This window comes from Sabethes cyaneus, chromosome 3, assembly GCF_943734655.1.
Source record: "Sabethes cyaneus chromosome 3, idSabCyanKW18_F2, whole genome shotgun sequence".
Lineage (NCBI taxonomy): Eukaryota > Metazoa > Arthropoda > Insecta > Diptera > Culicidae > Sabethes > Sabethes cyaneus.
Genome location: NC_071355.1, coordinates 139,240,461 through 139,384,639, shown reverse-complemented (window position 1 = coordinate 139,384,639; position 144,179 = coordinate 139,240,461). Strand labels below are relative to the sequence as shown.

At 39.2% G+C, this 144,179-nt stretch overlaps 2 protein-coding genes across 2 annotated transcripts; one reads left to right on the top strand and one right to left on the bottom strand.

Moving 5' to 3' along the window:
• Positions 1 to 24,469: 24,469 nt before the first annotated feature.
• On the bottom strand, positions 24,470 to 28,681 carry LOC128740196 (uncharacterized). Its single transcript, XM_053835725.1, has one exon. The coding sequence runs from the start codon at positions 28,679 to 28,681 to the stop codon at positions 24,470 to 24,472; it is 4,212 nt and encodes a 1,403-aa protein (XP_053691700.1).
• Positions 28,682 to 53,967: 25,286 nt separating this feature from the next.
• LOC128740195 (lachesin-like) lies at positions 53,968 to 140,711 on the top strand. The gene is made up of 10 exons (XM_053835724.1): positions 53,968 to 54,130; positions 77,778 to 77,881; positions 85,511 to 85,718; positions 86,769 to 86,927; positions 101,874 to 102,002; positions 102,064 to 102,201; positions 117,971 to 118,120; positions 118,353 to 118,406; positions 140,412 to 140,492; positions 140,569 to 140,711. Exons 1-10 carry the CDS (start codon positions 53,968 to 53,970, stop codon positions 140,709 to 140,711), a joined length of 1,329 nt encoding a protein of 442 aa, XP_053691699.1.
• The last annotated feature ends 3,468 nt before the right edge of the window (positions 140,712 to 144,179 follow it).

Sequence of the window (144,179 nt, the reverse complement as noted above, 5' to 3'; positions counted from 1 at the left end):
TATTAAACTTCCTTATTAAATTTATAGTTATATTAAACGCACTTTCCACAGATAATCGTATCAATTTGATTCCAGAATTATTTTTGAATAGTGCGTAGATATTTATTTTCATAGGAATTATGTTTGTTAAGTCCAACTTCAAGACTGTGAGAATTATCGAGTGATCACCGTTCTTGATGCCGCCTATAAAGTGCTATCCCAAATCATTTTGCGCCGACTATAACCAATTGCGAACAGATTTGTGGGAACTTGTCAAGCTGGCTTCGTTGAAGGTCGGTTTATAACAGATCAAATATTTACGCTGCAGCAAATCCTCTAAAAGGGCCGTAAATACAGAGTTCCCACGCACCATCTGTTTCGTTGACTTTAAAGCCGCATACGATACCATTGGCCGGAACGAGCTATGGAAAATCATGGATGAGAACAACTTCCCAGGATGCTCATCAAAGTGATTCAATCTTCGATGGATGGTACACAGTGCTGTGTTAGGATTTCGGGTGAATTGTTAGCCTATTTCCTCCCAGCGTTCCACGCAACGAACTTTCATTCGATTCTATAGAAGGCCCGGTTTAAGATATCAACTTGGACCCTGAGAAACAAAGAAAGATTGGAAAAAAATCTAATCGACCTGTTTTTGCTCAAAGGTCAAATGTTACATGTAACATAATTACAGCTGTGACAAAACAACAGGTTTTGCTATTTTTCAGACAGTTAAGGAAAAATGCTCATAAAACTCGATTTTACCTTTATTAACGTCTGACTTATTAATCAGTGTTAGTAAGAATCGGTTGCTTGCCAAAAAAAACTTTGTTTCATAATTTAGATTATTTTTGTAATTTTAGGATAGGTTTGAACTTCTGCGTTGCGAAAACGCAACGCTAGGAAGAAACGATATTCAAAATTTGCAACGGGAACGTTTGTTTTTGTTCGTTCGCTGCGGTGTTTCATTTGATGTCGTTGCTTTTTAGTAAACAAATGAATGTAAATCTTATCTTTCACTTGTTCAAAATATCCCGGAAATATTGTAAAAGTTTACGTAACATAGAATTCGCAGCTTCAAACACTGATAGCAGAAATTGTTAAAGTACCTACCTTTGCCTCCGGAATATCTGGAGGAATTGAGTGACAGCAACGACAGTTTCATGGACCCAAATTTAATGTTACAACCTTTCCGGAACGAGTTGGTAGGCATTTAATCATCTGCGATGATATGCATTTAGCATTCAAACTGCATACTATGCGTCTAGTGCAAAGATGGTCTCCAACCCAAATGTTTCGATATCTATCATAAAACATAACATGTAATACTCTAAGTCGTTCATGTAATCTTTATTAATACTCAAAATCCAAAAAAAATCCCAAGTTTGATTTAACGGTAAAAAAGTATGAAGTATTTATATGCATAATAATGAAGGTATGCAAAAATATTATACCCTTAACGCCCAGCGTTGCGTTTTTGCAACGTAGCGTCGCGGGACATTGGGTCAAAATTAAAAATACATGTCAGCGGCTTATTCTTAGTTGACCTAAAAGAGAATTTTCCTGAAAGTTTCAACTTTCTATCCTTGCTGGGAAAAGTGTGGGGCTTAATGGGTTAAGTGCATTCGAATCATACAGAGGGCTTCGTCAAGGTAATTGTCTCTGGTCTAATGCCTGCTGTTCAACATAGCGCTACAAGGTGTTATGAACCAAGTGGATATCAACACACCAGGGACGATCTTCAACAAATCCAGTCAATTCGTCTGCTTTGGCGATAACAACGATATTATCGGCAGAACATCTGTGGCGGTAGCTGAGCAGTACAGCAGAATAAAGCGCGAAGCAGAAAAGATTGGCTTAAAGATAAAAACGTCTAAAACAAAGTACATGCTGGTCAGCGGGACCAAGGCTGATCATTACCGCTTACTACTCGACCCAACTGCTCGATTCAACTGCTCGACTAGACTACTCGACTTAACTACTTGATTAAACTGCTCGACTGGACTGGACAGTTCGACTCGACTGCTCGACCCAAATGCTCAACTCTATTGCTTGATTCGACTGCTCGACTTGCCTGCTCAACTCGATTGCTTGTCGCGATATCATATGGTCGGTGTTAAATCAGAACGGACCAAGTCGCAAAATTTTAGAAAATGGATTAATGATAACAAATGATCAAAAATTTTCTAAGCAATATTTTACTCTAATCAGACTACATAAATGTTGCAAAAAGCCAGCAGTTTTTATTCAGTTAAATAAAATCCAATACGACCATAAAAACTATTTGTTTCAGTTTCCGGCTATGACTCTTTTATGTACAACATCTTAGAGCTATACATATTATGCAATGTAAGAACTCAAAGAACTAATACAAAGATTAAACATCTTCGCAAACACTGGCCAATGAAATGTATCCACAGTTTTCGGAATTCTGAACATTTATATTTTCCGGATCGTAAGATTCGGGCTCAACTAGTAACTTATATTAAGCTTACCTACGAATAAGGTCGTGTGGCTCAGCCGTCACCCAAACTCGTAGTTTTGACAGGAACCACCCCGAATCGCACCTCCTAGCTTGGGTACTCAATAGAGCATTACCGGGCCACGTGGAGGCGCTAGGTAGGGGCTTGGGATGGCTGGAGTTATGTTGGACGCTTCCGCATTTGACTTCGTAATTTTACGTCTTCTGACTTCTGACATGCACATAAATGGAACGACGACACCCCATCAGCCATATATACGTTTGCCATACGGACGGTTGCCATACGTACGATTGCCATACAGACGAATGCCATAATATATGTTTGCCATAATGGGCGGGAGCCATAATGTACGTTTGCCACAATTCATACTTGGTATGGAGGCCCAGAACTACACTTCGACCAGTTCAAAGCTTAAAGGACCAGCGCGACCAAGTCGCAAGAGGCCTAATTGATTCAGTGTAAAAAAGCGGCTTTGCCGCTTTTCATTTTATAAGATGTATCCCGATGCGAGGACTACGGAAAACTAACTAGAGGACGGTAAACCTAGGAAAACGAATAGACCTAGACAGATGTGATTTCTGCAGGGGGGCTGCCCCCCCGTAGTGGCCGGCACTTCCGACGGCGGGTCACCGGCGAACACTCGCCGTTGCCTGCGGCCGGCTCGCCCTGAATCATCTAGGAATCGTTGAATATATGGATTATGGCAAACGTACATTATGGCTTCCGTCCGTTATGGCAAACATACATTATGGCATCCGTCTGTATGGCTCCCATCCATTATGGCAAACATACATTATGGCATACGTCTAAATGGCATTCGTACGTATGGCAACCGTCCGTATGGCTATCGTATTTGTGGCTCTCGTCCGGTCATCAAATGGAACATCGCAAATCATATAAAATTACATGTTATTTCACTTATGGGCTTGTTTATTACGTTTGGATTGATGTAAAAATATATCTTTAAAAACGGTTTAGGCTGTTTACGTTTTATTTAATAGAAAAATATATCGGATTTCAGTTTACGTCGAATGTGAAATTCATTTCTTCGTTCTGTGTATACCACACTTCAAAGCTGGGTACATTCAGTCTATGTTTACTGCTAAAAAGTTTGTTGAAATGGAATGGAATTATATGGAGTGGCCCTAAGGGATCTTTATTGAACCTGCCAATCAATTTCGTTAATATTCATGAGCGTAATGCTAAGTTAAATCATATAAACAATGAATCAACCTAATCCATGCGAGTAGTTTGACGCGGTCAGTGCCCAAGTTGCGAAATGAAGACTACAAAGATCGGAACACAATATCATTCATCACTTCCGAATGTTCCCAATCCGTTAGCGCTGTTGCAAGGAAGCTGGGAAAAAGTTTTTTCTCTGTTTGCACAGTACGAATTACACTGTCTCGCAGTTTTATACCACCTAATAGAGTTGTAAATGTTTTCCACCCAGTGCTATTTCTAGAGGGAATCATTCATCACTTTATTCTTTCGCTCTGCTGTCTTTGGTGGGGAATTTCTTACCTGGTTTGTAGAACAAATGCATCATTTGATTTATCTAACGGTTTTACTGTAACTTATTAGAAGTAGCCTTGTGGTGATGTTTATGCTCGCTACTAAATCGTTCCTGCAATTTTCCACCGCATCGACTATGACAACATTCTATGCTGAAGTTGTTAAGAACTGGAGTCACATTACTCAAGCCTCAAGTGGAAAGTAGCACTGATAAACCCTGGGAAACATGTTGTGTCAATTGAACATGGAAGCCGTATGACAAACCGTTCGCTAGTCAAGTGAGACGGTTAATTCCTTCCCATATTTCAACCGAACCTACTGATGACATACGTTTCACTTTCCATCCGAGAAGTGATTTTTTCACCTATGACTTCGCACGTCCGCTCAAATATGACAGGACTTACAACACTTTCTTCCTTATGATAGAGAAATGTACACAGCAGAAGACAGCACAGTACACTTCAAAATTTTTCGCATTTGCACAAATTTCTACCGTAATTTTTGATCGCAAATAGATAAAACAGTTCTGCTCACACACATTTAAAATCAAAAGCTAAAAAAATAAGAAGCTTAAAAACTTGCAAAAAATTTGGTCAGCCTTGTGCAATTAGGAATAAGAACGAAAAAAGGCACCTGTTTCGGTACCTTCTGAAAGAACGAAACCGCATATGTCATGGAAACATGAATCTCGTAATAATAGGGAATTATAGTTATTGAACCGTGAATTGTGCAATGTATCGGGTACATCGTGTGACAATTGGTAATATTTTCGACTGGGCTGAAAAATTGAGTTTTGAGCATCATTTTCATCAAATCGTGATTTGATTTTTTTTACCTTTAAGGACAAGTACATTGCAACTGTAGGGTTAGAGTTACTGGAACTATGATTTTATATTTAAGCGCATAAAATCCATGAGAATCAATTATTTTTAGACACGACCGGGCATGACACCGCTGCCGCCAAATTTCAAAAATTGAAAGAGCTAGTTATTATCTACAATATTGCTGAATTTTTTCGTAACATCTTTTAGATTTACGGAATTCAGTGCTACTACTACGTCGGTAGCCGGGTAAATGATGATTTGGTTATCAACGGTTACTAGCCGTATATCACCATAAATATAAATGATGCAGCAAAGGTTTTTTTTTATCAATATTCTAAATAATAAAAACACACAATAAAATGAATCAAAGTGAACGTAGGGTATGTTGCTGCTTCGTCGTAATTGCCTATTCCCGTCCTATCCAACACAAATTATTAAAAATATCAGCATTTTTATGACACACAATGCAAAACTAGTTATTCCCTAATATTTTAATTCGTTGTCTATCATACGCGGTCAATCAAAGTGAGCTGAGATCTATTTAAATGCTTTTTTATCATTAAAGAAGTCCTACCAGCCAAATTTGCTTCGTTTTTTCCGTGCGACTAAGAAGAAAATGTCGACTAATCGTTTTAATTTTCGTCATTCATGAATGAAAATAACTCACGCAAGGCGTTGCCGTTATTCTACAGCCAGGAAAACTTGCCTGACCTGCAAAAATTTTGCAGAATAACATTTGTCATGCCGTCCTTCACAAATACATGCGCTTCGTAAACATTATTGTTATTTTTAGTTCGGACGATGAAAAATTTTAATGGACGAATTTTAAAATGGTACGACGAATTTAAGATAAAAAGTCAGTTGCGTAATTTCAATAATATGCTTTAAAAATCGCTTTTCAGTGATTTCATAGTTCACGGATCGGAAGGTAAGTGTGTTTTGGTCAAATCAGCAAAAGAACTTTTGGAGTATTCTCTAAATTCATCTAATAAATGATGAAAATTAGAATGGTTTTACTTACTACGACGGAAATTAGAAATAAACCCTATCCTGACTCGAGTTGATTTTGATAGTGAAACAATAAAAGAAGTTGCAACTGAGAGCAAAATAACATGTTTTGAAAAACAACAATCAAAAACATTAGTTTTGGAAAATTGTGCCAAGATTGTGAAGCAGATCACTAGTTTCGTTTTCCATTTTCCAATGGTTAAACCCGTTTGCAAATGGTTGGATGTTCTCAATATTCATAGAGCAAAATAACAATGCCGTTGCATTTGCGTTGCTGCCATTGAGACGATGCTATTGCCGAATGAAGCAATAATTTATTCATCTTCATCCAATAATTTCCACTGCTTCTCATCTTTGCGATTGCCATCATGGCACAGCTCAAAACAATCAAATTCATGACTGTACGTAGTTGAATCATAATTTTATTCAAATTAAAGCACGAAAGCGACAGATTCTGATGATCATTTCCAATGGGAAGCGTGCCTTAAATAGTGGGTATATAATTCCGACGGATGCGGGTTGTTTCGGACCCAACGCTACCTCTACGCAGCTTGCATCAATTTCGATAAAGCGACTGCATCTTCGTATTATTCGGTACATATGCGAATAAATAGAGCTTAATTTTACATCTTAGGTTAGCAATATAGTTCAGAAGCTTCGGTGTTTATCCTCAGGGCATGATAGCATTATTCAGCACTTATTTGGCACCAGAAGCAGGAACTAAATAGCATGCTGCCAGGAAGAAAGAATTGTGTCAATTGTTTTCATTTGCGAACTGGACTACGCTTGACAAAAATCCAATAAAGAGAAATCCCTTGGGTATCGATGATTGTTGCATATATACTCGTGATAAATAGGATATGTTGCTGGAGGTCGAATCTAGCAGTAGGGCGGAAATAAAATAATGGGAACGTTAGCAGCATTTCATTCGAAGTGTCATATCAAAATACAGACAAATTCACTTACTGGACAATCTACGAAAGGTGTTGGAGAAAGTGACTCTCAACAGACTGGAAAAATTCACACAGAATTACAGTTTGGTTTCAGGTCGGGAAGAAACATCGGGGACGCTAACCGCACGGTCGTTGATAGAGCGGAAAAAGCGAGGAAACCGCACGAGCTGTGAAGCGATCGCTCGTGCGCTGCACAAAATGATGGTTCCGGAATACCTATGCAAAATCCTGAAGCGCTACTTTTAGGACCGGCCACTGGTGTACTACACAAACAGTAGAAGAAAGATAATCCCGATTAGAGCTGGCTCATGGCGACGCAGCTTAGCCAACGACATCCAGGCTGTAGACAAGAACCTGTCCTGGCGACAAATAAAAGCTATGGTGGGTAACCGTCAACAGTGGAGATTTCTGATTTCATCCCTTTGTTCTGCCGGACCGGCGAACTTGAACACATAAGTGAGTAAGTAAGATTAGAGCTGGTGTTTAATGTGGAACGCAATGTACAATGCTGTGCTAATACTAAAGCTGCCGAAGTCGAAAGAGATTGGTGGCTTTGGAGAAGACAAGGTGAAGCACTTCGGCGTCATGTTCGACGTCAGACTTAATTCCAATAGCCACGTCGACTACATATTCGAGAAGGCTGCGAAGGCGATCGCTGCATAGTCCAGGATCATGCCTAACAATTCTGCCATAACCAGCGGGAGACTTCTCCATCTATTTCGTTCCATGGCAACTAATCTTCAGTTCCGCGGGCACACAGTGCTCGCCAGATTTCGCTCCACCTGGTCTTGCCACCTCGCTCGCTGTGCCCCTCTTCATCTTGTTCCTACCGGACTCGATGCGAAAACCATTAACAAGCGCATCCACATCGATTCTCAGGTAGGAAAGCCCCGTCTGGATAGAAGCGCTGAAACCGAAACGAAACTTAACACGCATTAACAGAATGTTCAGGCTTTGGCTTTGCGAGTGACCTCTGCTTACAAAACCATATCCTTAGAGGTAGCTAGTGTTATTTCCGGAATAACCATTAGCGGCATTACAACGGCTGAAGAATACAAGTGCTACAAGCAAAAAGGCGTCAGGGGAATATGCAAGAGAGCCAGAATTATTTCGATGGCCAGATGGCAGCAGGAACGGGACAAAGCGGGAAAGAGGAGATTGGCCCAAGATTGATATAGAATATCTCAACCTGGGTTGACAGAAAGCATGGTGATGTAAATTTCCACCGGACACAGTTTTTATCTGGTCAGGGTTGTTACAGAAAGTACCCTCACCGATTTGGTCATGCAGAGTTACCTTTCTGCGTGGTGTGCCAGAACACTGAGGAAACGCTGGAACACGTTATCTTCGACTGCCCGCGATTCGAATTAGAACGACGAGAGATGTTCACTGTCGGTATCAGCGTCGCTACATACTTACTTAATTGGCCTAACGTCTTACGACAAGGCCTGCGCAGAATAATTTCTCCATCTGTTTCGGTTCATGGCAACTGATCTCTAGTTCCGCGGGCACCCAGTGCTCGTCAGATCTCGCTCCACCTGGTCTTGCCACCTCGCTCGCTGTGCCCCTCTTCGTCTTGTTCCTACCGGATTCGATACGAAAACCATTTTTGCAGGATAGTTGTCCGGCATTCTAACAACTTGTCCTGCCCCACGTATCCGTCCAGCTTTAACCACTTTCTGAATACTTAGTTCGCCGTAGAGATGCGTGAGGTCGTGGTTCATTCTTCGCTTCTATACACCGTTCTCTTGCACTCCGCCAAAGATGGTTCTTAGCACCCGCCGTTCGAAAACTCCGAGTGCTCGTAGGTCCTCTTCTAGCAGTGTCCACGTTTCGTGCCCGTAGAGGACAACCGGTCTAATTAGCGTTTTGTACAGTGTGCACTTTGTACGGGGGCTCAAATTGTTCGACCGCAACTGTTTGTGGAGTCCGTAGTAGGCCCGACTTCCCCTGATAATATGTCTTTTAATCTCACGGCTGGTATTGTTGTCCTCAGTTGCCAGTGAGCCAAGGCATTCGAACTCGTCGACTACCTCGAACTCATCCCCGTCAATTACCACGGTACTGCCCAAACGAGCCCTGTCGCGCTCGGTCCCGCCCGCCAGCATATACTTCGTTTTAGACGTATTTATCTTCAATCCAATCTTCTCTGCTTCGCGTTTCAGTCTGGTGTACTGATCTTCCACCGCCTCAAATGTTCTGCCGACAGCATCCACGTCGTCAGCAAAGCAGATAAATTGACTGGTTTTATTGAAAATCGTGCTTCTTTAACTTCCCTTATCGATGGGGGTGGCACATCTTCGTTGCTTGCTACACCAATGTAGTCAGTTCCTCCGCTATCATGGTCTTCCGCCTGTACGCCATTCAGGTGTTCATCGTAGTGCTGCTTCCACCTTTCGATCGCCGCAGGTCGTCAGTCAAGATAGCTCCATTTTTATCTCTGCACATTTCGGCCTGCGGCACGGCTTCTTCTCCTTGAAGAGTCGGGTTTGCTGTGTCCGCTTCTGTTTGTATCGCTCCACATTCTGGTGGGTGGCTCTACGCAGCATTTGTACCCGCACTGCGTTCTTCTCAGCCAATATCTGCTGGCATTCTTTGTCAAACCATTCGTTACGTCGATTCGGCCACACGGCCTAGGACGTTCTCCGCTACGCTGTTAATGGCTGTTTTCACGGCATTCCAACAGGCCTCAAGAGGGGCTTCATCCAGCTCACCCTCTTCCAGCAGCGCGGTTTCGAGAGATAATGCGTAGTTTTCGGCGACCTCTGGTTGCTTCAGTCGCGCTAGATTATACCGTGGCGGGCGGCGGTATCGTAAGTTGTTCACAACAGATAGTTTTTGACGTATCTTTACCATCACTAGGTAGTGATCCGAATCGATGTTACCGCCCGCATAGGTTCTGACGTCGATAATGTCTGAAAAGTGCCGACCATCTATCAGAACGTGGTCGATTTGTGATTCTGTCTGGTTGGGTGATCTTCAGGTGTACCGATGGTAGAGGCTATGCTGGAAGAAGGTACTACGTATGGTCATGTTCTTGGAGGCGGCGAAGTCGTGCGCTGAACCGTCCAATTACCGGTTTGAATTCCTCCTCCTGACCAACCTGAGCATTACAGGCCCCGATGACAATTTTGATATTATGTCTTGGGCTGTGCCCAGCTAGTGTGTATTGCCGCAGCTCTGGTAGATGATATGACCATCTTTATACGTAAGTGCCATCGTTCCTTTTCAGCATACCTCCTGCAGCGCTACGATGTCGAACTTGCGGTTCTTCACTTCTTTAGAAAGCACATGGGTACTTCCGAGGAAATTTAGAGATCGACAGTTCCATGTTCCTAATTTCCAATCGTTAGTCCGTTTTCGTCGCCTGGGTCTTTGCCGATTGTTCCGATTAGAGTTATTATTACTTACGGAGTCCATTGCTTTGATTTTTTAGTGGTTCAGGCTTGCAAAGCCTGCAACCAACCCCACAGTATCGCCGGAGGGTCAGCATAGCTCGAAGGAGCCATCCTCCCCTGTCAGCATACGATCTTGGCTTCCACCGGGGTTGGTTACCCGATCTCCACCGAGGTTGCTCGTATCCCGGCTGGTACCACGAGGAGGTAGGGGCAGAAGTTGCTGAGTAAGAGGCTGTGGGGTCTATTTTATGCCCAGTGCGCAATGCACCGATAGTACCCAGCCGTTTACCAGCGTCGCTAATGTTGTTCGTAGAATGTACTGTAACGAAGCAGTAGAGTAGGGCGGGGCATAAGTGCGATGTTTGAAGTTGTCATCAATTTTCGCGAGATATAAAGAAGAACAACAACAAAATATATTTTATAGTGATGCGGCTACTCAATGTCTTTACATTCAACTATAAATCAACTGGAATAATAGTGTTATTGAAAATAAATTCTTCATTCTTCTGAACCAATGCCGATTCGCACTTTTACCCCACTAGCGGGGTAAAAGTTCGATTACCGCGGGGCAAAAGTTCGAAGCTCGAATCCATGAAATTAGCACAGCAGTAGCTAACAAAACCATATTATCGTCAATCTGCGGTATGTTTCGGTAAGGAATATTCTCAGATTACACCTTTCCTATTTTCCGCTGGTGTATTGCAGCCTCCAACAGATCGAAACTTTCCCAAACGTTTGTTTTATGTTTCATCAGCGGAAAAACATTGTTTTCCTTCGACCAACATCTGTAGAGCACAGTTTTCTGCAGATCTTCCATTTCTAGTATCTGTAATATAGTGCCAAAAGCTGTATATAAGCTATACATTTTTGCCCCGTCCGTGAATCGCACCTTTACTCCGCTAGGCGCTTGACGGGGTTTGATTAAATTATGGAAAAGCGAAGTATATTTTGTAAACTCTTTTCACCGTATTTTCAAAACAGATATGCGAGTGATGTAAAACAGTGCTACAAATTTTCAACAAGTAATATCGTCCTGTTGATATCGTATTACCCGTATAACAAAAAATTACATCAAAACCGCCCTAAAATAACATAACTCAGCAACTATGCTTCGTAAGCAACCAAAGTTTACGTTAGATTCAAGCAGTCAAAGTAGTCACCCATTAATGCCAATGTAGTCAATTTACTCGAATCTGCACCGATAAATCATTAAATCGCATCCTTACTCTATAACAAAGGTAAAAATGTAGTTTCAACCACATTTATGGTTGTTTTACGCGCAAACAGAAATTTCATTTCGTTTCAAACTGATTTGTATGATTGAAATGAAAATATTTACATTGAAAACTCAATTTGACAATACTTTACTTGTAATTCAAAACTGTTATTTTCTTGATTCAAATACAATTTCGTTTCGAAACAAAAATATTTTTAGGTTGTTATAAAAATTTCGTTTGAAACAGACGATTTTTTTCGCTCCGTGATAGAAACGAAACCTTTCCCCGAACAACCCCGTTGAGAATCGCGGCTATAGGCAACGCTGACGGACGAACAGCGTCGCCCGCAGTACCTTACAAGTCGCAAGGACTTGCATAGTGTCGTCGTCCCGTCAGTAAAATGAGTTAGATTCTCGATCCATGAATCGAACTTTTACCCCGTCAATAAATCGAACTTTTGCCCCGCTAGGCGCTTGACGGAGTTTGATTAAATTATGGAAAAGTAACATATATTTTGTCAATTCTTCTCACCGCAATTTCAAGAGAGATATCTGAGTGATGTAAAACGCTGCTACAATTTGTGAATAAGTAATATCCTCCTGTTGATATCGTATTTGCCGTACAACGAAATATTACATCAAAACCGTTCTAAAATAACTTTTACCCATAACTCAGCAACTATGATTCGTAAACAACAAATGTTTATGATGGATTTAAGCTGTCAAAGTACTCACCCATTCATGCCAATGTAGTCAATTTACTCGGAATCCGCACTGATAAATCATTGAATCGCACTCTTACCCGCATCGTACTTTTACCCCTCCTTACTCTATGAATAATACTAAACAAAGTTATCACCAACATTATGAGAGCACTGCAGAAAAAATTGAGGTAGCATCAAAGCAGCGATGGGGGCGGGTAGTATCATGGATCCCAACCACAGACAAGTAGAGATGATCGAAACTCTGCTTACCTGTGAATTTGTGTTTCGACTATTTCGAAAAAGGTGATTTATTGCTATACTTACCGTGACATTATGCTGGTTCCGAGCCCTACCAACTGCTCTCTCATGTAATGTTTCATCGTGTACCTCCAACAGCAAAAATCGTAAAACAATGTCAAGCGAGCTCTATGGGAGTCCATACTTCCATTAAATTTCCACACTCTTCTAAATCCTTCACAAATGGAGTCATTTTTTGTAGGTGCTAAAATTTTCAAGTTAATTTTTTTATTAAAAACCCGAATTAATCCACCTAGCGGCGTGACCTAGCCTTTCTACTGCCACAATAATCATTATTTAATTTCTCAGGAACATCTATGTATAATTAACTTGACTATATTTTTAAATATCCGTTCCGTATTCCTCAAAATCCTTATTTGCCAGTAAAATTCCCAACGTATTGCGTAGAATAATTAAATTTTCTTTCCTTGGGTGCGTAAATACTTGTAACACCTTATTTAGTTTTATAATCGGTCAGCCTTAACTTTCGGGCTTCAGAGCCACATACGAAACTTGTTTTGAATTGACAATATGAAATATGTGTTCAGAACAGATTTTTTGATAATTAATTAATACCATGTGTTCAAAAGTTAGCATCTTTGAAAAACAAGAGTTCAGAAAAATTATTATTATACTTCGCCTTTGAAGACAAAGGATATCGACAACAAAATGATTAATCTCAAAATTTATTAGTACTCAAAATACTATTAGTTTGCTTGGCTTCAATTTTGCAATATATCTGAATTAGAAAAAATAACTGAATAGAGCATTAGATATGAAAAAGAGAAATTGAACTTTTTCTTAGCTGGCGCTCCTTCAGATAATTATTTTTGCATGAAAATCAAAACTTATGCTTCTTTTGAATGTACTTTCATGAAAAGATAGTCATTAGCTTGATCGCATCGTTTTTACAATGTTGGAGGGTTAGGAAAACAAGAGGGTTGCAAAAGCTGCGCCTTAAACATGCTTGAGGATGGGAAATATGATCGATATGATTTTCAGTGCTTGTCATTTTTGATTTATTTGTTGAAACATGATACATGACATAAGACATCTGTCCTTTAAAATGTCACTAACGAAAATAAATCTTACAAAATTACTACCGTGCAACGTTTACTTCCTATTTTTCATATAACATTTCTAAGCTCTAGTATCTATTGATTGAAAAGAGCATATATTGATACGCAAAATATGTTTGAAACTTGTATAAATTTATTTGGAAAAATCAACTCACTAGTATTTTTAATCCTATATACCACTATACCTAAGGAAAGAAGGAAAGCCTAGGTGCTACATTCCGTTATCGAAACTTGACCTTCTGTTTTTATACGACAGAGTTCGCAACCAGCTGTTAGAGTGCAGGACAATTGCAGGGCCAGTTGCTACGATCCTATTGACTCTAACAGCCTCTCCCAGTCGAGATTCTATACTATATCTACATGCTTAAATTAACTGCTATTCTTCGCTTTTTGCTTTTCTTGTACAATTGTGAGCAACAGCAAGTGAAGAAAATGACAATTGAATTCTGAAACCAAAGAAAAGAAAAAGCTTTTCGATTGAATCCCACTATTTAATTTTTATTTGCAACAGATACGTAGTTCGCCTACGACGTGCAGGCTTCATCAGTGTCTTATTTCAAAGCGTATACGTATCTGTCGCGAAAAAATATCAAATAGTGGAATTTAGTCGTAAAAGTTTTTTCTTTTCTTTAATTTCAAATTTCGTATTCCACTAAGAGGCTTCAAAAATTTCAGACTATTGATTCAGAAAAGTGAGAAACATCTTTTCTTGAATTTCAATGCAAATTTAAAAATTGCAAATTGTCATCCCAAGTAACAATTTGAGTTTTATTACACTCGTATGATGGCATTCAAGACCAAAATTGGTCATGAAAACCACCATAAGAGTACAATCAAACTCACATTGTTGCTTGGGATCACATACATACACATACATACATACATACATACATATATACATACATATATGCATACATATATACATACATACATACATACATACATACATACATTCATGCATATATACATACATACATACATACATACATACATACATACATACATACATACATACATACATACATACATACTACATACATACATACATACATACATACATACATACATACATACATACATACATACACACATACATCACACACATTGAATACAATCAACATTTGTTTTGAATTCACACGTTTAACGGTTTATTACACGGTGCTTAAGTGTTAAAGTTTAAATAACTTTTGAATGAACCGTCCGATTTTCAATAACTCGGTTTTGTTTGATAGATCTCAGCAGTAATTTTCAAATAATAATAAAATGTGTGATGTTTTTCATTGAATTAATGCTTATATGTTACAAAAATATGTTTTTAATACTGTTTTTCACATTTCTTTATGTAACTTTCAAACTACAAGCCCAATCGTCATGAAATTTGGAAGTTAAGGGTTTGCAAGGCTCCTCTTTCATATGCAATCAATTTTGTTCAAATCGATTAAGGGACCTATGAGATAATGAAGTCCCATATTTTTCATATTTTTATACATAACTTTTGAACTAAAAGTCCGATCAGTATGAAATTCAATAGCGACCAATGGGACACCTAGACCTTTCATTTGACACTAAGAACATTAAAATCGGTCCAGCCATCTCCGAGAAAAGTGAGTGAGATTAAAAGCGTCACATACACACACACACACATACACACACACACACACACACACACATACATACACACACACAGAAAATGCTCAGTTTTCGAAACTGAGTCGAATGGTATATGACATTCGGCCCGCAGGACCTTCTTTCCATTTCCGGTTTTCCAAGTGATTTCTATACCTTTATACTATATATTTATATAGTAGAAAGGCAAAAAGAAAGAAAAAAAATTAAGCCCTTTCCAAAAATTAGTCAAGACAAATTTTGAAAAAACCTAAGTATGCAAAGTTGCTTATTTGGATGAACTCTATACACATACAAAGTTTCATTTAATTCTGAGAGGGTCGTGCTAACCTTTGGTCGAGTTGGCGTGAAATCCGTCAATATCAGAAGTTTAATGTGTTCACGCATCATATATTCGTCATAAATTCGATTTCAGGGCAGCATACAATACAGTCGAACGCGAACGACTACGGCAGATAACGTACTAGAACGGTTTTCTACAATGCGTTAAGTGCTTTCTATGATACATTAAATGTTTGAAATCACTCATTTAAGCATACAATTTTTATTTTTAGGTACTCCCGTGTTCAAGATTATCCGTACATATTTACCTTTTGTAAATTACGCGTTGGTCGTCAAAATTCTAACATAAAGCGCATTTGGCGTTTTTGTGAGAACAAATGGTTGTCTTCTCTTTATTTTAAAGGTCATAAGTTTAATCTTCGTTAAAATTCTAACAAAACAGATGTCAAAATTCTCAACAAGGTAACAATGACACTGCAGTAATCTTATTGATATTCACAATTATCCTGAAAATCCCTTCAGGTTTATTTCGATTTACTTCCGTTTCCCTATAATAGAACAATCGAGTTTGACATTCTCATAAATCCTTAACCAATAACTGCATTGATGGAGTAACTGCTTTCGTTAAGAAGTACGTAATAAGAAGAAATATTTTCCTTGAAACCTTTGCACAATTCCGCCTTAGCACAGAAAGGATTGAGACACCACACTTGTAAGCACGTGAAAATGGGCACTAAAAGCGCAACGGCCAAGAGGACAATAAAGGTATTTCACCACTCACCCCCCAGAGTTCGCTTCCGCTCGACGGTGAAACGGAATCATTAAGTCTTGAACGTTTGCTTCGATTTGATTACCATTAGAGCTTTGTTTATTGTCCTTTTTCGCGATTTACGATTATTAGTGGCTAGTGCTGAAATATTCATGAAATTGCATATAAACTATTGTTGGCGTTTCTCGGGAAGACTTTCCGCACTTCCAATCACTTTCCTGTTGCCCGTAAGTCACGTATTTTATACGTGGATTTCGGCAGTATTTCTAATTTAGTTGTTCTGCGGTCGAAATTGTATTTGAATTCAAATGTGGAAATTATTGAAATGTAATGCCTTTACGGAAGCAAACGACAACTCAACGTTAGTGCAAGTTACGAAGCAGTCTGCATTGACCATTTCTATTTAAATGAAAGGTAATATTTTTTTAACATTTAACAATTGATTTTATACATCGTGTACAGTAATACAGAATTTTTGAACGTAGGCTTAGTTTACAAATATATTTGTACACATCATTGCGGCTTGTTATGGATGTTGCATTTGTACTATTTTGATAATGAAGCTTACTTTTTCAGGTTATAATTCTATTCTTACAATTTTACCCTAGAAATTCATCTCAGGGTTTTATGACGAATAAAAATAAGGAAAAGAAAGCAGTACCCATCGTTTCAATTTCTGCTACTGAGTCACAAGAGACCGGTTCTGTTTTGTACTACCAACGCTTGGTGCCTTTTGCTGGTGATATCCGTTTCATTTCGTTGCGAAATGTGAGAGGGAACGCAACGAACAACCATTTCATTTGGCCAAATCTTCACTCTGGGCTACAGCACAGGAAGGATAAAATGACGTGCGAGTTGCTTCCTTCGACTCAGCTACACGTTGATACATTTTCATCCTGACTGAGCCCTTCAGTTCGCCTTCACCCCGGATGGTTTCTGCATATGGACAAATGCTGATGAAACATGTTTCGACTCAAATTTCCATTTTATTGCGTTTTATTTCACGCTCTTACGATTGTGTGTGACATTTTTTGCGAGTTAAGGAAGTGAAAATAAAACATGTTTCCCTTTGGCAAACTATGGCTGGTAGTTTTTGTGGCCATCGGAAAACGGCGCATTGAAGTCGAATGAATTTTTGAGTCATTCGGTTGCTCGTTTGATGATATGGACCTGGTGATTGATACCCATTGCGAATAAACACGGTGAACCAGACTTGAAGAGTTGTGAATGCGACATAAGGTCTGATAGGTTATTGTTACAAAACCGAAGAAATTTATGGTGCTATAAGTTCCGGCCTTTCAAATTCCAATCGACAGCCCAGGATTAGTTTTGATCTAGATGTTGATGATGGAGGTTCAGGAAACATATTCACTATTGTATGTAGTAAGATAGTATACTAATATTTTTATTGTTTTTTTTGCTCGCTGATTAATGTTGGTAAAGCACTTTAAAGTAGGTACCTAAGAAGAAATACGCATAACGGCGAAGTATATGGGCAATAAATATACGTTTTTGTTAAGAAATATTTTTAGTGACTATTTCTGTACGTGAAGTGATAATATTTTGTGTTCTGTAGTATTTGAATTGAACGGCTAAAGTAATGAATTTTAACCGGCTCGGACAATATTAATTGCAAAAATCGCATTGTGTGTGAATATTCTTAAATAAAATTTATTGATATGTTTGTCTAAACTCTACCCTCTGAGACATTAGTAGTCAAAAATAAAGTGAAATAAAAATAATCAATAGGAATCGATTGTTTGATGTGGACTTTATAAATTTGAAGCTGCACATTATTTACATTACACATTGAGACATTGAGGATGGGACACGAGCCATACGGCCGTTAAACATACATACGCTAGGCATAACAAACGTAAGGCATAATGGATGTAAGACAAACTGTCGAAAGGCATAATGGACGGGAGGACGGATGGGTGCGAGACTGGTGAGTCAAATGGCTCCGCAATTTGACCGTGGCTCGTGATTTACGTTCAGTATTCCATCCCCAATTAGCAAAATCTGGAAATTTTTTCTTCTAACGCTGGTAACTATTTTGTAACCTGTTCTGTAGACTAAGACTGTTAGCGGTCTCCTTCGTCGGCTTTCCACGTTCTCTACGACGGATCAGTTACTTACCCTGCGTCTGTTACTAGACAAGTTCTGGTAGTACAGCTTGCAGGCTCATCATCTGTTTGTAGACTTTAAGGCGACGTACGAGTGAGTCAACCGAAACTAGTTATGGTAGATAATGTTAGAGCACGGTTTTCCGACCAAACTAGCTATGCTGATTCGTGTTCGCTGGATGGGTTAATATCATGAGTCAGAATAGCAGGTTTCGTGGCGTTGGATGGATTGAAGCAAGGGGATGCACTCTCTAAGCTGCTATTCAACATTGCCTTGGTAGGTGCAATACGAAGAGCAAATGTGGAAAGGTACGGGACTGTCCTCACGAAATCTCACGTGCTTGTTGGTATGGCGGTTGCCGTCGATATTATTGAATTTACGTCTGATAGTACAAAAAGACCGTTTTCGATATAAAACTGACTATAAAGCCAAAAATCCACAAAACAATACACCTCAGTCGATCTCAATAGCATTAAAAATTACTATTTTGTAAAACTAATGATATTGCCAGGTATTCTCTAAGATAAATATTTGGGCAGATAGCTTGAACAGTTGCCAACAAATTGGTATACTTGGCAGATACTTGCAGACTGCTGAGATATTCGGGTATTTCGTTAGACTGTTTTTAACCTAAATTCAGTTATATCTTATTGCGGGGTTGAATACCCTTGGTACAGAATATTGCTAATCCCAGCATTAGAACATGCCTCGCGCTATATACCATCTCGGCAGCATTACAATGTGCCACCGATGTGACAAACTGTCTTAACAGTTCGGTACATCGCCGTGTCGGCAATCATCGGAGTCGTCTCCGCGTTCAAAGACCTGACTGGTAAGCACAGTCAGTCGTATTCAGTTGACTAAACAATAAAGACTTGGCCGATTCTATGTGGCTATAATTTAGATTCTGCACACTTATTAATTCTTACATAAAAAGCAAAATAGTCTTAAGCAAAAATATTCCTTTTTATATGCAAAATACTTTCAAGAACATCATATTGAGCTACTTGTTGAGATAAACATTTTCCAGGAGGAAATATGAAATGCTGAATCATCCAAAAACAAAGGTCTGCTACTGAAAATGGGTAGAAGATAGAAATTTGATACATTTAGAGAAATTACATAAAATTATTTTATCCCTAATGTTTTGAAACTAAAAAATTGAAAACAAATTTACTTAAAAATTTATTACTTAAATTGTTGATAAAGTAACACCTGAATATTGGACGACCCCTTCAAAAGGTGCATAATTTTTTCATTCAAAAAATTGCCGCAGATCACATTGAGCTAAAACATCTCGTTTAACCACAAACATTTTAGTCGAGAAATTTTAATTTCTGGCCCATAGTGCGGTGGGGTTGTTGAAGTAAACCGTTTTCGTCGTCCGACATCCTTGCGACGTGCCCGGCATACCGTAGTCTATCGGCTTTCTCCAAATGTACAATGGGAATCTATCCAAACAGTGCATGTAGCTCGTGATTCTTGCACCTCTCCCAAGTAACAATTCTAACGCCACTTGGTTTTACTAGAAATTTAAAAAGGTTTTATTGGGGTATCAATCATTACCTATGGGTTTATTGTGGTATTGCGCAATACCAAGAGGATACGAATCCAAACACACTTATAACTAGCTAAAAAACCATAATAAAACTGTTGATAAAGCAAATTTATTGTTGTTGCACTTTAAAACTTGTTGGCTGCACCACGTCTCTTATAAACTTACCATAAGTGAGGCGTAGCAATACAAAATGGCGCACCAATCAAAATTGATCTTATCGCGGCTACTTGTCAAACCGCAATAAATTTGTTAGTTTTATAGAGCTATTAAAACGGTAACAGCCTGACCAAACAGTTTTTTGCTGCTATTATGAAGAATACCAAATTTCAAAACCAAAATCATTTTTTTATGCGAAGCCATATTGCCATATTCTAGTATTTTATTTTAGAGTTAGCTTTTAGCTCGCAGAGTTTGGAGTTTAGCTCGCAAACTAAAATTTATCAAAGCAAAATGTTTTGCAGAGAGAAACTTATTATGAATCTGTTTTCCTATCAGAGGAAGCAACTGAAATGATTTTGCCAGAAATTGAGATTGACTAACTGAATATTTTCAATTTGTTAAAACAACCAGTTTTCGAAAATTGCAACATTTCAGTGGCGCGCTGATTTTATTGACCACCATACCAATATGCACGATGAAATTAAATGCGCACATGCTGCAAACCAACGAAATTGATTAAAATTTAATAAATATTCTATGGGATATTTTATTCTGATCGCTATAAACCAAATCGTTCAGAATGATCTGTCAGTAAAATGTAAACTTTTCTGCTCACGGATATATTTTCAAGTTGACAAACCTAGCGAACTTATTGAGCTTGTGCCAGAAAAACGAAAAGCTTTTTTAAATTATGGCGATGGCTGACAAAGCTTATTGCTGCTTATTGGTTTTATGAAGTTGGTCATGAAAACCACTATACGAATGTAATAAAACTTGGAATTGCTACTTGGGCCGACACTCTCCATTTTCAGTTGGAACTCCGCCAAATATCGTCCGCAGCACATGTCAAGGGCGCGTTTGTTCTTCGTGAGCAGCGTCACAGCTTCAAGTCCATTAAGAACTAGCGGTCTAATAAGAGTTTTGTACATTCTTTGCTTTGTACTTTATTCCTTGCTTTTTGATCATAGCGTTTGGTGAAGGGCAAAGTAGGACCGATCTCTCATTTAAATGTGCCGCTGGATCTCTTTGCTAGACTTGTTGTCCGCGGTTCCTACACGAATTCATCTACCACTTCTGGTTCATCGGTTATCGTTTGAGAGATGTGCGCGTTTGTCTCCTTTGAGTATTAGATCTTAATTATTTTTAGCCCAATCCTCATAGACTCCGCTTTCAGTTTGGCGTAGATTATCTACGCCCCGTCACCACGTTCCTGGCCATCTGCGGAGCCTTGGAGTTGGCTACCTTTGGTGAAAATTGTACCACTCGTTTTGATGTTCGCTTGTGATTTGCGATGTTGAATAACATGCAGGGTAAGCGTCATCTTGTCTCAACCCTTGCTAAAATTTCCGCCCTAATGCTTTCGCGAACTCCTAGGGGCTCGTGAACCCCCATTTGAGAACTGCTGCTTTAGAGAATACAATGGAATTTAGACGCGTTTCATATTAACCCTGCATAGGGTTGCACAGATCGGATGAGTATATTTACTCTATTACGTACCCAAAAATTGCATTACTAATTTAGTATAAGGTGTTTTTTCTAGTCCTTGCAACTTTTAGATGAGGCGGAAAACATTGTTAATCTTAAAATCTAGGAATAAAAATTGCTCAGAAAATAGAAATAAACATTGATTTTCGGCACCAATCACGGAGATAATTTTTGGCAGGCAGGCAGCATTTTTAGCAGCCTTCAAATCAACATATAATTATTTTTATTCAAAAGCGGTGCGCTATATGACAAAAACGATGCAATAGAAAAGTTTTGCTTTTGAGTGTTGAATCTCGTATCGCGTTTTTCTGGCGAAAATCTGTCCGAAGGTGATGAAAGTTGAGATTCTTTTCGATTCATTCATCGTAATATACAAAGCTAGAACGCAGTTTTTACTCCCATCAACTGTAACTGGTAAACCGGAATTTCTAAGAAAGAAATATAAGGATTCTTAAGCGAAAACAAAAATAAACTCAAGGCAGGCATAAAAGAGAATTGATTATTCCCAAGGTAGCCCACCTCTGGCTACATGTAGAGCACTGGTCTTGACTGAATCCGCAAATGATGCTGTCTGTCTGTCTATTTTTTTCACAATGTTGCATGGTTCTTAGCATTCCTTTTAATCCTTACCGGTGCCATGTTTTCTAATCTGATACATGATGCGATTTTTTCATTCCACCAGCTATCAAGATGAAATCACGCGCACAACGTCATCCAGGGCACGCGCGAAACCTGATACGTCGTGGCGAAGGCATAATCAAAAACACTGTCACGTGTGAGGGTAATCGCGTAATAAATGAAGAAAACATCAAAATTCATTGAACCGATATTGGCTCTGATAAATTGCAAAACAAGCATAAAATTGCGTCGAAAATGATTGTTAACAAATTGGATGTTAGCGTTAAGGAAGGAGGCCTTTATAAAACGATGGAATTGAATTAACACACGGCAAGCGGCTTCCAGAGCTGCACGAGACAAGGACCGCTTATCTCCGGTTGGTTAATATACCTACTACAGAGAGTGGTTAGTAGCTTTTAACAAGCGATGCACCGGTAGCATGCGTGTTCTCTGTAATAAGTCGATTGCATGTGCTAAATGGCGCCCTCTCTCGTGTTTTAACTCGGTTGTGATAACTTAACGTAGCATATATTTGTGTGTGGGTTTACGGTGCAGCTGCCCGTATTTGGACTTTATATTTTTTATTGTACAATAATTATCCTTGTTGCTATTGTTATTAATTATCCTTGTTGTAATAAAATGATTATAGTGCGAAACTAGATGGAATAGGTATCGTAACTTTTTTTTACTCTTTACTGCTTCTTTCATGATACCCAATGATTGTACGTATACTTCAGCGTAGGAACGAAAGAGTGACGAGACTAACGAAGATCTCTCTTAGCAGTCGACAGCAGCAGGAAACGTCTATTAGGATTTATGTCATAGAGGAACACCATCGTTGAGGCATTTCGCTATGAGGTTTGGCACGCCTTTTCAGTAAGCAGCACGTGCTGGGAATTTTTCCTTATGGTTTATTGTGCATAAGTGTTTCATAATTTCGGCAAAATTTTGATAATAAATTTATTATAAATATTTACATTTGATTATGGTAAGTAGAGCATGAGTAAGGGATGTTTTGAGATTTTTTTTTACTTTACGTGAAGATGTAGGTAAGTATATATTTGGAAGGTAACGGATTACTTTTCGCTACTGTGAATGACGAATATAAGAACATATTCTCGTATTTTGCGTCATTCACTGCATGCTTATATGCATGATTAACAGTAATTATTATTTGTGTTAGTTTATGCACGTAAAATACAAATGAGTCTATGTTTTCATTGCAATCGTCATCTCGTATCTATGGAAATTATGTCTTGACTAGCATTCATGATTGTATATGACAGTGCATGCATAAAATGAGGAGTGAATCCTGGTGTGAGCAAAACATTTTTTTAGAGCAAAGCATTTGATGCTGTTAGTATTGATAGTATCTTAGAGGCAATAGAAGACTTTGGCATTCAAGGCTCGCGATATACCTAACTGGTTGAAATCGTATCTTAAAAATAGCAGTTTTTTTGTTCGAAACAAATTCTGTTCGTGACAATATATTCTCTGTGTTTGGCAAGAAGAATGCAGTGAATATATTTTTATAAGCAATATCCCGCTTTTGGACTCAAAAACTGCTTTTGAAATTGGGCTCTCCACCGAAAAGTTCATGACTGCTAATTTCCCGTTAATGAACAAATTGCCGGAAGCTATCTCACACGCAACCTGTTGCAAAGCAACAAAGAAAGACAGTATTTCCAGTTTTTTAACTCGATTTATTTAAGAAAGATGAGATGTGGCGAGTTAAAAAATCCCTTAAAGATAAGAATAGATTTTTCATTAAGTACAATTTTAACCATGGGATAGCATAATAATCGTTATAATTTCGCTTTAGGTGTATCAATAGTAGTTTTTATGATTTTAGAAGCAAGTATAATACCATGCATGATGTTCCTAACCCTAATCTTAGTTTAGTTGATAAGTAGCATGTATTTTTCTATAAGAGTCTCAATTTTTGCTTATTTATGTTTAATGTTAATATATGTTTTAGCTGCATGCTTCGTGCTTCGTGCTTATGGTTTCACTTACGTTTAGTGTTCGTTTGTAATTTTCTGTCGATCTGCCAATTTTAATCTGCACCAGGTGGTACGTGGTACTATCTATAGATGTAAGTTTAAGGTTAGAAATGATATCGGCAGCATGATCTTCAATAGTTACCTTCACAATAGTATAAGCTTAATTTTAAGAATAACTTTAGTTGAGCACTCAATTTATATCCTAATTTTAAGTAGTTTTAAGTAGACTGATTTATGAAATTAATTAGATTCATTTTATATATAATTAAATAGATTTACGTTATAGAATATGATAAATCAACCGCACTGATCCTCACCTAGCGTCCTATTCGGTCTATCGCTATTCACTTTCTGTTATCGACTATCGTCCTACCACTATGATCGATTCAGATCGTTTCCGATCGGCAGTAGTCGCTGGCAGTACTGTGTAGAAACAAAGCGTCGCTTCGATCGGCCTTTGCTGAATTGGTATCGCCGAGGGAACTCGCAGAAGGTGGTTCCGTCACAGACAACGTGACATTCCCCCCCAGTAAGTTGTGGCCTTCGTCCGACTTACTCGAATTGGAACCGACGTCCAGGATTGCGATGTTAACTGCAGGTCTCTCCATTCTCCCTTGGGCTGTCTCTAAAGTTGCTCGTCTTACTTGCTGATCCTTTGACCGAACGACTTCCACGACGCGTCCCTTCGGCCAACAATTTCTCGGAAGGTTTTTATCTACGATGAGGGCAACGTCACCCACCTCTATCGGGCGCGTTCGTTGAAACCACTTTGATCTTCGCGTAAGTGTTGGCAGGTATTCGATGACGAATCTGTTCCAGAACTCATCTGCATAGCATTGCGAGGCCTTCCACGAGTTTTTCAAACAATCTGGACTGTCATTAAATGCGATCGGGGGTTTCGAACCATTGGAAGATCCGAGGAGTATATCGTTCGGTGTTAGAGGAGGCAAAGAATCAACGTCTAATGGTATATGAGTCAACGGCCTGGAATTGACTATCAATTCGACTTCAGACAACATAGTTCGTAGCAGTTCATCTGTCGGTAGTCGCTTTGGCTTCACTTGGTTCAGGACCTTTTTAACAGACTGAATCAGTCGCTCCCAGCTTCCTCCGAAGTGCGGAGCTGCTGGCGGGTTAAATGTCCACTTAGTATTGGGATCTACAAAGTATTCCATAATCTTGTCCTGGTCTACTTTCTCTAGTTCCTTCCGCAATACTCGGCTGGCACCAATAAAATTAGTACCGCGATCGCTGAAGATTTCAACAGGAGGTTCTCTTCTGGCCACAAAGTTTCTTAACGCTAGAATGCAGGAATCGGTGGAAAGAGAATACGCGATCTCAATGTGAATGGCTCTGACTGTTAAACAAGTCATAAGGACGCCCCAACGCTTCTCGGTCCTTCTTCCGACTACCACTGATATTGGTCCAAAGTAATCTATGCCAGTATAAGAAAATGGGCGAGTGAATGCAGCCATCCGCGCTACTGGAAGATCGGCCATCATTGGAGCATGTGGTTCAGCTCGCTGTATCTTGCACACTTGACAACTATTACGAACACGCTTGTGCGCTGAGCGCAGTTGTGGAATATGGAATTTCTGGCGTATTTGGTTTATAACCGTCTCATGGTTGATGTGCTTGTAATGACAGTGGTAATCGGCTATCACCAAGTCTGTCAAATAGTGCCGTTTAGGCAGCAAAATAGGGTATTTGGCGCAATCGTTAACGAATTGGCACAGTTGAATACGGCTCTGCATACGCAAAATTCCGGTATTGTCGATGTATGGGTTTAACTTGTACAGCTTACTGTTCTTTGGTAGTGTACGGTTAGATTTCATATCTGCTGAGTTATACAGGTGGTTGTATTCTTCAGGGAAAGCTTGTTTTTGAACCTGACGAAATATACACCATTCAGCTTGTTGTAACTCTTCCTTAGACAGTGGTGTTGCATTTAACGGAGCACGAGACTTTCTGCGAAGGTAAGATATATACCGCAGGGCGTATGCCGTTGCCCTGATGAGCCGTTTCCATTTCGAAAATCTTTCGAACCTCAAAACAGGTACGTAGACGTTATGGTGAAAGACAGGCAGATACCACTTCCGAGGATGCTTCGCAGCAACTTCTTCCGGACTCAACTTTCGAATATAGCCTTTCTGTTTATATTCTGAGATTTTCTCCTGCAGTGTTTTAGCGAGTAATTGATCGCGACTCATGCGCCTCTCTAAACAAACTAAACGTTTCTCGGCCATAGCTTTGCTATCCGGAAGATGTATTTCATCGCTTCGCCACAAAAGACCGGTTTCATAACGATTGTTAGTAAGGTGTGTCCGTGACAAGAGCAGCTGTGTAGCGCGCTCATTGTCCTTAGACAGCAATGGTTTCGCAGGCCGCAGAATTCCTAAAGAATCTATAGAAAAGTATTCCTTAAGTGCAGTATTCAGATCTGAATCAGTGTCTCCTGAACATGAACAAATGTGGAAGCTATGACACGCGTTGAAATTTCTTGCAGAAGACTCCAATGTCACTGAGCATGGACCGTAAACTAACCAGCCCAGTCGCGTTTTTTCAGCAACCGGTTCATTTGCAGCTCCCTCCTTGCTCTTTAGTGCATGACCAACATGACAATTATCAATTCCGATCAAAAGCCTCGGTGAAACAGAGTCGTATGAACAAATCGGCAGCCCTTGTAGGTATTGATATCGACTTGATAAATCCGGTATTGCGACCGATTGCGATGGAAGAGCAAGTGTTCTAACAGTATGAACCTTAGGGAGTACGTACTTCTTACAACGATTTCTTGATCCACCAGAAATTTCTAGCTGTAGACGAACAGATTCTCGTTCCTCACGCTGTTGGCCACCCGTCCAGTTTAAGCAAAGTGGGTTTGGTGTACCTTCTAACTGGAGTTCCTTCAATAAGCTGTGCTCCATAAATGTTGCCGAAGACCCGTCATCTAAAAATGCATGAGTTTTAACAGTCACATTTTTTCCATGCAGGATAACTGGGATATATCTGAACAAAACATTTCCGGTTGGACCGCTGTGTGCATTACAGCTTTGAGAAGATGGCTGTTTCCGTGGATCTGTCGCTTTATATCTAACGTCATCGTGTAGCATCGGATGATGCATGAACGTGCATCCGTTCTTACCACATGAGGATCTAACATTACAGGCCCCAAAATGTTTGTTAAGGCACTTTTTGCAGAGTTTTTTCTCCCTAAGGGTACACCATCGCGATGAAACGCTCATGCCACGGAATGTTTCGCATACCTCTGAAGAACTGCATGTTCCCTCGCAAATTACGCACCGTTTGCTATCTGTCCGTGTTCTGCTGGGCTTAAATGATACCGTTTCTTCAGAGTGAACGTTCACATAATCGTCTTGTTTCCGATTCTTTTTATTGATTGATGTTTCGACCGGAACGGTAGTAACAACACAAGCAGCTTCTACTAGTTTTTCCAGCCAATCACCGTAGCTAGACAATGTAACCATCGATAGCGTTTGCCTATACAATGCCCAATTAAGTTTGATGGTTGGTGGCAAACGTTCGACCAGTTCCTGTAGCAGGGCAACGTTACATAAATACTCATCTAGTCCACATGCCTTGATCGTTGCGCAAACATTCTGAACTGCTATTCCGAAATCGATAAGTGTATTTAATTTTTCCGCTCTCGGCGATGGCATATCCCGTATACGCGCAACAAGCGAATGCACTATCATTTCGGGACGTCCAAACAGCGTCTTCAGGGTACTCATAATCCCAGGAAGGTTCGACGGATGCAACAATCGACTGCGGACAGCATCAAGCGCTTTCCCCTTTAGGCTACGCTGGAGCCGAAGAAGATTTTCTTCGTCGCTGTATCCACACATTCTCGTGGAGCTTTCGAAGCTCGCGTAGAAAAGCGGCCATTCCTCGGGATGCCCATAAAATGCAGGTAAATCACGGGAAACCGCTTGTCTCGCCGCTAGTTGACTTCGACTAAGCTCATTGCAGAATGACGAATTCGAGCTGCCCAATTCCGCTTGTGTTCCAGTTTGGTTTATTCCGGTTGACGATCGCCTCTTCTGTAGCACAGCATAACGTTCTTGCAGTTGCCGTTTTTCTAGAGCGTGTTTTTCTTCCAACAGTCTAAGTTCATCCTCCAGATCATCGTCATTTTCGAAACTAGTTTTGCTGCCGCCAGACGAAACGACTGTTCCTATAGCCGTTGAATTTGCCTTCGGGATCGCACCTGTCGACTTCGCACCAAACATACCTCTTATGGGCCGCGGGTCTACATCGCACCGAACTCTTTGATTTTCCTTCACTTGGGTAGCCGCCAGCTTTCGTTCTAGTAAATCGATTTGCTTACGTAAATCTTGAATGGAATCCGATGTTGAAGGGCCTGTAGGGACCTGAGCACTGCACTGCACACAGCTCCAGTCTCTCTCCGACTCACTTTCGTTTACACCGACACATTCAAAATGGAACCACTGGTGGCATTTATCACAATTAACCATTTTCCCATCATCCGGACCGTCACAAAGAGGACAAGCTGAGCGTATAACCGACACTTCGAGGAGCGAACTGATTTCCAGGTCTGAACCAATTCCGTGAGCCATTTTCAATTAATATACCACCCGATCGCAAATTAAACGGATTTTTTAATTTTGTTGCAAAGCAACAAAGAAAGACAGTATTTCCAGTTTTTTAACTCGATTTATTTAAGAAAGATGAGATGTGGCGAGTTAAAAAATCCCTTAAAGATAAGAATAGATTTTTCATTAAGTACAATTTTAACCATGGGATAGCATAATAATCGTTATAATTTCGCTTTAGGTGTATCAATAGTAGTTTGTATGATTTTAGAAGCAAGTATAATACCATGCATGATGTTCCTAACCCTAATCTTAGTTTAGTTGATAAGTAGCATGTATTTTTCTATAAGAGTCTCAATGTTTGCTTATTTATGTTTAATGTTAATATATGTTTTAGCTGCATGCTTCGTGCTTCGTGCTTATGGTTTCACTTACGTTTAGTGTTCGTTTGTAATTTTCTGTCGATCTGCCAATTTTAATCTGCACCAGGTGGTACGTGGTACTATCTATAGATGTAAGTTTAAGGTTAGAAATGATATCGGCAGCATGATCTTCAATAGTTACCTTCACAATAGTATAAGCTTAATTTTAAGAATAACTTTAGTTGAGCACTCAATTTATATCCTAATTTTAAGTAGTTTTAAGTAGACTGATTTATGAAATTAATTAGATTCATTTTATATATAATTAAATAGATTTACGTTATAGAATATGATAAATCAACCGCACTGATCCTCACCTAGCGTCCTATTCGGTCTATCGCTATTCACTTTCTGTTATCGACTATCGTCCTTCCACTATGATCGATTCAGATCGTTTCCGATCGGCAGTAGTCGCTGGCAGTACTGTGTAGAAACAAAGCGTCGCTTCGATCGGCCTTTGCTGAATTGGTAGCGCCGAGGGAACTCGCAGAAGGTGGTTCCGTCACAGACAACGTGACACAACCATTTTAACTTATGCCGACGACGTGAAAATCTTTTTTCCTATTAAAACCATGGATGACTGCCTAAAGTTGCAACTTGATTTAGAGCATTTTGGGAGGTTCTGTGAAAACTGCGGATTAAAAGTTAATACGGATAAGTGTTCAGCGATGACATTTCCTAGGAAAGTTAACCCCGTGATCTTCGACTACGTTCACCGAGATAGTACTATACCGCGTGTAGAATATGTACGTGACCTAGGGGTAACATTCGATAGGCCACTTTCCTTTGTAAAACACATCGAAAACGTGATTAACGAGAGTTTGAAACTTTTTGCGCTTATGAGGAGGTTTGGCCGTGACCTCGATGATCCGTATGCAATACAGGTGATCTACAAAGGTCTCGTCAGAAGCAAACTGGATTTCGCTAGCGTTATTTGGCGCCCGCAGTATGTAACGCATATTCAACGCATCGAGAGAATTCAGAAGAGATTTGTAAGGTTTGTTCTCAGAAATCTTGGATGGAACGGAGAAGAGCTACCACCCTACCATAACCTCTGTTCTATGGTGGACATTGACACGGTACACTCGAGGCATAAGATAGCTGATATCGTGTTCTTCGCGAACATGCTCTCAGGACGAACAGTTAGCCAAGTTGGCCATGCGATTAATGTTCAACAATAACCCAGTTACACTTCGACGACGTAGAATCTTCGATCCACTGTTTCGTTCTAGGAACTACTCACAGCACGAACCCACTTCCCGTTTCATGAACGCCTTTAATGCGCTTCAGCATATTATAATCACTGACATGCACGTAGTGTATCACTCGCTCCAGGGTAGCTTTAATCAACCGCGTTAGCTTGTCCGGAAACCCGTTCCGTGCATTATCTGTCATAGCTGTTTGCACTCGACTGGTTCGTGTGCTGTCCTGAAATCTACGAAAATATGATGCGTGGGACTGTTGAGCCCAGTCTGCTGTGGTTTAAACGTTACACAATATTTGCAAACGCAGGGCCTGGGGGAAAAGTTGCGTTCAATTTCAGTTATAATTGGCTCCCGTTATAGCTTGGTTCAATCTGTGGATTCTCCAGTTTGAGTAAAGAGCAACAATCTACAAACCTAGAAAGCTTTACTTCGATAACCCCTCTTGTTGTGTCTCACCTTTCAGTCCCCAGTGGAGGATTGCGGTCCGGCTACTTAGCACGTCCTGTCTGAAAAATGTTTTGAGGTGGAATGAGGCCGAGTTAGCTTCGCGCAGGCTCAAGTAACAAAGCCTAAGCCGCTTGCAAGAGAGCGTAGAGGGAGAGAGAGTTTATGATTGCATTCTATTGTCACATTTGCTCGCAGCAGGGGTGGATATAGACCGGCGGGATAACAACGGTAAGTAAACTCACAATCAACGAGGAGGTCTTGCATAATAGAATTACCAATACCCCGCACCTCTCTTACCTAATTTTTCGCTCTTGTTCCGTTACGTCTTGTTCCACCCGTTTGGATACTTTGAACTTCTTTAATTTTATTGCTCTCCTCTACCATTCCCTCCGTCATTCGAATGACTACTGTTATAAAGAAAAATTAAAAAAAAAATCAACAACAAAGCATAAGCTTGGTTTAAACAAAACTAACTTGAAAATACGGTAAATTATTATAACCTCACACTTAGCAATGCTGGTCCCTAGCCGGTTTTTCGACAACGAATTTTTGATGAGCGACGCATCATCAAGTAATAATTATAGTTTTTCTGCTAAAACAAATTTTTTTCATATGATTAGTGTTCAATAAAAATAGTAATCAGCCTAATTCGCGACCCTGAGATACTCCTACAACGATCGGTTTCAAATCAGTTTTGGTGCTATGATCATTGCCATTTGAGCTCATATACATTGTCAGGGACAGGTCAGGTCTTTCGACAAGCGGCCATCGTGAAACAGTGAATGAAAAACCTATATAAACTATTCCGTAAAACCATTTTACCACTAATGAAGATTATTACGCATGGATGGCAATTTATGGACTGTGCTTGCCAGAAACAGACCTGATGTCTATAGACAATTTCGTTATATTATGAAAGTTAGTGATTGAGTACCGTAGTGACATTTTTTAGAACGTTCCGAACGTTGATTTACTACGCCAGAAAATATACCAACAAACTTAGAATACGCCATTGAACGGATAGTTTATAAATCGGTGACGACTTATGCAATGGATGTGTACGATGTGTTGTGTTTTGTCTGGTTCCAACTAATGTGCCGATGCTTTTTGCAGTGCCTAGTATTTATGTCCATTCTACACGAAGCCTCAGCAGGATATGGTGCCGAACGGAAAGCGACCTATCGCCGATGGAATACACGAACGCTGCCACCAGCATGGAGACCCGAAGTTATAGCCGGCATGGTCAATACACGTTTTCAGCGGGAGCGCGTGGAAGTGGGTGGCTCAATGTTTACGTTTTTTGCCGGCTCCGGCACGTTTCTAAGATGCATTTGAGTTTCCGTTGTAGAAAATGCGCAGGCGCTGGAAAACGAGCCAATTTCAAATGTGGATCCTCACAAACACGCGGCTTTTGGTTGTTCCGTTGCAAGTCCCTGTAGGCAGTTCTTTGGTGCAGGTTGTCGTGTTTGGTAGCAAAACTAGATAAACAGTTCAAATGTCTGAATACGGCTGGTCATTTCCCCTTTACCTGTGCAAATTGATGAGGTGATGTGTGTATGGATAAAAAACAACTGCATGAAAGGACCATTTCGGTGCTCGGTTTTTGTCCTGAACTAATGAATGTAACGTGAAACAGCAGTGATTACCAGCAGCGGTGAACTTTCTAGTGTTGCGTTAGCATCGTATTATTAAACAGTGATTTCAAATATTTACATACTTGTGCAAACACGTGAGCAGCTTTTCCTAGTGCGTTCTGGATTAAATTATGTGATTAGTTGCATTCAACATTTCTCAGCTCATGAAAAAAACGTTAACTCGAAGTACAATGTTGTAGTGGCGTTTGTTACTATTGTTCGTGAATTTTTCTAACGGTTCTAATAGTAAAATGCTGCTCCCAATGAAGGGCCGTCGATTATAGAAATTTTACTGTTGTCAAAAATTACGAACGTTTACTGAAACCAGAAATGTAACGCAGATGACGTAGAAATTGGTATTTGACAAATTTTCAAAAATACTTTGTAAGAAGATGAATGTTTGTATAGAGACGTATACTCTACAAAAAATTTTGATTTCATTAAATATTGCCTTTTATTGGGAATATAATTACATAGAAATATAGACCATAAGCTTCAAAAGCAAAGCCTAGGTGCTACATTCCTTTATCGAAACTTGACCTTCTGTTTTTATACGACAGACTTCGCAGCCAGCTATTAAAGTACAGGATATGCACAGTACAAAGTACAGGATTGCATTCAATAACGCTTTTGCTAGTTTCAATAACGTTTGTTGCTTTCAAAGAGGTTAGAAATATATCGCTCTCAAAATAATAACCGAAAATAAAAAAAAAAGAGTTTGATTTCAAATCAAACTTCTACTAAATTTCTAATATTTGTGTTACTTATGTTGCGAGAAATGGAGTTAAAATAAATTGAATGTTATATCAAAGTGTTTACTGGTTTAACGCAACTTGTAATGGGATGAGTATTTTTTAAAAGCAGACAAATGGGCTACTCTCTTTTCCTGGACGTAGGAATTTGCCAATAGAAACAAAAGTTGCATCCCGTCATCCGTGTATAGGCGCTACCGCATAGTGTTCCATTTCATAGAAGAAAAGGCCTTAGTTTAACCTCTATTCTAGTTGACAAAACCTGAATTTTGTTTTCCTTTCAACAAGGCAGGAATGATAGATTTATTTTTCCTATGATTTATTTTTCTATAGTCGAACTCCCAGGATCCATGCCAACCAGATACTTGTGCCTTCAATATCTTGTGCTGCATTATATTTGTGAAGTGAATGTTTTGTGTTTTTATGTGGCTCATAGGTTCTACTTTTTCAAGTATACCTATTCAAATTTAATGGAAAATTATTGTTCACTTTTCCTTCAAATCTACTTATTTTGGCCCTTCTGACTTCTATATTTAACGTAACGTAAAGTCCCAAATAAAAAATAAAAAAATAATTCCATTGCGATCCGAAATATCTCCGGGAAAGCGGAACCAAATTTCACTCTTATATTTTTCCACTAAATACCAATCATGGTTCTTTTAAGACTGCATAAAAATCGAACAAAATCGAACAAACCCTAATTTTTAATGTCGGAGACGTAAAGGCTTAAACGTACACAAATGTTGCACGACATGAACTTTCAGTTTTTGATAACGATTGAGCTTAACTTCGAGTAAAATGATAAAATTTTTTTTCAATTCAGTTTGAGATAAATTAACATTTTGTACAGCTGTTAAATCAAACGCCTGATCGGTAAACTATTCATTAACGATCCCGTTGTAAAAATATTTTTGATGGAGGTTAATATGTTGTAAATCGGTTGAGTCATCTCATTCTTATCATGACATCAACCCTTTTGCAGTAAATAGATCTTTCGTTTGAGCATAGAAATCGATTGCATTTTCTAATTATGAGAGTCACGTTGTTTTCATATTTTCATATACAATTTTCAAAGGTTTTTGACTTTCTACTATATGAAAATATAGTATAAAGGTATAGAAATCACTGGGAAAACCGAAAATCGAAAGAACGCCCAGCGGTATGAATGTCAAGTACCATTCGACTCAGTTTCGAAAACTGAGCATTTTCTGTGTGTGTGTGTGCATGTGTGTGTAGAACGCTTTTTTTCTCATTCACTTTTCTTAGAGATGGCTGGACCGATTTTGATGATCTTAGTGTCAAATGAAAGGTAGAGTTGTCCCATTGTTCGCTATTGAATTTCATTTTGATCGGACTTTTAGTTTAAAAGTTATGTATAAAAATACGAAAAATATGGGACTTCATTATCTCATAGGTCCCTTAACCGATTTGAACAAAATTGATTACAAATGAAAGAGTAGCCTTTCAAAACCTTAACTTATAGATTTCATGACGAATGGAGTTGTGGTTTGAAAGTTACATAAAGACATGTGTAAAAAAAGTGTTGAAAACATATTTTTGTTACATATAAACATTAATTCAATAAGAAAGATTCTACAAATTATTATTATTTAAGAATTACTCTTGAGATCTATCAAATGAAACCGAGTTGTTGATAATCGGACGATTCATTCAAAAGTTATTCAAACTTAATCATTTAAGTACCTTATATTAAACCGTTCAAAACGTGTAAAGTCAAAATATCAAGGATCGACTGTAATCGGTGTATGTATGTATGTATATATGTATGTATGTATGTATGTATGTGTGTATGCATGTATGTATGTATGTATGCATGTATGTATGTATGTATGTATGTATGTATGTATGTATGTATGTATGTATGTATGTATGTATGTATGTATGTATGTATGTATGTATGCATGCATGTATGTATTATGTATGTATGTATGTATGTATGTATGCTTATATGTGTCCATGTATTTGGCATTTTGAAATATCAAGAAAAGTGAGAAGTATTTCATTTGTCATTTTATTCACTTGCTGTTAGGCCATTACAAATATTTTAAAAAGTTTTTGTCCCTCCGGTGTTGGGCCACTGAAGGGGGGGGGGGGGCGAAAAAAAAACAAAGTGAATTTTTTAATCGAGCAAAAAAAATTGGATTTTAGGCATTTTTATTTTAAGTTTAAACGTGAAAACCAAATCTATTCTTGCTTTTAATATATACGTTATTAATTTCCATGCAAAAATCGACGAAAAAAAGACAAAAACGAAAGATAATTTTTTTGGCCGATTTTCGGAAATTCCGCTGTTTGAATTTCCATTTCTATTTCATGCTAGAAGTGTTAACTCAACTCGTATACTCATTTTTCAAGTTTTTCAGGCTGTAGAGCCCACAGACAATTGATTTTATAAAAAAAAATTTAGCTCATATCCTACAAATTATTTTTTTGCCCCCCGATTTTTCAAGCCAATTTCCAAGGGGGGGTGACAAAAACTTTTGAAATGATTTGCAATGGCCTTACTTGCAATCGGACTAGACAAGCAGAAGCAAAGAAAAGCAGTTGATTTAAGCATTTAGGAATAGTGGTGTATAGGGTTGAAAATGTTAATGAGTAGATTTTCCCAAATAAATTTATACAAATTTTAAACAAATTTTGCGCATGTGGGACCGACTATCGAAAAAGGCAAGCGCTGAGAAACGATAAAGTTTCCCAACCTCAAGCATGCTTATGGCGCTGCTTTTACACTATTTCTTTTATCTCCTCTCGTTTCCTTAACCCTCTAACAGGCAACAACGTAAAAACGATGAGATAAAGTTCATGAAAATACATACAAAAGAAGCTCAAGTTTTGTGCAAAACTAATTATCTGAAGAAGTACCAGCTAAGGAAAAGCCCAATTTCTCTGTTTCGTTTTTTATGTCTAATGCTCTACCCAGTTATGTTTTCATCTAAGATATATTACATAATTGAAGTCAAGCATTTAAATCATTTATAGAAAAATTTTGAGGTCAATCTTTTTGTTCTAGATATCCTTTTTTTTCAAACGTGAAAAAGGAAATATTCGCGCAATAATTATTTTTGTAATTATGCAAAATTCTAGTTTTTGATAGATGATAATTTTTGAGCGCATGGTCAGAAAACTGTTGTGAAAATACCAAGATATTTGTACATACTACATATTTGTAGTTTTCATATGAACATTTCTCATATTATCAATTCAAAACAAACTTCTTATGTTGCTCTGAAATTCCAAAAGTTAAGGCCATCTACAGATCTTTTGTGTTTACATACATGTTTAAATCACTTAAATATAAAAAAGAAGGTGTTGATAAAGTAAATTAAATGACAGTTATAAATATTTCACACCCTAGGAAAGAAAATATAATTATTGCACACAGTACGTTCTTCTGAATTTTACTATTAAATAAGGATTTTGAGGACTAAGGAACTGATGTTTAAAAATAGAGTCAACTCAATAATAGATGTTCCTGAGAAAATTAAAAATAATGATTGTTGCAGTAGAAAGGCTAGGTCACACCGCTAGGTGGATTAATTCGGGTTTTTTGCCTGTGTGGACTCATCACTGCGACCAGTATAATTGATCTATTGTGATATCGCCCGGGTGTTTGCTGTATGACCTGCACTGCATTTCTTTTTGCAATAATCGCTATTGAATGAGCGATATGCTTAATAAATTTTATGCGTGCTTGTTTGTTTATTGGGGTTTACCCTTCCTTCAAAACTTGATCTACTTTATCCACTTATTTAAAGGTTACTATTGATGGAAATCTGTAACTAAGTTTTGGCACCCTTTTCTGATAGATTTAGTAATTTCTTAAGTCGACTATAGAATTTAATATTGTTGTTTTTATTGATTGTCAATCTGAACAGATTTTATAATCCAACTTTGTCTTTTTCAGCGATTGATACAATTTGTTACATGTTAGGTCTGTGACAAAATGTTTTTTTTTAAATTATACGTACAATACTGTCTACTCTTAGTCTATTTTAATTTAATTTAAATATTTCAAAAACTTTCAATAAACTGACAGCCAATAAAAACGAGAATAGTAATTATTTTAAATTGTTCGTTCATTCGTTCATAACGCAACTATTACCTTCGTTCTTCCGGACAGAGGATCATTTGTGCATTTGGCAACTTATTTTTTCACCTTGTACAAAAATAGAAGGATGAAAAAAATCAAAAATAATATTTGTTTTCGCGAGGTTTCTCACCCTATTTATACCACTAGAGTGTTGGGTACACGGACTTCTACAGTTCTAGTATTTATTTATGTTTCATTTTGTAGATACATAAAGCCATTGCAAATATTTTATGAAGGTTTTATTCTTCCGGTGTTGGGCAACTGAAGGGGAGAGAAAAGGGAGGGGGGTGGGTTCTAAAAAAAACAAAGAGAATTTTTTAATCGAGCAAAAAAATATGCGTTTTAAGTATTTTTATTTGAAGTATAATCGTGAAAACTAAATCTATTCTTGCTTCTCATATATTACGTTATTGTTTTCCATGCAAAAACCTACGAAACGAAAGACAAAATCGAAGGAAAATTTTTTTTGCCGATGTTCGGAAATTTCACTGTTTGAATTTCCATTCCTGTTTCGTGTTAGAAGTGTTAATACTATAGGTTGTAAAACGCACAAGCAATTAATGGTATAAAAAAAATTTGACTTACATTTCCCTAATATTTTTTGCCCCCCGATTTTTCAAGCCAATTTCGAAGGGAGGGGGGGGGTATGTATGTTTAGAAGAACTTAAAAGTAACTATGTGATGTTTGTTCAATAACAAGCGGTGATTTTTCAACAAAAACTATCATGACGTGGTTGATTCACGTTATTTTATTCAAAAATTCTAGAACATTTTGGAGTTTCCGCGCTAAATAATAAAATGATAAACCCTATTTTGAGTTATTAAATCACCATGAAACAGTACTCTAACCCGAGCAGGAGCGAAGTGCAAAATAATATAAAAACAATATCAAACTGTGTTATAATGCAATATTTTGTTATTCAATAGTATGGAGATACATTGATAACATATTTTGCTATTGAGCAGATATTTAAAACAGTGCTTGTAAGATGAGTTTAATAATTGATTTTGTTATCATATCTTATTTGGATCTTAAAATGACATTCGAAATATTTCATAATTTTTTTAATGTTTAAAGAAATTTTTGGATTATAAATATTTCATAAAATGATGGTTTCTTCGGGAAAACGAACATAACGTAGCTCTACGCCAACTACGCGGTCATGTCTGGAACACAACCTTTCTGATTTGATTTTTACTATTACTTATGATAAAAGCTTTATGAAAACGTCGAATGTGGCCAAATTTTATTGTAATTGTAACAGTTGAACGAAGATAAAAGAAGAGTAAAGTTTCATAATCCGCTTGTCGAGCTCTCGAGTACATACATTTTATGAATATTAATCTAATGATAACAATTACCGCAAGCAGAAGATGACTGGTAGGGGGATTGTTGTCAAACTATATAAATGCAAAACATTTCAGATCCATTTGGTACAAATTGGCAATAGTTTTATACTTTAACAGCTCATCATGACGTGATCGGAATTAGATACACTTGTGATCGGAGTTAGAATCGCTCCTTAAAATTGATGATCGGAATTAGATGCACTGATACATCATACTTTGATGCATTTTTTGTAATTTCCGGTAAATAATTTAGCCATTTTAATATTTTCCCATGATACATAATTGAAAATGCTTAGTAAAGACACATACCATGTAAATAAATGTCAAAGCTTTATTTTTCCAATAAGGACTTAAAGATTAATCATGCCTTAGGTGATTGGAATTACGGCACGGGAGGGTATTTCCAGCCCATTAAGCGGTAGCCTGAACAATATTCAGAAATTACGTTGAAACTGTATTTATTCGAGACAAGATTTTTATACCAGTTGATAGAATATTATTTACTGAATATCGGCGTGTATTTTGGTATTAATGAAACGTTACTGAATTTGAGTCATAGTCGCGAGAAATGATGAAGTCGCTGCGGCTTAATTGGGCTCATTTTCTATAGTGGTGTCTGTGTTTTTTAAATCCGACCGGCCGAAATAGCCTGCACAGAGATTAGATGCTTTGCAAAAGCTGATCCAAAGAGAGACCGATGAATAACGTGTCGCTATTGCCTACATTCCGGGCTCATTGAAGATAATTAGTTTTGCAGTGACAATAGCGTGCTGCTGGCGCTAGTGTATCATTGAATCGTACATATACATTAGCATCAGAAGCAAGTGGTTGTTACTCAAATACTAGCTATATCAACACGATAGAAGCATTTCAGGCGTTTAAGGCCTCACATATTGGTAGTAGTGTAAATAGAGCACCATATGCTGAAGTTAAAAATAAAATGCTGCAAGTGCTTGTGAATGAAAATTGATTTATATTTTCATATCTGAAGGGAATTTTTGTGTTCTTCCGTGATCAAAAGAAGTAGAATTGTTCTGTGATAGCATATTCACAGCTGTTTAGTTTCTAGAATAAGTAAACGTGATCATAATTGTGTGTTTTCCAAACCATCATCAAGAGCGGTGAGCGGATACGCGTAAGCGATTGCTGCTGGTTTTTTCAGCCTGGTTACGTGCTAGAGGAAAAACAGTGGTTTTGATGTTTATTGAATAAAATTAAGCAAATTACTTACATTTTTATGAAAACACATTAAAGCCTATGAGTGCTACATTCATTTCAGTATTGTTATATAGCGGCAAAGTTTTTATTCGAGAAAGTGTAGTCAAAAAAGGTAATGTATGCCGAAATTAGAAGCGTGCTGGGAATACCCTCCCGTGCCCTAGGTGCTTTTCCGGTACAACAGCAAGTTCAGCGGGAGATGACGATTTTTTCTACCATTTTGATTTTGCGAAAGCAATTCACGTGAAATGGAAACCAAAGAACCGAATTTGTTGCGACGGTTTATCTCACAAGTGGGTAGTAAAGCAATGCCTCAAATAGTAGGTTAAACTTCTAGCGTTTAAGACTGTCTGTGCGAAGTCGGTCGAATTAGAAACAAGAATGTTGGGTCCCAAGAATGGGTTGTTGTTCCTTATGCAAAACAAATATTACGCTTTTTCAACTTGTAGTGTTTTGACGTCTATTGAACTGAGCCGCCCAGCTAGCTTAGAGGTACGATGCTGGTCTAACAAGCCAGTCGCCGTATGTTTGAATCTCGGATAGGCGGTGCTGCTAGATAGGATTGTTGCACTAGCTCTGGACAATGTACTCTAATAGCTGGCTGCAAAGTCTGTGTCGATAAAGAAGGGTCAAGTCTTAGAAAGACATTTAAGCCCAAGGCTTTGCTTTAAACTGAAGTCAAACAAAAGCACCGTGACGTTACAATGCCGATTTGGCGGCGTAACTGGTGTTTCAGTCGACTAGAAACCATGTTTATTGACATTGTTGGTATCTGTAGCTCACAAGATTGGCTTCCCGGAAAAAAATAACCATAACACGAAGATAAAAATTAATGTTATAGTAGTATACAAAATACAGTGAAAACATTGAAATTTATCGTCAGAATATTAAATCATCAAACTTATAGTAGTCCACCATAACTTTTATGGTTTTGAGAGATTCTACCATAAAAATGACGGGTTGTTATGTATCTTAACAATAAAAAATTCTATGTTTTCGCGAAAAAAAGTTTTCATTTACAGTAATAGTTATCGTTCTTTCATGGTAATTTTTTTAATCGAAAAAACAAAATATAATAAAAGAGGCAGTAAATTTGTGATGAAATGTGGCCAATTCTATTCCATAAAATAAGGAGCAAAAATATAAATAAAATTTGAATTTGAGACACTTTTCCAATAAATTTACCATAAGTATCAATGTCTACAATAAAATCTGTTATATACGCATTGTTTCTACTACAAATTTTAACGTAAATTTTTTTTCGGGTTGGCTTGTTTAGAAAAATCTGGTAGTTTTGTTAAACGTGCTCAAGAATTTGTTTCTGTAGAAAACTATTTAAATGAACGACGATAGTTAGAAATTTTACAATGGCAAGTTCATCAGAAATAGTCTAACATAATATTAAAAACTTTCCGAGGCAATTACCACTATAGTTTATTCAGCCACATTAATATTTAAATCATCACAATCGTACTCGTTTCTGCATACGTCGATTGGAAGACAAATCCAACAAGTGAAAGTGGGCAACAGTCATAGTTTGCTATATTGGCGTCTATTTTATAAACGATTCAATTGTGGCTGACGTTATTTTTCATGTTAGTTGAATGGTCGAAGTGGTTCCTCGAAATGTAATAAATATTTCAGTCACTGTTCTTTGAATCGGTTTACTCACAATGAAATTGCATTTATTGCAACATTGGATCATTGACGGTTGATTTGAGCCATAGAGTGGGAACGGAAAGTGACCAAACCTACGCGGCAGATTTGAGAAAGGATATTGTTTCAAAATTGCTAAATTGCTAAATAATACTGAATGCCCGGCTGATTATACAGGGCTCACGACATACACATTTGAAATTTGTTGATTATTGAATTGTACAAATAAATCTAGACGCAAAACTGCGTAGAATGTTTGAAACAGTTGATAAGTATTCCAAATACGAATCTCGAAATCGAACGTAAATTTTGACTCATGCAAGTAAATAGAGTCCATTTTAGACATCAATGTCAGTTGCACGTGGCTCTCTGGGTGTTGAGTGAATAAATAATCAATTTACAAATTCTGCGGCAATAAACTCAACAGTCCCTCAGTACACAGCAAAGCGGAATATTCCGATGGATTAGAACGTGCTTGTGTTTACGTATAAAAGAGTTGAAACGTAGCATAAAGTGTCGAAAGCTCTTGAAGTTTCGTTGTTTGGCTGGTGGTTACCTGCAAGCCGCATCAATCGTGTGCCGGTTGAAAGCGAAGGTTAGTTTGCAACATTTGGGGTTGCAGGGAAAATGCATAAATTGAAAATTAACTGTATGTCCTGAGTGTGTATTGTGCAGGAGCAGTGCAGACTTACGTCCGAAGCGGCAACAGGAACACAAAGACGGTTAAATCGTGAAGTGGCGTAAGAAAATGCCACAAGGAATTCGTTCTGCTGCCGGCGTGGCGGTGGGTTGTCAATCATTGAAAATTTATAAACACTTTCCCGGAAGCGTGGAAAGTTGAAAATATGTTCCAATATCGACAGCACGGTTCCATGATTGGAGACGTAATAACAGGTTCGCGCTCGAACGATTCGGGAAGTTTCAGTTGTTTTATTAACTTGTGTTTTTGTATTATTAGTCACGTAGCGCTCTGTGTTTTGAGTTGAAAAACTATTATAACTGAATAAAACTATAATATTATTTCAACTCATATTCCATTCATCATCCTTAAAGCTCTTTTCTATACACCTTAGAAGTATAAAACTGGCATATTGTTTCTATTAAAGAGGTGCTCCAATCCTTTTCTTGAAGATTTACAAACTATGTCTCTTTAAGCATATAATTTGTTGCCATCATATGCTATTAGTTTTTAAGTATGTATTATCTGAACGCAATTTGTAGCTTATAATATTCGTTTTGAATGAATTTCAAAGGTACACTTCCATCGCTATTCATGAATGTCGAATTTCATACTGTAATGTGTGTGTTGAACAGGAACAGACGAGCATATCCAGATCGATCTGCTCGCACTTCAATGTTTATCTTTGCGGCCTAGACGGACATGCATTGACACTAGGAAAACTCGTTTGATAGCGAAAACATTGCCTGAGGTGCTTTCAATCATTTACCGTGTAGGCTATCAGCTGGCAGCAGTGCGTTTGACGTTCGATGCACTGATATCTTAACGTGTGTTTGAACTCATGATGAATTGTTTCAGCCGTCGGTTGTCCTAAACGAAATTGCATACCATAATCGATGCCGCTTTTTTAATAGCAACACTAAAGCAGATCTGTTTCTGAATAGGAAGATTTTTACGCCATATTGTTTTAAACGCGTTCAAATTTATGCAGTAGTACTTTGGATAATAGCAAATCACGAATTTTGCTATGAGATTATCTATCGTAAATTATATATTTCTTATGACACATTTCAGCGTTACGGGACACTATCCCTACTATGCAGATTGGTTCCTGTTTCATCAAATCCCTAGCATTCTAGTGGAAAGTACTCTTTAAACAACTATTTTACAAGGTATTTTCCAAAAACTTGGTGGAACAGGAGGCGATTCACAGGGTAGCAATGGGTGCTAATTGTGTCCCGTAAAGCTGGAATGTGTCTTATATATTAAACCAACATTGTAAAAAAATTCGATTGCTTCTCTTGGGTTCGAAATTTCCGGTCATACAGTGTCGCACAAAACAATAAGACCAACTCTCATCAAATCATCCCAAGCAGCGATACTAGTAGGAGAATCAATTCAACTCAAAAAAAAAAACTTTTTGGAAGTCATCTGAATATTCTAAAAAAAATTGACCCTTTAACCAAATAAAAGTGCCAAAGAATAAGTGGCAAAAAATCAGAGGGATTGCACAAGACACGACCGCATAGATGACGTTGGACTACGTCTCTGTGTCGCGATAGTAACATGTATCCATTTATGTTATAATACGATTCTTCAAGTGTATATGCTACATATAATATATGTAGGGTTTGTTGCGAGGTTGACAAAATTCAATTATTTTTAAATGAATGTTAATAGCACCTTAAATCTTACTTACATCGAACGCTGTTTACATCTATATGTATTTTGAGGGTATCAAAAAAATGTTATGTTAGAATAGCTTGGCTGTGCTGCAGGTTGAGAAATCCAAATTTTTGCAAATCGATAATTTTTACATCGTTCTATTCATTTTTATGATTGAAAGCTACTATATAAGTTAAAGTTGTTTGCAAAATATTTTCATTTTCGAAAGAAATTAATCTAAATGTAATGCTTGACTATTGAAACTATGTAAAGAATTGCAGGCAATTAACTGTGGCAAAGCAGCAAATGAAACGTTCAAAACTATTCTCGGGTAAGAGAGTCGCTGATTTTCCTTGATTAAGAATTGTCGCGTTACGTCACATGCACAAATATCCCTTCAGCCCTGTTTCCATGTAAGACAACAGTTCCGAACAAATTCAAGTGATTCAGATTATTTTAACGTTTGTTACTTATAACACGCTGTGTTACAATTTCGCTATGACGGCGCCGCAGTGGAGACACCTTCATTAGTTTCGAGTTTGCGTGAAGCAGAATAGTGATTTGTTAATGAGTGCAAAAGACAGAAACATGTCGGAAATAGTGATCGACATCGGACCGGGTAAAGTCCGGAAAGTCCGGTCCGCTGTCCGGTCCGAAGTCCGATCGGAACGAAATTTTTGAGTCCGATTTTTTATCGGACCGGAATTGGAACGAAGCGTTCCGGAACCGGACCGGACCAGGAATTCTGTTGAAAGTCCGGAAAAGTCCGATGCACTTTTGACAGTAAAACTGACCGCAGTGGAAACAGTCGCACTGTCAAACCAGAGAAATGCGTGTTCATAAGAATCTCCAACGTTTCCCTAGTAGTAACATCTTGCCATCTTCTTTTTACAATTGCCCTAGGCCATTATTATGGTCTTTGGCTAACGCTTTTTGGAGTCGTGCCGTCACAGGCAGAGTCTGGATGCTTTCGCAAAACTTGACTCTGGACTTTCCTTTGGCTTTGCAAAGCTCTGCGTTGTATTTGGTAAGAGATGCCCTGTAGGCCTCCCAATTAGACGTGATCTTAGCCCTGTTGAATAAACGCCTAGCCTCCCGAAGAAGGTTGCTGAGCGATTCATTCCACCAGGGTACGTCACGGTAGACTATCCGCGTGATTAACGGAAAGTTTGCAGTATAAGCATCAATAATCCTACTTTGTGGGTTATTGGATTCAGCGTCCAGCTCAGCTGGTGTGCGTATATTAATATGACAGGAATTCCGAGAGTTTCCCAGATGTTCTCTGAATGAACTCCAGCTGGTTTTCTTCGGATTCCCGTATTATTCTCTCCTAAGAGAGTTTGCCTCAATATCAAAAACGATATGGCTGTGGTCTGATAAACTTAGTTCGTCAGAGACATGCCAGTTTTTGATCTTCTCAGCTATAGAAGTACTGCACAGAGTGAGATCTAGGACCTCATCTCTGATAGCATTAACAAAAGTTTCGAACATTTTACTTTGAAGAAAGTTTCAGCATGGCTTAAGTGTTCGAAGTTTGAATCAGAACGGTACCTAGTTAGCAGCTAGGTTTTACTTTGCTTTACTTTACTTCGGCGCCGAATTCAGGAACCGTCTCCAAATTTCTCGGTCTTGGCCTGCCTCTCTCCAGTCGCCCCTAACACCCGCTGCTCTAGCATCCTCGTCAACAGCGCACACCCACATGTAAAATTTTGTTCCATTTGCTTGATTAATTCTCGAGTTATGCAAAATTTGTGTTTCATTTGTATGGGACCCCCCCTCCTCTTAGTGGGAGGAGGGGTCTCTAACTATCATAAGAACCTTCCTTGTCTCCGAAAACCCCTATATGCAAATTTTCACGCCGATCGGTTCAGTAGTTTTCGATTCTATAAGGAACATTCGGGCAGACAGACAGAAATCCATTTTCATAGGTATAGATTTGTATGGGAGCCACCCCCTTAGTGGGGGAGGGGTCTTTTGCCATCGAGAGAACCTTCCATAGCCCCAAAAATCCCTACATGCAAATTTTTACGCCGATCGGTTCAGTAGTTTTCGATTCAAAAAGGGGCCATCCATATACCACGTGGGGTACGTGAATGTCCACGCTTGTCCACGGAAGGGGGGGGGGGGAGGGGGTATAGAAAATGTCCACGTGGACAAGCGATATTTGTTGCAATAAATAGAACTTTCATTTGTGCCTTTTGAATTAATTAAAATTAGGTCACGACGTGTATTGTATTTTGCCTTACAATCAAATGCAGCTCGCCATGAAAAAGAAAATCCATTGACAACGTATTTGAAAAATAACTCGTCTTCCTAAAATTTCACGAATCACAACGGAGAGGTCTCATGATGTGTTAAAGTCAGCGACCAAGCTAAGGTACTCAGGTTGAACAGGGGTTGAAGCAGATGAATCTTCAAGTAAAGATCAAGCTGGAACAGGCTTTCCTGTAGTCCATCATTTATTTGCAGTGGACAAGATCAGCATGGATAGAAGAACTAGATCTAGATAACATACCTACTTTAGCTTGCTTTTACGTAAGCTTTTTTTTTTTAATTTTGTTATATTACAGAATAACGCAAATGAAAACAGAATTGAGCACAGAATTTCACATAAGAAAAAAAATGTCCACGTGGACAAACAATGGAGGGGGGTGGGGGTTGAGTCGATGTCCACGCTTGTCCACGGAAGGAGAGGGGGGTGTTGAAAATTGGCATTTTTGTGTCCACGTGGTATCTGAATGGCCCCAAAGGAACATAGGGACAGACAGACAGAAATCCTGTTTTCTAGGTATAGATTTTGAAAAATGCTCATAATTGTGGGGGTTAGAAGCAAAGGGGTGTAAGTGACAAAATTGAAAAAATTGAGATAATGGTAGGAAACGATACTTTGAGCATGGTTTTATGCATGCATGCTAGAAAACTCACGTCAAAATTTTACCGTTAATTACTTTTTTATAAACTTGAAAAAAAAACCCTGCAAAATAAAGGTTGGTTTTCACTTAGAAGGAAAGGGGTGTAAGTGCACTATATGAGCAATTCCAGCTTAACTAACAAAACGGTTGATCTCGAATATTTTTTATTGGAAAAAAATTTTGCCACGCAGCCATTCATTTTCCATTAAACATAATTATTTTCGCCAAGAGTAACTTTTCAAAAGGGCGTATTTATAAATGAGATTCTTTCAAAATATATCTCGAAAACTACTTATTTATCAAAAATGATGTCAACGGAAAAGTTGTTGGAGATTAAGTGTAGTTTCAGAGAAAAATACAATGAAAGAAAATGCAAAATCAAAATAAAAATCATAAAACATGAATTATCTCAAAACATGTCCCCTCAGATTTGTCTCATTTTTATTAAAGATAGCTTAAAACATTTTCTAAAGCTGTCGAAGAGCTATTAATGTACACTCTTTCAGCTTTTTTTTAATCTGACAAATTTTTAAAAATTTCCAAATTTTACTTTTTCTTGTAAAACTAAAACTAAATCAAATTCTACGCATAATGTTGAACAAATTATGACATATAACCTTTTTTCTTAGGACCAGCCGTTCTGAAGTTAGGCCATTACAAATATTTTATGAAGTTTTTGTCATTCCGACGTGGGGCCACTAAAGGGGGATTACTAAGATCATCTTAAGGCAACTACAAAAAGGTGATATATAAATTAGCGCCGCCCGTTGAAAAAAATCTTACTATTTTCCAAATTATTTTGAAAATGAATGTCACCTGAACAACATTTCCAGCATAAAATACAGCCCACACAAGTATATTAGATGTACGCTGGCGCCACGTAGTGAGACAATTCTGTACTATTGTCCAAACTATCTGCAAGGCTGCTGTTATTTCAACAATTCTCCCGAAGAAAGATATTTTTGGTAGCTCATATCATGATAAATGATATACGCATATACGGATATACACTAGCGCCGACCGATGAACTATTTTCTATACCATCTTGAAGGTGACTGTCAGTAGTATAAACTTCTCGAAGACCACTACTTTCTAGATAATCCGTAACGTTAGTTACAACCTGTTAGCTTCGAGGTACGATGCTGGTCTAACAAGCTAGTCGTCGTATGTTCGAATCTCGGCTTGGCGGTGCTTGCTAGTTAGAGTCAATAGGATCGTTGCACTGGCCCCGTAATTTTCCTGTACTCCAACAGCCGGCTGCGAAGTCTGTCGATAAAGAAGGGTAATGTCTAAAGACGGTATGAACCCATGGCTTTTTTTTAGTTACAACCTGTGCAGTAATATTGCATATACGGTAGCACCACGTAGGGAGGCAATTCTGCACTATTTTCTATACCATCTATACCAGCCTTGCATGCTATTACTTAAACAGCTTTCCCGAAGAAAGTAATATTTGAGGTTACATGGATTATAATCTGTCTATACCTATAAAGAAGGATTTCTGTCTGTCTGTCTGTCTGTCTTTAAAAGGGGGGGCTTCCATACAAATTTCCTCATTACTCGAGAACTAATCAAGCAAATGGAACCAAATTTGGCATGTGAAGGTTTTCGAGGGCAAGAATATTTTCTATAGTAAATTAGGACCCCTCCCCACTTTAAGAGGGGGGGATCCTGTACCAAAGAAACACAATTTTCCTCATAACTCGAGAAGTAATTAAGCAAATGGAACCAAATTTGGCATGTGGGTGTTTTTGGAGACAAAATTTTTTTCTATGATGAATTGGGACCCCTCCCCGTTTTAGGAGGGGGGGATCCTATACACATGAAATACAAATTTCCTCATAACTGAAGAACTAATCAAGCAAATGGAACAAAATTTGGCATGTGAAAGTTTTCGAGGGCAAGAATATTTTCTATGGTAAATAAGGACCCCTCCCCACTTTAGGAGGGGGGGCTCCTATACAAACGAAATACAAATTTCCTCATAACTTGAGAACTAATCAAGCAAATGGAACCAAATTTGGTACGTGGGTGTTTTTGGAGACAAAATTTTTTTCTATGATGAATTGGGACCCCTCCCCACTTTAGGTAGGGAGGGCTCCTATACAAATGAAACGCAAATTTCCTCATAACTCGAGAATTAATCAAGCAAATGGAACCAAACTTGGCATGTGAAAGTTTTCTAGGGCATGAATATTTTCTATGGTGAATTAGAACCCCTCCCCACTTTAAGAGGGGGGGGGGGGCTCCTATACAAACGAAATGCAAATTTCCTCATAACTCGAGAACTAATCAAGCAAATGGAACCAAATTTGGCACGTGGGTGTTTTTGGAGACAAAATTTTTTTCTATGATGAATTGGGACCCCTACCCGCTTTAGGAGGGGGGGCTCCTATACAAATGAAATTCAAATTTCCTCATAACTCGAGAACTAATCAAGCAAATAGAACCAAATTTGGCATGTGGAGGTTTCTGGAGGCAAAAATATTTTCTATGGTGAATTAAGACCCCTCCCAACTTTAAGAGGGGGTGCTTCTACACAAATAAAATACGAATTTCCTCATAATTCGAGAACTAATCAAGCAAATGGAACTAAATTTGGCATGTGGGAGTTTTAGATGGCAGAAATTTTTTCTATGGTGAATTACGACCCATTCCCCTTTTAAGAGGGGAGCTCCCATACAAGTGAAATTCAAATTTCCTTATAACTTGATAACTTGAAATTTGGCATGTGGGAGATTTTGGAATCTTGAATTTATTTTACGACAGTTAGAGACCTCTCACCCCTTTGGTAGGGGGATATGGAGAAATTTTTGCGAAACTCAAAAACTAATCGAACTCGAGAAATTCGAGACTCTTCCATAAAACATTAGTCAATACAAGACCACAAAAACTATCTATAGTAACACTAGATCATTCAGGACGAGACGGTCGCGAGTATTGCCGGTGACCCGCCGTCGGAAGCGCCGCCCGCTGGGGGGCTTGCAAAACTCGAGATTGTGACAAAAATCATCCGAGATTCATGATTTATGTGCAACACAGGTTAATTTGTGGCAATACGAAGTTTGTCGGGTCAGCTAGTAGCAAATAAAACGAGGTCGCGTTACACACTAACGCCGCACGTTGAGAATATTCTGAACTATTTTTAGTGCCATCTCCGAGATGACAGTCATTTGAACAACCTTCTCGAAGACTGCAGCTTTCTAAATAGTCAGTAGCGTAAGATACAGACTATACAAGAATATTAGATATGCACTAGCGCCACCTAGCGAGAAAATTCTAAACTACTACTGCCTGCTCGCTAACCTACCTTTTAACGAAGATGATTGTAATATGACTTCAAGATATATACTTGCCAAACCACTCACTGCTATTTTTTATAAAGCGGATAAAATTATCTTTTTTTTGACCCATCGTTTTAGCATCGGAATTGCATTTTTTGAATTTTTAGAGACGGTGAAAGACAATTTTTTTTGTTAAAAAACTGACTTTTATGTCTGAATGTGCACCATTTTGAAATGCGCTTAAATTTTCGAAAAAAGGGTAGGACAAACAGAAAATAACTTAGTTTAGGAATTTTCTATGACGGGTAAGCTACCAAGCACCAGTCAATGGTGCCGCAATTTTTTATATATTCCGTTTCAAGGAGCCGGATAGCGTTTAGAAGTTAGAGATTACAGGTTCCACACACTCAAAGCTTTGCCTTTGACATTTACCTACATTTTTAAAATTGGTAAATTTTGCATCCGGACAATTTCGAACCGGAATCGGACCGGAACCGGAACAGAGCTAAATCGGACCGGAACGAAATCGGACCTAAAATGTTCGTTCCGATTTTTTACCGGACCGGACCGGACCGGAACCCGGACTTCAATTTTCGTTCTGATGTCGAACACTAGTCGGAAATAATTTCCACGCATTCAGCTACGGGCAGTTCTGTAAGTGTAAAAGAGGTCGTGCGGTGCCGTCATAGCGAATTGTAACTCCCCTTGATATAAACTAGATCAAATTATATCAAATTTTGATATAGTTGTGATATGCCTAGAGCAAAATTTGTTACAATTTTTGTTATTTTAACTACTAAGGAGACCAAGCTATAGGCAAAACACAAAGAAGATTTTGTTATAAAATACTTGTTATTTAGAACTCATCCTGCTATAAATTTGATATTTTTATTTGGTTGCCGCTCACTTTTCTATGACGTTTCACTTTCAGGACATCAATTTAGACTAGATTCAATGTTTAAAGATAAACTCGTTTGAAGAAAAGGGGTGCTTTTATACTTTAACAAAATTGTTTACTTTCAGGACGTCAAATTGGACTAGGTTAAATGTTCAAAACGATAACATCGGTTGAAGAAGAAGGGTAGCTTTTCACTCTGGCGCACTTCCCAACCACAGATATCAAATTGGTATAGGTTTAAACATCGTAATTAAAGAATCTTTGACATGTTGGGGCGGAGATTCTGTTACTTTTTTGCTAAAAACACGTTCAAACTTTGATGACGTCTATGTTGAACGATGATTTCTAGTTGTACAATGCTTCATTATTTTCAATTTTTTAATAGTGTACACTTACGAATTAATAGCATTCTTCATTTAAGCCAATGCGTCGAAGACATTCCGATCGATTTGCCATATTTTTGAACCAATCGATCGGGAAACCGCTAAGCTATTAGGATTCAAATCCTGACCACTTTTTGAGAAAGATTTTTTGGAATGACACCCTATCCAACCAAACCGTAAGACGTACGGCAAAATAAGAGCAAAAAATATTTTCTTTGACAAACTTTTTATCTTGGCCCCAGTCATTAATATTTTGTGGTATAACCGTTGTCGCTCCGAATAACTTCAGGTACTTTCCTTCTGGGACTTTGGCCCACAGTTCCTCCTTGTTCTTTGATTTCACAAGACTTACGGACTTTTTAACGATCTACCGTAGGTTTTCTGGTGGATTCAGATCAGACGGCTGTGCCGGTCATTGCATAAGATTAATATTGTTATCTTCAAACTATTTTTTGATCGAATGAGCAGTATGTTTTCTTGCATAAACAACCATTTTAACGACAACCCAAACCTACACAGACTATAGATTACAGAGGCGACTTGGAACTCAAAAACTGCTTGCTATACACTTTGTCTATGGTGATACGTTGTTTTTGGGGCACTATCCTCCATAATAATGTATTTATGCATATCTTCACAGGAAGGGTCGTAATCTGCCTTGGTTGGATTGTGCAGTTTATTTACATCTACGAAGCCAACTTTACGACATAAAAATGGCTTAGAAATATCTCATACTGAACGCAGCACTTCTTGTACAGTATTTCCACTTACAACTTCTGAAGCTACCTTACTTCCGGATGTTTCACCGACAAATTTACGTTTATAAAAAGTTGCATGCGGAGTGAAATTTGTTTGACTTTTCAGCTCTACTGTATTGGTGGTGGGAATCAATCACACTTCTGTCAAGACGACATTTTTTTAGTAACATCATTGCGATTGCTGCGGACATCCGCAAGAATCTTTTCATTTACTTTTCGAAGATCCGATGTAAATAATAAAAAATAAAATTATATAAACTTTTGTTCGATGAAAAATAACAAACTACAAATGTACAAATGATCTATAGGAAATGGTAAACAAAACTCGGGATGGGAAAGATATTGATAACTACCGTGTCGATAATACCGTTAAACCGTAGTACTCATAATATTTATCGATATTTCATGCTTCCGTTGAAAAATGATAAATAAATAAACCTATTAAAAAAATTTTTTTCACCCGGATAATCGAGTCCAACCTGTATTTATTTCGATCACCAGATTCTCTTTTTTCATATTCAAAACTAGTACAAGAATCAAGGATAGGGTATGTTGCTACATCGTCGTAATTACCTATTCCCGTCCTATCCAACACAAATTATTAAAAATATCAGCATTTTTATGATACACAATGCAAAACTAGTTATTCCCTAATATTTTAGTTTGTTGTCTATCACTTGCGATCAATCAAAGTGAGCTGAGATCTATTTAAATGCTTTTTATCATTAAAGAAGTCCTACCAGCCAAATGTCCTACGTTTTTTCGTGCGACGAAGAAGAAAATGTTGACTAATCGTTTTAATTTCCGTCATTCATAAATGAAAATAACTCACGCAAGGCATTGTCGGTATTCTACACCCAGGAAAACATGCCTGGCCTGCAGAAATTTTGTAGAATAACATTTGTCATGCCGTCCTATACAAATACATGCGCGTTAGCTTCGTAAACATTGTTGTGATTTTTAGTTCGGGAGGTGAAAAATTTTGATGGACGGATTTTAAAACGGTACGACGAGTTTTAGAAATAAAGCTAGTTGCGTAATTTCAATAATATGCTTTAATAGTCGCTTTTCAGTGATTTCAAAGTTCACGGATCGGAAGGCGGGTGTGTTTTAGTCAAATCAGCACAGAAACTTTTGGAGTATTCATTAAAGCCATCCAACAAATGATGAAAATTAAAATGGCTTTACTTATTACGACGGGAATTAGAAAAAAACCCTTCTTAAATTTTAATAAAATATTGAAAAATAAAGGGTTTCTTACATTATTTTTTTGTCAGTTTCGAGTGGTCAAGAACAGGTTTACGAGCAGTTGCAGACATCTTTTCAAAGAAATTAAAGTAATTTAGAGATAATAGTTTCTCTTACCAATCGTCAGGACAGTTACTTTTCCACACACAATCAATCGTGCGGTTAAACAATTTGCCAATAACTAACGGTTTCAGTAACGTTCCACATCATGTGAAGCTACGAGCATCCCTCAGGAGCAGCTAATCAGAATAAAAATACCGACCCATTGTCGGCATAAATGAGTCGCAAACGGTGGTGTAGTAGGATAGTATAATGTTGTATGTTGTGTGAATTAGCGGTAACGACACGTTTGTGATTCGAGCAATGCATGGGAAACCGCCGAAATAATCGGAACACGCCGTAACAAGCATCGACCCAGTGGGAAACATTAACCATACCGTCAGTGACAGAGGAGAAGCTCCTGCGGGAGAGAAAGTAAGAGTGTAAAGTGAAAGGAAAGCTGTGCACATGTAAATAAGAAGGATAAAACTGTTTAATTTTATTCTTTACACGGCATTATAGCATACCTCTGCATGAACACTTACAGTAAACCGAAAGTACAGTGAGTGAATTGCTCTATGTGTAACCGAACTGACTGATTTCATACATGTATATACATACGAAGTGTACAGAGTGTAACAGGAAAGCAATGGCGATTCCAGCAGATTGGAGTGGCGTTATAACGGGGATGGCGCCAAGAAATAGCAGAAGTGGCGATAAAATAATGAACAGCAGCATATCCAAATCGGTGCTATTAGCAATTTTGCTGTGCCTTTACACGGCACCCTCCGCAGTATCATCGGAAGTTACAGGTGAGATAATCTCTTTTAAATTTTTACTGCTACCGTTTTTTAACCTTTTGATGATATTGAAGCATATCGCCTTAGTAAGGACGATGTAATTAGATAATTATTAACTGCACGGCTAATTAGTATAGGTTGAATGTTTTGAAATTAATACTGAATGTGTTCATTCAACCTGGTTCGTCACTAGATGAATAAATTTGTTTCATTTGCTTCTAACGGGTGTCAACTAATATTTTGAAATTTTTCTCAAGCTGCAAAAAAGGACAAAGATACATGAAGAAGATCTGTATTACCGAAATTGAAGATACATTATCCATTGTTGAAAAAAAAAAAAAAATTAGTGCACATTTGAAAACGGTCCGTAATCGGCTGTTCGACGAAGATTCCGTTTGATATCCGAAAAGGAGCGTTGTATGGCCGTCAGGTTAGCTTTGCGAAAGCATCTCTTGAAAATCCCGAAGAAATCTCCGATTGGACGCTATAAGACAGATTTTTCGGGTTATGGTTTTTGGGAACATATGGGATCGAATGGGTATTTAGGAACGATTGTGTTTTTTCTGGCGTAATGCGATGATGCTTTGCGCAATTGAATAAAATCATGAAATCATAAGGTTTGAATTAATTCATAATAATCCATAATCTTGTGTTGTGTTGTGTTGTGTTGCTAAAAGTTCGGGATAGGGTAGAGGATCCATATTTCGCCAGTTTGATGAATCCAAAGCCTTTTTGCATATTTTTGGTAGACTTAAAAGAAATTATTTGACGAATTGGTAAAATTGATGTCCTCAATTGATGTCACGTAATTTCTCTACAGGGATTTACGTGACTTTCAGCTGATTGTTATTGGAAGAATAATAACAGCTATCTGATTTTCACGTTAACGCATTAGTATGCATGCGAACTACCTGAAAATCACGTAAATAGTACAGGAAAAGCTGGGTGGAAAATATTCACATAACTTTTCCTATGATTTCGACGTGAAATTTATTTTGAGTGTATCATAACCGAACACTACAGCTGTAGCGCACTTTTCCAACACAGATATCAAATTCTCCTAGGTTTAACCGTCTCGTCGTAAAGAATTTGCAATCTGTTGCGACAATGGACTAGTCATTTTTTCTGCCATACTTCCCTAACACTGACATTGGACTAGGCTTAACCCCGTTCGAGAGAAATTTGTTAGCACGAGGGGGCTTTGTCACTCTTTCTGGCGTACTTCCCAAGCAAGGACATCAAAATTGTCTTGGTTTAATCGCGGTGTAAAGGAATCTTGTTGAGACGAGGAAACTTTGTCACTTGTTTTGTCTTACCTCCCAAGCACAGATATCAAATTGGTATAGGTTTAGATCATCGTAAAGGTTCTTCCAACTAATCACAAAGCGAGGATTTCTTGTAGGATAATGCTTCATTGTTTTCAATATTTCAAGAGTACGTACTTTGTAATCAACAGGTTTCATTATAGGTATGGATGCGTCGAAGATTTACCGATCGATTGGCGTAAAAATATTTGAAATCGATCTGGAAACTGTTTCGCTATTAGCGCTCAAAATTTTTAATTTTTCGTGACGCTCGCATTTTTCGATTTTTTGGAATGACATCCTATCCCAAACCTTACCGTAAGACGTAGCCCTACATCAAAAAATGAAGCACGCGGCACTCACTCTAGAACGCATAGTCATAATGTCGTGATATCAATATCAAATTATCAAGAGTTCCATTCTAAACACATTTTTCATATTGTCAATTCAAAACAAATTTTCGTGTGTGGCTCTGAAACACCAATGGCGTAGGCCATTTACAGAAGACCTTACCCGTTTGAAGGTTAATGAATATCATCAGATGCAAAAAAAACTTTTTCACAATTAGTATCAATTGCATTGTGAAATTAAATTGCCTAAGCCTCTCATATTAAGGATTATAACGTCACCACAACAGACAACCGCAAAAGATTTCCAATCAAACATGCCATAAATCATATCGCAAATGGTTCCAAGATGCTCCAATATATTCGATGTGTAATAAATCACGCAATGTGGAAAGAGTCCTAGCATGCACTGCAATAGGTACTGGTTGAATTTCTATTCACAACTAGCAGCAGAGCATATTAACTGTTTCGCGGGCACCCGGGCAAAGGTGAGCCTATTCTGGGGGTGAACTTCGCTGCTGTTCAGTTGTTGATAATCCATTATTCATTGTACGCTAGCCGCAGCTGCAGTCGTCACTGCTGGCGACAATCGAGCCCTCACCGCTGCGGGTAGATACGAACCGTTGCTGAAATTGCACTGAATGCAGCAGCATAGCCTGCGATTTTGGAACCATTTTCCTACAGGGCATAGTTTGCAACAAGAGAATTGGTCTTTTTGCAAAAAAAGTTCGTCACAACGCTGAATTTTACTATAATTGTTGCTGTGTGTGGAAACATGAACGAAGAAATTATCGTAATTAACTACACGCACGTATTTTGTCCTCAAATTTCAATACCATTTCTATCCTCACACGGGAGAAATGAAAAAATAAAGGCATACACACATTCAAAATATATGGTCGGTTTACGCAATCATCGCCATTCGGCCGTTCGTTCGATCTGCTTTTGTTATCCCAGGTTAAAAGCCAGCATCCGGCGAATTGAGATGATGATAGACTATGGATGCTACCGGAAGACAGCAGAGCTGGTGCGAAAATACAGTTTGTTATTAACCCTTTAAGCTCCATCAATGTTGATATTTTACTATGCCGCCGCTTTATTGACTGTGTAACGTTATAAGTATAGCAAAAATTCTGGTTACCAGTTTAAAAGATGTCTAACTTGAAACTAGTAGCTCCTTATTTCTGTGCTGAATTAATGATACGTTCTATCCATCTATACCTTATGGAGTACCACAAGGTAGTATTCTAGGTCCATTGATTTTTGTACAGCACTCGTGCGCTAATTGCACGTCCTCTAACTGCACCGTCTTTTAATTGCACGGTCGTGCAACTAAAAAACAGTTATCTGTCAAACTACACGTGGTTTCCAGGTGGTTGCTATGAACAAAAATGCAGCGTTGCCGAATGCAAACTCTCTATCTCTGCATTACGTAGATACATTACAAACAAATTCATGCAAATTTGACTAAACTTTGACTGATAGAACACATATTCATGAAGTTTTTAGTTCGTTTGTAAAAATTTAGATGTTCTTCCCAAAATTTAGCGTACGTGTGAATGCATGTGAAGAGTTCTTTACAGTGATAACGCATCACGTTTTACAATAAATATTGGCAACTATCGTGCAATTAAAAAACGAAATTCGCTAATCGCATCGCCTCATTCGTGCAATTAGCGAACGAGTGCTGTAATGCACGAGAACAGCTTTCCGGGCAAACTGACGCGACTAGTTGAAGCTACCTTGGAGCGAGTGATGCGTTACGCGCGTGTTTCGGCGGCACTCTCGCGCGGATGGTTACGGTAAGAGGATGGACTGTCCAGTATGTTATTCAACATCGCTATTGAAGGTGTAATCCGGCGAGCGGGTATCGAAACGAGAGAAACTATTTTCAACAAAAGTAGTCAACTCCTTGCCTTCACAATCGACCTAGCCATCGTTACTAGAAGCTTGCTCCGAAATCAGCCCAAATTGTGCAACAAGAACAAGATTGGTTATTAAGCAATTCAAATATATTGCTCAAGTAAGAAGAAGTGCCCATTTCGAGAATCCCGCTGATATCAACCGATTTATCTATCGAATTCAAACGTATTTTCGGTTTGCCTGCCTTATATTTGCCATAACGACAATTAAATAACAAAGCAAATTTCCGGAAGTATTTGGGGTTAATCTCGAATTCGCATAACCAATCATGGCACGTTCGTCTGGAACGGAAAGCTTTCATTCTTGCTTCATTCTTGCTTATTCTTCTTCTTCTTCTAACAGGATAGAGCCGGAGTGGTTCTTCTCGTATCAAGAATTCTTCTCCACTGTACTCAGTCCTGGTGGGCTACTCGTCGTCAATTCGTTGTGCGTCTCGCCACACACAAGTTGGCTTCAATCTGGTCGAACCATCTAGCACGTTTGACCCCTATTTTCCTCGTGCCGGTGGAATTATTGAAGAAAACGGATTTCACGGCATGACTATGCCGGCATTCTAGCGACGTGGCCGGTACACCGTAGTCTCCCAACTTTCACCAAATGTACGATGAGAACCTTTCCATGTAGTGTCTGCAGCTTGTGCTACATACGCGTACGCCACTCTCCGCTTTCCGTTTGTACCCCGCCAAAAGTAGCCCGAAACACCTTTCATTCAAATACGGCAAGTGTACGTCTGTCTTTCGTAAATAAAGTTACAGTATTAAGTCCGTAGAGAACTACCAGTCTGTTTATCGTTTTGACACCGTCAGTTGTGTGCGGCGGCGTAAACTCATTGATCGAAGCGTCTTGCGGAGAGAAAAGTAGACCTGATTGCCAGTTTAAATGCGCCGTGGTGTCTCCTTACTTTTATTATTGGTGGTAATGATTAGAGATCACATATATGAACTCGTCAACCATTTCCAGTTTATCACCGTTAATGGTCTCTGTCCGTGAGAGGCAAACTTCTCTGGATGTTTCTCTGTAGTCTCTTTCTACCCTATATTTGATTTTCGACGCATTCATTTATAACCCAGTCCTCCGTTATTAGCCTGAAATAGATTGCATCCGCCTTTCCAAGGTTTCTAGTAATGATGTCGAGGTCGCTTGCAAAGGCTTTAATTTGGCATCTTTTGCTGAAGATCGTTCCACTCGCCTCGATGCCCGGTCGCTGGCTCATACCTTCAATAGCGATGTTGAATAACATTCATGACAGTCCACCGCTTGCTGCAACCCTCTGCGCGATTCGGAAGGACTCGAGAGTGCCCAAAGACACGCACGTAGCACTTCATTAACTCCAGGGTAGCTTTGATCAGTCGTGGCAGTTTGTACGGAAAACCGCTTTCGTACATTACTCGCTGTGCGGTTCCGGATGGATCCACCACAAATTTGCCATGGAGCCACACGGAGCCGCACGCCGAGCGACAAATCTTAACACTCCTCCTTTATCCTGGCTTGTGATAGACAGCTCGGGTCCCGATCCAATTTCCCCATCACCCGTTCACTCTTTTTTAGGGAGCCACACGTGGTGGTTCATTAGCAAAGGTCCGTCACTGGCGGAGTCCCTACACATATCAGAAGTTTAAAATGAAAGATCGTCTAAAGTATAAAATATACCGTATTAACTGAGATGAAACCCGAACAGAAATAAACTCTGTTTAATGGTGCCCGCCATAAACCAATTAAATTTAACAGGGAATATTCTTTTAATCTAATCTAATCACACACTAACGCAGCCAATTCATGAAAACATCTTGGAAAATGATGATTACTTGAATCAATCATTTTTCTTGTCAACGGCAAGGCCAACTGCGCAGCATGTACTGCAGAGAGAATTTCTAGGAATCAAGTAGAACCAAGGGGAAATCAAGGGGAAGAAAAAAGCAGCTGTTAGCTTGGCTACTTAATTATAGAAATTGAAGTATTTCCAGGTATGGCCACGTGGAGACGCTAGGTAGGGGCTTGGCAGTTTTATTATGATGATCTGTATCCACCCGACCAAAGCCATCGCGATTTCATAGATATGGCTAAACAGCTAATGGACATGCAGCACTGACAATACTGAGTCAGTTTGTTCTTGCTCGACTTCATACGTTTGAATACAATTTTAGCTATCGACGGCCGAAAACACAATCAAAAGGGTAGAGTAGAGTAGAGTAGAGTAGAGTAGAGTAGAGTAGAGTAGAGTAGAGTAGAGTAGAGTAGAGTAGAGTAGAGTAGAGTAGAGTAGAGTAGAGTAGAGTAGAGTAGAGTAGAGTAGAGTAGAGTAGAGTAGAGTAGAGTAGAGTAGAGTAGAGTAGAGTAGAGTAGAGTAGAGTAGAGTAGAGTAGAGTAGAGTAGAGTAGAGTAGAGTAGAGTAGAGTAGAGTAGAGTAGAGTAGAGTAGAGTAGAGTAGAGTAGAGTAGAGTAGAGTAGAGTAGAGTAGAGTAGAGTAGAGTAGAGTAGAGTAGAGTAGAGTAGAGTAGAGTAGAGTAGAGTAGAGTAGAGTAGAGTAGAGTAGAGTAGAGTAGAGTAGAGTAGAGTAGAGTAGAGTAGAGTAGAGTAGAGTAGAGTAGAGTAGAGTAGAGTAGAGTAGAGTAGAGTAGAGTAGAGTAGAGTAGAGTAGAGTAGAGTAGAGTAGAGTAGAGTAGAGTAGAGTAGAGTAGAGTAGAGTAGAGTAGAGTAGAGTAGAGTAGAGTAGAGTAGAGTAGAGTAGAGTAGAGTAGAGTAGAGTAGAGTAGAGTAGAGTAGAGTAGAGTAGAGTAGAGTAGAGTAGAGTAGAGTAGAGTAGAGTAGAGTAGAGTAGAGTAGAGTAGAGTAGAGTAGAGTAGAGTAGAGTAGAGTAGAGTAGAGTAGAGTAGAGTAGAGTAGAGTAGAGTAGAGTAGAGTAGAGTAGAGTAGAGTAGAGTAGAGTAGAGTAGAGTAGAGTAGAGTAGAGTAGAGTAGAGTAGAGTAGCGAGTAGCGAGTAGCGAGTAGCGAGTAGCGAGTAGCGAGTAGCGAGTAGCGAGTAGCGAGTAGCGAGTAGCGAGTAGCGAGTAGCGAGTAGCGAGTAGCGAGTAGCGAGTAGCGAGTAGCGAGTAGCGAGTAGCGAGTAGCGAGTAGCGAGTAGCGAGTAGCGAGTAGCGAGTAGCGAGTAGCGAGTAGCGAGTAGCGAGTAGCGAGTAGCGAGTAGCGAGTAGCGAGTAGCGAGTAGCGAGTAGCGAGTAGCGAGTAGCGAGTAGCGAGTAGCGAGTAGCGAGTAGCGAGTAGCGAGTAGCGAGTAGCGAGTAGCGAGTAGCGAGTAGCGAGTAGCGAGTAGCGAGTAGCGAGTAGCGAGTAGCGAGTAGCGAGTAGCGAGTAGCGAGTAGCGAGTAGCGAGTAGCGAGTAGCGAGTAGCGAGTAGCGAGTAGCGAGTAGCGAGTAGCGAGTAGCGAGTAGCGAGTAGCGAGTAGCGAGTAGCGAGTAGCGAGTAGCGAGTAGCGAGTAGCGAGTAGCGAGTAGCGAGTAGCGAGTAGCGAGTAGCGAGTAGCGAGTAGCGAGTAGCGAGTAGCGAGTAGCGAGTAGCGAGTAGCGAGTAGCGAGTAGCGAGTAGCGAATGGGCAAGTCATGATGACACACAAATCGGCATGTAAGCTAGTATACGAGGGGTTTTGATAAATTTAAAACGTATTAGGCAGCGATGCCGTGCATACCAACAAATCGTTGCTAGATAAACGATCAAGTTTAACGTACACAAGTACAATGTATATCAGAGTTATCTTATGTTATTTAATTCTGCACGTTGTGCTCACGACATTGCTGGAAAATTTGTCGGAGAGTGAAAAATTGATCCGTAGTAGCTCGGGTCCCCATAGAACCTACTTTATACTTCTTTATCCTACTTTATCCTTCGAATTCTCTCGCTTTTGGGAAATGATGACGTCACAAAATCTTGGAGAGCACGTTGAAGGCGGCATTGATCAGCGAAACCGATCAATCGAGCCCATGTCTCTTTTTGTTGATAGAACAAACCACATGTTCTATCAACTTCCCCGGTAGCTGCTTCTCCACCTAAATCTTTAAAATTATCCAACGAAGTGCCGTTGCTAGTGGTTCTTTGCAATTTTTTTGTATGTGAGCAGGGCATTGGGTTTAAAAGCCACTGGGTTCTTTGTCATTTTTTTGAGGTTCTGTCGGAAGTTGGGCCTTTCTGGCGGTTCTGTTATTCTTCAGCTGATCGATTTCTCGCCGAATCTCTTCAAGATCGGAGCCGGTACGCTGTTATCGTTTGTAGGCACTACTTGGTTAACTAGTATTTTCATATGCTAGTAAGCTAGTATTTTCATATGTATAAAAACGATAAAAATCAGCATTACGTACAGATATACATGGTAATAAATCGTATTTGATGCGCAAAATTGGCATATCCGTACTATTTTGGAGGCGATATACGTGATTACGAATAATTTTGAGCGTTACGACTATATAAGTATTTATATACGATAAGATCCGATTAAGCGCGAGTCGCTCCGTACTACTCTACGATTTTGTGCTGAAAATCGTTTGTATGTCAGTTATTATCATTATATACGATACAAAATCAACTTGGTCCTATTTTATCCAGCTTTAGTAACGATTTCGAATTTGTTAGGAGATATTTACGATAATTTTCGTATATTGATATACGAGTTGGTGCTAGCTGGGTACTTTGTCGACCTCCTCGCGCTAGTTTGTGACCAGGTTTTCCTCTACACATATTAAGCTTCGCTATGTATCCTTTACGAGATTGGTTCACTTCTCATAGAACTTGCGTGTCTCATTAGCTTGATACAATTGTTTTACCTCTTCACGATCTTTGTCCTCCTTCTACAATTTGTTGAAAAGCAATACGTACACAAGTTTTGAGCAAAATCGGAGTAATTTCTTAATTCTACCCAATCTATTATGTGAGAAAAATGGTATTAAATGGTAATTTTAACTCGAAAATGTATACAACAAACTGCTCATGAATATGTTTTTCTTCTTATTAGCTTGTCAACATTTTCCTCTAATGGGCTATCCGTTTGACCAGCGGTATTGCTCAGAAACTACGAGCGCTGTGCATCCGATGATAGCTTACCGAATTGCGTAGGCGAAATTGCACCTACTGAAAGGTCGGATGACAAAAGAACGCAGTGTGAATGGATTGTGGTTTTTCGGTTCACATATTAATCGTGTCGCGTGAGCAGTAGCGGTCTAACCAGCGTCGTATGTACGTATATAACAGCACTTTGTTGGATGGATTATTTTGCGATATTCAGACATTCATTGTAAAACTTCCATCCATATATCGCTTGTATTGTGGTTGACATTAGATGAAATATTTTGATTTAATTTTTTGCATGAAAAGAGACAGTCCGCCGGAACCGTGAACAGGGAAAAGTGGTTGGCCCCACTTTGGTATTGTCCCATAATTTTTCCATAATTGCCCCATAACCAGTAGCATTCAATCGGAAAAAGCTGCGGATTTCTCTCTTTTCCTAGGCTTTGCTTTGCTTTGTATGCTGAAATTAATCATATATTAAGTGTTGTAATTTGAATGTCCCCAGTTGGCCTCGACGTACGATGCTGGTCTAATAAGCCAGTCGTCGTATGTTCGAATCTCGATTGGGAGAGGCTGTTGGAATCAATAGGATCGTAGCAACTAGCCCTGCAATTGTCATGTATTCTAACAGCTTTCGCAGCCAGCTGTCTGTCGTATAAAAAACAAAAGGTCAAGCTTCGATAATGGGATGTAGCACCTAGGCTTTGCTTTTTTAATATAAATGGAGGATACTACTAGGAGGATTCATTGAAGGTTCTTTCCAATCAATCGATTCACCGTCTCGTATGTCGCCAATTCGTTTGGCATGTTTTATTGTTGGTTGTGTTTGAGAAATAGGAGAATTAAACGAAAAATGTGAGGACACTAGTTGTAGCTCATTGTTATGAACATAATCTAAGAATCGTTAGGCCTACTAATAAGGATTGAACGCAATTCAGTTAGTCTACAACCCCAAATTAATTTACTTTTTTCCCTTGGCTTGAAAAGTTTTGCAGGCACATCAATTGTAAAAATCCTTAGAACATAAATCACAATATTGTTTGCAAATGTACAAATAGTCAGAAATCACATAGCCGTGATAAGCTTCGTATTTTTAATGAAGGTAGTTTGTTTCACGAGGCAGTGAAAAGTAAAGTTATCCAAATTGCAACTGTTCGTCATAATTTCTCGAACAGCCTGATTGTGTGCTGTCGCCAGGCTGGCTTTGGCATGAAAACTCTCGTAACATGGTTAAGCAGAAATCGGTACCGTACGGATAACATCAACACAAATTAAAACTGCTCCATTCCGGAGTTTATCATTGCACTGGATAAACGTGGAAAGGATACAAATTAAGAAAGAAAAATAGTAAATCAAAAATGCTTGAAAAACAGACAGCGTTCGAAATTTTAGCAACGAACTACTGCTGCTCAAGCCGGAGACATCATCGTCTGCATGCAATGTATGAGGGAACTTACCTGTCTTGTCGAGGGGGGAAGACAACAAGCTCGACTCTGATACAGCCACGGTATCACATGGTTTGGGGAGATCGTATTCCTGGCTGACATTAAATCTAATTTGGAACATGCATTTTCCGGGAACAGTTTTGTTAGTGCCGTTTGTCAGACATTGCAAATTGTCTATAATGAATTGTGGTTTCGTAACCGACCAAAGGGGGGAAATTAAAATGCTTCGGCGATTTGTCTGTTCCAGAAAATTTTCATTGCGTCATGTTTCTGTTTCATTACCATTGCGTCCAGCTATATTGTCATTCGACGCTCGGTACGGTCTATCGATATGTTTAGCATACCAGTGGAAGCGGACAAATCACTAATTCGATATATCTGAATGTGGATTGGCACAGAGGGAACTCAATGAACATTAAGTTCATCGTCCTTAGTTCAGATGTTTTAACGTAACCGGAATGGCAGGGTTAGAAATTGGAGCAAATCAAAAGCTTGAGAATGTTGACATTTTTAATTTTACTCTTACAAGAAAAATAAACACTCTCGTTGTGAATATAGCCTTTTTCCAAATATATAGTACTAGCTGAGTGCCCGATCTTACTCGGGGCGCCTTTGCTTCACAGCCACTTGTACATCAGTTATTGTAACCGAAATGCTTATAATGCAAAAATATAACGCTCGTTCCACTTTTCCCAAGTAGCACACTTTAGGTCAATTTGGTTGAAGCAACCGGATTACCACTGAAATTAGTTATAATTCGGTTACTACAACTACTTTGTAACAATCGTGCTAGTAGGGTTGGACGTCCCTCCCCATTTGTCAGCTTCCCCCTTTTGTCTACCTGGCCACTTGCACATATGTTTTCTTTACGGAAACCTATATCAAATCCTGTAAAGAAAGAGACATTTTTCCTATTTGCACCTTACGATTTTAACAATGGCCAATCTGAAACATGTCGTATAAAGCTGACCATTAGAAAAACGTGGTGTTCTTATATCAACTCCACACTGTTTGAATGATTGCCCCTGTTACTCAAATAGAGTCGGCCAACAACACTTTTTACTAATGATCGAACACTTTTTATACAGGTCACTTCGATTCGGTGAATAAATACACTTGACAAATCTTCAGCTGCGAGCGTTGCAGTTTCGTATTCTGATTTTTTCTGTTATACGGATAAATTGTTACAGTCATGTGGGCGTTACTCCCCCCTTCCTGTCCCACCGTCACATATGGGAGAACCGTGTAAACATTTCGGAGCCTCGCCCTGTTATGAACCCCCTCCCCCTTTTGTCAACCCCTTCAGTTCTGATTCCCTTATGCCAAGGAACATGTGTGCCAAGTTTGATAAAGAACGGTCAAGGCGTTTCGGAATTATGGCTTCCTCCCCTATTATTGACCCTCCCCTTCCTATTAGGGAGCCTCCCCCTCTTTTTTGTTAATTCCCCAGTGCTGTTTCTCTTTTGTCAAGGAACATGTGTGATAAGTTTGATGAAGAACCGTCCAGGCATTTCCGAGTTATGGCCTCCCCCCTGTTATGATTCACCTTCCGCCCCCTCCCCTCTTCTTGTCAACCCATCAGTGCTGATTCCCTTAAGTTAAGGAACATGTATGCCAAGTTTGGTGAAGAACCTTCCAGGCATTTAAGAGTTATGGCCTTCCCCATCTATTACGAACCACCTCCCCCCTCTTATCAAAAGAGTGCTGACGGAGCGAAAAAACCCCAGTTTGTTTCAAACAAAATAATTGTTGCTTTAACCCTCAATAATTTTTTTTATAACAACCTAAAAATATTGTTGTTTCAAAATGAAATTCTATTTGAATCAAGAAAATAACAGTTTTGAATTAAATGTAAAGTGTTCTCAAATTTGAATTTAACATTGATATTGTGCTTTGCAGCTGTAGCTGGATTAATCCAGATTATTTTCTCTAATGCCAATATATATGACAAAACAAAAAAGCACCATTGTCGCACTTTTAGACTGCGGTGTCCAGTGAGGTGCAAAATGCGGGATATAACAATAAACATTGTCATTTCAATCATACATTTAAGTTTGAAACAAAATGAAACTTCTGTTTGTGCGTAAAGCAACCATAAATATGGTTGTAACTACATTTTTATTCTCCGTGAAGGAAGATGTGTGCCAAATTTGGTGGAGATCGGTCAAGGCGTTCTGGAGTTATGGTGGAACATACAAACTCACACTCACTTTTATATATGTGGATATTTTTGTGCCCTTTAACATTGAACTAGGTATTTGTTTTCTATACAGGGGTGTACTCCCAGTTGGCCCCGAGGTATGACGCTGGCCTAATAAGCCAGTCGTCGTATGTTCGAATCTCGACTGGGAGAGGCTGTTAGAGTCAATAAGATCGTAGCAACTGGCCCTGCAATTGTCCTGCACTCTAACAGCTGGCTGCGAAGTCTGTCGTATAAAAACAGAAGGTCAAGTTTCGATAACGGAATGTAGCACCTAGGCTTTGCTTTGCTTTCACAGGGGTGTACTTTAGAGGCACGAGAAATGAACATGTAACGAAAGGTGGCTACGTTTTGCGTGCCAGTTTTCAATGAATTTTACAGATATTTGAATCAATCGAATAGAAATTTTTATATGCACTGATTAATACAGGAATATAATTGAAAATTTAATATAATAGATAGAAATACTTAACCATCCAGTTAGCTTCGAGATACGGTGGTGGTCTGTCAAACCAGTTGTCGTATGTTCGAATCTCAGCTGGGTGGCACCACTAGAGTCGGTAGGATCGAGGTACACTAGCTGCGTAATTGTCCTAACGGGTGGCAACTAAAATTTTGGATTCTTTTGCAGCCCTTATGCTTAACAACAAACGAGATCAGAGAGAAATGAGAGTATGTATGTGTTAACTCTCTCTCTTCTCTTTTTGTTGATATTTTTTTATTTTGTTTATGCGAACCCAGTTTTGCTGAAAATGGCGTCGAAACTAGAAGCATTTCGTGAGCGCATAGTACACTTCTACGAACTGCAACAGAAATCTCGGCAAAAAGCATACGGTACAACATTGAAAAAGCAAATATGTTGCGGCTTCGACTGTTTACCATATCCTAAGATGCCCAATAACTTGCTTGCGAATACAAGGTAGTGGAAGTCCAGCCAAAATTATGGACGCAGAAGAACATCGTGATCTTTCTTGTTTCTTCAACAACAAGCCCTCTGGTTTGGCTATCAATTAAGATGCACCAAACGAATGTTTGGAGAAAATTTTGACCCCGTTTCTACAAAAACATCATACAGATGAACGTGTTTTGGCCAGATAGAGCATCATCGCATTACGCCAAAAAAACACAATCGTTCCTGAATACCCATTCGATCCCATTTTTACCCAAGAACCATGACCCGAAAAACCTATCTCAGTGCGCCTAATCGAAGATTTCTTCGGGATTTTCTGTTCCTTGGTGTACAAAAATAACTGGAGAGCAACGAACTGCAAACAGTTGATTGGTAGAATATAGGGAAGCATTCGCAAAGTTGACATGAAGGCCGTACAACACTCCTGTTTCGACGTTAAACGAAAGCTTCTCCGAACAACCGATTACAGACCGTTTTCAAATGTACATTAATTTTTTTTCAACAGTGGATAATGTTTCTTTGTATTTTTTTGACAGCTTGAGAAAAAAATTCCAAAATTTTAGTTGCCACCCGTTATACTCTAAATGCCGGCAGCGAAGCTTGTCTCAAAAGAAGGGTTACGTTTTAAAGATGTTTATATTTACCTAAGGCTTTGCTTTGCTATTGAAATGGTTACTTTCTGTATACTTTCTTTCAATATAGGGTAAATGATTTTGAAATGGACCCAGTCGAATTCTGATCTTGAATGGACCTATTTTTAAATAAGAATGTTAGGATATAATTATCAAGTCTTTGTACTGTATTTAGCTTTAATGTTTATCTTTAATCATTTCTGAACGTAAATATATTAAAATTAAATTAAAATTATAGCCAAAACCACTTTATTGCCGCTTATTTAAAAGTAGCTGTTTTTCAGCGTTTTGGCAGTCACCATAGAGTATTTTCAAACTGTTACTACCCGGAACCCTTCTGGTTTGAAATAAAACAATACTCTTAAAATGATGCTAAAATATGTGTAATTTCAATTTAGGTATTTAAAATTTCAGTAAAACCAGTAAAATCTTCAAATTCCTTAAAAATGTTAACCCCCTTTTTTGATCTTGAATGGACCTAGTATTGATTTTAGAATGGACCTAGTTTTGCGCTCCGAGACATCACTGGTGGTAGCTATCATTGCCTACCACTAACGAACTCGTCGTTGTATATTCATTGAAACTGCTTGTTGTCACTATAGTATCTCCGTTTATAATTAATCTATAAGCACGGGATATTGAAAGTAGGCTTGATTTATAGCCTAAATAAAAACTTAATTATATTGATAAAACTAACTATCACTCATCCTTTTTCGTAGTTGCTTCATAGTGTTTGTACATTGTAGCCTCTAGTTTTGAAACTGGAAAGTTTTCCTAATTAGTTAGCTAACATATGCCATTTTATGCTTAAAACAATATAAACTTAATTTATTCTCAGTATTATAAAAAAATTTTAACCATCATTGATTAAAAGATAAGATGGATCAAAAGATAAGAGGGATACTAACTGCCTTCTGTTAAGGGGGCATAGTACCTTTTCAATTTTTTAAAACATAAATTTTTTTATTGATTATTTCGAAAGATTAACATTTTGACCATATGTGTTTGAAGTCGTTTGCATGAATTCCAAATATTGACAAAGTTACAGCTATTTGTACCGCGCATGTCTGGAGTGATTAAACAACGAGTAAAAACTTCAACGTCGTTTTTCTCGAAACCAGGTTTTGAAAGTCGGTACCATAAATATCTCAAGAACGGCTCAAGCAATTCTTATGATTCTTTTTTTGTTTGAAAGCCAACAAAATTATCTAGTGTTTGACCCATCCTTTTCTTGATATTGCAATTTTTGATTTTTTTAGAAATGTTTAAAGTCAATTTTTTCGCTTAAAAACCATACTTTTATGTTTCAATGTCCGCCATTTTGTTATGTGTTCGAATTCTAAAAAAGGATGGTAAGGTAAAAATGGTTGGAATCAAAAATTTTTTCATGGACAAATAACGTCCTGTATTTTCCATATAAATACAGCAAAAAGTTTTGCTGTAAGTTTAAGTTTTGACAAAACTCAGATGAGAAATAGTTTAAACACGTTAATCAAGCATATACCAAAGCTTCAAAACACCTTTAGCGCGCTGACCGAAAACCCTAAGGCCAATAAAATTCAACCGGATCTTTTAATCGAGCAAAAAACATGGGTTTGAAGCATTTTTATTTAAAGTTTAAGCGTGAAAACCAAATCTGTTCTTGCTTTTAATATATACGTTATTATTTTCCATGCAAAAATCTACGAAAAGAAGACAAAAACGAGAGAATTCGGACGATTTTCGGAAACTCCGAATTCGAATTTCCATTTCTGTTTCGTGCTAGAAGTGTTAAGTATTTTTCACTCACTCACTCACATTTTACACTCACACACTCTCACTTCACTCACATTTTACACTCATTTTTCGAGTTTTTCAGGCTGTAGAGCCCACGGACAATTGATTTTATACTCATATCCTCCAAATTGTTTTAGCCCCCCGATTTTTCAAGCCAATTTCCAAAGGGGGGGGTGACAAAAACTTAAAAAATATTTTGCAAAGGCCTTATATTCCGCCGATAAGTAAGCAGGTTGACTTCACATCACCTTTTGGTCGATTGACAGATAGATTAAAAATCAGTTTAGTAAAATATTCAAAATCATGCAACCGGACTAATCCGTGGTCGTATCTTATACACAACCCCTCTGATTTTATTCTTGGGGGATGTAAAGTTTTCTTTAAGCACCTCTCCCTCTGACTTGTGACAAAATTAATACCTCCTTGTCCACCGAAATTGAGTGACTCTGAGATCTAAAATATTCATTTTTGAAACTTCCTATTTTCTATCTGGTACAGTTCTTCATCGACTATCAGTTAGTAAAATATTCAAAATCATGCAACCGGACTAATCCGTGGTCGTATCTTATACACAACCCCTCTGATTTTATTCTTGGGGGATGTAAAGTTTTCTTTAAGCACCTCTCCCTCTGACTTGTGACAAAATTAATACCTCCTTGTCCACCGAAATTGAGTGACTCTGAGATCTAAAATATTCATTTTTGAAACTTCCTATTTTCTATCTGGTACAGTTCTTCATCGACTATCATTTAAAATTAAAACCTACTATCTAAGCTTACCTTTAAACCTAGTAGAATTACCAAGTCTAATTTTTTCAAGCACCATTTACAGTATGATTTCGAATTTGACAACAAATGCGTGTCGCATATGTTGCCAAAATCGAAACCGTGGCAAAATGTAGACCATTTTTCAACTGAAAAAATTGCATATAAATGTGTCAAAAATTGAATAATTACCACTAATTAACGAATTTTTCACGATTGCAACGGTTTTATATTCAAAATGTTCGACAGGGGCTGTCGCAAACCTTTAGATGCTTTGCAGTAAGACGTAGTCCTACGTCAGTAAAAAGTCTGACCTTTCGAAATATGTAGTCACTAAATAAAAACACGAACCCCACTGTACTTGATAAACTACGTTTAATACAAGTTATATTACATATTTTTAATGAATGGTTTAAATTTTTGAAACTAATAGGCGACATAATTTTTTTATGACGTGGAAATCGTTTCAACCATATCTGAACAACAGGTAATAATAAATTCCCAATATACAAATGTCACACACAGATACATACACAACGCATATCAAGTCACTGAAACATTGTTCAATTGTTGGGCTGACATAAAAACAAGACCCTCGGTGACTGTGACCGATTTCAAATTTTTCAACCGACTTTCATACCTTTCTAACAGAGTATAAGAAAGGTAAAAGCTGTTCAACCTTGTGTCCTATTAATAAATAACAGTAGTATAGTTGTACTATTAAAAAAAAATTCTTTGTTATTATTTTGTTCATTTACATGGAAGAAACTATGACAATCCTAATTTAGGTCCATTTCAAAATCAAAAATAGGTCCAATTCAAGATCATGTTGGGTCCATTCAAGATCAAAAAAAGGTTTTGGCAAAAAACGATATATTTAATAAAAGTTTCATCAATTATACATTTTTAAAGTACTGATAATGTAGAAAAAAGGTGGTACTTTCCAACAAATAGTAACATCACCACATATTATTTATAAATGACGAGTAAATTGAGCAGGAGTGCGAGTGGTGGTGTTAAAAAGCGCTAAATAGGTCCATTCAAGATCAATTACCCTACGTACTTTCTTTCCGGAGGATAGATCAAATTTACCAACTCGGCATCTTCCCAAGTAGCACACGCTATCTTATTGAGTTACTGTAACCCATTTATCCCCAATTTTAGTCATAAATAGGTTGCAGAAACAAAATATGACAAAAATGTGCTACTTGGGTTATATGATGTCAATTTCATTTATGTTAACCATCACCGTTTTACTATTATTTCCAACGCATCCCGACAGCTGTTAAAATTCATTGATTTTAAGGAGACTCCCTGTACTTGAAAACGCAAATGTGATTTGGATCACATGGATTCTAAAGATTGGATGGATTCAGCTCCGTATGGACTTGGTATGGTATTTGCCTTGAAGGAATCCTGATCCTCTTCCTCTGTATCATGAATGATGCCGTTTACTTGGGTTTCGAACAGTTCTTCAACCAGAGTTTGTGGTATCCAAACATGATTCAGTGAAATTCGGTGAACCGCGCAGTTCGCAGAGATAACTGCAGTGCCCGAAAATTCGCTTTCGAAAGCGGTGTTAGCGATTTAATGTCGTTATTCAGAATTTTTTCTACAAGCGTTGCTTGTTGAACTTTTCGGCGCCATTCCAGTGTCCAAACCAAGTAGAAGAGAAAGTTCTCGATAAGGAGGTAGAGGAGGTCTTTGTGCATTCAATTCTTAGAATCCACGTGAGTTGGTGTGGGTGCTAAATCAGACACACATTTTCAAGCAAAGGACGGACTAATGCACATTATAAAGATTTCATGCAGTGAGGGTCTGGAAATCTCTTCCGATCCTAGCTATCTGGATGCTTTGGATATTATAGCAGAACGGTGAGCGTTAAATACAAATTTATAGTCAAGTAAGATGCCAGGGTCGCTAATTTGTTCTACCCTTGACAAGTGCTTCGTAAATATTCTCTGCAGTCAATAATTGCAAATGCACTTTTAAACATCGACCTTGCATAAATCGGTTGCTGGTGTCACTAGCTAACTAATCGTCAAGAAAACTTTTGTTGAAATGCATTAATGTCGTCGTAATAATCGAAAGAGAGGGAGACCAAAGAGAGTCTCTCAATGTTACTTAGGTCCTTTTGAAAAGTTACGCGAGAATTCAGGTCCTGCGCCGGAGGCGAACACATTTTCACAATAATTTACCGACATTCCTAACAAAATCAAAGTTACGTGCATCGCAAAGATCTTTAACAATTACAGCGCTCCTGAATACCAAATTGCATCCAACCACGTTTAGTTACCTTCAACTTCCGAGTGCATGCATCCAGAAATTCACTCGAATTTGGAGAAATGACTGGAAATTTTGTGTGTTGATAATGGGTTATATAATATTAATTTGGGCTTCGTGCACAAATTACGTAACTCACAGAGGGGAGGGGGGGAGGTTGACCTTGCGTTACTTTTTGTTACTCAGGGGGGAGGGGGAGTCATGAGGAGAGTTACGTAACAAATTTATGAAATTAAAAAAAATTGCTGAACAAATCTGTGCAGGTAAAGACCATTTGAGCCCAACAAACTCTTTATAATTTTGGCCTCAATTCTACTCTCGATCAAAATTCTGTTTTAAACTCAGAACTTGTGTTATATCGAGTTCTCTATATCGAGCTGCAGTAAACGTCAGCGACAGCATGTCCGGGGCTCAAAATTTGACAGCGGGCCCAAATCAGACTGCTCGCAGATGAGTGAAACGCAGTGCTGACATGCTATCTCATTTTCGCACACACGAGATGTTGGCGGCGAAAACATGGTTGTCTGCCGATGGGGTGGTTATGTCATACACTTTGATCAGAATTCAGAATTGACATTCCGATCAGAGTGGCTTTGTTAGGAATACAGAATTGATGCGTTTCTTGAGTTTATAAAAGTAAAATAAATTAAACGAATTGTGCGTTTTTTTTCAATGGTAGGGGAAGGGGGGGGAGGTATAGTTAACGTTACGTAATTTTAAGGGGGGTTATGCCAAGCGTTACTTATTGTTACATAGGGGAGGGAGGGGGGCAAAAAACTACAACTTTTGCGTTACGTAATTTGTGAACCACGCCTTGTTGGTATTAAATGTATCGTTTGTTATTCGTTTACACTTCGATAGATGAATGTAATAAATAAAAAGAGCAAACCTTGGGTTATAAATGTCTCTAAGACTTGACCCTTCTTTATCGACAGACTTCGCAGCCGGTTATTAAAGGACAGGACAACTACGGGGCTAATGAAACGATCTTATCAACGACGCTGGTAGCACCGTCCAGCCGAGATTCGAACATATGACGACTGATTTGTTAGACCAATATCGTACCTCGAAGCTAACTGGGCGGTTAATAAATAAATAAAACCTTAATCTCTTCATCTCTTCGTCTCTTCATCTCTTCATTTTTTCACATCTCCACATCTTCGTCTCTTCATTTCTTCATCTTTTCATCTCTTCATCTCCTCGTCTCTTGATCAGTTTATTTCTTCAATTCTTCATTTCTTCGTTGGTTCATCTCTTCACCTTGTCATTTCTTTACCGTTTCATCGCTTCACCTTTTCATTTCTTTACCTTTTCATCTATTCATTTTCTTCGTCTGTTCATTTTATCACCTGTTCATATCCGTATTTATTCATTTCCTTTATTTATTTATCTCATACTATAAGCACTTTATTCCATCTGTAACGAAAATCAGGCCCCTCATATGAGGCGATATTTTAGTGGTAAGCCTCGCAACTCGTTCCCTACAGGTTTGGAATAAAGCATGTAATTTTTTATTACGGTAGTTTTTATAATCGCGGGAGAGGGTGGAAGGAGGAAGTAATGAAATAAAGGTGTTTATGGTATCCAAACAAAGTTGGACAAGACGTGAAGAAGAAAGCGGGGGAAATTAGGAAAAAATTCGGAGCAGGATTTGTTCTGGGCCCGAAAATGAAGGGACGCAGAACATAACAGAATTCGTTATTGTATCACGAACTGTACAGATGTCAGTTTTCTCCAAGCCCTGTTCTTCTACTTTACAGAACCGGTCAATTGTTTCATTGTTTCATTGAAAATTTGGTCAATATCACATGATATAGATCTCAAGGTTTGCACAAGATTCAACTTTTTTTTGGAACTGTTAGGCCGCTTGGCGAACGAGGGGTCCACTGTTTCGAGGTATTAAAAGTGTAATTCTTATTTTTTAACCATTTTCAACCAACTAAGTGCAAAAGTTCCGATATTTGATATTGAGTGGCCCGTTTCAGCGAGAATTACTCATTAACAATATTAGATATCACTGCTTCCAGAGAAAAAGATCAAATATTTCCAATTTTCGCCAGGTAAACGATGGGAATCACTCCGAGTGGTGACTGCGCCTCTTTTCGCTTTCCGTTTGCACTCCACCAAAAAGTTAAATGCGGCACATGCACGTGTATCTTCCGTAAGCAAAGTCTCAGTGTCAAGTCCGTAGAGGACTACCGGTCGTTTTGTTCATCGTTAGCTTTGTGCGCCGGCGTATGCTCCTTGATTGAAACGTCTTGCAGAGGGAAAAGTAGCCTCGACTTTCAGCTTGAATGCGTCATAGTATCTCCATACACCTATTGTCTAGAGATCCCAAATATATGAACTCATCAACCACTTCCAGTTCATCACCGCAATAGTCACTGTCCGTGGGAGGTGAACGTTGTTTTCTCTGGAGCTTCTTTCTGCCATATATTTTGTTTTCGATGCATTGATTAATAACCCAATCCTCCTAGCTTCCGTTTTTAATCTGGCATACATTACCGTCTCAAAGTTTCTAGTAATGTTGTCGAGGTTGTCTGCGCAGGCAGTTGATCGGAGTTGGCTTTCTCTTGTTGAAGATCGTTCCTCTTGTTTCGAAGCTCGCTTGCCGGATTACACCTTCATCAGCGGTGTTGAATAACCCTTGCCGCAACCCTCTGCCCGATTCGAAGGGGCTCGAGAGTGCTCCGAAACACGTAGCACATCACTCGCTCCAGGGTAGCTTCGATCAGCCGCGTCAGTTTGTCCAGAAAACCGTTCTCATGCATTATCTGCCATAACTGTTTGCGTTCAACTGTATCTTATGCTGGCCTGAATTCCACGAAAATATGATGAAGGGTTTGTCGGAGAGTGAATACATTTAATCCGTAGTAGCACGGGTCGCCCAAAGAGCACGTTTGGTACTGCCTTGCCTATCTGCACCTGATATTGGTCACAAATTCTCATGCTATTGGGGATGCAAAGCATACGCATTGATTATAAAATTAACTAACATGGTAAATCTGCGGAGAAACCTGAGTACGAAATCGACCGTGCGGGAAAAAAGTACTGGAGAAAGTGCTCGCCATTAATTTTTAAAGACATGTCAGTATGCACAAAAAAAAATCTTACAGAAATGCTGCTCATAATAAAGAAAGGGAGAGGGTCAAACCGCATTGAACTACAGAAAGTTGATGGTGAACAATGTAGGTACTCTTCTCAATTTTACTTCAAATCGGAGAATAAAGAAGGAAAGTCAATTATAATTGATGTGTATACTCGAGATGGAATGATCCGTGTAAAATTAAGATGTCATATTTCAAGCGTATCCTCAAATTGACTACCTAAATCGTTCCGGAGTGGTCCTGCCGAAGTCAGCTTTTGCTTCTGTTGCACTTGCTACTCTATGACTGCAAATTTATATCACAATAACGGCTGTGTTGTTGAAATCTCAAATGCACCCCTGCAACCGTCAGACGCACTCGATGCTTTCATCGGAACGCGCATGTGAAAAACACACGCCATATGGCGACCACTACGAAATTAGTCTAACGTGTGTGTACATGAATACTGTTACTATTTAGAATCGGTTCGTCTCTCTGCACCTTCGAGCAAACCATGAAATCAGATCACACACATGAACGAATAAATGTAATTGAAAATTGGCACTCACAGCTTGAGAACCGGAAAATCAAGCTTATTAGCTGATTGAACAGTCTACCCAATAAAACAAAGCCAGCCAATTAAAATAATAACTTCGGCGGCAAGGGAATGCTGTTTATCAGTGATATATGCTCTTCATACGGTGTTTCGCGGTCAGACAGATGTATCACAAACACGCTGATATCTCATCGATCTGTTAAGCGTGCCGATGAATTGAATTTGCGTTTTTGTCTTTTGATTTAAGAATGTTGATTTCGCTAGTAGAAAACGACGGAAAATCGTCGCGTTTTAGTTGAAAGTTTGCAACGATTCACGCAAATTATGTGACGATATTACGCGATATTACTCTTTTATATGGCGTGCTAGTTGTTGTACTATCAATCAATTTATTTAGACTCAGTAATTTTAAAAATAAATTACATGGCACTCGCTGTCATGATAATTTCTAGTCATCAATGATCCTAATCTAGAGTAATAGTTGAATAATGCCATTACTTTTAGCTAAAAAATGCGCGTTAGTTTTAACAATATTTATTGTTGCTGCTTTACTACTTTGAAGGTTCTCTTACGTTGAATTATTTTCGAAATGAAAACACTTCACTAGTTGTGCTCGTTGCGATGATTTGAAGGTTGTCACATTGAGTTCAAATTCCATTTGATATCACCCCGCAAACAAACGATACCAGGCGTGGCCATATTTTCGATAAAGACGGTGACGCATGGTCGTTTACTTGACTTAGTTCATGGTTATGTGAAGCATTGAAATCAACACTTTAATTATTCTGTTGTATGGGACGAATGGGTAAAAAAATTATTTATAATGTGCAATTTACAAGCTTTTAACTAGCGCTAAACGGTTTGAAGTATATTATATTTCATTAGTTCAAGGTAAAAACATCGGATGATTACACAAATTTCGCTCGAAATCAAAATGACCCCGCTACCTTATCACTAAATTAGGCATGTTCAGTGCGCAAATCACTTTCACTCTTATTTGCGAAACGTACCTCGACTCACTCCGATTATCGCCGGTAATTTTTAATCATTTCGACATGTGACAAATCGCTGTGCTTCTGGGACGGAAAATGATGCGGTATGATTTGATTTAATTATGTGATGTAGCTAATGCCGAGTGAACAGCGTCCATAGGGGTGGATTTTCCGTACTGGAACCGTGTTTTTCTGGTAACGCGATTGTGTATACAAATATTCGTGCGGAAATCTATCTACCGCTTGCATGATAAATAATAAACGGTCTGCAGTCTGTCGCTTGTTGTGATATGAAATTTAATAATTCAATACCTTACAATATAGAACAAATCTCGTGTGCTGATATCAAATAACAGTTGCATCCGTGCTTATTTCTCTTTTCTGTAGTGATCACAGATCCGAAGTTCAGCGCTCCTATCGCGAACGTGACGGCGGCCGTTGGACGAGAAGCGACCCTGACGTGTGTAGTTCATGATCTAGGTGCATATAAGGTTTGATATTTGATTATAGTTTGTTTGGAAACTTGCTTTTGGTGTACCAATGATAAAATATTTAATGCAAACTTGCCATAACGAGAGTTTCCCAATAGCGTAGAAAATTGACCGACAAACTCAAAATCGTTTATGTCAAACCGTTTAATTGGTGCTTTGTGCATTCGTACAATATTCATCTATCGGAAATATGGCCTAAGTTACAGCATCGACGCGTACAATTTTAAATCAATACGGTTGTTAAAATGACATTTAAATTTTATTTACCTACACATTATAGAGCGGAAAGTCTGTGTGATTTTTCATTGCGATCAAAAATTTTAATTGACGAATCTTGTCGAGCTTTTATAGGTTGCTGCTATTGTTAAAAATTTTATTTTACGTTCCTTAATAACATAAAAATAATGTCTAATTACTACTCAGTCTATCTATAGAACATTTTTAGGGTTCAAAAGTTTTGAGTTATGAAGAAATTTTTATGTGTAACAATTTCGACGGGTCACCAAATGTTAACAACTTAGGATAGACACTTGATTAAGCATGTTATTCCTTTTGTATACAATCAAAATATTCTGCCCACAACTAATAGTAAATTTCCATATGAATATGATTATCATGTGCCGCATACACAAGCCTCCCAGAAATACACATAAAAATTATACGCATATGAGTAGTATGTGCAAATTTTTCGTATGCACATAAATGATAACTGTTTGGCACATAAGGAGCATTTACTGGGCACATTTACTTACTTACTTACTTACTTACTTATGTGTCCATGTCCGCCGGTCCAGCAGAACAAAGGGATGAAATCAGAGATCTCCACTGCTGACGGTTACCCGCCATGACTTTTACCTGTCTCCAGGACAGGTTCTCGTCTACAGCCCGGATGTCGTTGGCTAAGCTCCATCGCCATGAGCCTCTGGGTCTGCCTCTTCTACGCTGTCCTTGTGGATTCCAGTCGAGTGCTTCTCTGCAAACCTCGTTCGCTCCTTTCCTCAAGGTGTGTCCGATCCACTTCCACCTACGTTCACGAATTTCTGTGGCTATCGGCCGTTGATGACACCGACGATGGAGTTCCTCATTGGATATCCAGTTATCAGGCCACCAGGCACGAATGATGTATCGCAGGCACCGGTTAATGATTACCTGCAGTTTTTGCGTTATCTCCGCTGAGATGCACCACGTTTCGCAGGCATACAGCAGTTCGGATTTAACATTTGAATTAAAGATTCGGGTTTTCGCACGTAGAGTGATCTGGTTTGAGCGCCAAACGTTTCGCAGGCCTGCAAAGGCACCCCTGGCCTTCCTGATCCGTGTGGCTATAGCAGTCTTGGTACCACCATCGGGCGTTGTCTGGTTACCAAGATATTGAAAGGCGTCTACCTGCTCAACTTGTTGTCCAGCTTCTGTGAAGTTGGTGGAATTGTCAGTGTTCACTACCATAGACTTAGTTTTCGCTACATTGACTGTGAGACCTGCTGCCTGGGAGCTCTCGGAAAGGTCATCTAACTTGCTCTGCATATCGTTTCGGCGTAGTGCGAGCAAGACAATGTCGTCGGCTAGGTCGAAGTTATTTAGCTGCTCCATCGTTAGAGGATTCCAAGGCAATCCTCGATTTGGTCTGCTGTCAATCGCTCCAACTAATATCTCATCCATAACGATGAGAAACAGAAGCGGTGATAAAATGCAGCCCTGTCTCACGCCAGCAGTAACCCTTATGGGGTCGGACAAGCCGCCGTCGTGCAAAACCTTGCACGAGAACGCCTCGTACTGAGCCTCGATGAGATGGACTAGCTTATCTGGAACTCCTCTACGCCTAAGTGCGCCCCAGATGTTTTCGTGCTTGAGTCGGTCGAACGCCTTTTCGAAGTCAACGAACACCAGCAGAAGAGAGTCCTGGAATTCGTTGATCTGCTCCAATATAATGCGGAGCGTTGTGATATGGTCTACACATGATCGGCCAGCACGGAATCCAGCTTGCTGCCGCCGGAGAGTAGCGTCGATCTTCTCCTGGGTTCGGTTGAGGATTACCTTACAGAGTACTTTCAGAGTAATATAGAGCAACATGATGCCACGCCAGTTACCGCATTCAGTTAGGTCTCCTTTCTCAAGGACTTTGACCACCGGAAACGTTGCCGTTTCCCATATATTGCTGAAAAGCTGATGCATCATCTGGGCTGACAAAGATGGGTCAGCGATGAGCATTTCGGCTGAAATACAGTCCATCCCTGGCGCTCTACTGGATTTCATACTCTTGATGGCTGCTACAATTTCATCCAGCGATGGCGCCTCCGAGTTCACGCGATTAATTCGACGAACTGTAGGCGTTATACGCTGCTGATTTTGTTGGTCTCTGATATTTGAAACTCGGAAGAGTTGTTCAAAATGTTCAGTCCATCGCTTAAGCTGTTCTGTACGGTCAGTCAGTAGCTGACCAGCTCTGTCCTTTAGCGGCATCCTTGTATTTATGCTGGCACCACTAAGGCGGCGAGAAATATCGTACAACAAACGGATATCACCATTGGCGGCGGCGGTTTCTCCTTGTTCGGCTAGGGAGTTAGTCCAGGCTCTCTTGTCCCGCCTACAAGCACGTTTAACAGCCCACTCCAGTTCGGCGTATCGTTGACGGGCAGCTGTCTCAGCCGATCTGGTTCGCGCTCGTTCAATGCCGGCTTTCGCCTCTCTCCGTGTTGTTTGAGCCAATCTTCGCGTTGAAGTCGCCCATGTGGATTTGGATGTCCCCCTTCGGGATTTTCTCAACCACGCTGTTCAGCTGGCTGTAAAAACTCTCTTTCTCGTGCAGGTCGGCAGCATCTGTTGGCGCATAGCACTGGATTGCTCTAAGGTTCCTAACCCGTGTGCTGAATCTGGCAACGATTATTCGCTCATTTATCGGTTCCCACTTCATCAGGGCCGCATGTGCCCCTGGGATCAGTAGGAATCCAACTCCTCTTTCTCGAGTAGCATTTTCACCTCGTATGGCAGAGTAGAGCAAGACTTGCTCGGCTGATGTCCTGTGTTCGCCAGTACCCGGCCAGCGGACCTCGCTCAGCTCCAGGATTTCAAGCTTCAGGCGGCTAGCTTCCCTTGCAAGTTGAGCCAGCTTGCCCTGCTGGGCAAAGGTCAGTATATTCCATGTGCCGATTCGTGTCCGTGTTTTCATGCTAAAGGTCGTTGCCAATAATCCAGAGAGATTTCTTCTTTCATTTTCGGTAACTTTTTTTGTGTTCCGGTACAGTAGGTTGTTAACCTAAGGTCCTTATCCCGCTGATGGGGCTGCCATCTTAATGTGGGCGGGAGCCACTGTGCCCCCTTTCCTGTTAGCATACGACAACCGAAGTTGCGTTCCCCAGCCGGCACCTCGTGAAGGTAGGAATAGGAGTTAATTAACAGAGGTTATGGAATGCACATGTTCACTGGGCACATTGCAAAAACCTATGTGTGGGACACATAAAAACTATATGAAAAGATGTAGTTTACATGGGTATGCGCTTCAATTAATGTTTGTAAGATGTTAATTTATCAAACACAAGGAAAGTGTCACTAAGCAAAACGATTACATGCATTGTACAGGCTGCGGCAGTAAAAAATGCGAAAATGTTTATTGTGTTAATTTATGTAAGTAATGGCTTATTCCTGTTAACAGCGTATTTGTTTACGTTTATTTTTAAAAAGGGCTGCTACGCTAAGTTACGCTCACTTATACTCATCACTGTACTGGCTCATGGAAGCGAAATTTGTAAAAGTTATATATCAATGTGGGGTTTGTAGAGTTGAATGTAATCTACAATATTTCTGAACAGAGTACTGTATTATTTTTGATATTTACGCTGCAGAAAGGCTGTAAGGCTTCCGTTGGCAAACAAGCGTTTATTTAACAATAATATAGTTTACAGACCTGAATAAAGCAAAGCAAAGCCTAGGTGCAACATTCCATTATCGAAACTTGACCTTCTATTTTTCTACGACAGATTTCGCAACCAGCTGTAAGAGTGCAGGACAATTGCAGGGCCAGTTGCTGTGATCCTATTGACTCTAACAGCCTCTCCCAGTCGAGACCTGAATAATAAAGTACTCCATTTAGCAAGATGATGGACTGCACCCAGCTCAACAGCTCATACATGACAATTACAGATTTTGCTTCTATTAGGCAGTGCAGTCCAATGAGCGCAAGTGAGCGTAACTGAACGCAGTAGCCCTGTTTTTAAGGATTGCTTTTTTTGTTAAAGAAGGAATACATAATCATCCTGTTCTCCGATGATGCTGAAGCAGTTCAGCATCGATGCTGTGTCCAACAGCCGCAAATTTCCCTGTATAAATGTGAGGATATTCCGGCGAAAGTGAACGCTGGATAAGCACCATCTCGTATTTCAACGTACGAAAATTATCGTAAATACCTCTTAATAATTTCGAAATCATGAAGCCTAATAAAACGCGCACAAGTTGACATTCCATTGCTAATAATGTTAGTAGCAGCCAAACATATGATTTTCAGCAAAAGGTCGAATAGTTGTATGAAGCTGGTCGCGCTAAATTATCCCTCAATGCGTATACTGCCGCTACTCGCATAACAGTCCCATTTTCTATTGAGTGAGACTGTTATGCGATATAACCTGGTTTTGCGCATCGAATACGATTTTGTGGGATACATATCGGTACGTAATTCTCATTCGTAACCTTAATATACATATGAAAAAGCCAGTTGGATAGGATCCTAATCAAACTTCCGGCTGAGTTCATGATGTTTGGCTTGGCTAGTGTTAAAATCAATACTAAATTGTATATCAGTATTTTGAAGAACCAAGTGCTTCCCTGGGCTAAGCTCAACTTCTCTGAGGATCAGTACGTTTTTCCTACAAAAGGGTGGAGCGCGATGTCACTCGTTAAACAGGACCCAACGATGGCTGATGGAAAACATGAAGATTTGGCGGAATAATTTGTGGCCCCATAGCAGTCCGAACCTTAACCCGTCAGATTATGCGATTTGGGTGTATATTGAAGCGCACGCCCAAATCGAGTAATCTAATGGGTTTAGGTTCGGATTGCTAGGAGACACGAATCGCACCCTTGTGTGGACCATGAAGTATGTCAAACAGTGCACATGACAGTCAATATTGGAGGACTATGCTCGAAAAACGTTTTCTAGCTTCCGGCGTCGTCTTGAGGATGTCATTAAAAAAATGGAAGACACATCTAGTAAAATTTTTGAATTTTCGCATTTTTTTGCCGCACCCTGTAGGAGTAACTCTAAAAAGAAAAGAATCCGTTCAATTAGATTGTACCAACAGTTGCGTTAATGTAGCTTTAATTGATCTTCGTGTTCCTATAATTGTGCTATAGAGATCCTTTTCGTTCCATTTCTTCGGAACAATCGGCAAATTTTGATTTATTTTACTATTGTCAGAGCTGTTGGGGTTAGGATTCATTCGATCGTCCGGATAGTAGAGATAGCTTATTTACCTTAATTTATGCCTTGAATTCTTACATTAAACATATTTCTGAACAAAGTAAAATCAAACATGTCACAAACGTCACTGGAGGAACGCAAATACACATCAAAACTATTATTAGCACCGTACTTCGGTCTGTAAAATCGGAAGGTCAATAATTATGGATTCCGAAGCCGACGAGATGGTACATTCCACGGTATCTGGTACAGGAGTTTGGAGCATTTCACGCTACCTGTAATAATAAGGTCGAAAATAAACAGACGCTGCTGTTGGACGTGCCTGACTGAGAGCTGGCATCGGTCTGTGTAACTGGAAAGATTTACTGGATCATTCTACGGCAGCTGATATATGGCGAATCGCAAAAAGTTTTTCTGAATTCGTTCACTCGCAGGGATCTGCATTACGTGAGAAGGAGTTAAAACCGGAGAAGCATACTCTAAAATGCTGCGCACGAGAGAGAAAAACAGCGTCTTGAGACAATAAATGTCAGTAAATCTAGTTACATGACGTCGCATAAAATCATGCACTGTATGTATGCATGAGCAGCGACTATACTTATATGTTCGTTGAACTTCAATTTCGAGTCTATAGTGTGGTGTACCACCACCGGGAGTTACTTACTAATCCGTCCTGTCTGCTCGGCGGTCCGATATGGAAAGAGGCCGAGTCTGCTTCGTGAAGGCCCAAGTGCCCAGCATAGATGCCAGAGTCACAGATTTTTTCATCATCAGTTTCGAGCAAAAGGTAAGAGAATAATATGGAACATGATAAAGCAGGTATAATTCAATTGTTAACCTGTTTATTGCACGCTTCGTGCTGCTACATTCCGCTGCTGCCACCCTCCAAAATAGGAGGGAAAGCTGAATTGGTACAAAGCCGGTTTTTATTCGAAACCTCTGGCAGAAATCGAACAGAAATCCGGTAGAAAAACCGAGGCGAATTTTCTGCCCGAATCGGATGTATTATTTCTGCTAGTTTTCACGGGTGACTGCGGCCAGAAAACCGGCAGAATGTCTGGCAGAAAAAGTTTTTCGCTGCCAGATTTTTGTCCGATTTCTGCCGGACGCGCCTAAGCGGGGAGCTGATGCCTGTTTGCCTCATTTTCAAACACCAACACACACATAAATGGAAAGATCTATAGTGCCCAGATCGATTGGGAGAGAGCGGAGAGAGAGAGAGTTCATGTATATACTCTCATGTGATCTTGCTTGCAGCAGGGATGAATAAGGGGTGAAAATTTCACCCCTTACTTAACCATAAGTAAACGCAGCATCGACGCAACGAGGGGACTGTTCCATAACAGGGTAACCCATATCCCACAGATAGTAATGCGTAGATCAAGGATAGAGTTAACACGTTCCATACAATCCGGTCCTATTTTGGATTGATGGATAAATCACCTGATTTTTCAAGCTCTTAGAACGATATTTCGGCACCTTTTCTGTCACAGACTTTGGTTTCGTTAACCATAGTATGCCCGTTCCATGCGATCCTGCCATATATTGCCCAAGTGTAAAAACCCTTCCAACATGCCAGAGCACTGCCCAACAGAGAAATAATTATGGGTCATCGTCAAATGAAACCTGAAGAAAAACAAAACCTGTTGGAAGCTAGAAGCAGTTCAAGGCAAACTGTCGTTCTGCGGTAAACAATGTGTAGGAGGTGTACAATACAATTACGGGGTTAGTGCGACAATCCTACTGATTCTAGCAGCACCGCCTAGCCAGGATTCGAACATACGACGACTTGCTTGCTAGACCAGCATCAATTTGTATAACGCGATGTAAAGATTTGTATTACGCAGTGGGTGGTGCAATACGCCCATCGCGATATCTCAGCTGTCCATTAACCAATAAAGTTGATTTTTGGTACATTGTTCGCATGTGGTATAACCTAGTCAACTACCAAAAATCAACTTTATTGGTTAATGGACCGCTGAGATATCGCGATGGGCGTACGTTATACAAATCTTTACTGTACATTGATTTTTCTGGGTAGGGGGCATTTTCTAACAATCAATTTCATAAAACATAAGTGCAAGTCTTTGCTTTACCGCAGCATTGAAAATGTGTTAGAAATCATAAAATAATTTACTACCTAGTTATTGTAGCTTTATGTTTCCGAAGTACTATCGTAGGTATTTGAATAATTAAAACTTTGCGTTTATGTTTCACAGGTCGCGTGGCTACGAGTGGATACGCAAACCATTCTGACTATCCAGAACCATGTGATAACCAAAAACAAACGCATCGGGATTACTTACACCGAGAAGAAAACTTGGCAGTTGCGGATACGGGACATTCGTGAGAGCGATAAAGGCTGGTACATGTGCCAAATCAACACCGATCCGATGAAGAGCCAGATGGGATATTTGGATGTTGTAGGTAGTTATATGCGGCGTAGTTGTTTCGCACTTGTACCAATTGAAAGTGTCTTTTATTATTGATTTTAAATTAATTTCAATCGCGTTCAGCGCAGCACTGAATAACCAGCGACAGTGTACAGTTCTCAATTAAAACGTAATATATAATGATTTCCTGTAAACATTATCTTGTAATTAACTTCTTTCTGTTTTTATTTCTACGATACATCACGTTTGGTTGTATCGTTTTTTTACGACACAGAAAACGGTAGTTTCTTTGATGAATACTGTGGCGTCTTGAGCCACGAAAGTATGAGAAATTTTTGCCTTGTCTGGAAATCAAATTGATTTTTTTTACTTTTCGTCAAAAGAAATCAAAACAGCCAAGGTACAAGAAAAATCATACACTCAATCGTAAAAATAAACTGTAACGTAGCGAATAGAGGAACAATTTATTTATACGCTGAGGCATTACTGCCGACAGTCACGAAATATTTAAATTGGTCACCCGGATAAAGCCGTCTTTGCGCTAATGCACAGCGCTCTGGACTGAGTTCACATTCGAATAAATTTTTCTTAATACTTCCTTTACCTGAGCCCCGCTGCAGACGGTACCAATACCAGTCTGGAAGTTATGGTTTTCCATTCATGAGTTCTAGACGGTGTGAAACAAATAATTACTGTTTTCCATTTTCTCTACGCGGAGCTCTTCCGCATAGTGAGAAAGCTAAAATTTGCCTTATGTAGTATGAGGTTAACAAGTTTTCAATTGTTGTAATCCTCTCAGCCATGTTCAATCTGCTGTTCTACATTTGCAGATTTAATTCCACTAGCCATTAGTAAGCCCCAGTTTATTATGCCAAGAAATAAAAAGTTCAGCTAGAAAACTGGCTGTGAATGTCAATAATCTATGGTAATGATTTGATATGTTGGCGAAACTAGAGCAAAATGTATTCTAAATTATTTACAATATGTATCTACTGATTTTCATAATGTTGAAATAAATTATATCAAAAGCGAACCGGTTTAGTAATACATAGATACGATTTTTGCGTGCGTTTGCGGTTTCCAGTACCTCCGGATATTTTGGACTATCCTACCAGCACCGATATGGTAGCACGCGAAGGAAGCAACGTTACCTTACGTTGTGCAGCTACCGGATCGCCAGCGCCTAGTATCGTCTGGCGCAGGGAAGGAGGCGAAAACATATCACTGCAGGATGGCGAATTAGGTAAGCAAACCAGAAATCGCATTAACAGTCTTTTACCACTGCTTCAGATTGGAAATATTTTATTCATTCAAATGGTTGACGCCTATTGGAATTATTTTTTTAAAATACTTTTTGGTTTTTGCATAAAAAATACCTAATTTAAACAGTACTGAGGACATTATATTGATATTGATGATATTTTAATATTATTATACATTCAATCTTCGACTTAGGTTTGTCGTACAGACAATTGATATCTTTTAAGAGTCATAATCTAAACACGGACTTAAATAGTTATATTATTATCATACATATCACATGTTTCATTGAACCTTCGGAAACATGCTTCTAGGGGGTTAAATTGGCCATGCTGCGTGCGATAATGAACAGTTGTTAAGCAAACAGATGATCGAGTATTTCTTGACGGGATGTTTAACCGTAGTTGCGATAACAAGTGGATACAGGTGATATTATTACTGGTAATGTTAACGGTGACTGCCCTTGAAGTAGCAACCGTGTGGAATCAAGAGAAGTTGACATGAGATATCGAAGTGGTTCATAGGATGGCAGTGCTGTTGGATTATTCAAGGAAGTGAACGAAGTGCGTAGCGGATGAACGTTTTTTGAACTCGTTCAATCCTGCTGATGTTGATGGCTTGGTATGGTGCTCAGACTTGAACTCCGTACTTGAGAAAGTTTCGTACTAGGCAGCAGTATATCGACTCTAAGCAGTATATATTGCTCAAATGCTGTGCGAAGCGCTTGATGAAACTTAACACAGCGAATGCTTTTGCCATGCATGATGAGATATGCTCCGAGAAGGTCAGCTTACTATCCAATGACGGTCCGCGCTCTGTTCACGATTGGATTGGACTGTCAAGTGAACGTTATGATGTGACACTTTTTAACATCAGTTTCCATTCAATTTCTTTTTCATCAATCCAGAAGCAGGTCAATGTCTGGCTAGGGGGCTAAGGGCGATACAATCAATAACAGAAGTTATCGCACGGAACAACTTCAAATCATAAGCGAACATAAATTTCGGTGCTTTGAGCAAACTGCATAAATCATTGACGAACAATATTAAGAGCAATGATCCGAGGTGGCAACCTTGTGGGACGCGAGAGCAGATATTGAACGGCTGCGATAACGTGCCTGCAATTCGCACCGACGCGCTTCGGTTACACAAGTATGAGAAAATTCACCAATCAGGAAAACCGCTCCGTTGCAACTTTTGCACGTCGAGCCTATGCGGTACGCGCCTTGAAGAAGTCCAAATATACAGCGTCAACTTGCACTTTTTTTTCGACGCACTGCACAAGGAAGCAGGCATACCACATACAGCTTTTTCATGAATCCATGTTGCTTTTCGCTAATCGCCAATAAAGTGGTGTACATGAGAATATACTGAATTCAGGAGAAAACACTCGAAGATTTCGGAAGGGAGACATATTTCAATGTTAGCTTCAAATCTTTATTCCTGTGTCTGTAATTTCTTGCTGGAAATCTATACCTATAAAGAAGGATTTCTGTCTGTCTGTCTGTCTGTCTGTCTGTCTGTCTGTCTGTCCGTATGTTCCTTATAGAATCGAAAACTACTGAACCAATCGGCATGAAAATATGCATGTAGAGGTTTTTTGGGGCCAGGAAAGGTTTTAGTGATGGTTAGAAACCCCTCCCCCCACTAAGAGGGGGGGCTCCCATACAAATGAAACACAAATTTCTGCATAACTCGACAACTAATCAAGCAAATAGCACAAAATTTGGCATGTGGGTGTCTTCGGTGACAAGAAGTTATTCTATGGTAAATTGAGACCCCTCCCCTCTTTATAAGGGGAATTATAACTCCTCTCCTCTTTAAAAGGGGGGGCTTCCATACAAATTTCCTCATAACTCGAGAACTAATCAAGCAAATGGAACCAAATTTGGCATGTGAAGGTTTTCGAGGGCAAGAATATTTTCTATAGTAAATTAGGACCCCTCCCCACTTTAAGAGGGGGGGCTCCTGTACCAAAGAAACACAATTTTCCTCATAACTCGAGAAGTAATTAAGCAAATGGAACCAAATTTGGCACGTGGGTGTTTTTGGAGACAAAAATTTTTTCTATGATGAATTGGGACCCCTCCCCACTTTAGGAAGGGGGGCTCCTATACAAATGAAATGCAAATTTCCTCATAACTCGAGAATTACTCAATCAAATGGAACCATATTTGGCATGTGAAAGTTTTCTAGGGCATGAATATTTTATATGGTGAATTGGGACCCCTCCCAACTTTAAGAGGGGGGGCTCCTATACAAACGAAATACAAATTTCCTCATAACTCAAGAACTAATCAAGCAAATGGAACCAAATTTGGCACGTGGGTGTTTTTGGAGACAAAAACTTTTTCTATGATGAATTGGGACCCCTCCCCACTTTAGGAAGGGGGGCTCCTATACAAATGAAATGCAAATTTCCTCATAACTCGAGAATCACTCAAGCAAATGGAACCATATTTGGCATGTGAAAGTTTTCTAGGGCATGAATATTTTATATGGTGAATTGGGACCCCTCCCAACTTTAAGAGGGGGGGCTCCTATACAAACGAAATACAAATTTCCTCATAACTCAAGAACTAATCAAGCAAATGGAACCAAATTTGGCACGTGGGTGTTTTTGGAGACAAAAACTTTTTCTATGATGAACTGGGACCCCTCCTCACTTTAGGAGGGGTCCCAGTTCATCATAGAAAAAGTTTTTATTTCCTCATAACTGAAGAACTAATCAAGCAAATGGAACAAAATTTGGCATGTGAAAGTTTTCGAGGGCAAGAATATTTTCTATGGTGAATAAGGACCCCTCCCCACTTTAAAAGGGGGGGCTCATATACAAACGAAATACAAATTACCTCATAACTCGAGAACTAATCAGGCAAATGAAACAAAATTTGGCACGTGGGTGTTTTTGGAGACAAAATTTTTTTCTATGATGAATTGGGACCCCTCCCCACTTTAGGAAGGGGGGCTCCTACACAAATAAAATGCAAATTTCCTCATAACTCGAGAATTAATCAAGCAAATGGAACCATATTTGGCATGTGAAAGTTTTCTAGGGCATGAATATTTTCTATGGTGAATTAGAACCCCTCCCCACTATAAGAGGGGGGCTCCTATACAAACGAAATACAAATTTCCTCATAACTCGAGAACTAATCAAGCAACTGGAACCAAATTTGACACGTGGGTGTTTTTGGAGACAAAATTTTTTTCTATGATGAATTGGACCCCTCCCCACTTTAGGAGGGGGGCTCCTATACAAATGAAAAACAAATTTCCTCATAACTCGAGAACTAATCAAGCAAATGGAACCAAATTTGACATGTAAGTGGTTTTGGACGCAAGATTTTTTTCTATGGTGAATTGAGACCCCTCTCTTCTTTAAAAAGCGAGTTATGGCCCATCTCCCCTTTAAGAGGGTGGGCTGCCATATAAATGAAATGCAAATTTCCTCTTATCTCTAGAACCAATCAATCAAATGGAACCAAATTTGGCATGTGGGAGTTTTACATGGCAGAAATTTTTTCTATGGTGAATTACGACCCCTTCCCCTTTTAAGAGGGGAGCTCCCATACAAATGAAATTCAAATTTCCTTATAACTTGAGAACTAATCAAGCAAATGGAACCAAATTTGGCATGTGGGAGATTTTGGAGTCTTGAATTTATTTTACGATAGTTAGAGACCTCTCACCCCTGTGGTAGGGGGATATGGACTCTCATACAAATAAAACAGAAATTTTTGCGAAACTCAAAAACTAATGGAACTCGAGAAATTCGAGACTCTTCCATAAAATATTAGTCAATACAAGATCACAAAAACTATCTATAGTAACACTAGATCATTCAGGACGAGACGGTCGCGAGTGTTGCCGGTGACCCGTCGTCGGAAGTGCCGCCCACTGGGGGGCTTGCAAAACTCGAGATTGTGACAAAGATCATCCGAGATTCATGATTTATGTACAACACAGGTTAATTTGTGGCAATACGAAGTTTGTCGGGTCAGCTAGTATTTTATAAAGCAATTAATACCAAAGCCGCTTTTTGCGGCTTCCAAACTGAATGAGCGGTGGTTCTCCGCCAAATAATATTTTCGGCGAAATTTTTTTCGCGAAATAGTACTTTCCGCAAAAATGTTTTCCGCGAAATAGTATATTCCGCGTTATGGTCATCCGCGAATTGGTTTTCCGCGAAATGGTATTCGGCGAAATGGTATTCGGCGAAATGTTATACAATCTTGTGGGCTACCGCTTTTCAACTCCTCGCTCACCTTGTCTAAGGCTGATAATACGTTTCCGAATCTCACGGCTGGTATCATTGTGGTATCATTGTCCGGTGTTACCAGTGAGCCAAGGCAGCCAAATTTGTCAACTACTTCAAACTCAAACCTACCTCAAACCATCGTCATCGATCATTTTACTACTGCCCAGGTGGCGTCGGTCGACCTTTGTACCGCTGGTCATCATGTACTTAGTTTAGTCACCGCCACAGATGTTCTGCCGGTAATATCCATGTCATCGGTAAAAAGCAACAGAATAGACTACAATAATTACCGAATGCCCGCCCAGTTAGCAACCCCAGTTCGGGGTACGATGCTGGTCTAACAAGCCAGTCGTCAGCGTCGTAGGTTCGAATCTCATCTGGGCGGTGCCGCTATTGAGTCAATAGGATCTTTACGGTTGCGAAGTCTGTCGATAAAGAAGGGTCAAGTTCTTAAGGACGTTTATACCCATGGTTTTGCTTTACAATTGTTGAATATCGTGTCCGCGTGTTATAATCCGCTCGGTTCATAACGCCTTGTAGCGCTATATTGAACGGCAGGCATGAGAGACTATCACCTTGACGAAGTTCTTTGGGATTCGAATGAACCTGACAATCCACCCGATATCCGAACACAGCACTGTGAACCATCCATCATAGATAGAATCAGTTTAAGGAGTTTCCTGCTCTCGTCCAGCTCTTTCCGGTCGATGGTATCATATGCGGCTTTGAAGGATCTTTTTGAGGATCTGCTGCAGTGTAAGTATTTGATCCGTTGTAGACTGACCTTTGACGAAACTGGTTTGATAAGTTCCCACAAATCTGTTCACAATTGGTGATAGTCGGCGGAAAATGATTTGGGACAGCATTTTATAGGCGGCATTGAGAACGGTGATAGCACAATCTACAAAAAGGACGACAATTTAGACTGTGAGAACTACCTCACAGTCTAACTTGTCGGCCTTTCTGTAGATTGCGTGTTTCGGGGGCATTTTCGATCTCCTTGGAATCGAGCAGAGGGTTACGGCAATGACTATGTATGTTGATGCTGAGTCATCGACAACGCAGGGATCAAAAGGCATGCTGTGACTGTTATGCGTTTATTCTGGCTTATTCAAGCACAAATAAACGCATATCAGTAACTTCGGCAGTTTTGGAACAAATTTTAGGTCACTTGTGAGCAAATTGTTTGTAAAAGTATTCTGTTATGTACATTCAAGTGATTTTATGACAATTTGGACGATTTGTTTCCAAAATCGATTCAATATTAAAGAAAAATTGTCGTGGATTCAACAGCGTTTTTCGTAGTTGCACGTTTCTGCAGATGTGACTGTCTTCCATTTATGGGCAGTTCGCAACTTTCATGCTTTTCGAGTCTGTGATTTTCTGTAATTGGCTCGTTTCGCCGACTGAAACTAGAAAATGAGTTTATGAAAAAATTAACATACCTACATTCCTTTTCTGATTTTTCCGTTTATTTTTCTGTACTCTTTGCTCTTCTCTTGGAGTTTCAATGAAATTTGCGATTGTGTCGCTTCTTGTTCTCTAAGAGTACGGTCAAAATTTATAATTTAATCGCTTCTTCTATCATTTTCCGTTACAAGCCCAATTTCAATAATGTCTGCTTCACTTTTAAATCAATACAACAAGAAATGTATAATTTAACTTAAATCTATGAGCAAGTGTTTCTCCTTCTCAGATCTAAACGTTTTCCGAATTTTGCAAACCTTTCCTTCAATTGTCAACTAAATTCGACTACTTAATTCTAAATAACATTTTAACGCGAGGTTTAGTACATTTTCTGTTTAACAGTGAATGTAGCGTTATGCCACCATTTTGTAACAGGCAGACGCTAAAAAGTTTGCTTTTTATGATCCGAATAAAGCCCGCATAGTCCAGAATACCTTATATTATTAGGAGAACTTGGTATGTTGCGTGTATTTCCTTGTAAAGCGCATCGGTTCGAAACAGTCGTGCATCGAAGAATTGTAAAAATAGTCGCTTTACATAATACACACGAAGTTGCGTGCAAGGTCACGATAGAAATGCACTGCTGTTATTTAAGATGAAACGGTACTGAATCCAACATGGCCAGACATCCTATATCCTATATCCTCACAAGGACGCCATTTTTTCGGCCATGTTGGGATTTAGTACCGTATCACCTTAATGTTTAATGTTATTTAATGTGGTTTTAACCAATTGTCGACTAACATTTGAAAAGGGCGGATAACCAGCCACCTGTCAAACAGAACGAGTGAGAGTTTATTTTCCTATGCTGCTCCAGCAAAAAATAACTCTCACCCGTTCTGTTTGACAGTTGGTTTATCCGCCCCTTTCAAATGTTAGTCGACAATTGGTCATTCACCAGGTAGAAGTGCACTGAGCCTGTGTTGCCAATTGCAATAGTAAATCGTGCCACCAACTTTATAAACTTTCTTTTTCGGAGCTGTCATCCAACAGCATCGCTGTTGAAGGTAAGATCCGGTGAGTGGGCATCGAAACGAGAGGAACGATCTTCAGGCAAAGTAGCCTAGTCCTAGCCTATGCAGTTGACTTCAACAAGGCACAAAGCTCCCTATTAATGAGGAGAACGTGCTGCTCAAATCACAAGTACTGATACCTGATTCCTGACTTCAACAACATTACTAGAAACCTTGAGACAGCGAAGGCCATTTATGCCAGACTGCCAGGATTGGGTTGCAAATCAATTCTGGCAATTTGTCCGCGTGACAACTATGCATAGTTGCGATGCCTTCTCAATGCCGCCTACAAACCTGTTGAAAAATTCATAGCAGCAAAAATCTAAATGAGATTTCAAGCACATGAAATTTCAACCTTGATCACAAGCGCGAAACTCACATATGAATTTCTCTCGGTATTATACTCGATGTCTCTGTTGCTATGCGATGTGAACCAAATTCATCTGTGAGCATTTTGCTTAATTCTTCCAAAGCTGGCATTTCATACAACGAATCAGAGAGCAAAAGAGAATCTACCGTTAGAGAAAACATCAGCAGGGAAAAATGTAGCACACATTCATGAATTAAGATGGCAAACATATTGGCGAAATTTACTTCGGTGAGTTTTGTGCTTCTTGCTATATGAAAACATAAAAACTCACGCGTGAGTTTTTTTCTGCATAGGATCATGATTCACAGTTGATTTTGAGTTCTGATGAGTTTTGAGATTTTCAGTTTTTACCATTGCTGCCTACAAAGTGTTCTCTAAAGTCATCTTCCACCGAACCTCGCAAATTGTGAACAGTCGTGTGAGAAGTAATCAAGTCGGCTTTGTTGAAAAACGGTCAACGATGGACTAAATATTCACACTACAGCGGATCCTGTAATACGGTTGTGAGTTCTCCCGCACCATCTGTTCAGCGAATACAAAGTTGCATATGATGCTATCGACCGCAAAGAGCTACGGATAATTATATCGTATTTGGGTAAATTCGACGAAGTCAAACGCGAATGCAAAGCAGGATTCATCGTCTTTTCGAACCTCTCTAAGGAGTTGAGCCGTAATGGAGATATACCTCACGACGAATTCAACAAAGCAGCTTGGATTCTGCGGAGTTAGCAGAACGATATGTAGAACATTTTGCTAAATTTTCACCAATATCATTTCTGGTCATATGGTGATAGGTTGCCATTCCATTTTCTGCGTTAAATACGTGGAGGAAGTTCTTCCGTCCATAGACTTCTCTAAAGGTCCTGCCTTCAACAATTTGCGACGATCGTTTTTCAGATGTCCAAAAAAAGTAGCAATTCAACATACTTTTCGCTTTGAAGTAACCTATCGTATGCTGATGATATATGCTATACAACGTTACGATAGGAAAATTAAAACCATTCGCTCCCAAAGGAGTGTGTCGATTATTGAAATTAGTTCAGTTTCAGGGAAGCCTCCCGCAAGAGAGCCGGCAAATAAATAAATAGCATTACCCGGCGTACGTGTGGTCTGGTAGATTCATGCTCATACTCACAGAAGAAAATAAATAATAAAACATACTCATTGCCTCGGCTACCGAAACGTCTATAAAATTCACAGCTCTTTCGTTTTCCTCGCGCCAATATATCACTTAGCTCGATTGCATATCATATTCATACGTCACCCACAGCTACAAAGTTTTCCGCTCGTTTTGCTACCCGATTTTAATCTCCAGACCGCTCACATATATGTACGCCCGCGAAAAATATATTGCTTCCGGTAAAAATTATGCGCCAAACTTCTCGAATAAACAACGTGAGGGCCTTGTAGGGTAGATCAAATGCTTTCTTTGAAATGCTGAAGTGCATTGCTAGGATCAAAAGTGTGTCGCATACATGCTTAGCATACAATTGTACTGAGTGCAATGATTTTAACAATTTCATTCCTTAAAGGCATCTTACGATATATAGAATAATGCGTGATTATTAATGTGAATTCTGTATTCACAATGACACAATTAATATTTGCCTATAAGGTACTACAACCGGCTTAAAAGCATTGCAATATGGGATATAAAATATAAAGAGGGATAAAGAATATATATGGATAGTGCCACAACAGATCCAAACATTATTATAATGTCTCTATTGTTTAAATAGTGTATAGGTATAACAACATGGTGATACGCCTCGTCAAAAAGTTTAGAGGGTGGTTTGCGTTTCAGTTGACAGTTGTACAATTATTTTTAATTACTCATCTAACAATCAACAGTTGACATGATCGCCTGGATGATGATTGCAGGAATAAATAATTTTTATGATGAAACTAGTCGCATCCGTGCTGCGAGCTCTCAATATCCGCACAGGAGCTGGATATACTGCACAAAATAGAAGCACTGCTCCGCCTGCCTGGCCCGGATCATTTAGTATCGCGATAAGTGCGAATGAATTATCTGTTTTATAAATAGGCAAAACGTATTTGCCATTCCATATCAAAACAAACACACAAATAGAATAATTGAATCAAAATCGAAAGAATCAATTGGTGAATAATTTCTGCACTTTGTTGAAGAGCAGTTCCCTCCTCGTTTTGATTGAATTGGAAGAGTTCGCTTATGGAGCATATCCCTCTTCTCTATCCCGTTGTTGATTCTGCAGCTCTACGATATTGTACTTGACGACGACTACGACCGGAGGGTTAGTACCAAGCGTCTGCCTTGATCCTGCCTTTTTTTTCTACGACAGTGACGACGAGGAGCTGGAGAGCCATTTCACGCCTGATTGCCGTCTTATGTCTTCTTCGGTATCGCGCCGTGGGGGTAAGAATGGCAAGGAAAGCAGGGCGAATTTTTGTTTACGTTGGTTGAGGTATCTCTTTTTATTTGTGCTTGATGGCTGTATTACATATTTCATCAGATCTTTACTGACGTGACATCGTTGTTCAAACATACGGAGCACAGTTCATTCATAAAATGCTGCGAAGAACACGAAACTGTGTGAATCGTGCGGTCCAAAATTGAGCAGAAATAATTTTGGAATGTATTCGAAACTAGTTATCTATATAGTACACTTTGCATTGTTTCGGATTATTCTATGTTCTTTAATAATTGTACATTTTTATTATTTTATTTCCAGATCCATTAATTTGTCATTTAATTATCTCCGGTGTTTAAACTAATTATTTGAAGTTACTGCTTTAAGTTGTTCGATTAATATTTTTTACTCCGAGAAAAAGAAAACGTAAGCCAAATTGTTAGTGTGCAAACGAAGAATTAAATATCCTTGCTATTGTTATAGCATTTTGAACCACTCTAACCACATCGGACAGAAACAAATATACACCTCAAATCCACCAGGACGCAGCCTGGTCTAATTTTGGCGAAATAAAACATAATGGGGTTTGAATGCAAAATCATACCTGTGTGCTTGAGTATTGGTGATGTTTTTGGTCACAAAATTGTTGTTTTTTCTGTCAATTGGTGCAAAACAAAACAACTAAATGTGTGCAAGTTAGACTGTAGTACAGCTCAGCTCCCAATCTAAAGCTTAAATTTTTCTTTCGTCTTTCAACGACTATTTACTGATTGATAACGTATTAGGTGCACCACCAAAATCTCGTTATTTTTATAAAAATGCAAATTAACTGTTAAAAGATCAGAAAATCAAAGTATGAATCATAAGAGTTGTATTATAGGTACCACCACATGGTTGATGTACGTTACGCAATTATTTTAAGCATAAGCATAAGCATAGGATACCGCCCGTGTGCTGCTACTCCGTTATTGACCAAGACCGATGAAAATTACAAAATGATGGCTGGAAAAAGCATACTTGGGACAGCACGCTATTTTTCATTGTGCAACCTTATCAGGTCCCTGCATGCTGATCAATACCAACGCCGGCCACGTCCGAATGCGGGTCCTGGTGGGATGGAAAGGAATGTTAGTCCAATACTTGTTGCTACTAAAGACCAGGGAATCCTCTGCATCTTCACAAGTATTTCGGGAAAGGAATTGTTGTTAGTAGATGGGCGGAGCTAGATGGATAATGTAAGTATGTAAGCATCAGTCATATGAGACTAAGCTGGATATTCGAAAATTTTCTTGTAAAGTCAGTAACTACGAAAATTAAGATATAAAAAAGACCTTTTTAACAAATTTAATACAATACCAATGGTGCTTATATACAACCATAATTTCATTTATATCGAAAAATACTATGCACATGCGAGATTTACGGCTCAAAAACCACGTAACAACCTGAACTTATCCGCGATCAGGGAAATCAAGGATAATGAAGCGAGCCAATACAATCCCTAAGTTGATAAGCATTTCCTCCTACCAACGCTAATATGCAGAGATATAGCGCCCTACACGCTTGATGTACGTTACGCAATTATTTTCTATGAAAACTTGCAGTGGCCACGGACAGCATCGTTTGGTTGAAACCGGAAAAGGCGAAAGATGGTGCAGGCTGTGTATATGGTGAAGAAGACGGGTCCCGCAGAAGAAAAGTTTAGATAGACTAAGAAAGCGGCTGGCAGAAAGACAAATAGTGAGTAATGAGTTTTGAAGTTGTGAAAAGCCAGAGCATTAGAGTTTTCCATCGGCTATAGCAGATATTTGCTTGCTTTCCCGCGAAAATCCAGGATAAGCGTGCCAACCCTGAGGCTTGTTCAGGGTGTCTCAGGAGCGCTCGCGGCTGAGGCTAACCGATAGCTCACAAGTTTACGTAGATGAATTAAAGGGTGTCCCACATCAGATTGCAGCGCGGAAGAAACACTGTAGAAAATTACCCATTGGGTATTTTCTCTTGAAAATTTGGGTAGAAGTAGTTTAGAGTGTATTGTTTACATTGTATTTTTATCGCGGTCAGTTTTTCGAAAATTGGAAAAATGGCGTCACCCGAAAAGCAACGTCGCGAATTTATTTTGCGAAAGCACAAACGCCGTAGAAGTTTACCTAATTGACCGATCCTTTTCAAACTTTCAGCCAATAAAATATAACCTATTAATAAGCTTTTGGCATATTTATTTCATTCCACTTCAATAGCATAACCGTAAGCTCGCACCTTACGCTTAACTCCACTCAAAAAGTTTTGGACATCATCTGGCTGCAGTTTCTTCTGTTGGGAACCCCCTTTTTTTCATGTCTTGCTCAGATTTGACCTCCTTGGGATGTTTTCGTATTACCTGCTTCATAATAGCCCAGTATTTTTCGGTTGGCTTTAGTTCCGGTGCGTTGAGGGCATTCATGTCCTTGGATACGAAAGTGACTCCGTTGGCTTCGTACCACTCCAATACATCCTCTGAATATTGGCATGAAGGTAGATCTGGCCAGAAGATAGTAGGGCCCTCATGTTGCTTCGACAGAGGAAGCAGATACTTCTGTAGACAACCCTTGAGATAGATCTGCCCGTTTACAGTTCCGGAAGTCTGTTTGCCACTTGAGCAGATCGCTTACCAAATCATGTATTTCTAGGCAAACTTTGAAAGTTTCTGCTTCCTTACTGCCTCCGGATCATCAAACTTGTACTGGACGGTGAAGAACAGTAGCCCCGGAAGCTGCCGGAAGTCCGCCTTGACGTAAGTCTCATTATCCATGATGAGAAAGTTGAGGACTCAACACCAGCTCACATTCTTCTTCTTCTACCAGCCGAGAACCGGCGTGGCTCTTGCCGTATTACGAATTCCTCGCCACTATACTCGGTCGTGGGCTACCCGTCGCCAATTCGTTGCGCGCCTGGACACAAGCAAATTGGCTTCAACCTGGTCGATCCAGCTAGCACGTTAGGCCCCTCTATTCCTGGTGCCGGTGGGGTTCGTGAAGAGAACGAATTTCACTGCACAGTCGTCCGGCATCCTTGCGACGTGGCCGGCCCACCGTAGTCTCCCAACTTTCGTCAGGTGTACGATGGGATTCTCTCCAAGAAGTGCATGTAGCTCGTGATTCATACGTCTCCGTCACTCTCCGCTTTTCGTTTGTACTCCACCAAAAATAGTCCGTAACACCACGGCAAGTGCACGTATGTCTTCCGTAAGCAAATTTGCGGTCTCAAGTCCTTAGAGGACTGCCGGTCTGATTAGCGTACATCATTAGCTTTGTGCGGCGGCGTATGCTCCTTGATCGAAGCGTCTTGCGGAGGGAAAAGTTGGCTCGACTTCCTGCTTGAATGCGTTGTTGAATGTCCTTTATAGTATTATTATCGGTGGTGACGAGAGATCCCAAATATATGAACTTATCAACCACTTCCAGTTCATCGCAATCAAAAGTCACCACCAGCACACACCAGCTCTGATGGAACTTGCGAATTGAACGTGTGAAGAGAAGGTTTCTCCGTCTGGTGTTACGGGACTTATCCTGGCGAGATCCCAACAACCTTCCCTCTTATCCAGATCACTGTCGTCTGCTTGGACTGGACACGCTTGAACGGTGTCGCAAGCTGCAACAGGTATTAATCATGGCAAAGAGCTGAATTGCGAAATTGATTCGTCGAAGCTACTGTCCACGATGAACTTCCGTGCGAAATGATTCATTGCGAAATGATTCATTGCGAAATGATAGTACTGGCAACCTGCTTACTAGAAAAACGGCAATAGCAGCCAGATGCAAGGAGTTTACCCTGCGTCAGTTGCTAGACAAGTTCCGGTAGTACAACTTGCAGACTTATCATCTGTTAGTGGACTGTAAGGTGGCGTACGATTCAGTCAAACAAAATGAGTTGTAGCAGATAATATTAGAGCATGGGTTTCCTTCGAAATAACTCAACCTGATTCGTGCTACGCTGGATGGGTCGGAATCAAGCGTTGGAATTGTGGATGCGCTGTCCGTAGCTTCTAAGTAAGCTACGGACAGCGACGCAACGCAGCAACAACGCAGGAGAGTAAAGAGACAAACACCATTGACGAAGCAGCTCGTTTGCGGTTGGCGCACGGAAAGCCGATAATCGTTAAAATGAAATAATTAGGTTGATATTCTGAAGATGGCTGAATAGGAAATCAATAAGCCGAAACGTATAGAAAAGGGAAAGTTTTTTCATCGTATTCACCGAAAAATATCAATTTTAAATTGCACACATAATTGACCGGTGACTCAAAAATTCAAATAACAAATAACCATTCATTATTTGTGTATCTATTCAAATCATAATAATCAGGCTGATTTCAGTGATCACCTTTATCCCCGAATCACCATAATCATTTACATATTGACAAATTTGAAGGCACAACAAAACAAAGGGATCAGTTTGTTTGAACTTACATAGACATGACTTCTAGGTGCTTGACAGGTTGTCATCATTTACAGTAGTATTGCTCACTTATATTAATCCTCACTCTTGTTTTTATTGGTTGTCAGTTTGTTAAAAACGAAAATACCAAATTCTATGTTAATATATAAATTAGACCACTTGTTGAAATTATCATTTCATTCAGCATTTATAACGTTTTGTCGACTACAATTCTACGAATTTTTGAGTTTATTACTGAGCGTGAACTACTGCTGCTATAATCTATCAAACGACACTATCTGACACTTTCTGGAATAGATTTTCACCGTTTCCCTACCGCTAGTTGCTAAATATTGTCAGTGCACAAAAGGAATCGGTAACGTATCGAACGAAAGGTATTGGGTATAAATTAAATTCGTGTTTTGGTCCTTGAGATTACTTGTTTGCGTTCAACATACTTCGTGTGCTACTTTTCCCTACGATCAATTGTAATTTGGCATCATGACAATTCAATTGTCTCGATTTCGTTCGTGATATAGCTGCAGCTTTACCCTCATACGAGTGCAGTGGAAGGGTATTCCTTGATTGTTAGTTAGGTTTCTACGGCGGCATTTCTAGAAGCAAATTTGGTTGGCTGATGTTCTTAATTTGATGGACCATTCAATTCATTTTACTTTTTCCAGAATATTTTTTTTTCGATCAATTTTCTTATTATTTACACTCTACATTTTTTGGTGGTATGTGTGCCACTGGATTTTGAAATCAATATGTCACACTGAAATTTCAATAAAAAGATGAAACCTTTTATTCATAGGATGAAATTATTCCGGTATCAGAACCATCTTAAAGCGCAATAATATTCTGAAAAGAAAATTTAAGGATGCCGGATGCAACCATTGAGCTGCATTAGAGTTAATCAGAACTTTTTTCAGAATGATTAAAGCACTTTTAGCTTCTAAGTCGGAACGGTTTTCGATCAACTAACCTCAAACTGTAATGTATCTACATTCCAGTTTCATCCGTTGAGGGTTCATCATTCAGTATTCCGAAAGTGAATCGCCTGCACATGGGAGCTTATCTATGCATCGCCTCGAATGGAGTACCCCCATCTGTCAGCAAACGCGTCATGTTGATAGTTCACTGTAAGTACTGAGCTGCTGCTTCGATTAGTGCTGTTCACTTGAGCGTCCCTTTTCTCCGCAGTTCCTCCCATGATCTGGGTACCAAATCAGCTGGTTGGAGCCGTTGAGGGACAACGAATGACACTGGAATGCCACTCGGAGGCGTATCCTAAGTCAATCAACTACTGGACGCGGGAAAAAGGAGATATTGTCCCACAAGGTAAGCATCAAATTGCTGTCTCGTATTTATTACATCAACGTATATATATTGAACACATGTGATGTAAGATTATAGCATGTTCTTATAAGCTGTCAATGATTTTATCAGAGGCAAATATGATGTGACTCCAGGTGGCATTGAGAACATTGTACACGTGTTCTTTTTTAAGGAAATCACATCCATTGGATCCAATTTGCATTATCAAACGAATAGTGTGTATATGTGCGTGTGTATAAGCGGAAAAGGAGTCTTTCGAACCAAATTCGTAAATGTAAGCAATCCCATTTGTTTCATCCGCATTCTGTGGAAAATAGTAACATCATAATTTTCTCATATCACGTCTTGCTGATTAGATCGGCGTTACGTGCCACCTAAGGAAAATAGGAGGGAAGGAACTTAGCAAAATAAACCCGACCAAAAGCAAACAAACACCCTCCTCATATTCACACACTTTCACTTTCGACTCTATCGGGATCTGAATGAATCCAACGGAATCCAACGCATGGCGGTATTTTGCTAGTAGAAAGGATAGGTGTGATAGGGCCGGTCTGATTTCAAAAGTTCAAGTTCGGAAGTTAAGTGTATACTCTTGGCGCATATACCGACCGTCCTGGGGTGTGATTGGACCGAAGATTTCAACACTCCATGAACCGTGTTTGATGGCACCTTTTTCTTTCCGGCAACGACGGAAGCCGAAGGAAAGGGTCAAAGAACTCAAAGAAATGAACGTGGTGTGGCGGGGGTGGGTTTGTTGCTTTTGTCAAAAAGTATATTACTTCTGGGGTTACGGGACGAAGCGTTAGTGCCGTGTAGAGGTAAAACCATAACACGAAAACTGCATGCTTTTCGTATGCTTTGGGGTTTTATAATAGTTTTACAACTTTATAAATGCCGACTCTGGACTTCTTGCGTCTTGAGATGTTTTGTTATCGTTTAACGCAGACAACACAGACCAAATAGTTGTTAATTCAAATCAGGTCCAGCAAAACAAAAGTAGTGACCGACATTTTGCTTTGATTGTTGATTTCATCTGATTTAGTGTTAATTTTTTAAACATCTCAAAGATTTTAAACACAAGAAAACAAAATAAATGCAGTTTTTATATCTCTTTAGTTTCTTTTGTCAAACATCTAATTGTTGTAACCAAACTGTTTTGTTGTATTCTATTGTATTCTTTATTTTTTTGGATCCAAATCTGTTTCTTGTTCTTTATTCTTTAAATTCCTTGAACGGATTGTTCACCAACTTTCTTCTGTTGTCGATATTTATTGATAAATGCATACTTATACACTTTTGGCAGATTTTTATGGATTTTTAATAGTTTTGTTTTATTCAAGCCGATGTTTATTGGAGTATTCAAACACAAGTTGTTACATCCAAGCACGTTGCCTAGAAAATCTTCGAAATAGTTTTGGCCTATTCTTTTTTTGAAATTCGAACGCATAACGAAATGGCGGACATTGAAACGTAAAAGTGAGGTTTTTAGACGAAAAAATTGACTTTAAACATTTCTAAAAAATATAAAAATTGCAATATCCAAAAAAAAGGATGGGTCAAACCCTAGATAATTTTATAAGCTTTTAAACAAAAAAGAATCAAGAGAATTGCTTGAGCCGTTCTTGAGATATTTATGGTACCGACTTTGAAGACCTGGTTTCGAGAAAAACAGCGTTGAAGTGTAATTGCTCCAGACATGCGCGGTACAGATAGCTGTAACTTTGTCATTTTTTGGAATTCATCCAAACGGTTTCAAACACATATGCTCAAAATGTTAATCTTTCGATATGATCAATAGAAAAAATTTCGATTTTTTTAAATTGAAAAATACTATGCCCCCTTTGAAGCTGCAACCAAAAAATATTTTTTACTATTGTGCATATGAATATCAAATTTGCCAATTATTTCATATGTGAAAAGAATTCTCTTGCCATTCTCGAAACCTCGTTAACTTTATGAGCCGGTGGAACAAGCGTTTGATAGAATATTAAAAATGTTCTTGCCAGCTTCGAACATGCGATGACTGACCTACTAGGCCAGCAATATACCTCGAGGACAACTGGGAGACTAATTCTTGCCAATAGCTCTTGCCAGGCTTAACGTAACAGTTAATGTTGACAGTTAGAGTGCCATGATCACCAACCTTCATGCACCACAATTGAGTACTCTTGATGTGGAGTATCGGTGGTTTCAACAAGACGGCATGGCATGCCTCGCCATCATGTAAAATTAAAAAGTAATGGGCCCGTAAGTTACCTTCCGAGACCAGACAATTTAACACCGTTGAAATACAGTAAAACCCTCAAAAAAAGTGCTAATGGAAACGGGTAGCATATGGGAATTCACTTAATTGGTTCTAACATGAAATAACTCGTGATTCTAACCCTAACTATATAAAACGTTGGTATCTTTGACAAAGTTATTCATACCTGTGTACCTTTGAACCACAGAGGCGCTGGACAAAAGGAGACTGCACAACCCACCTTATTAATGTAGCGGCATGGATTGGGCAATTTTTTGACACAAATTGTGCCTCTTCCTCCACCTACTGTAGAAAAAATTGCCCAATCCATGTCGCTACATTAATAAAGGGGCTTGTGCAGTCTCTTTTTGTCCAGCGCCTCTGTAGTTCATAGGTACACGGGTACCAGCAAGCCACATGCCCTGGCGGGTGTTGTGGGTTCGAATCCGGTTATAATCTCAGATTATAGCTTGGTTCGACTCATGCATCTTCCAGCATTGGGCAAAAGGTAGGAGTCACAACGACAACATGTTAAGCCTAGCTACCTATTCCTCCCCCCCCCCTTCATCTCCACTCTTTCCCCTCCAGTTCCAAAAAATCCTTCTTCATTACTTTCCCTTACCGTTCCTTCATCAAATGTAGAACCATCGTTTCAAAAAATATTTAATCAAAGAGGAAACAAAACTGAGATAACATTATATATGTGTCAGAAAGTTACAAATTTTATTATAGCAAAAAGCAACTCATACCTACAAACCAGTAGTGTTTTCTAAAACGTCTAAAATATATATTGTGCACATAATATTATGCACATAATATACATAATATTAAGGTTGCCTTGAGGTTATGAAAAAGTTGAAACCCTCTACATCAAGTGGCCTAGACGGCATTCCAGCTGTTATTCTTAAAAAATGCGCGACTACGCTATGTATCCCGCTAAGAATGATATTTAACCAATCGTTGTCGCAAGCAATATCCCCTGAGTGTTGGAAAAAATCGGTTATGTTTCCTGTGTTCAAAAAAGGGGACAAAAACGAGATAGTTAATTATCGAGGAATCACTTCTCTCTCTGCTGGATCAAAATTATTTGAAATACTGGTTGGGAATGTACTACTTCGTGAGTTCAAGTCATATATCTCCATAGATCAGCATGGCTTCTTTCCTGGCAGATCAACAACTACAAATTTACTGCAGTTCACATCGCATTGCATTAAAAGCATGTAAAATGGAGTGCAAGTGGGCACTATTTACACAGACTTGAAAGCTGCGTTCGATCGTGTCGATCACTCCATCTTAGTAGCTAAAATTGAACGTCTCGGAGCCTCAATACTCTTTACTGGGTGGCTGAAATCTTATCTCGTTAACCGCTCGCTCTCTGTTAAATTACACATACACATACACATTGTTTCAGACAGTTTTATTACCTTGTCTGGTGTACCGCAAGGGAGTACGCTGGGACCGCTGAACTACAATGGACTGCATTGAAATGCAACGATTCAGGGATTCTTTATCTGACTGGTGCTTGCGAAACTTATTGACTGTTAGTGTGTCGAAATGTTCTGTAATTTCTTTCACACGTAAGAAAACCCCAATATTGTTTAACTATACAGTATATGGAGAAATGCTTGAAAGAGTCACAGTAATTAAGGACCTTGGTGTATTATTAGACTCCCAACTTTCCTTTAAACATCACTATTCTTATATCATAGCTCGTGCTAATAGAAACCTTGGCTTTATTATGAGGAGTGCCAGAGAGTTTACCGACCTGTTTTGCCTGCGGTCCTTGTACTCCTCGCTTGTCCGCTCCATTCTGGAGACATCGGCCATAATATGGAGTCCCTATACAGAGATTTGGAGCAACCGAATTGAAGCAGTACAGGCCAGATTCCTACGTTTCGCTCTTAGGTTTTTACCGCGGCAAACCCCCAACCATTTGCCGCCTTATGCTGACCGTTGTCGTTTTCACAGAGATCAGCATGTTTGGTGAGATCGTCAAAAAATTGTATTCATTTCAAATTTTTTGAGCGCATCAATTTTATAGAAGTAGAATGGCAAAGTTCACGATAAATTTAAAATTGCGCTTTAGTTTGGATGATTTGAACGCTACAATATTGTTTTGATTAAATGATGAACCGAAATATATTTTAGCCATTCTATAATGCGAAAAATATCTGGCTTTATTTTGCTTGTAAATACATAACTTCAGGGAAATATTAAAAAATCCCGTCAACAGCGCAAATAAGCTTTTCTGTTGGTAGTGCGAAAACCATGCAACGCATACGCGTACTTCGATATATTTCACAAACATGTTACATTTTAGCTCGTTTCTTGTGCTTTTTAAGTCGTAAATTGGTTGTAAATGACTATGGGAAAACGAAAGGTCAGCAATTAGTTTGGTTTTAAAGCTTTTATCAATTCTTATTTAAATTGTGTTACTCATTCTGTTACTTTGGATTCCTCCTGATCGTGCCCGTAACAAAACTTTAATCGAGTCTCATCTCAATGTAGTGCTGATGATCGCTTCGCGAATCCTAGCGATGAAATGTCCATTATTGGTGATTTTATTTTTCCAAATATTTGCTGGCAGGCCTTTTGGGACGGCTTGACATATCCAGATCCTGACCATTCTTCTTTTCACACCTGCGCTCTCGACCTGCTCGAAAGCAGTTGCTCAAATCTGATACAGACACATTCCAAGCTAGGGCTGTCTAACCGGTAGTACCGGTAGTACCGAAACCGGTAATACCGGCCAATTTTTGGATACCGAAATACCGGTTTTGGAAAGGCAAAAAACCGGTATTTCCGGTATTTTCTAATATCCTAATTTTTTTAGTTTCCTTATTCAAAGAAGAACTAAGTTTGATAAAAGATTGTAAAACTCATAGAAAAACAACTTCATGTTAATGATGACGAGATTCTTCGACTACTAGCAATGAATAGGGTGACACTGTGGGTCAAACAATTATACCTTTTGAACCCGTTTAAGGCACAGTACTTTGCTGTATGTTTCATGCAAATGTTTCAGTGTATAAGCCAAACGTCACGTTTCAATTTATTTTTGAACAACTTGACTTGATACATATGTACAAGCCACCAAACTATTCGAAGCTCTCACTTAACGAATTTAGGAAACAAGATCAGGGCCCGTTGCTTACAATAGTAAATACAATAGTCACTCAACAATGAAGTAATAAAACTTCAGTTTCAACTGCAGCGACGCCGATTCGTTTCTAAACTGACTTCAACCATGAAACCATTTTCACTTCACCATGACGACCGGTTTCATTTGTATATAGAAAAATACAAATGAAACTTTAAAACCGGTCGTCATGGTGAAGTGTTGCTATTTCAAATATTCACTAGAAGATCAACAACTTTGAATTTACACAACATTAATAAGTCGTGCCTGACTGCCAGTCGTCGTCATTTGATATAGTCACTAACTTCAGCTGAAGTTTGCTTGAAACGTTCTGTTCAATAAATGAAACAAGTGACTTCATGTATGATGCGAAGGTACGAGAAAGTCAGCTTCATTTATTTGTGTCGACGATGCCGGTCCGTAATTAGAATATGGGAATTTTCGCGCTTTTTGAGTATTCTTGGCATCAAAGGATCTACCAGGAAAGAATCTGGAATATGTTTGAAGTCTTTCATGTGATATATTGATTAAACAAGTAGATGAAATCTCCAAGCCACTATCTACGAAGAGTGGGATTAAAAGCAGAGAAGAGAAGGTATCTGTGCACGATGATGCAAGCGCTCCGATTTAGGGATAGAGGTAAAATTCGTGAAGAGACTGTAAGAGACCAGTGCATCCATTATGCTGGAAGCTGCAATACGGAGATTTTTGAAAATAGTTAAAAGCGGGGTTTCCTACTATAAATTTGAAAAAATGATAGAAAAATTCCTGATGCGCCTAAAGTCGTTCGTCAGACTTCGATGAAAGCGAAAGTTTCTTCAATTGTTAGAAGCGTTGGCAACAAAATTCGTTCTACCAAAGGAAATAAATCGCTAAGCGTAGTATTTCTGCCTTAATACTACTTTGCAAAGCAACAACACTGAAGTAATAGTTTAAAAACAAAAATATTTACTTAAAAACATCGACATTTCTATTGATTGCGAATAATCTGCCAATACCGGTATTTTACCGGTACTACCGGTATTTTCTACGCTAATACCGAAATACCGGTTTTCACTAAAAGTGCCCAATACCGACAGCCCTATTCCAAGCGCATCTATCCCATGAGAGCAAATTTTGAAAGTAGTAATATTAAAAATATTTGTATGTAGTATGTTCAAACATACTATAAAGCTTACAAAAATCCTGAATTGTCATATTGTTTATTGACAATTCATGCTAAAATGCACCTTGCAAGTGGGAGGTTAACAATATAGATTTTTTCATCATTTAGGCAAGGCTGCAATTAATTCTCTGCCAATAGTTTTAAGCCAAAATAATTTAAAACTGTATATCGTCAAAACATGTTTCATTACTAGGGTAATATTTTGTTCATACAGAGTTTTTTGAAAAATGAAAGCATTTTCCAGATAGGCGGCCTTTAAAAACAGGTACTTTTCTAATGGTGTCCCGTAACGAAAATTTTGCATTTATTTCCATATACCAGAGAATTTAAATCCGAATTTTTTGAAACTATGGATTTTCTTTAATCATATATGCACAATCAAAATCGCGCTGTGCTTGACTTTTGATAAGCATTTCTATGTAAAATAAAATAGGTGCTTCAAAATGGTGTCCCGTAACGTTTTGTTTAACGCAAAAAGTAATTGAATGAAAAAGCACTTATCACATCATGTTTCAACTAATCTTTATCGACGATAACAAATCTATTATTTTGATGACCGAATGCAAGTAAATATGTATTTACTATAAGTATGTATAAATATGATTACAATATAATAATATATTGTAATATTAGGGAATGTGCGGTATAGACGGGCACCTCAAGATTAAAATTCAATATCTACACAAGTATCTCTGTTTGATATAGCCATACTACTACTAAATTTTGTTCAAAACTTATACTTTAACGTCAAAAACATTACCTAGTAATCATATTTTTTAGACATTGTACAGAAAAACGGACACATTATATGAAAAATAACATGTGTCGTTGATTCTTCTCGGTGAAAAAAGACTCTTTTCCTTTTCTGCGTAACGTTTCAGGCTAGTACGCTTCACCTATCGTCAGACGCATTTCCAATTTAATTATTTTCTTCCCAACATCACTGACGCTGAGAACCACATTATATGAAAGTTGGACACCGCAAAAAAGGTGTGATGCCTTATGAGTAATACCTAACGAGGTATGATACCAGTCGTCGTATGTTCGAATCTCGACTGGATGGTGCTGCCAAAGTCAGTAGGATCGTTGTACAAGCCCCGTAGAGTGATTTACCTATTTTGGGCAGACGTTGCGCGTACGTTATTTTGGACATTTACGGCAAAATCAAATAGAAGTGACCAAAATAGACAAATCAACCTAATTGTTTTGTACTCTAATAACTAGCTGCAGAGTCTCTCGACAAAGGGTGACTCCAGGCAAAGGGTGAACATGTGCATTCCATAACCTCTGTTTACTAACTTCTACCCCTACGTCCACGTGTTGCCGGCTGGGGTACGTAATCTCGGTTGCTGTAGGCTAACAGTGAAGGGGACAGAGTGGCTTTCTCCCACCTTAAGGTGGCAGTCACGTCAGTGAGTGAGATAGGGACCTGAGGCCCGCTGTACCCGAAAACAAAAAAAGTTAATGAAAAAGAAAGAAAGTCTCTCGATAAATAAGAAGGGTTAAGTCTTAATGACATTTATACCTAACGCCGTTTTCGACTTACTTCAATACTTTATCATTAAAATACTTGAATAGACTAAAAATTTGGAATTCCGTTTCTGAAAGTTGTTTAGTCAGCTTTTTTAGCACACTAGCAAGAAAGCCAAGCACAGAGAACATTTTTTAGCTTGCAAGATGCATAGTAAGTGTCGTACTTCGAACGGCATCATTTTCAGCTACTTTTTTTAGCGTTTCTTTTTTGAAAGTTTTCATGACCCTTTTCAACTGTTTTATTTTTTATATTTTATATAACTGTTTTATGACTGTAGAATAATTTGCAAGTTATCAACAAAGTTATTTTAAAGAATAGGCAAAATTAGTCTTTTATAGCAACTTATGTTATAGTTATAGTTCGCAACATCAGTTGTTAATGTTGCATGAAATAGTAGAGTTGCTTAAAAACTTTTAAATTTATGCGTTATGATACGTTAACTGATACGTCTGAAGTAAAACAAAATACCTAATTTTCGAATATTTGCTATTTAATACCATTTTGGCGTGCAGCGCAAATAAAGCATACCTTTCGCATCAAGACGAACCTTATTTGCCGTTTTAAATTTTTTCAAATAATATTTTTGAATTTTGTTATTTTGGCCAAAATCATGCAAAATCTTGCATAGGGGGAGGGGGCGATTAGTCAACAATGGGGAAAACTCGTTACATAATTAATGCACAGCCCCTACATTTTAATTACTAATGTGTCCAAACCCTAAGATTAGGTAAGCATTTTATTATAATACTTCAGTATAGTTCTCACATGGGTATTTCTCTTTACCTGGAAGTAAACTTTACCTTACATATACTTCGTTACGTATGTCTTATTACCAGACTATAACACACCAAATCAGTACACTATTGTTACAAAATATAGTGAATATAGACCAGATATACAAAATATGACGGCCTGAACAGAAATCTAGAGAAAATAAACCATATAATGCAGTTTACTTTTTTCGTTACGGGACACCATTTGCAGAATACCGTTTGCCCAACAGCGCATGGTGTCCCGTAACGAAATGATTTTTATTATATCTTAAAAACTAAACAAAAACCTGAATATACTTTTACATTTTGAGTTTCAGGCAGCCTTCAGCTAAAAATTTTCGGAACATGTCGACTTTGAAAAACTTGAAACAGAGCAGAGTTTTGCAAATGTTTCAATCATGTTCAGAATACGCATTTTCTGCGATGGTGTCCCGTAACGAAAAGTATTCCGCCACTATTCAATAATGCTTATTATAATAAATATTTCGCCCTCGTATTGAGAAAGTACTACTAAATAGCATCTCAAAACACCTATTTTGAAAGATATTCGTCAGACTGTTGGTAAAATATGAACAAATTTGCTTCGAAAAAACGGTTGCTCATGGTGTCTCGTAACGCTGGAATGTGTCTACAGATTTACTGCAACACCAGTGAAAATAAACGCTGTTTGGATTTACGTTTCATTTCTGTCAGCGAATATGCTCTTCGGTTGACGATTGCTCTAGTCAAGCTCGTACCTCACCTTCCTCCATTGGTTCTCAGTCTTGTCAATTTTCAAAAACTTGACTACCATAAAACACCACATCCATCCCGTTACATTTGCCGTCAAGCCGACTACAACGACCTTCTACTTGCACTGCATAACTTCGGCCGGTCTATGGTTTTACACCAACAGGACATTGACGTTAACGAATTCTCCTCTGTAATGAACCAGCTAATCGAGCGCTTTACGTCTATTTACGCAGCACGCCAAACATCCTCCGTGGCAAACACCAAAAAACATCGTGGCAATAACGTCGGCTAGACTGTTAAAAGGGCTATTTTTCGAAAACTTTCTTCGAATGGGAATCTTCATCTACGTGAATCTACGTGATCTTCATCAACACCTGAATCATGCCTATATACGTTTCAGTCGCCGCTGTCATTGCAATTGCACGAAACGTTTGGAAGCAAAAATGAAATTCGATCCCTGGCAATTCTGGAAATTAAGAACGTAAAGAATCCACCAACCACCTCAAAGTTTACCGGGGAAGGTAGATAATACTCTGGCAATGTGTAGACTGTTCGCATGCCCGGTGTTGTGAACGTAATGTATGACGAGGTGTTGAAGCTAAAGTTCCCGGTAGGGGTGGTGATTGTCGGCTTTGCGGACGATATCACCTTGGAAGTCTACGGTGAATCTATCAGAGAGGTTGAGTTGACGGCTGCCCACTCTATAAGCATTGTTGAAGATTGGATACGATCCAGGAAACTGGACCTAGCGCATCATAAAACGGAGGTTATCGTGGTGAACAACCGCAAGTCGGTGCAGCAAGCAAATATCAGCGTCGGGGACTGCACTATTTCGTCAACGCGGTCCTTAAAACTCCTTGGAGTCATGGTCGACGACAAGCTCAAGTTCGGGAGCCACGTCGACTATGCCTGCAAGAAGGCTTCCACAGCTATTTCGGCATTGTCTCGTATGATGTCTAATAGCTCTGCGGTATATGGCAGCAAGCGAAGGCTTTTAGCCAACGTGGTCCAGTCCATACTCAGGTATGGCGGGCCGGTGTAGTCATCGGCGTTAGGTACCAAAAGCTATCTAGCCAAGCTGGAAAGCACCTATCGTCTCATGTGGTAAAGAGTGGCGAGTGCGTATCGCACAGTTTCACATGACGCAATCTGCGTCTTAGCGGGTATGATGCCTATTGGTATCATCATCAGCGAGGACGTAGAGTGCTTCAACCAACCTGGAACTAGAGGCATACGGAGTACCACAAGATCGGCCTCGATGATCACATGGCAGCGGGCATGGTCTGATTCCACAAAAGGCCGGTGGACACATCGTCTTATCCCGGAACTATCCAGATGGGTCAGCAGGTGCCACGGCGAAGTCAACTTCCACCTGACACAGATTCTGTCAGGGCATGGTTGTTTTAGACAGTATCTGCACAAGTTTGGGCATGCGGAGTCCCCCGCATGTCCCGAATGCGTGGACGTTGAGGAAACTGCAGAACATGCTTTCTTCATATGCCCTCGTTTCGCGGGCGTGAGAAGCAACATGATGGCAGTTAGCGGACAGGACACTACTCCGGATAACTTAGTCCAAAGGATGTGTTCTAGCTCGGACGTCTGGGGAGCGGTCAATGCGGCTGCTACCCAGATCGTACTTGAGCTACAAAACCGCTGGAAAGCCGATCAACGGCGAATAAACAGCCTAACTACCATAGTCCAGTAGTTATCTAAGAGTGCGCGTTAAGCACAATAGCCCCTCCCTGAAGTAATACCGATAAGGAGGTTTCAGGGGGGATTGCGGCTGGAGACACGAGTAGGGTTTTAGTGGGTCTGGATCCTCACGCTCCAGTAGGGGGGTCGGGATACCAAACCCCATTCCCGCGAGTTGTCTCTGATAGCAGATTTCCCTACTCGTTAAAAAAAGGCTGTTCGCATCGAAATTCTCTAGTGTTTTCGAAATCGACACTGCCGCTAACTATACTATTCCTACCGGCCACACAATTTCGTCTAACGATTTTGGCGACCTTGCCGTACTCTCTGCAGCTGCCAAAATAAAGCATTCAACTTCTCCCGGCCCTGATGGAATCCTCGCAATACTTTTAAAGTATTGCATAACCGGTTTTCTTTTACCTATCTCACATCTGTGTCGCCTATCTCTGGCCAGTGGGCGTTTTCCTGAAGCGTAAAAGCAAACTTTGATGTTCCCAGTTTTCAAAAAGGGTGGATCGAACAAACTTGGATTACTACAGGAGAATGTGCTATATCTAAGCAGTTCGAGTTAGAAATCATTGAGCCAATTTTCTCCTATTGCCATCCAACTGATCTCAAAACGATCCTGTGCTACGAATTTGTTTTGTTTTACCGGTTACGTAACTGGTAGCTTCACTGAACGTTCTCAAACTGACGCAATATATATATAGATCTCTCCGCTGCCTTCGATAAAGTCAACCATTGCCGTTGCCAAACTAGATTGCCTCGGATTCTTTTGAAGCTTGCTGAACTGGTTAAAATCCTATCTAACAGGACGACCCCTCCGAGTGAAAATCGGTCGTGCGATTTCGGAGCTATTCTCTGCCTCGTCTGGGCAGAGGCAGCCATTTGGCACAAGGCAGTCATTTGGGTCCGCTTGTCTTCTTGCTCTATTTCAATGATGTGCATAACTTGCTCGACTGCCCGCGACTAGTATTTGCAGACGACTTAAAGTTGTTCTCGAAAATCAACAGCACCGGCGACGCTCTTTTCCTCCGAAAACATTTGGACATTTTCGCGCATCCATGTGAACAACAACAAGACTGCGTTTGCCCCCCCCCTCCCCTCGAACCAACTGTGGGGTGCCAACAGTGCGTTTAATGGTTTGAGTAAATTCTTCAACAGAGTGTCAGATGTTTTCGATTTTCATCTGTTCCGTAACTACGCTCAAAAATTATTTTCTTATTAGGTCAGTCTTTTATAAGGTACCCCGGGGCAAGTGGGAATACGGGGAAAGTGGGAACGGAGCTCATAACTCTCTTCAACCTCATTTTCTCCAACCGAACCTTTCTAGAAATGAAAGATACAGCTCAAACGCAAGTATTAAAATTATAAATTATTTATAACAGACATTCCAAACATCAAAATTGAACTTTAAATTTGAGCGTTATTTTCAATTTGCGTTGTAAGTTTGACTCACCTTTCTATAAATGATATTTTGGCCACAGGCTTTACGTAAAAGTACATGTTTTTCTGACAGTAGGTAAACATAATGAGTGTATTCACAAATTACACCCGAAAACTAGTTGTTTAATTTAACAAACGGGTTTTAAAAAATGGGTCTAAATAAGGTCGGCACTTCAAAGCACCCGGGGCAAGTGGGACCTATTAAAAATAAAGTGTTTCAGCACGAAACTTCCTGTCTTAATACACTTTTTAGATGAACTATCGAGCATTTTCAGTTCAATTACATAATATTTATACCAGTAAAGTTTTAAAATAAAACCGAAAAGGACTAAACCAAGGGGCCCCAAAAAAGAAGCCCATATGCACAGCTTGTGAGGGAACAAACAGTTTGGTCGCATTTTGGTTACACCTAAACGATGTTAATTGAATTTGGAAAGTCAAATTTGATATAATTAAGCAAATCTGCAAGTAGAATTGATACAATAAAGTGTTGTGGTTATTATAACGTAACTATCTCTTATGAGAAGCTCTACCGAATTGGGCATGGTAGAACAAACAGATCATAATCGTATTTTCGAGCTATTAAACAATGGTTAATCTTAAATTACACACTTAAAAAACTCAGCAAAAAATTTTGCTGAGATTTGGACAGCCGAGCGTTCGGGAAAAAATTTCAGTTTTGCAAATCGATGTTTACGGATCTTTACTAACGTTTAGCCTCATAAAAAATTTTACCGAACGCTCGGCTGTCCAAATCTCGGCAAAATTTTGCTGACTTCGGCACTTTTTTTTAAGTGTGTACGTCTCGCAAGAATTGAATACAACGACATATTCAAATACATTTCATTACAATAAATGCTTTACAGCGTAATTGCTCACGATTTTTGTTTTATATAGATTATAAAGTCGCCCGTCGTGATCTGATTTTGTTACGCTATTTTTGAATGAACCCTTCGTACAAATATTGTTTTTGATTGCTTCTTGCAATACTTTAACATTGCTGTATATTAACTTACACAATTTACTATTATTTTATGCTTTTTAATCAAATTTGAATATAGGTCCCACTTGCCCCGGTAAATGGGGCAAGTGGGACCTATCGCCATGATTTTGAAAATACTCCTCCAGATTCATTTCATATAAATTGATAAGCCTTTTTCGTAATTAATCCTTCGAAGTGATACCACTGAAGAGTTTCTGTACTGAAAGAATTTTGAAATAATCATAGGTATAGAAAACACAGTGGAATAAACCCAAACTATGCATTTTTTAGGTCCCGCTTGCCCCGGTGTACCTTATCATTAGGGCAATTTTGTCGGTTGATATTATATTATATGTGTCCACTATTTTATGCTAAGCGATGCTGTCAATGATCCAGAATGATTTCTTAAGTGATTTTCTGGATTTTTGTACAGATTCGGCTACAGTATGTTGTTTGCCTAAGGTTCCTATCCAGCTGATGGGGCTGTGTGGGCGGGAGTCGCTATAATCAGCACTGTGTAGAACTAGAATATACAGAGTAAATAAAATATGACTAGAATACCTAAATTTCAATACTATCATGGTACATAAATGGTAAAAAATCTGAGTATGCTTTGAATATTATGATAACCAGACCAAATTCAGAATCGGTTTAAAAATTTCGAACAGAGTCGTTACGTAGAAATCGCAATTAGCATACTTGTCATGGCACTATCTTTATTCCGTTGGCTTACTTCAGCTAGGTCAGGTCGTAAATAATACTCAAGCTGTGAGATTAGTGTAGGTTACGAATTCTGCTCCAGATTCCAAGTAAGCTAGAATCATGCTCATCTAGTCAAAGCTCACACAGTTCAGAGATCGTGTGCCGTTACTAAATGCCGCGAAGGAGCGAGCAACAGTCGCAGTAATGAGAAGCCCTTCACTCGCTATCGAGTTGATAGCCCTAATTTATGCCCTCGGTGAAAAACTGCGACTGTTTCACGGAAAACAGAAGACGGCTCGATTTCCATCGGTTTGGCATGGTAGCGACGAGCGTTGGAGAAAGTATACTAATATCTTAATTGACCTGGAATTAGGTTAATTTCATCACACCTTTTTGGTTGTGCGAAGGCTATGCATATTTGCGGCCTTTGAAACTCATGTACAGTTTTAAGCATCTGGTCCTTGATCGTTGGTCATGTTCCGGCACGGGACGTTAATGGAGTTACATGTCATTTTCATTAGCAGGATCATTTGTTAATTTTATCTAAGGTTGCTGGATTATAAATAAATACATTTGAATTTCTAATTTGTCACTTAACAAGTTGTCACACGCTTTCGCTGGTCCAATTTTATTTTAAATCTGAAAAGTTTGTTTCCGTGGTCAGTGTAATAGCTAATGAAAAGCCGAGGAGACATTGTTAGAAGCAATTTGAATTGCAAAATCTAAAATTTAAGTGAATCCACAATAGTAAAGAAAAAGATTATAACAGAAGCGCGTACTTTTGACTGCCAGCGTCTTGATTTATAATAATAGTATTTCATTAAAAACTGAAAACTATTTTTGGAAATATTCTCGGAGTACTGTACAATCTGTACATAACTAAGCGAGCGAAATATGGATTCTTTCCAATGGCATAGCATCAGAGCAAATGCTAACATTAGAGCTGGTTCCTAATTTTATACAAACTGAAGTGTTGCGAGCAAGGATTTGAAAAGGATGATAATTTAGATTGGTAATTGCAGTCTCTGAAACGTGGATAGATGCATGAAATCTTAACCAAAGTGGTGTCACGCTACAACTATTAGTCTAAACTGTCGTTGAATGGAGTGGTGAATTTGAACAACCATGCCATCCAATGGAGGGAAAGGGGTAAACGAGTCGTTTTCATATGATTTTCCGCTGAGTATGAAAATCTCACCGTCACAATTATGCAAATTTAACAAGTCGTCTGTTTTGCTCCATTCGCTTTCAGCACACGCAGCTTGGATAAGAGTGTCATTCTCAAACAGTGTTTCTTTCGATGTTTTCTTCCCTTTTTCACGCCATCTGGATGCTGTTTCGGAACGGGAAATGGATTCAACGAAGGTGGCAAATACGAACCGGTGCTGATAGACAACGCATACAAAGTGGTGATGAAGCTGAGCATCAAGGTTGTGAGCCAGGCCGATTTCGGCGCGTACAAGTGTATCGCTAAAAATTCCCTCGGGGAAACCGACGGCACCATCAAACTATACAGTAAGAATCGCTTTTCCGATATCGGTACCGGATACCTACACCCGCTCTGTCTTCGGTTTGAATTTGTCTGTCAAATGTCGAAGCCCCAGTTTACCCTCCGGTGCCATTTCGATGCTCACCGTGCAGCGGAAACGGAAGCTGCTGCACAGTTGCTTTGACACATAAACATGAAAACTGTTATAATTTGTTTTGCCTGTTCGGTTTTATGGTAATCGTTGTTTTTCCGTTTCAGAACTCCCAAAAAGTGCAATCAATTCGATCGAGCCACACGAAGGACGAAGAAAAAGTACGTATAGAAAGTAAAAGCTTACCTAATCCACCTAATGCGGAAAGCCACCTATGTCGTATGACTAGTAAAGTATAGTTTATTGAAGTTTAGCGTTAAAAAACCAAAAGTATTTTGTCGTTTTAATTTTTCAACTTGGGCCAAAATACTTTTCTAGCACATTTCTATCAATATGTTATATTAATGATTTATATGGATCATTCCAGGGGTTCACAGGGGTCCGATCACTTTATTTCAATTTTGATTCATTTGAAAGTACCGTCTCAGCCGAGCCATGTTATATATGAGACATTTGTACAACTAGTTATTATCTACAATTTTGCTGTATCTTTTGTAGTTACGGAGCTTAGTTACTAATGAGGTATTAGCATTGTAGCTCCGTAACGACAAAAGATACAGCAAAACGTCATCCAGCAAAATTGTAGATAATAACTAGTTGTATAAATGACATCATAAAATGCTCCATATAAGGTACTCCGGGATAAGCGGGAATACGGGGTAAGTGGGAACGCAGCTCATAGCTCGCTTCAACCTGATTTTCTGCAACTGAACCTTTCTAGAAATGAAAGATACAACTCCAACGCATACACTAAAATTAAAGTTTAAATGTAATTGGCTTTCCAAACACCAACATTGAACTTTAAATTAGGGTGTCGTTTTCAATTTGCGTTGTAAGTTTGACGCACTTTTATATAAATGATGTTTTGGTCCCAGGTGTTCGTAAAACTACATGTTTTTCAGGCACTACCTAAACATAATTAGTGTATCAACAAGTTATAACTAGTTGTATAATTTGGTAAATGGTTATATCGGTAAAACTTCAAAATGAAACCAAAAAGGGCTAAGCCAAGGAGATCCAAAAAATAAGTCCATTAACATGGCTTATGAGGGAGCAAACCGTTTGGGTCCATTCAGGCGACACATAACCGATATTATGTAAATCTGGGAAGGCAAAGTTGATATCATTAAGCTAATCTGCAACTGGAAGTGGAAAACTAAAGCGTAATAGCGTCTATTTGTTATTATACTTTTACTATTAGATCAGTCGCATTGTGCATGATAGAACAAACAGATCATCAGGGATGGCACCTCCTCAGAAGAAAAAAAGAGAAGAGAAAAATTCCAACTGTGCTCAGTCTTCAACGCGATTTATTCTGCTCCGTTTCATTTTAACTGTGCTCTTTCTTGCTGAACGCAGTTGTATGAGCAACCGCACACTGTGCTACTCATTGAGGAGAATGTTAATACACTTTGAATACGTTGATGCGATGCGCTGACGTATGACAACTACGGGTAGTTTTAACATGGGTAGTGCGTTGAGAAAAAACGACGATTGTCAGTAGCGGTCATTGCCATCAGAAAAATATTAATCCATTAATACAGTTGAATCATGATTCTTACATTTAGTATATTCAGTTGAGTTTGGCTGCCCGTGAACGCAACTGCATCATATGGTTAGGCATGTCACAATGGCAACAGTGCGAAAAATGTTATTTAGATATGGCAACATTTGAATTCCCATACATTTGCTTCTTGACGCGCACCAACAGGAAAGTCCCATTAAAAACAAAGGCAATTCTCCGCTAAGATTCAAAATTTAACGACTTTTGATTGTCTTGACGGCTCTGAGTCTATAGTTGCTGTACGCGCACCGGTTGTTTTGTTTTCACGTTTACTGCTGTAGCTACCGAGAGGACCGGGAGCAAAACCGAAAGTTGCTCATTTAAAGAGCGCATTAAGAAGTTTTTCTGCGCGTCAGTTTTCCTCATTGTGTTTAGTCTGTTTCTCATTGTGTGGATTTATTTCTCATTTCTGAAAGCAGTTCTGCTCATTGTGTTGAACAAAAAAAGTTGCACTTTTTGCACAATGAGTGAGGAAATAACAAGCCTGCAGATCATAATCGTATTTACGGACTATTAAAGAATGGTTAATCATAAATTACGTCACGCAAAAGTTGGATACAGCTATATATTCAACTACATTCCGTTACAATCCTGAATTACTGCGTAATTGCTCACGAATTGTGGTCTATATTCGTTATAAAGTCGCTCGTCGTACTTAAATAGTAATCTGATGTTGTTACGGCATATTTGCATAAACCAATAATAGAAAAATTGTCTTTTGTGGCAATGCTTCAACGTTTCTGTATACTAACACACATAAATTTCAGTTATTTTGTGCTTTTTAATCACATTTGAATATACAGTGTGACACATATACGTTCGTACAAAAATCATTTGCAACGGTATATACAATTAATACAATTAAACTAATATCATGTATGTGTGTTATCATGATTTAAGACTTATTTGACGTAGTTTCATCTTCGTATTGTGTCTCGTTCGATGTACAAGTACCAATGTTTGAGTTACGGTCGTTGATAATAAATAAATTCCGAAACGGTGTTGCATGCAGCACTATTTCTCGTTACCACAAACATCTCGGCATTAAAAGAGGATTTGCAAACTGTGCAGTAAAAAAAACTTGACGAGACAAGATCTGTTGAAAACCGTAAAAAACCCGGAAGAAAACGAAGCGTTAGAGCTGCAGAGGTCAAAAAGGTTGTTCGAGAGCGAATTCGTCGCAGTTGCGATCGCAACTGAATATCAACAAGGAATCTCTTCGTTGGATTTTGAAAATGGATCTGGATGTAAAAGCATTCAAAAAACGTAAAATCCTTGGATTAACGGAAGCAACAAAACAAAAACGGCAGGAAAGATGCAAACTGCTGCTCCGTCGGCACGGTGATTCCGAAGTGCTTTTCTGATGAGAAGTTGTTTGTTCGCCAAGCCCTGCATCGTGTTCAAAATGTCTAACGTTCAGGGAATGTATTGTGAAGAATATTACTGCTTTCAACAGGATGGCGCACTGCAAATCTTGTGTAGACGTGGTGCAAAGCCAATCTGACGGATTTCATATCGAAAAAGGAATGGCCTCCTAATTCTCCTAATTTGAACCTCTGAATTTTTGTATATAGGGATACATGCAGCAGAAGCCCAAGGATGATAAAAATCATAATTTGGATGAATTTAAGTTAGTTATCAACATGATATGAGATGACATTTCGATGGAAACAGTGCGTACCGCATGTAACGACTTCAAAAAGCGTTTGAAGCGTATTATCCAGGTAAAAGGCGATTCAATACAGCAATGATTGTTTTATGCGTTCCGTATCTATGGGTAAACAACTTCTAAAACTAAAATTCGAAATAAAGCCTTTATTTATAAGAATATATGTCTTTGTTTTTGTTCGAATATATATATATGTGTCACACTGTAGGTCCCACTCGCCCCGATAAATGAGGCAAGTGAGATCTATCGCCATGATTTTGAAAATTCTCTTTAGATTTATTGCATGTAAATCGATAGTCGCTTTTCGTAATTGAACCTTCGAAGTGATAACCCTGAAGAGTTTCTGTGCTACAAGAATTTTAAAATATTCTCAGTTGTAGATTACACAATCAAATGAACCCTAACTATGCAATTTTTAGGTCCATTTGTCCCGGGGTACCTTAAAATTTTATACCTTACCTTATAAGGTACCCCGGGGCAAGTGGGAATACGGCGTAAGTGGGAACGGAGCTCATAACTCTCTTCAACCTCATTTTTTCCAACCGTACCTTTCTAAAAATGAAAGATACAACTCAAATGCATGTATTAAAATTATAGATTATTTATAACAGGCATTCCAAACATCAAAATTGGACTTTGAATTTGAGCGTTATTTTCAATTTGCGTCGTAAGTTTCACGCACCTTTCTATAAATGATATTTTGGCCACAGGCTTTACGTAAAAGTACATGTTTTTCTGACAGTAGGTAAACATAATGAGTGTATTAACAAATTACACCCGACAACTAGTTGTTTAATTTGACAAATGGCATTAAAAAAATGGGTTGAAATAAGGTTGGCACTTCAAAGCACCCGGGGCAAGTGAGACCTATTAAAAATAAAGTGTTTCAGCACAAAACTTCCTGTCTTAATACATTTTTTAGATGAACTACCGAACATTTTCAGTTCAATTACATAATATTTATACCAGTAAAGCTTTAAAATAAAACCGAAAAGGACTAAACCAAGGGGCCCCAAAAAAGAAGCCCATTAGCACTGCTTATGAGGGAACAAACAGTTTGGTCAGATTTTGGTTACACCTGAATGATGTTAATTGAATTTGGAAAGGCAAATTTGATATAATTAAGCAAATCTGCAACTGGAATTGAAACAATAAAATGTTGTGGTTATTATAGCGTAACTATCTCTTATGAGTAGCTCTACCGAATTGGGCATGGTAGAACAAACAGATCATAATCGTATTTTCGACCTGTTAAACAATGGTTAATCCTAAATTATGTCTCGCAAGAATTGGATATTCAACTACATTTCATTACAATAATGCTTTACAGCGTAATTGCTCACGATCTGGGTTTTATATAAATTATAAAGTCGCCCGTTGTGACCTTATTTTGTTACGCTATTTATGACTGAGCCCTTTGTACAAATATTGTTTTTGCTTGCTTCTTGCAGTGCTTTAACAGTGCTGTATATTAACTTACACAATTTACTATTATTTCATGTTTTTTAATCAAATTTGAATATAGCCCCATTTACCGGGGCCAGTGGGACCTATCGCCATAATTTTGAAAATTCTCCTCCAGATTCATTTCATGTAAGTTGACAGGCCTTTTTCGTAATTAATCCTCTGAAGTGATACCACTGAAGAGTTTCTGTGCTGAAAGAATTTTGAAATAATCATAGGTATAGAAAACACAGTGGAATAAACCCAAACTATGCATTTTTTAAGTCCCACTTGCCCCGGTGTACCTTATACCTTTATATTATATATTTATTATTTTATTATTATTATTTACTAGCTGACCCGACAAACTTCGTATTGCCACAAATTAACCTGTGTTGTACATAAATCATGAATCTCGGATGATCTTTGTCACTTCTCGAGTTTTGCAAGCCCCCCAGTGGGCGGCGCTTCCGACGGCGGGTCACCGGCAACACTCGCGACCGGCTCGTCCTGAATGATCTAGTGTTACTATAGATAGTTTTTGTGGTCTTGTTATTGATTAATGTTTTATGGAAGAGTCTCGAATTTCTCGAGTTGGATTAGTTTTTGTGTTTCGCAAAAATTTCTGTTTTATTTGTATGAGAGTCCATATCCCCCTACCACAGGGGTGAGAGGTCTCTAACTATCATAAAATAAATTCAAGACTCAAAAATCTCCTACATGCTAAATTTGGTTCCATTTGCTTGATTAGTTCTCGAATTATGAGGAAATTTGTATTTCATTTGTGTAGAAGCCCCCCTCTTGAAGTGTGGAAGGATCCTAATTCACCGTAGAAAATATTTTTGCCTCCAAAAACCTTCACATGCCGAATTTGGTTCTATTTGCTTGATTAGTTCTCGAGTTATGGGGAAATTTGTGTTTCATTTGTATTGGAGCCCCCCCTCCTAATGTGGGAAGAGGTCCTAATGCATCACAGAAAAAATTCTTGCCTCCAAAAACACCTACACGCCAAATTTGGTTCCATTTGCTGGATTAGTTCTCGAGTTATGAGGATATTTGTATTTCGTTTGTATAGGACCCCCCTCCTAAAGTGGGGAGGGGTCCCAATTCATCATTGAAAAAAAAATTGTCTCCAAAAACACACACATGCCAAATTAGGTTCAATTCGCTTGATTAGTTCTCGAGTTATGAGGAAATTTGTATTTCATTTGTACAGGAGCCCCTCCTCTTAAAGTGGGGAGGGGTCCTAATTCACCATAGAAAATTTTCTTGCTCTCGAAAACCTTCACATGCCAAATTTGGTTGCATTTGCTTGATTAGTTCTCGAGTTATGAGGAAATTTGTATGGAAGTCCCCCCTCTTAAAGGGGAGAGGAGTTATAATTCCTCTTATAAAGAGGGGAGGGGTCTCAATTCACCATAGAATAAATTCTTGTCACCAAAAAAACACCCACATGCCAAATGTTGTTCTATTTGCTTGATTAGTTCTCGAGTTAGGAGGAAATTTGTATTTCATTTGTACAGGAGCCCCCCCTCTTAGAGTGGGGAGGGGTCCTAATTCACCGTAGAAAATTTTCTTGCCCTCGAAAACCTTCACATGCCAAAGTTGGTTCCATTTGTTTGATTAGTTCTCGAGTTATGAGGAAATTTGTATGGAATCCCCCCCTCTTAAAGGGGAGAGGAGTTACAATTCCCCTTATAAAGAGGGAGGGGTCTCAATTTACCATAGAATAAATTCTTGTCACCGAAAACACCCACATGCCAAATTTGGTTCTATTTGCTTGATTAGTTCTCGAGTTATGAGGAAATTTGTATTTCATTTGTATAGGAGCCCCCCCTCCTAAAGTGGGGAGAGGTTCTTATTCATCATAGAAAACATTCTTGCCTCCAAAAACACCTACATGCCAAATTTGGTTCCATTTGCTGGATTAGCTCTCGAGTTATAAGGAAATTTGTATTTCGTTTGTATAGGAGCCCCCCTTCTTAAAGTGGGGAGGGGTCCCAATTCATCATAGAAAAAAATTTTGTCTTCAAAAACACACACATGCCAAATTTGGTTCCATTTGCTTGATTAGTTCTCGAGTTATGAGGAAATTGGTATTTCATTTGTACAGGAGCCCCCCCTCTTAAAGTGAGGAGGGGTCCTAATTCAACATAGAAAATTTTCTTGCCCTCGAAAACCTTCACATGCCAAATTTGGTTCCATTTGCTTGATTAGTTTTCGAGTTATGAGGAAATTTGTATGGAAACCCCCCCTCTTAAAGGGCAGAGGAGTTATAATTCCCCTTATAAAGAGGGGAGGGGTCTTAAATTACCCTAGAATAAATTCTTGTCACCGAAAACACCCACATGCCAAATTTGGTTCTATTTGCTTGATTAGTTCTCGAGTTATGCAGACATTTGTGTTTCATTTGTATGGGAGCCCCCCCTCTTAGTGGGGGGAGGAGTCTCTAACCATCACTAAAACCTTTCCTGGCCCCAAAAACCTCTACATGCAAATTTTCACGCCGATTGATTCAGTAGTTTTTGATTCTATAAGGAACACAGGACAGACAGACAGAAATCCTTCTTTATAGGTATAGATATATAGATATATTCAAATTTTCATCATATATATATATATATATATACAGTAGACTCTCAGAAAAGTTAACTCTCTGAAAAGTTAATTGTTCAGAAAAGTTAAGCGTATATCAGCTCTCATGCAACGTAATCAAAACGTAGTCGCAGGCTACGAAAAAACAAAAGTAAACTAGTGTAACCGATTATTTTAAAGTTAGTGAAAGGTATTATTTTATAAAAAACTTTTACGAAACTAAGTATAAAGATCATAAAGATATTGCTACATATTTCTTTCCATTACAACTTTCAGATACATAAAAATATGTATCCTATATCCCGGAACGCATTTTTCGCTTTTGTATTTATCATTTTCAATGACTTTTAGGACTACTCAGAAAAGTTGATATTATATTCAATTGTGATATTATATGACAATTGTGTCATAGTCCTAAAATAGCCGCAGCCATGTTATCATTTCGCGTGACTATAACACAAATTTAATAGCGTTTTATTTAGGCCAAAATGCACTCTGACATACAGTAAATGTTATCCAACCAATTGGTAGGAAAATCTTGTCACGACTAAATATATTTTCAACGTAAATCATGAATTTTGTTCAGGCTACCGCTTAAGGTAATACGGTACATGGCCCAACATGGCCGAATAAATGGCGTCCATGTGAGAATATGGGTGCCATCGATCCGGTCATGTTGGATTCAGTACCGTTTCACCTTAATAGGTCGAAAATACTCTCACGTACCCTCTTTGCTCCATATGACTTGCGAAAGGCAAAATAAGCTCGATTTCTAGCTTGAACGCGGCGTTGAATCTCCTTACTCGTGTTGTTACCTGCAGTGAGTAGCAATCCCAAATATATTAACTCATCAACCGCTTTAAGCTAATCCTCATCAATATTGTGCTTATTATCTGTAACAGACGAATATTGTTCTATCGTGAGCCTTTTGTTGGTATTCGTCAGTCCGGCAGGACAAAGGGATGAAATCAGAGATCTCCACTCCACGGTTACTCGCCATGGCTTTACCAGTCGCCATGACAGGTTCTGGTCTACAGTCCGGATGTCACTGGCTAAGCTGCGTCGCTATGAGCTCCTGGGTCTGCCCCTTCAACGCTGTCCTGGCGGATTCCAGTCGAATGCTTCTTTGCAGATCTCGTTCGCTCCTTTCCTCAAGGTGTGTTCCATCTATGATTACTTACGTTCACGAATTTTGTGTGCTATCGGCCGTTGATGACATCAACGAATGAGTTCCTCGTTGAATATCCAGTTATTAGACCACCCTAGCTAGACGGTGTTATCAGACCACCCTAGCTAGAATGGTGCGCCCTAGCTAGATGTTTTCGTGGTTTCGTGGTCAAGCTAATAAACACCTGCAAAAAAGAGTCCTGGAATTCGTTGATGTGCTCCAATCTATGGCGGAGAGTTTTGATATAGTCTACACATGATCAGGCGCAGAATCCAGCTTGCTGCCGCCGTAGACAAGCGTTGACCTTCTCCTGAATCTGGTTGAGGATTATCTTACAGAGTACTTTGAAAATAATACAGAGTAGTGTGATGCCACGCCAGTTACCGCATTCAGTTAGGTCACCTTTTCTAGGGACCAATATGTCCTGCATTCTGTCCGCCGGAAAAGTTGCGGATTTACATATATTGCTGAAAAGCTGATGCATCATCTGGGCCAATAAGCATGGATTAACTTTAAGCATCTCGGCTGAAATACAGTCTATCCCTTGCATTCTATTGGATTGGATTTCATACTTTTGATAGCTGTTTCAATTTCATTCAGTGATGGCGCCTCAGAGTTGATGCAATTTTAGCGACGAACTATTGGCGTCATACACTGCTGGTTTTGTTGAATTCTGACATTTGAAACTCGAAAGAGTTGCTCAAAATGCTCAACCCTTGCTTAAGTTGCTCTATACTCTGCTGACCATAAATGTCCTTTAGCGGCATATTTGAATTCATACTGGCACCACTAAGGCGTCGAGAAATATTGTACAACAAACGTAGCGGTCTCTTTTTCTTCATGTAGGGAATTAGACCATGCACTCGCTTCTTGCATAGAAGCTCGTTTAGCAGCCGTCTCCAGTTCGGCGTATTTCTGACGAGCAGCTATCTTAGCCGAAATCCGCTCCCTCCGCCCGCCCACCACCGGGTGACTGTTCGATAAAGGCCCTCAGGATTCTCCAATCGGCGGACATCGTAACGGCACCCAACTATCTCCTCTCGTCTTTGAACTCCACAGTGTTCAAAATTGTTAAAAAGTGAGTGGGTAAAAAGTATGTAATTTTGAAAGGGTCTTTTGAGAAGTTTATTAATAAAATATAACGCATCTTTCTGCACTATTAGGGTGCACCTAAACTAGTAATATAAACTTTTGTTTTTTAAATACGTTCAAAAAAAATATTTTTCTTTGGAATAGTTGCAGATCATACTGATATAAGTAACTTTTTGGAACATAGTGACTATCTCTGTTTTACAGATTGCGAAATATAATTATTTGTTTAACAAGAATTCTTTAAAATCAATTACGCTCAATAACTTTACACACGATTTTTCCATGGCTTTCAAATGTTTTACAAAGTTATTCAGTATGTTAAATACAAATTTTCTCTAAACGCTGTTTGTCGCTAGGACGCATATTTAAGGAATTAAAAAAACATTTAAAATTCAAAAGTCCTTCTCTTTTGACATGAATGACAACGTAAGTTAGCGGCGCCGATTCACTGTCTCTTGCTCCGAGAAGGTTTTACTAGTTTACTTTCACAGCTTACTGCTTGGTACATAGCAGAAAATATGGCACATGCGCAAAAATTTCTGTATGGGAGCCCCCCCCCTGCTTTAGAAGAGGAAGGGGCCTCAGTACACAATAGAAAAAAATTCTTACCTCCGAAAACCTCCTTTGTCAAATTTGGTTTCTTTTGCTTGATTAATTGTCGAGTTATGAAGAAATTTGTGTTCCATTTGTATGGCAGCCCCCCTTCGAAATTCACCTCTCAATTCACCTTAGAAAAAAATTCTGCCTTCTAAAACCCCCACATGCCAAATTTGGTTCCGTTTGCTTTATTAGTTCTCGAGTTTTGAGGAAATTTGTGTTTCATTTGTATAGGAGCCCACCCTCTCACGCCCTCCATAAAATTACTCTTTCACCCCATCCATAAAATTGCTGATCATTTTATTTACCCAACGACACATAAATTATCTTCAGGTTTGGTTGAAAATTTTCGGTGAAATTCATATCAATTATTCAGCCTTCACCATTGGGCTGGTTTTCATTCCGTCCAACTGGCTTGTTGTTATTACTCTGTATTTGAGTATGCTATAAATGAGCAAAAATTTAAAAAAATTGAGCACGTTATTGTTCTTGGTGTTATGGTAGACCTAAAACTAATATTCGACAGGCATCATTACGCTCTGTAAAGGTAAGGTAAGCTATTAATTACTTTTTATAACAATATTTTTTACAATTACGGGGGTACGGTAGTAGAAAGTAATGAAACTAAGGCTTTGATAATGTCTGAAGGACTTGACAAAATGTGAAGGGGAAAGAGCGAAAAATTAGGCAAGAAAGGGTCAATGAAGCAATACTTGTTAAGTTTGTACAACGTTCCTCTTTACTTAAGTAGGGGGATTCTCGGATCGAACCAATGAGGGTCAATTATAATCGGGTTGGAATCCAACTTTTCTCCAAGGCCTAGTGCATCGCAGATGTTGGCGCACCTTGGAACCACAACGGACTGGATTCTTATGTGTTTAAAAGTAGATCAGCTAGGACTAATATGCTTTAATTACTCCATTGAAACATTTTGTCAGAAGATGTATCACTAATTAACAAATAAACAAATATGTCATTTGTTCAAATTGTTGGATGAAAATTATTTTAAATTTAATACAAATTTAATTAAACTTACATCTATTTGAAAATATATATACCTATTTACGAAAATATCGGACCATGAGAAATTAATTAATCCATTACATAATTTCTATAATTATACGGTCTTCTCAATTGATTAATTGTTCAGTAAAAGCAATGACCAGATTTTTCCAGAAATAATATATTTATTTCTTCGATGAAATCAAGACACTTCTCTCCTACGTTCCCAAATCACACTGTATGTTTATTAACCTCATCATCCAAATAATCAAACGGAAGGGTCATTACATCGCGTTCTCCAATTACCATTCACTCCCACCGGCTACTAAATCATTTCTGCGTTGTTTTCTTAACGGCCTTCCTGGCGTCAAAAATAATTTGATGATTTGTGTTTATTTAAAATTGCCCAGCTCAAACACGCCAAAAACTAGCTCCCGGAATGGTATATAACCTGTCGTCCTTTTGAATGGGGGCGACACACATACGAAGTACAACACCGTAGCACTTTGCCTACCGTCATCGTCCGACCGGAGAATTAGCTTGCCGCCGTCGACTTTATCGCTGTCATCTCTTTTGCAATCATGACGGACCAATAAAACGTTTATCCACCCGCAAAGAAGTGGTCCTAGAATGTACATATTTTGCTAGGCTGTTGGCACGGGCGAACCTTGCTTTCAGTGGTAATCATCTTCTGGCTAACAGTGATTCATGTAGGACCGTCGCTTACCAAATTTTGCCGAATTTTTTAACCATATTCCATCAATTTTTATGCACGGACTCTTTCTGGTTTTGTTTGATGGTTAACAAACTATTGAAATTCGCATAATCCGACACCTTGATAGTTAGATCAAAGCATTTCTTAGAAATTTGTGCGTCATTCACAGACTTCATGGGTCACGTTGTCTATGCAAACAATAATTCAATTAAAGGTCGGAGCTCAAATATTTCCAAAGTCCCCCCCAAACTCGGCGGTTTGACGGTACCCAAAAGTAAAAAGACGATTCCCGCCAACACGAAAAGCGAAAAAAAAAGGAAAGCCTGACTCAACAATTGGATTTCTAGATTTCAGCAGCATTTAACGACACGCACCACAGCACAGCTTGTTACAGCTTGCCGCTAACAATCAGTTGCCGCTGTTTGGCTCATTACTGTCCGAGCCCTTTTAGCGTCCCGCACGCCATTGAGCAACTACTGGTACGAAGCTAATGTTCGCTCAGTGGGTGTCATCATGTAGATCCGGGAGGGTGAGCCAATGAAAATGGTTAAGTCTAGCAGAAGGGAAAACCCCTAGGGGAGATGTTTACGAATGTAAGCAAAACATAACGGAAAATAATAAAAAGAAAACCGTAGACGTGCTGATTATTAGTACAGGTACAGGCGAATCAGAATACCCTGGATACGTGTTTGCTTGGCCGTCTTGCTACGCAAGCCAGTAAGCTAGTCTATAGGTTATGTTTGTCGCACGGCTCCGTCATGCAGATGGCAGACCTTTGTGACCTGTGAAGTCATAAAAACATATAAAAAGCCGCCGGTAATAAGCATTGTTCCATCGAGCGGTACACTTCGAGACAAATGTCTGGTAGCATACAATTGAGTGCAGTAGTAAATCGAATTAAAATAGCGAAGTAAAATTACTTTCACTGCCATTTGAAAAAGCTTATGAGTCTCAAACTTTTACAGCTCATTTGAGATGTCAATTCTTTACTACGATTTCGCGTGATTTCCGGAATGACTAATAATGGCGACCCACAGGAAGTCATGATACTCAACGTTGATTGCTGAGTGATCCGTATCAGCTTCGCCGGAAAATGAAACCACGAAAGGAATGGAACGTGTGGCTACTTTTGCTTATTTCCTAGAACACAATAAAGTGACGTATTTAATGAGCCGAGAAAAGAAGCGGCACCTCATAATTGCGACCGTTATTAGCAACCTCCGTAAAGGCAAATAGCATAGAATAGGATATGGTTTCTTTTTGACTTTCGGCATTCGTACTGACTGAGGATAATACCTATTATTAGGATTTATTTTCAATCATTCGTGGTTTTGTGTCAGAGTAAAAAACGATGTTTCTTGGCTTTTCAATAAAATCTGTCTCACATATTACCATAAGCTGTGCTTTCATTCGATTAGATAATTTTTAATTAGTGATTTTCGGCTGGGCAGCCTTCAGAGAAAATTATCTAGATGAAAATTTGATGCTTTTCCGACATTTCAACAGTTTGTTAGTGTCTTTTTCAAGGAGTTCTGTGGCAAAATACATTTTTGCTGAAAAAGACAAAATGCACTGTCGAAACTTTAGGGAAAATTTTCTTTTTTTATATATGACTAGCTGACCCGACAAACTTCGTATTACCACAAATTAAGCTGTGTTGTACATAAATCGTGAATCTCGGATGACCTTTGTCACAATCTCGAGTTTTACAAGTTTCTGGGGAGTTCATGGGTGTTTTAATATACAAATTTTCCTCACAGTAAAGTAGAAAACAACTCCCCCCATTGCTTAGCCTGATAAAATAAAGCGGTTAGCATTTCAATATTCGCCATCATTACAAACCATTTCGGGGGGAGGGGGCTGCTTCCCGCAGTGACCGGCGCTTCCGACGGCGAGAGGGGTCCTAATTCATCATAGAAAAAATTCATGCCTGCAAAAACACCCACATGCTAAATTTGGTTCCATTTGCTTGATTAGTTCTCGAGTTATGCAGAAATTTGTGTTTCATTTGTATGGGAGCCCCCCCCCCCCCCTCTTAGTGGGGGGAGGGGTCTCTAACCATCATAAGAACCTTCCCTGACCCCAAAAACTCTTATACGCAAATTTTCACGCCGATCGTTTCAGTAGTTTTCGATTCTATAAGGAACATACGGGCAGACAGACAGAAATCCATTTTTATAGGTATAGAGTCTATACACGGCCATTACATATACAGTTGATATTTATATAACGCGGGTAATTGGGACCGCGTTATAAGAAGCGCGTTATACAAGTACACGTAGCATATGGAAATTGAGTTAATTGGGGCTATACCTGAATTTTACGAAATTTTGAATCAACTCGACCATGGTTCCTTTGGGAAAGTTGTCAAGTACATATTTTTAAATCTTACAGATGCTTGGTGAGACAGAAAAAATCGCCTCTTGGTCTTCCAGAGCTTCCGGAACATCCGGTAAATTTTCATTTCTGTGAAGTCTTCTCATAGCTTCCAAATCCTTTTTAAAGTCCATATGGCTTATTATTTGGCGTAAAATAAGTAAAGTAAACAATCCGTGCTATTGAGAAGCCAACATACGATTCTCCGACAAATACGGAACATCCGTAAAGTGGTCAACGAGCGATAATTGTTCTTTGAGTTCATAATTATGGTCATTCAACCTCGAACAATGAACAATGACCATTGAAACCATTGAACAATGTGAAATAGGAATATAAATTCAGCGGTTTATGACTCAACCTGGCCATTATGAAATGCATCAAAAGATCCGATATTAAATGATTAAATTTGATGATCAAGGGCATCGAACTGCTTATCGCGTTGAGGAAAGCAACAAAGTTTTCGTAGCCTGTACGCTCTTACAAGAAGCCCCATTCTGAATTGTCCAGGAAAAGATGAAAACAAAAGCAATAGCACTTCTCTCACTTTTTCTCAGGCAAAACCCATAAAAATATTAAATACCGTCAACGCGGATTTCGGAATGGCCATGGCTAACTACGATGGTTAGATTTATGTTAAAATTTTCCCAGAAGAGCACAATACCTGGTGAAGAGCTTATACAAAAGTTGATATATTTGCCATTAGATTTGCAAGTATAGTAAATGTTACCGGTAGTTCAGTTTACTATACCACATCTATCAAATTACACTAGCAAAATTGGTAATTTCAACAAACTTGCGGAATAACCTCGTTTATTTGTCAGCGAACATTTGCAGTATTCGCATCATTTCTGTTTCTAAATCCGAAATGGTTTATATCAAACCTTTATCAAATTGTAACGCGGACTTCAACATGAATTTTCACTTATTGTTCACTTTGACGACACATCCTAATTTTCCAGTGAACGTTTTGGCGGCCATGTCGGGTCGTGAGCGGCCTATTTAGTTGAGGATTGCTGATATTCCGTTTCATTTTGATCTGTTACAAATTAAAAACATTTGCATTTCCAGTGACCAATTTCAGGTAAGCTTTGAATTTTCTCCCGGTAAACCATCCAATGGCCAAATTGAATCACAAATAGTCGAAATATACTTCTAGTGTAGTCAAATTACACTCAAAATATTCACGATATGTTCTGAATTTTTCGGAGGACCACCTTATGGCTTTCTAAGGTCGTTTATTTATTACTTTTTTTTTAATTCGTTATTCACCAATTTTAACCAACTTTACCAATACGAAAATTTCGACGGATATTCCGGAACCTCCAGCAGGTCAACCCGTAACTTTGTGGTTTCCGTATATCCGTATATCAGAGAGTTAACTGTTATGTGTCCTACAACTTCTTAAAAGACACCACGGTCGTATCTGTTCAAAATCGCTCAAAACTCGAGTTTAGCCCCAATTAACTCAATATCCATATGCTACGTGTGTTTGTTATACACGGAAAACCGCGTTATAGAAATATCATGGTACCCGCGCTATAGAAATCCGCGTTCTACAAATCCGCGTTATACAAATCTCTACTGTACTCTTTTTTGGAAAGGGAATAAATCGGCACCAACTTTTCAAAAGGGCTAATCTGCAACATGTAAACCAACCGAATGAGGGTTTCTTTCCCTATGCTAGTCCAGCAAAAGGCAACCCTCACTCGGTTTGTTTACATTTTGCAGATTGGCCCTTTAGAAAAGTTGGTGCCGAAATGTCTGAGGCGTAGAATCACTAATTGGATGAACTGGAAAATTTCGATATACATTTTGGTCTGTATATTGGGTTGTGCAATGACAGGTGGGACCATGCATTTTTTTTTTTTTTTGATTTTAGTCACTTTAACCAGCTTGGGTCATTCGTGACTTCTGCGGCGTTGAGATTTGAACCCGGGTCCTCGGCGTGAGAGGCGTGAATGCTAACCACTACGCCGGGACTGATCTCACCATGAAATTGTTTATGTTTATATGTTCTTCTAGCGAAAATCTGTAATTGATCACCATTTCCCTAGTTGGTTGGTGAACGGCTGGATAATGCGCAATTCAGACCGCATAATGGTCCTTAGCCTCTTATGCAGTAACTATTATCCCTACCTATCACGGTACCAGCCACAATACGAGAAACCTTAGCGGAGATCGGGTAACCAACCCCGGTGAAAACTAAGGTCGTATGTTGACAGGGAAGGAGGCACTGTGTTATCTCAGCAATATAAGAGGACATGGAATGGATATACTTGGTAGCTGGAAGTGCAGATCGCTAAATTCGTCGGTAGCCGGTAGTGACAAAGTGCTACTTGGTCGGTTAAAATCTCAAAAGTTCGGGATCGTGGCACTACAAGAGATCTGACGCAACGGCGAGAAGGTGTGGAAGAAGCCTAATTTTACCAAAGCGGTGGAGCGACCAACGAGCTGGAAACGGGCGCTTCGTAGTGACGTGCAGAATGCAGGATCGCGTAATTGATTGGAAAACGGTCAATTACACCATCATAAACGTGCGTTGTCTACACGAAGGTAGACCCGACGACGAGATGGAAGCGCTCTATGCGAAACTTAAGGCAACGTACGACAGCTGCTCGCCATGGACATCAAGATCGTCATCGGAGATGTGAACGCTTAGGTCGGCAGGGATCCAACGTACAGACCGGTAATCGGGCCCAATAGTCTACACACCAATAAGAACGATAACGGCCAGCGATTAAGCATTTTTGCAGCTTCACGAGACCTGGTGATCAGAGGCTGTTTCTTTCCTCGCAAAGACATCCACAAATTCCCCTGGAGATCATCTGATCAACGAACCTTGAACCAAATCGACTATATTCTTACCGGTGGCCAGCTTTTCTCGAACATCCCCAACGTACGCTCCCTACGAGGTGCGGATATCGACTCGGACCATTACCAAGTAGCAGTACATTTGCGCTCAAAATTATCGATGGTTTAAACCTCGCGATAAAACCGCCTTCCTTGGTTAAACATTCGGGAATTAGATGCCGAGAGCTACTCGCGTGTACTGGATGAAGCTTTGCCTTTCACTGTGGAGCTTGATGCCTCAACCCTCATAGACGGATGGAGTAGGATATGCCCGGTCATCAATGAAGTCGTAACCGCGGTGCAAGGTGAGGCAACCTCGAGCGCGCGTAATGATTGGTTTGATCAGGAATGCCAGAAAGCAATGAAAAGGAAAAAAGAGCTTGGAAAAACTATCTAGGCATTGCCACGAGAGAGAATTTGGCCAAGCATCGACGAGCGCGAAAGGAGTTGACCATGATCCTGGCGCCTGGGAAAAAAGGAGAAGGTGGACAGAGATCGTGAAGAGCTAGAACAACTATCCCGGGTTAATGAGACGCGTTAGTTCTATGAGAAGAAGATGAACCAATCTCGTAACCCAACAAACATTGTTGTACAATAGCGATGTGATTATTCTACTGCTATTAGCCGTATAGCAGTTGAATAAGCTACTTTTAAACAAAAATGTTTATTGGGAAGGGGCACACACCGAAGCCCGATATGTATAGGGACGAGGAGGGTGGACGACAGTAGTAAGGAAGTAGTTTTTCGATGAGCATCTTAACGGCGATAAAACAGAAGGAGACGCAACGGAAGTTAACCTAGGAGTGCCTAAAAACGATAACAGCGTGCCGGCTCCCAATCTCGAAGAGATCCGGCTTGAAATCGGTAAGCTGAAGAATAATAAATCCGTCGGGAATCCGGCAGAACTCTACAAAAATGGCAAAGACCCACACAACGGTACTTCAATGGATAATTTCAAAAAGAGTAAGAGTGATAGGCTAGATTGCTGTAATTACCGCTGCACTAGGCTGGTCAACACTGCCTACAAGGTGCTCTCCAAGATTTTGTTACTTCATTTATCCCCGATCGCAAAAGAATTTGTAGGGCAGTACTAAGTGGGGTTTATGGAGGCCCGTGCTACTGCGGATCAAAGTTTTATTCATCGACAAATCCTTCAGAAATGATGAGAGTACAAAGTGTCCATTGTCTAAAGAAACGCGAGTGCGAAGAGCACGTGCTCGCCGGCGCAGAGGAGCGATACGCCAGCAACGACACACTGAGTTTCTATAAAATGGTGAGATGCAGGAATTTTGTCATGCCTGTGATGTGCAATGATAGTGCTGGTAACCTGCTTACCGACAAAACGGTGGCTGCAGCCAGGTGGAAGGAGCACTTTCAGACACTGTTGAATGGAGACGTAAATACGGAGATCAGCAGGGACAGGATAGGAATTGCAAGCGATGGTCAAGCTTTGGAGCCACCAACACAGGAGGAGGTTAAAAAGGCAATCAGTGAGCTGAAAAACGGCAAGGCTACTGGGAAGGACGGTATCCCGGCTGAACTTCTAAAAGCGAGGAGCGAGCGGTTGTACAAAGCAATCCACCGGATCATTGTCAGGATCTGGGAGGAATAACGAATACCGGAGGAGTGGTTGGATGGCCTCATTTGCTCAATTTTCAAAAAGGGACATCGACTGGAGTTTGAAAACTATAGAGGAATTACATTGCTCAATTCTGCCTACAAGGTGCTTTCCCGTATCCTGTTCTGCAGACTGAGACCGTAAGCGGAGTCCTTCGTCAGCGAGTACCAAGCTGGTTTTCGTGAGGGTCGCTCCACGACGGATCAGATGTTTACACTGCGTCAGTTGTCAGACTAGTTCCGGAAGGACAACTTGCAGACACACCATCTGTTTGTGGACTTTAAAGCGGCGTACGATTCAGTAAAACGAAATGAGCTGTGGCAGATAATTCTAGAACATGGTTTTCCGACGAAACTAGTTACGCTGATTCTTGCAACGCTGGACGAATCCAAATCATGCGTTAGAATAGCAGGTGAGACCACAGCTGCTTTCGTAACATTAGATGGACTGAAGCAAGGGGATGCACTCTCTAACCTGCTATTCAACATTGCCTTGGAAGGTGCATTACGAAAGGCAAACGTGGGAAGGAATGGTATTATCATCACGAAATCTCACCTGCTTCTTGGTTTTGCGTATGATGTCGATATCATCGGAATCAACCGTAGAGCAGTGGAAGACGCCTTCAGGCCTTTTAAAAGGGAACCGGCGAGATTGGGACTTACCATTAACACTGCCAAAACGAAGTACATGGTTGCTGGTGGGAGCCCAAATGGTGTTGGTGCCGAGGTGGAGTTAGATGGCGAACGATATGAAGTAGTGGTGGAATTTATATACCTTGGTACACTCGTGACATGTGACAACGATGTAAGCCGCGAAGTGAAACGATGAGTTGCCGCCGCGAATCGGGCTTTCTACGGATTACGTAGTCAGCTGAAGTCCAGTAGTTTGCTAATTCGCACAAAACTGGCGCTCTACAGAACACTAATCCTCCCGGTGGCCCTTTACGGACACGAATCATGGACACTGAAGGAAGCTGATCGGCGAGTGCTTGGGGTTTTTGAGCGTAAAATTCTAGAATCTATACTTGGTGGCAAAATGGAAAATGGAGTGTGGCGCAGACGCATGAATCACGAGCTGTACCAAGTATAAAAATATGCTGATGTAGTACAGGCTGCGGTGGTGACCAGAATGACCGACGAAAGAGTAGCCAAAACTATTTCCAGCAGAAACCAGGCCGTAGACTCCGAGGCAGACCCCGCACCCGGTGAGTGAGTGCTGTCGAAGACGATGCACGTTCAGCTGGTGTTCGTGGGGATTGGCGAACGGCAGCCCAGGACTGACGGTACTGGGGGACCATAATTCGTTCGGCGTATGATCGGTAACGGACCGCTGCCTCTAAAGTAAAGTAAAAGTACAAAGTATCCAGGTATAATATTTCCGTACAGTTCCGGGCAGCGTACGATACAGTCGAACGCGAATAGCTATGGCAGAAAATACACGAGATCGGTTTTCCGGACAAATTGACGCGGCTGACGCCACTCTGGAGTATTGTACCATGTGTGTGTGTTTCGGGGGCACTCTCGAGTCCTTTGAAAACGCGCAGAGAGTTGCAATAGGGGGCGGGCTGTCCACTATGTTATTCTACATCGCTATTGAAGGTGCGATCCGGCGAGAGGTCGAAACGAGGGAAACTATTTTCAGCATGAGTAGTCAACTCTTCGCAGACGACCTCAACATTATTACTAGAAACCTCGGAACGGCGGAGGCAACATGCGCCTGACTGAAAACGGAGGTTAAGAGGATTGGGTTACAAGTCAAGGCGTCGAAAACCAAATGTATGGTAGCAAGAGGCTCCCCAGCCGGTACCAACTTGTATATTATTATACGAAAATTATCGTAAATGTCTTTTTATAACTTCGGGAAAGTAAATAAAGCCTAATGAAGTGAGCCCAAGTTGATATTCCATCGTTTATAATGATAGCAGCTGACAAATGTACTATTTTCAGCACAAAGTTGTACAGCTGTATGAAGCTGGTCGCGCTTAATTGGTTTTTATCGTATAAAAATACTTATGTAAGTATATTGCTTAAATTTATTCCTCAGTGTGTATTTCGCCTCCAAAATGATACGGATAGGCGGATTTTGCGCGTCGAATACTACTTTGTTGGATACGTACCGGTACATCATTCTCATTTGTAACCTCAATACACATATGAAAATGCGGGCTGGGTCCAGAGAAAGCAACGTTCGCCTCCCACGGATAGTCACTATTGACGGCGATGAACTGGAAGTGGTTGATGAGTTCGTATATTTTGAGTCTCTGGTCACCGCCGACAATAATACGAGTAAGGAGATTCAACGACGCATTCAAGCTAGAAAGCGAGCCTACTTTTTCCTCCGCAAGACGCTTGGATCAAGAAGCATACGCCGCGGCACAAAGCTGACGATGTACAAAAAGTTAATCAGACTAACATTCCTCTACGGACTTGAGGCAGTAACTTTGCTTAAGGTAAACATTTGTGCACTTGCTGCATTTGAACGAAAGGTGTTGCGGACTAGTTTTAGCGAAGTACAACCGGATAGCGGAGAGTGGCATAGGCGTATGAACCACGAGTTGCAGACACTACTTGGAGAGATTGACATCGTCAACCTGGCAAAAATTGCGAGACTATAGTGGGTCGGCCATGTTGCAAGGATGCCGAATCGCTTTGCAGTGAAATTCGTTCTTTTCAAGAACCATCCCGGAACCAGGAATAGAGAAGAAAAACGTACAAGATAGCTTGAGCCCGACTTGCGTGTGTCGGGACGCTCAACGAATTGGCGACGAGTAGCCCAGGACCGAGTACAGTGGAAAGGAATTCTAGTTACGGCAAAGGCCACCCTGGCTCCAAAGCAGCTGCACGGGCTTGATTAGTTTTGCATTTCATCAGCAATGGACAGGGCAAAGCAAGGCCTTGGATATAAATGTATTTAAGAAATTGACCTTTCTTTGTCGACAGACTTCGCAGCCGATTATCAGAATATAGGACAATTACGGGGCAATGATCCCTCCGAATCTAGCAACACCGCCGAGATTTGAACAAACGACGATTGGATTGTCAGACTCTATGTTGTGGACTACCAGGTTTGGCAGACGGAATTCGTAGTCTCTTTTATTCTCTAGTGTTCTTATGGAACTGCGAGTTTTACATCGAGTGTGGCGTAAGTGATGAGTGTGATGAGTCCCTTAAGAACACTAGAGAATAAAAGAGACGACGAATCCCGTCTGACAAACCTGGTAGTCCAGAAAATAGTGTCAGACCGGCATCAGACTTCGAAACCAACATTGGCGACTACTGAGTCTAACTGGGCCAATGGATAGTAATGTAACTTAATTCAGTTAAATCATTACAGTTATTTTATAATTTAAAATCCACACTGATTCAGAAAAAAAGAAAATAAAAAAGATTAAAATTTTATAAGATTGGGATTACCTATAAATATTATGGTGTTTATGTTTGAAGCGAAATCTAATTCTCCCTATTCTATTTACAGATAAATCCCGCAAAGGCCATAATTTTTACGAAACTAACGATTTAATTGACGACGACGCTGAAAGTACTAGTAAAAGAAAAGGTAGACAACTTTCCTTTCTGGGCGAAGTAATGAATCTTATAAATTTTACATCAGATAACCATGCGTTTATTTTTAGATTTGATAGTTGGAGGGAGAAATGACGACAGTTTCGAAATATCTAGCTCTGGTGCTGACTGGTTACCATTTGGCCGTTTCAAGACGGTACCCCTCCTGCAGGTTGCGTTGCTGATAATTACAATTCTGCCAACAACGGTATGACGCTCGTAATGAAAAGGTTTCGATTTACCTGTATCAGTTAGGGCTACTAACTTGTAAGTAGATGTTTTTGTGGACAAAAAAGGATGAATGAGACTGCTTGATCGTTTAGCTTAATTATATATTATACATATTAAGACGAATACATTGAGAAAGGGTGAAGCAACTATATAATTTATCTATTACTAACACCAGTGTTTAGTCTTGCGAAATATAATATGAGTGGCTAATATGGTACAGAGAAAATTTATAGTGCTTTAGCTGTTTTTGTATATAACTGAGGACATTGAATGGTAAAGGATCTGAAACAAAAGCAAAACTTGAAACATATCGTTAGCTAATTGCTATGTTATAAAAAAAGTATTAGAATGTAAATGATTAATCTACGATAACGTTATAATGAACCAGGGAAACATCACAGAGCTATAAAAATTAGAGCTACCAAAGACTTACCAACGCTATTGAGGAATAACATTTATCACCGAGTTTAGGCATGATAGGAAAATTCCGCATGTAATTCAGAAGTAAATTGCGTACGAATATACATGTTATAATTAATGCTTATGATTTAAATGAGAAGATACAGAAACATTCAAAATCTGAAGTTTTATTTAGCCTTGATTGAAGACCTCTGTTTTAATACTCTTGTTTGCTTTCATTATACATTACATTATTAACATACAATGATGTATTGTAATCAACAGAAAATCTTTTGATAACGGTAATCTTTGCAATGGACGTAGGAAAAGTCAAACGATATAATGAAATTCTCCTTACCAACATGCACCATGTGAGGACTGGCCAAGGCTAAGGGTAACGCAATTTTGGCGAATTACATAGGCCTAGATAGAGTCGAATGCGGAAATAATCGGCTCAAACTATAAACCCGGGGACTTCCTAGATAGACAACGAACTATGAACCTAATAAGTGTGATCCAAACGGACCTGTTATTATCAAGTTTTCCGCGCAGTGCTAACAACTTACCAATACAGTATGGTTCCGATTATATCAGCTCCCGATCATATCTACTCCCGATTATATCAGTTATTTTTCGATTATATCAGCCCCAAAAATAATTTTTTTGTTTGTTCCTTTTACAGTGTGACACATATGTATTCGAACATAAACAAAGTCATATATTTTTGTAATTAAAGGCTTTATTTCGGATACCAGTTTTAGAAATTGTTTACCCATGGATACAGAACGCAACAAACTATCATTATTCTATTGAATCGCCTTTTTCCTGGATAAAGCACTTCAAACGCTTTTTGAAGTCGTTACATGCGGCACGAACTACTTCGATCGGAATATTCGCCCACATCTTGTTGATAACTAATTTCAATTCATCTAAATTATGATATTTATAATCCTTGAGCGTCTGCTGCATGTACCCCATTTATCAAAATCCAGTGGGTTCAAATCAGGAGAACTTGGAGGCCATTCGTTTTTCGGTATGAAATCCGTCAGATTGGCTGTGCACCACGTCTGCACAAGATTTGCAGTGTGGGCTGGACTGAAGCTCCATCCTGTTGAAAGCAATAATATTCTTCACCATACACTCCCCGGAAGACCATTTCTAGATAATATTTTGCATTAACTTTCACATAATGTTAATAAATACAAGAGGAAGTTTCCTTTTCTTTGAAATGCCTCCTCATACCATGTCTGCTGATGAATTTTGGTATCGTGGTGCATTCCGTTTGTGCTTTAGAACGTCGATGATCGAAATCGACCACAACCGATCATTTTGAGCATGAAGCGGGCTTTGAAGAACAAACAACTTCTCATCAGAAAAGATCACTTCGAAATCACCGTGCCGACGGAGCAGCAGTTTGCATCTTTGGTGCCGTTTTTGTTTTGTTGCTTCCGTTAATCCATGGATTTTACGTTTTTTGAATGCTTTCTCATCCAGATCCATTTTCAAAATTCGACAAAGAGATTTCCTGTCGATATTCAGCTCAACTGCCATTTTCCGTGCGGACCGATCGCAACTGCGACAAATTTGCTCTAGAGCAACCTTTATGACCTCTGCAGTTCTAACGCTTCGTTTTCTTTCGGGTTTTTTACGGTTTTCAACAGATTTCGTCTCGACAAATCTTTTTACTATATAGTACGCAAATCCTCTTTTTATGCCGAGATGCTTGAGGTCACAAAAAATAATGCTGCATGCAGCACCGTTTCGGAATTTACTTATTATCAACGACCGTAACTCGAACATTGGTTCGTGTACAGCGAATGAGACACATTATAAAAATGAAACTACGTCAAGTAAGACTCAAGTCACGATGACACACACACATGGTATTAGTTTGATTGTATTAATTGTATATGTCGTTACAAGCATAAAATAATTTTTGTTCGAATATATATGTGTCACACTGTAAGTTATTTAATGATTCCTTCGAGGTCACATGAACAACCAGATGAGTGTTTCAAGCGTATTAACCCTTGTTGAGCGAGGCTGCACAGTGATCCAAACAGCGAAATACGTAACCGCCGCGTGAGATTATGCCGAAACGCGAGATTTTTGAAAACAATTTTTTGTCCCTAACTTATTCTGGTAAATGTTTACGTGTTTATAGTGTTCAAGATAGTTATTTGTCTTATTAAAATCCACGTTATAGTGGAACATCATAGCATAGTATAGCATAGCATAGACAACCGTACACACCATGGGTGGCTGATATGGTGTACCCGTAAGTACACCATAGGGTGATTTATGCATTTTGGACAAGCGTTACGCCTACTCTATTTTGGACATTTTCCATTTGATTTTGCCGTAAAAGTCCAAAATAGAGTACGCGTAACGCCTGTTCAAAATATATAAATTACCCTACACCTTGCCATGTTCTTACGGTTGTAGAAATGGGTTCGTTAGTTGACACATACTGTGACACAAAAGTGCGCAAAAACTCATGCAATCTTCATAGGTGTTCTTGTACCCAGTAATACGATATGAATATAATACTAAAAATCAGAGGGTTGTGTACAAGACACGACCGCATATATAGGTGACGCAGGACTACGTAAGTCTCTTTGTAGTGGTAGTAGCATGTATTCATGCATGTAATCATTCGATTCTTCATGTATACATGCTATATGCAACATAAATAAATGCTATATGCAACATATATACATGCTACATGCGTTGTATGTAACATTTATCAAAGTAGTTACATTGCATACGTTCAATTCTCAAAAGATAGTGCATTTGAAAACAATTTAACAAAATCAAGAACACAAACGATTGCTTTCCTGCTACCTTACTGAAATTAAAGATTGTTTTTATTACCCATGGTTCCCCACGTTGCACAGTGGTCCAAACAGCGAAATACGTGATCGTTTGATATAGCACCGAAACGTGAAGTTTTTCGCATACAGTGTCTTTAGGAACATTTCTTTGTATAATAAGCCCCTTCTTGTGAGAGAAATCTTTGGGTGATTAATTCCCTTAAAAGTGAGATACGAAA

What these genes read in the sequence shown, in the direction of transcription:
- LOC128740196 (XM_053835725.1), bottom strand. Translation starts at nt 28,681, where the DNA reads ATGGCTCACGGAATTGGTTCAGACCTGGAAATCAGTTCGCTCCTCGAA.
- LOC128740195 (XM_053835724.1), top strand. Translation starts at nt 53,968, where the DNA reads ATGGCGATTCCAGCAGATTGGAGTGGCGTTATAACGGGGATGGCGCCA. An exon ending in ACTGCAGGATGGCGAATTAG is followed by an intron (nt 86,928 to 101,873) that starts GTAAGCAAACCA and finishes TCTACATTCCAG; the next exon opens with TTTCATCCGTTGAGGGTTCA. An exon ending in CGTCATGTTGATAGTTCACT is followed by an intron (nt 102,003 to 102,063) that starts GTAAGTACTGAG and finishes TTTTCTCCGCAG; the next exon opens with TTCCTCCCATGATCTGGGTA.